This window comes from Aythya fuligula, chromosome 1 (assembly GCF_009819795.1).
Source record: "Aythya fuligula isolate bAytFul2 chromosome 1, bAytFul2.pri, whole genome shotgun sequence".
In the NCBI taxonomy this organism is placed as follows: Eukaryota; Metazoa; Chordata; class Aves; order Anseriformes; family Anatidae; genus Aythya; species Aythya fuligula.
Genome location: NC_045559.1, coordinates 140,789,127 through 140,933,305, shown reverse-complemented (window position 1 = coordinate 140,933,305; position 144,179 = coordinate 140,789,127). Strand labels below are relative to the sequence as shown.

Sequence of the window (144,179 nt, the reverse complement as noted above, 5' to 3'; positions counted from 1 at the left end):
AGGCCATCAGGAATGTAAAAGAGTTTAGAGGGAACAAAGAAGGATGATTCAGGAGACTCCATGCAGTCTCCGGTTTCTTGTTCTCCAGACATTAAGGCATGGAAGTTTCTGGGTGTTTGCCATTGCTGTTATTTGCAAAACTGGTTGACCAATGAAAAGTTGTTTTGAAAAGGACTGCTGTGGGGAGAAGGGTATAAGAGGGGAGCCTGCCCTCAAGATAAAAAAAAAAGAAGGCAACACGATGAAGTTATGTCATCAATGAATAAGCAGAAAGAAGGAATGAAAAGGAACAGGCTAGCAGAACGGAGGACAGGAAAGGAACAGGCACATTGATGGCTTAATGAAGGTAGGTTCGGCCAAAGTCTGCAAACTGCTCAAAGAAACTTGTACAGAAAGTCACTAGAAATAGGTGCACCGGAGCTGGGAAGAAGCTCAAGCTGAGAGAAGCGGACCCGCGCACACAACTGCCCCTGGCTGGTAAGCAGATTCCCCATTATGGGGAATCATACGTCCTTAGAAACAAAGACTGTCCTGGTAACCTTACAGCTTATTCTCCTTATTAATAATCAGACAGTTTATGATCCTGAAACATAGGACCAAATTGATATCAAGGTGTGGGACTCTGCAACTAAAAACAACAAGGTTGCAGTGGGATTGGTCGGCCCCTAGTGAGCAGTCTCTGAGGCCTTAAAGAGCCATGTCAGGCCACAATACCAGACAGTGAGGGAGCTGTGGGCTCCTTCACTGTTCCAGAGGGGCCATCGGCCCCTCTGCTGCTACAGCCATCAAAGGCTTTTGCTGTTACGTCCCCTGGTGACTTGGACTTTGGCCCAGGCCCTATTGGCCTTGAAAAGGAGATGGATATGCTTTTCTTCAGTCTGGGAAGAATGGGATGCATAAGGCCTGAAGACCAAGTTGCTTGACAACTTAAAGCGAGACATATTGTTCAAAAGGAATGGAAAATGGAGACTGGTGTTTGTAATCAAAAAAAGGAATGGAAAAATGGTGACTGTTAAGTAATGGAACTTAAAGGATTGTTTGTTACCTTTCCTGATTGCACATATGTATAGGCATACTCGGGTTTAGTATGTAAAGCAATGTTCTGTATATTTAGAATATTTGATGTTCGTGTGTGCGTGTTGGTGGAGCATAGACTTCCCGCACACCCAGCGCTGTTTACTTGCCTTTTATACCTTTTATACCTTTTATAAATATTTCTTTTATAAATATTACAAAATTCAGTTTGAGTTGAGACTTCATTTATAACATGTTCAGTGTATTGTCACTGTCCCTGAGAATGCTGAAAATACCCTCTCCCAGAGGATCAAGTTCTGGAGTGGACAGCAAAGCATTGCCCATAGCCATGCAATCTTCCAAGTTTTCAGAAAGATACCTAATATGGCCCTAAGTTTCTGGTTATACAGACACTTCCTAGAAACCAGGTCTGAAGATTAATAACATTTTCCATCATATATTGTGGAAATATTTTATATCACTAAGTTGTAACTGGATTTTAACTAGAAACTTTGATGCAATAGGCCTCAGACTCCATTAGTAACACTTTCTTGTGTACTAGCACCTGGGTTTCAAACTTTATATGAGTGTCACTTTTAAAGTGCTTCTTCTGCTATGTTCCATAGTGTTCCAACATTTACATGCTCTCTTTTTATTTAATGAACTGAATTAGCAGATATTCCTTGTTTTAAAGAATTACAGATGTTTTAATTAAAGTATTCAATTAAAATTTTCCAAAATGAATTGAATTTCTGTATTTGGCTATGCTCAATGATTACTCGTATCTGGCCTCTTACAGTATTGCTGTAAGTTACTTCATAAGGTATTCTTTAGCTATCATTCAGTGCATGTTATTATTATCACATACTGAATTATTTAAACTATCTTCAGGCAGACTTAAATTACTCTATTTATATTTTAAATAGAAGCTATTTATTGCACTTTGCTCTTTCTGTAACTTACCTGCTTTCCATGTTACATCAACATCCTTCCAATAGATGCTTATTCTCCTCACCCCATTACAGCAGATCTTCTGAAACAAATCTCCAGTCATAGAGGAGATTTCTTGGCAGAACATGCTATATAAATCCATGAACCTTTTAAGCAGGTCGAGAAGTGTAATAAACAATGATTTTCAAAGGGGGGCTGGTAATATAAAATGTGATGGGTGTAGGGGGAGAAGTGATAGCTACTCTTAACACTAATGTTGGCTATTTGTGTGGAGACTTTTTGGAAAGTCTGATTTATTGTGGTAGAAGGGCCTCAGAAGAGAGAAGGTTGGTCTCTCCCTGGATTAGCACTGCATGGTGGTCCTGCATCCTAGACCCTAGGCTGGAGAGTGTCTGCACCACAGGGTGGAGGTTGCCCCCCAATCCATCCTACACATTCATCCAGCCCAGAAGCAGAGCAAATACATAAAACAGGGGTTGGCCCTGTCCCAGGGAGGTCACTGCCTAAGTGAAGCAAAATTGCTATGCCTTGAAACATGAAAACACAGCCCTTTCTGAAAGGAAACCTCAAGGGCTCATTTTCTTGTTTTCCACAGGGCTCACAATTAAGGTTTCACACAAGTTAATACTGATTATGAAGGGATGGAAAAGACCACTGTGGCAAGAGAGGACTGAACTTTGGCCACTTACTGTGTGAGCTAAAGCAACAGGGGCTGGCCCACCACTTCCCTTTGTGGCTCTGTTTGAATTCAGTTGATTAATGTTGTATGTGCATGTCTACTGAGGCACTGCATTTAAAAGGATTGTTTACCATAGCCTTATAATCAACCTGCCTTAGCAGCACCCTATTACCCATGATAACAGGGCTGCTGCAATTTGGGTCTGAAAGAAAACTGCCTCAGATGGGCTCTCGGATGCTTTAGTGCTAGTATGCTGCCCTGTTATCTCCATTTGTAATTTGTTTTCAAGAACAGCGATTTACATTTCAGTTGGATTACACCTTTTAATGTATCACAAACGTAAAGTGGCTGCAGTGAAAACTCACATCGCCACTAGATTTCAAACGATGCATTTGAGGCTTCAGTGGAGAGGATTACAATTACAATTAAAATCAAAAGCTTGCTCATTCTTTTAATGATGCACACTAACCCTTTGTATACTAAGAAGTCTATCATAGTGCTATACAATCATGATTTTTTTTTAGGGATATGAAATAGCTGTATGCATTCTGTCTTATCATCTACCACAGGCAAATGCTGTTCTTCTGAAAAGGCGCACATCCTCCACAGTCCCACAGTCAGTTCAGAGGATGATTTACCTTGATAAAGAATGTAGAACACATTAAAAAATAATAATAAAAAATATATATAAAAAAATAAAAAAGAATGAGGATAAAGAAATACATTTCTTATATGCTGAACATATTTTAAGAACAAACTTCATTTTCTGGAGGTTGTTGCTGCCAATGTATGTAGTTATGAAGGTTTCTGTTGAAAGTATAATGGTACCAGTGGATGAAGTACAAAATATCAGTGTGGTATTTTTCTTTCAATGAGCATTGCATGAGTAAAAGCAAGTTTATTGGTTTTGTTCTACTTTACTTTTTTTTTGGATTGCTTTTTTTTTTCATCCTGTATTTTTTTCATAGCAGTCAATTTTCACAAATCTACATTTATTTATTTATTTATTTATCAATACAGAATAATTTTCATCTAAGGCTTCATCTGGCACTTTAGAAGGGTTTGCCAAACAACAAGTATTTATGTTTTTACTAGGGACTTACTATGTTATTCTTGATCTAGAAAATGATTGAAATATAGGGCAGACACGGTGAAAATGACTCATTCAGATCATGCATGGCAGAAATATCCATTCGATAGACTTCACTGTAGTGTTCAAAAGCTTCTGCTTATAGCCAAAACATGGTCTAGACTCAGGCAACCTAATAGTGTATCTGTGCCTTAAACCTGTCCATTCCTCCTTGCATGTTTGGGAGCATTCCTCATTCCAAATGCATCTCCATGTCTTCTTGAGAGGTTAACATCTATCCCAGGGCAGAAGAGACTCAGACTCCACAAAAAATGGGATGAGGACTCCTATAGCAGATGCTTCTTACCCATGACAGAGGAGTTAGCAACTGCCAAACACATTGTAGCATGAGGGCCCAAAGTTTTGACTCCCTTGAGGCATGGAGGAACAGGAAAAAAGAAGTAAAGTGTGAGGCTTTCAGTAAGATTCAATAAGGCAAAATTTTATTTGTTTTAGTATTTTGAAGATAACTGACAAGCTCTGTAAAACACCATTTAGTAGCCTAAGTAAGAATTCCTTTCCAAGGTGAATTTCTTGTTCTCTGTGATTCCCCTATGAGTGGAATGGAAATGCAGACCATTTCTTGTGTGGAGTTTTAAATGAAAGATAACAGGAATTACTCAATTACTTCCAAGCCATATAGGGAGGGGAGAAAAAAAAAAAAAAAAAAAAAAAAAAAAAAAAAAAAAAAATTTAAAAGATTCAGGCTATTCCATCAAAAATTCCTTTGTTTATGGAAAAATATCTTTTACCAAAGCCAGATAGTTAAGTTCATAGATAATAGTTAAGATTGACTTAAATGTCTTAGTCAAGTCAAAATAGTTTTAATTTTAAACTTGTATACGATAAATTCAAACACCTTTCTAAAATGAAATATTTTTTATATCTTAAAAAATCAAAACTTCTAGCATAATATTCACAGAAGAATAAGTGGGATTCCCCTCACTGAACTGAAACCTTTTGAAGACAAGTGTCTAATGAAAGTTAGTCTTTGAGGCTTCCTCTATGTTCTGTGAGAATAGCAAGGGAAATTCTTCCTGACCTAAGAATTTCTCATACTAAAGGTGATCAGTGAAGAAAAGATTCCTGCCTGAATGCTAACCCAAAATGGAATTTGCAAACATAACTCACACACAGCTGTCACACACACTTTTGACAAAGCATATTATCTTGGTTTGATCATAATACATCATAATGTATAATATTATGTTATTATTATTATTAATAATTATTAAATAAATTATATTATTATTAATTAATAAATAAATTATATATTATTATAAGTAAAATATTATTAATATCATAATGTATAATATTAATGTGTAATCATAATTATGATTACAATCATAAACTGGAGAGTGCTCTCCAAGTGCCGTGTATTCTCAGTCTTCTATGGGAGATGTTTTTCTGGTTGTACTGCAATGAGACATCAGAAAAAATCTTCAAAATGCACCACAGAAGAGCTGGCCCATCTTGACCATGTGGCAGCTATTCAGATTGTTAGGGAACAAAACTGTAGGTTCAAAAGTAACCAAAAGTAGTTTTGAAAGCATAACTAAAGAAAAGTAAACTTTTTTTTTTTTTTTTTCAGTTTTCATATATTTCAACTTTGATGAGAAATCAGTTGTTTGTGGGTTTGTTTTTTTGTTTGATTGTTTATATGGTGTATTTTTTCATAGAGAACAGCTAGCTTTCACAATTCCCTTCTATCTTTATGAAAAAAAAAATCCTTTTATAAATATTCTCAACATGATGTTTTATATTTGATGAACTAGTCTTTCTCAAAAAAAGCTTGATGAAATGAATTATGAAGAAGCAAGCCCAGATAATTTAGGGACTTTGATTTTCCTGAATGTTATCTTCACATATGCCAATCCTGTATGTCTTGTGTTGTCTTATTCAAGTTGAGGTTATAAAGAAGGAGCACCCATGAATCTCAATGCAGGGTTTTTCTTCCCAATACACATTCTTCTTTTTTGGGGAAAACTTTAGTCCTGCAGTCTTGCCATTTTGGAAGGGTCTTTCCCAGATTTACCTGTGAGGCATGATCACCTGCCTACAGGTTCTGTACTTCTGCTTCTTCAGCACCACCCACATCCTGACAAATTGGGCCACAAGGATTTTTCATCAGGGTAAAGGATCTCTTGCAGGAGCTGAGATGAAGGGAGAATATAAATTTGTGGCCGTTGTGTGTTCATTTCTAAATCTGATTCCATTCTTGACCCTGAAACTCAAAACAAATAAGAGGTAGTAAGTACAATTTTGTGAATAATGAATGTTTTTGCTTTTTGATGGTCCTGAAAAAAAAATATTAAAAAAATAGAAAAAAAAAAGTGGTTTTGATTATCTGAGAGGTATATTTTCTGTGTTGTTTTGTTTTCTTGGTTGTTTTTTGTTTTTGTTTTTTTTTAAATCAAATAAAATTTACATTGAACATCACACTTTGAGCTGCAATAATGGTATTTAACTTCATTTTTCAATATGCTTTGGAGATAGTTCAGAAAACAACCCCTTTCAACTGAAAAAACAAACAAACAAACAAAAAAACACAACACATTATGTATATGATAATAACTTATTTATTTGGAGGAATTATCATTATTCTTTTAGCAATGATTAACGTGAAATGATGTTTGGTACATTTCACTGCACCTGAATCTATTTCAGAAGATATTTCACACAATGTTTTAATTCAAATAACCAGCATTCCTCTGATATAATATTTCTAAAATCATCATCATTGTCTTAGAGTTCAAAAGCCACTCTGTTTAGATTGCCCCTTTCAGGTGAAAAATAGCACCCACATTTTTCCAAATGAGAAAGGTCATATTTCTAGTGTAACCGAATATAAATTCAATATGATTTTCATGTTACACATTACATCATTAGCTACACATTTATAGGGAGAGAGCTAATATATTGAAGATTGTGGCATAGTTCTCTTTCTCAAATGTACCTAATTTTTGAAGTTAAGCAGCACTGAATTTCTTTTTCTTATAAGAATATCTAAAGTACTTTTATTTTATTGGCTCCTTCCTTTAAGCAAAGGCTGCAGAGCTGATGAATATTTCATGGATAGAAAAACACCTACAATACAGGGTTTTACCTACAAAATCTTTGGGGAAAGGGAGAAAATGGCAGGAAGGCGCTGTAAGGACAGTTCTTTTAAGAAGTCTTTGGAAAAGGGTCTCCATTTCATTTCTCACATCAATAACACCTCCTTCACCCCTTAATACTTTCTTCCTCTCATTTCATTCCATAATAGTATTCAGTCATTTTTGTACTTTTCTTTGTATTAAAGAGTGTCTCCCAAGCTGGCAAAACCATTTTAAAGCTAAAAATTTAAATAGGAAATTCTGAACTAGAAAAAAAAAAAAAAAAAAAAAAAAAAAAGACATCCAAATATAGTGGCTGTAAATTTGTACAAATCCATTATAAAGGAATAAGAATTGGACAAAATAATCAAATGTACATTTTAAATGGATTTCTTCCTTCTTCTACTGTTCAATCCTAAAGGAGTTCTCCCCACATTTACACTCAAAAGTGTCAAGGGTGACAAAAATACTTTCTTTCACTAAAAATGATCCTCTTCCAGCTGTTAAACGGACTCACATACCATGATATGTAGAACACTTTTCTGACTGCTAACTACTAATAGGCAACAACAACCAACAAAAAGAAAGAAAATATAGCTAATAAAACTATTTCAAAGTATTATAACTCTCTCCATAAATTGCATTAACAGCTCTTGGTCTTATATAGAAGTTTCTCAGGTAATATGATGATTAGGAGAAAAATAAGATCACAGTAACTGGGAGATGGTAAGGGTTAAAAATAAATCTATCTTCTCTTTCAAAATTGTTTTCATCCAGTTTTCCCAGGATAAAACTTTTTTTTTTTTTTTTTTTTTTTTTTTTTTTAATTCTGATCTCAGGTTTGGATTGCACTTGTTAGAAAGTAACCAACTTACTTGTCAGAAACTGGAAGGGAAGTCTGATGTCCAGTTTACAAATTTATATTTGTGACAGCAACAACAACAACAAAAACAACAACTAGTATGTGGCAACACAACTAAGCTTTTTACTGGATGGAATAAAAGACTAGAAAAAAAATCTATGAGGCTTAAGTTAATTCTCCTCACACAACCTGAACCTAAACATTAGATATTTAAACACCAAAATATTGGGTGGCAAGGATGAGCAGACTTCTTGATGCAACCATTCTAGATTAGATTTTCCAGACTGTCAGATATTTTTTCTGCTTTCTTTACCTTTACTCTTCCTTAGGTGTAAACTACATACTGAAACAAATATTTCAGAAATTTAAGTTACATTTGTGAAAAAATACAGTAGATTTCCCTCCACTTCTTTGTGTTTTGTTAGTTGTATAAAATATATTCGTCTGATCTTTTACTTTGCCAACTATATCCTCCTTTGGTGCACTGGTTTAGGGTGTTTTTATTTATTTGTTTGTTTGTTTGTTTGTTTTTGTTTTATTTTTTATTTTTTCAAAGAAGCCTCCTTCATCCTGAAAACACGACATGCCTTTTTTGTTTTCCCTTATGTGTGACATTTCATTTAACTGAAAAGCTCTGATATTGTGAGAGCCTGTACAATACAGGTCCGTTGGTAGGATTTCTCTTTGTTATTTAACATGCCACAGTTGCTCAGGTTATCTGCAAACTTCACCAGCAACTGCTTTATTTCTAACTAGCAACTTTTTCAGATAACTAGTAAATATACTGAATAGGTCTGGGTCCATTTGAAGCTCTTTTCAGGATTAAAATACCAGTTGATTTATTCTTCAACTCCAATTATTTTCTTCTGATCTCTCACTTCGTAAGAGTTTAATGAACTTACTTCATATAGTGCACATATGAACATATGCACATATATTTTGGAGAGGTTTATTTTTAAAATGTAATAATGTTAGTTGATCAAGATAAAAACCTCATCAGATAGTTTATAAAATGTGTGTGGTGTGACTTTTTTTTTTTTTAATACAGACGCATAGATGCTTACTAGTTAGGCTACTGCATTTTGCTAATTGAATTTCTGTCTATCCCAATCATGACTTAGCTTGTGATCAGTCAGTCTAAATGTAATTTGTAGTCATTTAGATCATTCTGATCAATTTTTAAGATACTGTCACAGCATTCCTATACATCCTTCTAAAGTTCTATCAGTCCTTTTTTTTTTTTTTTTTCTTTCTATACCAGTATTCCAGAAAACATTTTGGCTAGTATTTTAACATCTCTTGATATAATTTATTAAGTTGAATAAATTTGAGTATGTCTTCTTCACCAGAATGAGATTTTGTTTCTGAAAATTCTAATAGCTTTTTATAACACAGTTTCAGAAATGTGTACTTAAAGGAAGGCAGTTTCCATAATATACCCACAGCAGAAATGTTTGAAACTCTTTGGAAATGATTGCCTTGTACTTTCTTGCTTTTCTTTTTATTTTTTTTTCTTTTTATTTTTTTTTTTCTTTCTTTCCTTTTTTTTTTTTTTTTTATTAATGGATATTAAGCACACAAAAAAAATTAAATAAGTTATGCATCACAGTTAGCCTTTTAAGCTTTTAAAAACCTGGATATGGAAAAGGTTACCCTCTTAGTGCAATCTTTTTTATTTCTCCTTTTCTTTGTAAGTATGTGTCTTACCTTTAAGTGTGGTAAAATATAAGCTATGCCATAAAATATGCAGTATGTCTGAGATAATGTTACTACAGGAAATGTTATTTCCTGACTTTCAAGTGCTTGAAATTGTCACCTTCCCAACACACTTTCTTTATATATTCAATTACACTCTCATTTGTTCATCTTTGTGTCTGTGACCATCCGTATGCTGTCTACAGGACAAACCCAGTAGCATTTAGTTGCATACAAACAGAATGGGGTATGTGTTTAACCAAAAAGTCAGAAAGTTGCTTTGATTTCTACAGGTACCACTTAAATATGAGGGTTTATTTACATGTTTTAAAATCTAAAGAGTGTCCTCTCTTAAATTAAATAAAGTTTACCCAAACTTTTTTTTTTTGTGTGTGTGCTGCCATCTGTCTGCTGAATATCACTCTGGATTATAATGTAAGAATATTATCTAATTTTCAGTTTTATTTGGTCTTTTGTGAGGCTTCAGTCTTGCACTGCCCATTGCTCCAAGGAGTTAGTTAGATATACAGGACTATAGCGAAGGATATTTCAAGAAGGATACTTAGTAGCCTCTGTTAGGCCACTCTCCATCAACTTTGGTAAGTCATGGGCATTGGGAGAGGTGCCTGAGGACTGGAGTCAAATGTCACTCTGGTCTTCAAAAAAGGCAAGAAGGAGCACCTGAGTAACTATAGACCGGTCAGACTTAACTCCATCCCTGGTAAGGTGATGGAACAACTTATCTTTGGCATTGTCTCTAGTCATATCAAGGATAAAAGGGTCATTAGAGGCTGTCAACATGACTTCACCAAGGCAAAGTCATGCTGACCAACCTGATAGCCTTTTATGAGGATATAATCAGGTGGATAGACGGTGGAAAAGCAGTGGACGTGGTCTATCTTGATTTCAGTAAAGCCTTTGACACCGGTAGTGAGGTGGACTGTGAATTGGCTGAAGGGAAGAAGCCAGAGGGTTCTAGTCAATCGGATAGAATCTAGTAGGAGGCATGTATCTAGTGGAGTCCCTCAAGGGTTAGTACTGGGACCAGTGTTGTTCAATATATTCATCAAAGACTTGGATGAGGGAATGGAGTGCAGAGTCAGCAAGTTTGCTGCTGACAGTGCACTCGGAGTAGAGGCTGACATGCCAGAAGGCTGTGCTGCCATCAGGTGGGACCTAGACAGGTTGGAGAGTTGGGTGGGGAGAAATTTAATGAAATACAACAAGAGCAAGTGTAGAGTCCTACATCTGGGAAAGAAAAACTCCAGTTACTAGTATAGGTTGGGGAATGACTTGTTAGAGAGCAGCGAAGGGGAAAGGGACCAGAGGGTCTTGGTAGACAGCTGGATGACCATGAGCCAGCACTGTGCCTTCATGGCCAAGAAGGTCAATGGCATCCTAGTGTGTATCAGAAGGGGCATGGTTAGTAGGTCAAGAGAGGTTCTCCTCCCCCTCTACTCTGCCCTAGTGAGACCACATCTAGAATATTGCATCCAGTTCTGTGCCCCTCAGTTCAAGAAGGACAGGGAACTGCTTAAGACAGTCCAGAGCAGAGCCATGAGGATGATTAAGGGATTGGAGCATGCCCCTTATGAGGAAAGGCTTGGGGGTCAGCCTCTTCTCCCAGATAACTAATGATAGGACCTGAGGAAATGGCCACTAGTTGCACCTGGGGAGATTTAGATAAGATATCAGGAAAAACTTTTTATCTCAAAGACTGGTCAGGCACTGGAATGGCCTGCCCAGGGAGGTGGTGGAGTCACCGTCCCTCACGGTCTTCCAGAAGCACCTGGATGAGGTGCTATGAGATACGGTGTAATAGCTTAGTGGGTAGTATAGGAGATAGGAGGATGGTTGGATTAGATGATCTTGTAGGTTCTTTCCAAACTTGTGTTTCTATGATTCTATGATTCTCAGTGACATAGGACAAGGGGCAATGGGTGCAAACTGAAACATATGACATTCCACTTAAATATGAGACAAAGCTTCTTCACAGTGAGAGTGACAGAACACTGGAACAGGCTGCCCAGGGGGGTTGTGGAATTTCCTTCTCTGGAGACATTCAAAACCCACCTGAAGAGGCTCCCGTGTGACCTGATGTAGGTGTTCCTGCTCCAGCAGGGGGGTTAGACTAAATGATCTTTCAAGGTCCCTGCCAATCCCTAACATTCTACAATTCTCTGAAACCAGAGTGAGTTCAGTGGTGGGCCACCAAGATGTTTGGGGATAGAGAACTTGCACCACAAGGAGCAACTGCAGGAGCTGGACTTGGTCAGCCTGGAGAAGGAACAGCTTTTGGGGGTACCTCATTACTGTCTTCAACTACAAAAACATAAAAAAGGGATCCAGATTTTTCTTAGAGTTGCATAACTAAAGGAAGATGGGAAAAGGACATATTAAACTGAGTTTCCAACTGGGTACAAGGCAAAAAAAACTTTCCAAAGGACTGTGGTGAAAAAGAAGCTCCAAGACCTGGAGGTATTGCCATCCTTAAAGATAATCACAGGTCACCTGGACAAGGCCTTATCAAACTGTTCTTTGAAATCAGCCCTGTTTGGTTTAGGGTTCTGGAGCAGATAATCTCCAAGGGTCCCTTTTGATCTTTGTTATTCACAGAATTTCTAGGTTGGAAGAGACCTCAAGATCATCGAGTCCAACCTCTACCTAACGCTAACAATCCCCACTAAACCATATCCCTAAGCTCTACATCTAAACGTCTTTTAAAGACTTCCAGGGATGGTGACTCCACCACTTCCCTGGGCAGCCTGTTCCAGTGTCCAACAACCCTTTCGGTAAAGAAGTTCTTCCTAACATCTAACCTAAAACTCCCCTGGCTCAACTTAAGCCCATTCCCCCTCGTCCTGTCACCAGGCACGTGGGAGAACAGGCCAACCCCCACCTCACTACAGCCTCCTTTAAGGTACCTGTAGAGAGCAATAAGGTCACCCCTGAGCGTCCTTTTCTCCAGGCTGAACAAGCCCAGCTCCCTCAGCCGCTCCTCGTAGGACTTGTTCTCCAGGCCCCTCACCAGCTTCGTCGCCCTTCTCTGCACCCACTCAAGCACCTCGATGTCCTTCTTGTAGCGAGGGGCCCAAAACTGAACACAGTACTCGAGGTGTGGCCTCACCAGAGCCGAGTATAGGGGGACAATCACCTCCCTAGCCCTGCTGGTCACACTGTTTCTGATACAAGCCAGGATGCTGTTGGCCTTCTTGGCCACCTGAGCACACTGCTGGCTCATATTCAGCCGACTATCCACCATCACTCCCAGGTCCTTCTCTGCCAGGCAGCTCTCCAACCACTCATCTCCCAGCCTGTAGCTCTGCTTGGGGTTATTGCACCCCAGGTGCAGGACCCGGCACTTGGCCTTGTTGAACTTCATGCAGTTGACCTCAGCCCATCGGTGCAGCCTATCCAGATCCTCCTGCAGAGCTTTCCTACCCTCAAGCAGATCGACACACGCACCTAGCTTGGTGTCATCTGCAAACTTACTGAGGGTGCACTCAATGCCCTCGTCCAGATCATCAATGAAGATATTAAAGAGGACCGGCCCGAGCACCGAGCCCTGGGGGACGCCACTAGTGACTGGCCTCCAACTGGACTTGGCTCCATTCACCACGACTCTTTGGGCCCGGCTATCCAGCCAGTTTCTAACCCAACGAAGCGTGCGCCAGTCCAAGCCAAGAGCAGCCAGTTTCTTGAGGAGAATGCTGTGGGAAATGGTGTCAAAAGCCTTGCTGAAGTCAAGGTAGACCACATCCACAGCCTTTCCCTCATCCACCCAGCGCATCACTTTGTCATAGAAGGAGATCAGGTTCGTCATGCAGGACCTGCCTTTCATAAACCCATGCTGACTGAGCCTGATCGCCTGCTTGCCCTGCAAGTGCTGCGTGATGACTGTCAAGAGGATCTGCTCCATGAGCTTCCCTGGCACTGAGGTCAAACTGACAGGCCTGTAGTTTCCCGGGTCTGCCCTCCGGCCCTTCTTGTAGATTCTATGGCTCCAAGGCTGTTTATAACCCCATGGAGGTTTAAATGGTTTTGAAGCTTAGTCTGTTCTACTAAGAACATTCAGATTGAATTTATAGCCTGCATGTACCCTATTTAAGGTAAGAATTTAAGTGCAAGGTAGGTAATGACAAAGTTTGATTTTGCATCCTTTGCAAAAAAACAAGAGGCTTACTCTTTCTGAGATGTATCTTCATTTATAACATTCAATCTGAATTTCGTAATATTTATAAAAGGCAAGTAAACAGCACTGAGTGCACGGCAAGTCTATGCTCTACCAACACACACACACTAACATCGAATTTTCTAAACACAGAGCATTGCTTTTACATACGCCTATACATATGTACAATCAGAAAAGGTAACAAACAATCCTTTGAGTCTATTAGTACTAATGTTCATGACTGGGGGAGCAAAATTGGAGTTGGTAATCCTGGTTGAAGTGGTCCCATATCTTCCATGACTTCATTAATTTTTCTCAGATCATATAAGAGTCTCCATTTTCCATTCTTTTTCTTGACTACAAACACCGGAGAATTCCAGTGCTAGTCATGGGAACAATATGCTTTGCTTTAAGTTGTTAAGCAACTGGGCCTTCGGGCCTTATGTATCCTATTCTTCCTGTATTGAAGAGAAACATATCCATCTCCTTTTCAAGGCCAATAGGGCCTGGGCCAAAAGGCAAGTCCGGGTCACCAGGGGGCATAACAGCAAAGGCCTGCAATGGCAGTAGCGGTGGAGGGGGCGATGGTGTAGCAGAAGGATGGCTGGATGAACCCACAGCTCCCTCACTATCTGGCAAACCACACGTTTCTGACTGTGGCCCCACATGGCTCTTTAAGGCCTCAGAGACTGCTCGCCAGGTGCCAAGCAATCCCACTGCAACCTTGTTGTTTTTCGTAGCAGAGTCCCACACCTCAATTTGGTCCCATATTTCAGGAACATAGACTGTCTGATTGTTAATAAAGAGAATAAGCTGTAAGGTTACCAGGACAGTCTTTGTTTCTAAGGACGTATGATTCCTCATAATGCGCAACTGCTTACCAGCGAGGGGCAGTTGTGTGCGCGGGTCCGCTTCTCTCAGCTTGAGCTTCTTCCCAGCTCCAGTGTGCTCATTTCCAGCGACATTCAGTACAAGCTTCTTTGAGCAGTTTGCTGAGTTTGGCCGAACCTACCTTCATGGGGTAATCAATGTGTCTGTTCCCGTCCTGGTCTCTGTTCTGCTAGCCTGTCCTTATTCATTCCTTTTTTCTACTTCTTTATTGATGACATAACTTCATTATGTCATGTTGTCTTTTTATCTTGAGGGCAGGCTCCCCTCTTATACCCTTCTCCCCACAGCAGTCCTTTTCAAAACAACTTTTCATTGGTCAAACAACTTTGCCCATCAACAGCAAACACCCAGCAACTTCCATGCCTTAACGGCTGGAGAACAAGCAACCCGAGACTGCATGGCATCTCCAGAATCACTCTTTTTTGTTCCTGCTAAACTCTTTTACGTTCCTGATCATTAAGAGTCTGATTTTATCATCAACCATGGGGCTTGCCCACCCCCATGGCCACACTCCCACATCTCCCCTTTCTTTATTAACAGCAACCATCTTCTTGACACAAATTATTACTCCATATATCACATGAAACAAGCCACTTATGCCATTACCCTCAGTCTCTTCCTTCTGTTTGTAATTCCCAATTTTGCTTTATATTATAATTCAGTTTGACACATACTTTTCTATTGGTTCACCTTCTACAGATGAATCATTTCTTCGGTGTCTCTGGGACTGATCATGTAAGTAAGAACTTTTGGACATGAGTTTTTTTCAGGTCTCCTGGTCTAAATCCAAAATGCTTTTACATCAGCTATTACATTTTCATTTGTATCTGTACCTTGCCAAGTAAATGGAACCTTCATCCTGACTGTGATATTTCACTGCATATGCAAAATAAATGATAGGCATTAATACTAATGATCTTTTTGTCTCATACACTTAGACTTTACATCCACTACACAGCTACCTCACTTAATTTTCAAGATGACAACAATGCTGGCACTTGACTTACTTTTAGCAGAATTTGATAATGCTCAATTAGCCTTCCACTTTAATTAATTTTTGGTCTCCAACATTATTGCCCTCTAATTTACCACAAGTGCTTAAAAGCAAGTAGTAAGGAGTAGGCATACCCCATGTAACAGCTTTTTTTTTTTTTTTTTCTTCACCCTGCGCTCCTGGATCAACAAAAGGAAAAGAATCTGTCGATCTCATTCTCCCTCCATGCATATTTTGAAGGAGTCACAAAATCTCCAGACAATTAAATGTACCCATAGTAAAATATTAACAAATTTGGAAACCATTGTGGGAGGTAGAATCATTTTGCCTGATGAATGTGCCTAGATTGTACTTAATATTTGTCATTTGGTAAGGTTAATCCTTCTAAACTATGTGCTATGTGTTGTTTCCACAGCCAAATGATAGATGCAAGTACCTACAAAGGTCTCTAAAGGAGCTCTTCACCATCTCATTTATGTGCCTCAGCTGGACATGCAGAGCTTGCCTCCTGAAGTCTTTAAAGGCCATTTCCTTCTATACAGAGGAGAAAAGACCAAGATAGAATCTGTAAACATTGGCCCACACTGTTTCGGTTTGTTTCTGGAGATATTAATTTTCCAGCCACTGTAAATACCATCTTCCACAGTAAGGCAGTTATTTAGAAAGCCATTCTCTTGCTCTGAACTCCCTTTCTCTGCATTTTTTATACTACCATAATGACTACCATTTTTATTCCATCTTTTCCCCTCAGAATTCATCACAAAGTACATCTGTTTGAATCTAAACCATTTTGCACTTTTTTTTTTTTTATAAATAGTCAGTGATGAGGATGTCAGTGAAGAGGATGGCTTAAACATCAAGCTTGAGCTAGTCTTGTAGAAGTTAGAAGTAATCTATCATGATCTGTAAATTTAGGAAATTAAATTTGGCACATCTGATATTAATATAAAACCATCTTAGTGTACTTTGACTATTAAAACAATAGCATGCTTCCAAGAAAAAAACAAAAATTACTAATTTTAATTCGCATTTTCATCTATCTTCTTTGCTTTAATGAAATATAAGATATGAAGATATTCCTTTCTTTTATATACATTTTAGTAGTTTATTTCTATTCCTGTATTACATTAGCACACTTCTGAAATTTGTACTTAATAGAAATATAAGCATTTTTATTTTGAACAGTAACTTTTAAAATATTCATTATTGACCTACTGGCTAATTCTAATTCTTTTTATATAGTTATAAACTGAACATTTTTGTTCCTTATAATTTATGTCTCTATTTATTATTAATAATTAAAACCCATGTTTCCTATTACTTTTCTTCTTAATGAAGAAAAAATATTTTAATTTCTTATATTATTTTTAATTTCTTTTATCTAATATTTGTTGTATCTTAATAAACACCTCTCATCAAACAAATAGCCCAGCCAGGTATTGATACTATCTTCCTGCACATTCTGGTCCACTATGGTTTGTGACTGCTCAATCAACAAAATTGACAACTTCACATCTACAGAGAAAATCCCAGGTATTTATACCACTAGGAAATGTTGCTCAGTATAGTTTAATCAGGTTACAGCCTACAATCATACAATCTACATCCTGAATACGAAAAAGAAAGACACCTATGGAATCCGAACTTTTTCTTGTGTATGTAAACAGCCATTTAGATCACTGTCCGGAGACCTCTAGCAATCTGCCTAGGAATAAATCTCCACATTTCTTGAAGAACTGTCATCAAAAGGCAAGAGAAGCCTTGAGTACACTGTAGGTTGAATTTCTCTGAGTTCAGGTGGATAAAAAGACCAATTCCTTTAATAATGAGATTAATTTACTATTGGAACAAATTACAAAAGATGTGGTGGATTTCTCTGTACTTTATAGCTTTCATTTAAGCCTGACTATTTCCAAAAGAGTATGATATAGTTCAAAGAAAAGATATTGAACCTAGAGCAAAATTACATTAAATTCTGTAGCATACATCATATAAGACTTAAAGTATGTTTTCATATTATTCCTCCTTCATAATTCATATTATTCCTTCTTTCATATTATTCCACCTGAAAATCTGAGTACCTCTTAACCATTCCTCTTTTTTTCCATTCCATTTTAGTCTATGATATTCAAATTGTGGTAACTCTTACCATATTAAATCTAGATAGCAAAGTTGAGGAGAGGAGAAATCCAAGAGATATCCAACTGCCTCTGTAAAAACAGTCAGAAATGAGCACTTCTTTAGTCAACAACCATTCCGACACTCAGAAGATGTACCCCTTTTAATGAACTTAGCAATATTCACCACGAGTTCAGTAAGTTTTAATATCTCTGTGGCAACAACCAGGGTGAATTTGTTAATCAGCCTCCTTAATCTGTATCATTGCCAGCTGTTTACAAACCTATGTCTTTTAAAACGGTTGAATAAAAAAATATTTTTAACAACCTCTTTGCAGTTGAATCACAGCAAAGCTAACTACTGTTGTCTTATCTCATGTTTTTTAAATGAAAATTATGCAATTCATCACTTTGATGAGTTACACCTGAATGACTCTACTGAATTACTCTACCTGAATGATATGCTTCACAATTAGCATCTTTTTCTATAAGCCCATCAGCATCACTGTGTCTGAAAGCATACTTACAATACATATTTACCTCAGCTTCAGGTTAAGACTCTAGAAACATGAATTTCAGCTCTTTTCAACTGTCCTGTCCATGAGTAAGCACTTTCCTTGGATTTAATATAATGCCAAAGCAGAGATACCAAGTGTTGAGATGTTTGACTCCCTGAAAAATAGACATTAGAAATATAGATCAGACTGATGTTTAACTGTGCTGGAAATAAGCTAAGAATAAAATAGCATAATCATTAGCTTATTAAGGTTACCCAAAACATTGTCAGAGAATGTTCTTGTTCCTAAAGGAAATGTAGTGTTTGCATGTATATCCCTTATCAAAATTGTATAGTCTCTTGAGAGAGAAGCTTGTCTCTGAACGAGTAATAATGACTCAGAAATAAACTCTTTCCAGTCCTTTAAGCATTTAAGTTAATAATTAACAATATTTCCATGTATTTTTAAAGTCAGTTTAAAAAGGAGCTTCTGATGTGGCTGTATAAATTTAGTTCTTTTTTTGTTTGTTTGTTTCCTTCTAAATTTTACTTCCTTCTTGATTCTGGAAGAAAATCATTGCCCTTTAATAAGTGTTGCAGAGGTTAATATTCAGTTTGAATGAAACAAAAAGCATAGTAACATTTGACATATGCAAGAACGTAGGAACACATTAAATGAATGCAGAGAACTGACGGTTGAAAGGCAAGAGTTGCATAATATTACCAGCGTAATGAGAAATGTGCTACACATTAATAAATATGTGACCTTTTTAACTTGATTATTTAAAAATCATGTTATTTTAAAAATGAATAAACAAATGTCTTGTTTATCCTTACATAAAACCATAGTTTCACTAGTCAGACTATGTAGAATTACTTCTGTATCCATACAGTGGAATGCTGCTATACAGGTCATTGTAGCATTTATCAAACCAATTTGTTTCATTATTTTAGAAAACTGCACATCACCACAATCATCTTTGAAGTGAAAGCATAAGCTGGAGTAAGAGCTTGCAAGTATATTCATTTATACATTATGACATTTTAAATTCCTAAAAGGTAAATATAATTAAAATTTGAAAAAAAAATAAAATAGAAAATAAAAGCCCTACAAGTAAGATTGCATTTAAAATTTTATATACTTTACTGAGACACAACTTCTTACTTATTGTAAAGATTTGATTGTTTTATTACCCCGACCATTAATAACTATAATGAAACTTAGAGCATATGCTTAAAAATAAATAAATAAAAATATAAATAAATAAATTAATTAACAGTCACTATTTGAAATTGTTTAAAAACAAACAAACAAACAAACAAAAAACACTAAGTGGTCCACAACTTCATCATTTCTCTCATTTCTCTTATGTTCTATTATTAATTATTTATCAAATGCTAAAGCCTTTGGGCCAATTCAATACAAGTAATTTATGTTATAAAATAACTGCCAATGGTCAGTTAACCCAATATGATCTAAATGACTCAACTTATTAAGAGTATTAATCAGCTCTCCAGCAAGAGCTGAATAGTCCCAGGAACTCTGCATGACACAGCTCTCAGCTCATATCCCTAGGTCCTGCTGTGTCTCACCAAGAATAAACACTGAGCTATCCAGGAGTCCCAAGCCTAAAGCAGTTTTATTGCAAGCCAGCTGCTCTCGACACAACACCAAGGGCACCAGTGAGTTGCTCAGCCCCTGCCAGTGCCTTGCGCTCCATAGACAAAGAGGGAGCAGCACTGCATGAGCAGGGAGAGTTAGCTGCCAAGACCTTTTGCCCTGACAAGTTACATGGTTTACTTTCCCAGTAAATCTGGCAAATTCTGCTTGTCAAGGAGACTGTAGAAACTCTAGCCCAGTAACATGTACCATAGGTTTCCTTGTCCCCAGACTCTCATTTGACAAAATGAGAGACAAAAACGTCTCCCCCTAGTTGCACATTTCTCTTGTAATAACTACCCTGTAAAACCTCAAAGTTGTTGGGTTTTGTAAAGGATATAATTTATACAACCTCAATGGCAAATACAACAGACAGAAGTGCAGTATATCATTAAGCTTTCCAGGGTCTTAAATAGCTTCCCCCACATATGTATAAGCTTGTTTTTTTTTTTTTTTTTTTTTTTTTTTTTGTTTGTTTGTTTGTTTTTTGTTTGTTTGTTTGTTTTTCTGAATAAGAGAGAGAAAAACTGGCCTCATTTTCATCTTTCATCATACCCATCATTTGGCAAGATGAGATTTTTATTTATTTATTTATTTATTTCCTGCAGACCAGCAAGCAGATACCTCAACTTACAGTAAAACCATGACTGAAGAATAAGAGTCACAGGAAACATCATGCTGTGATAAAGCAAAAGGCATATGGGATATATAACAGTCGGGGATAAATTGTCCATGTGAAAATCATGCTGAAAATCTCTTTCCCTCCCTATTTATTATTACTTCTATTGCTACAACCACTGCATTCCAGTAGCTCTTTCTGGCTCCAGCTAAAATTGAACCTGTATTGTAATAGACAGTCTACAGACCCATCTACTATCTTGAAACTCTTTCAACTTTCTAGACAAGACAAACAAAATTTGGCATAATGGATGTATTGTTATTCCTGGTCCATAAATGGGTATCCAAGGGTCTGAAAAATTAAGTGAGCTGATGAAGTGCACAAAAGTCTGTGGTAGCAAGTCACTAATGTTGTCTCATGTTGCAGTTTGTGGTCTGAAATCCAGGATTATTATCATTTATTTATTTATTTTGTTACTTTTACCATTATTTCTCAAGACAAAAACTTGCTTATCAGATAACTAACTATCATGCAGAGAAATGATATGGTGTAAGGTCTGAATGTGATATCAAAAATTCAAATTTCCTTGAAAAAATAATCAAAAAAAAAAAATCAGGGTTTAGAATCCAGATATGTTCACAGTAGTTTAGCAAGGTTAACAAATTCACAGATTAATGGAGAACTACAAAAGAAAATATGAAAAATTTGCAAGAGCTTTAAGTAGATGCTTCAAAAGATTGAGAGCATTTTGTAGAAGATTACTGCGCTGAATTTTTCTCTGTTGGTAATGACAAACATTAAACCTCTTAATTTCACTGCTAATGAAACTAGCAAAACTTACATAAAATATATGTATTGCACAAGGAGAGATTTGTTTGAGCTATTATCAGAAAGGACACCTTTCCTGCCTAAAATAATCTCCCAGCTAATCTACGATCATAAATCATAGCATTTTACTATTTCTTGGCCTTTGCAAGAGGTCGTCTTCAAATAACTATGGCACTTCATCATATAGTGGACTCTTTGGTTTTCTTTTGAACAAATAGGCACATGTTAACATTTATCTTTAGTTTATATCTTGAGTTTAGTTTCTGCATTTAAGTTCATTCTCTTCAGAATCTATTCAGATGATAGACAATAATGCATCATTCTTACTCTGATCCATTCACAGGCTATTGTATTAAGAAAACATTCTGTGCTCTGAATAGGTTAATTGGTTGGTTGCTTAATCTAAGTGGAAGACTGTTGAAGACAATAAGTATTTTCTTTCAACCAGTGGTATTATACACTGAAGTATTTCTTTATTTTTTGTATGCCAATTTTTTTTTTTTTTTTTTTTTTTTTTTTTTTTTCCTTTTCAGAATGCTATTGTATTTTGCTTTTATTTGCATGGATTTGTGTAAGAATGTTGCTATTAACTTATTAGACTGGCAATAGGTTGGACTGCGTGCTAAATGCTGCAGGTTTTCTTTTCACTGAATTCACTGCATTCAATTTAGAATTCCATTTTTAATAAGATTATCAAGGAAATAATGAAAACTGGTAGGACTGTTCTGCTAGCAAGTTTCCTTGGTGATTAATGAACTAAATAATAATGTTTCTCTCTATGGTGAAATTCTTCCTCTAGCTGCAGCAGTGAGAAGCCAAAAGTAAATCCCTTGATGCCAACTGAGCTCTTCTAGATTCACTATGGTAGATTTCATTACTGTGGTATAAATGATCAGAGAATTTGACTTCACATATGTCAATAGTTTAAGGCTTGTTCATGGTTTGTGGGTCTTTCTTTGAACAAATGTTATACTGTATGGCCTTAAGAACCATAGAGTTGAGAGCTTTCCTAACAGGAGCAAGGAAGATTCCCTTTAACCAGAAAGCACAAAAGAGAACAAGCCAAGAGAGACTGACTATGAGACAGGCTTGCAACATGTGGAGAGAGCTGTGTGACAGTTTTAAATGACCATCCTCACCCTGACTGCAGAGTTCCTTTCAGACCAATGCATGTTTTATGTTTTCCAACATAAACAGTCGATACAGAGGCTGGACTGAACCTTTACTGGGCAGGATGTGAAAAAAATAGAAATTATATACTATTTCTCTGTAAGAATCAGTAAAACAGAGTCACTGATTTAATTTTTGTAAAACTTTTTGTCACTGGGTACACAGGGCTTATTTAGAACAAGTCCTGGTGCCCTCTGATTCAACACTATTCCCTACAAGCAAACAATTGGGTTTAAATAATCATGTCCCATCTTACTGAAGCTCCATTTTCAGATTATAGAATCATAGAATCATGGAATAGTTTTTATTGGAAGGGACCTTAAAGATCATTTAGTTCCAAGCACCCTTCCATAGGAAGAGACAACACACACTATATCAGGTTGCTCTGGGCATCATCTAATCTGGTCTTGAACACCTCCAGGGATGGGACATTCACAACCTCTCTGGGCAACAAGAGCCTCACCACCCTCTTAGTGAAGAATTTCCTCCCAATCTCTAATCTAAATCTCCCCTCTTTTAGTTTAAAACCATTCCCCGTTGTCCTGTCATTATCTGATCAAGCAAAGAGTTGCTCTCCATCTTTTTTATAAGACCCCTTTAAGTACTGAAAGGTCACAATGAGGCTACCCCGGAGCCTTCTCTTCTGTCAACTGAACAGCCCCAGCTCTCTCAGACTTTTTCAATTAGATAAGCCTGCCTAAACCCTCCCATTTCCCCAAGAAAACTTTATGAAGGGTAAGTGTCTATGTTACCTTTGCCTCTTCCCTAGTGTTTGCCAGACTTGGGAGTAGGTTCATTTTAGGATAGGTAGGTAAGAAAACAGGCAGTTTCTAGTACCCTAGAAGGAAGGGTGAAATCAAGTAAACAGATCAAAGTGCTAGAGAAGGAATGGTCTTCAAAGAACCAGAAAAGGACCCTACACTACTCTTTAGTATTTTCCATACCAATGACAGGCATCTCAAGGATATTTCCATTTAATTTTCTTTTATAAGTAGATAGCAGCAAACAAAAGGTATCAGTTCAAAAAAATGACAGTCTTTTTAATCCTGCACTCTTTCCATTGCAATTCTACTTCAGGTACACATATTTTTATTTTCTTGTCCTAAAGACAATAAGGCTAGAACCTACAACTCTTCTTTATCTCCTACACAGTTTTGGACAATCAACTATTTAAGATCAAATAGTAAAACTATTTCTACAAGCTAATGGAATTTTCTTCTGCACCTACCTTTTGTTGTCGTGTGTGGAGATAGAAGATTGACAGCATGCCTTACTTTCTCTTAAACATAAACTCTCAGTCAAGGACATGATTAGCACATTTTTGCCAATAAAATAGACTAATTTGTTTTTAATAATCAGTCTGTTTTTGCTATATCAGCATGTGATTTAGACACTTGAGGTATTTTAAAAACTGTATCCAGGAGCTCAGTACTACCTATTACATTTGGGGCAAATAAAGCTTTTAGAATAATGTTTGGAAAAGCGGCACCCTGTAAATATAAGGTGGTGTTGCACCATATGGAGACTGGCTCTATGACATATGGTTTGAATTAACAAGTTTAAAACTGTTAGGATCAGTTTTTCTTTCACTGAAGGAAGGAAAAAAAAAAAAAAAAAAAGATACATTCAGTTAAATAAGCTTCAGTAGCAGATACAGACCTAGCTTGTGCCAACATGTGTTAATTCAGTTAAAATACTATTGAGGCTATCTCAGCCTTTCTTTATTATTATTATTTTTATTTATTTTTATTTTAACAAATATTCTTACCAGCTGCAAATGCATTTTTTTACTATTGGTACAAGAACTATCACCACCACTTTCATTATGATTGTTTTCCTCATTAAAATAAAAGACTGGGCCTGTTTTTGTATTATAGCTGTATGAAAAGACAAGGCTGAATGACGGATGAAAATGAAGTATGGAAGCAGGTCTTCTGATCTCATATAATTGAATCTTCATTGGCTGAATTAATCTGAAAAAAAAGTTCAAAGTTCTGGGATCCGTATTACACAAACATTGTATCATTTAATGAAAACACTCTTTGAAGTTCCATGCTTGCAGACCACCTGTAGATTTGAAATCTGAAGTCATAGGAAAACTTCCCCAATTGTCCACAGCTATGATATGCCAGTAAGAAAAATAAAAACAGAAAAGGAAGATGTCAGTGAATATTTATTTTGTATCAAGATTTCCCATATACACCTATTTTACCCACGTCTATACTAAGACTTCTGGAGCAGCAAGCAAAGCAGTTGGCATAAGCAAATGCATAATATTTTTCATGCGCTTTCTGTCTTTCTCCACAGATTTAATTGTTGCATTTAAAGATGGTTTCAAAGACGAAATAGCCATGAGGTTATCCTTGGTAGTTTCAAAGACAAAATAGACATGAGGTTATCCTTGGTCCCAAATAAATGTAGCAATACTGTGACAACTTGCTTTCTTTGAACTCATTTTGCATCTGGAAAAGTTTGACTGTCTACTGAAACAAGAAACAACCACGTCTTATATTAAAATAGTGGCCACAGATTATAAAAGAAAAAGAAGGAATTTAAATTCAGGGCCATACTCAGGCATGCAGGTTATTGACAAAACAGCGACAGCTTCTTTACTAAATCATGAAAGCCAATGAGTGCTATGTCATTAGCTTCAAAAAGGTAACTTTTCAAAGACATTCATGTCCAGTGAGCCAGAATGGAGAAATGTTAAACCGTATTTTCCTAAGAGTTTTGATCTGGAAAAAAAAAATATTGTGGGGGCACACTCTGTATTTCAGCATTCATCAAGCATTATGTCTCCCCTCTGGATTCATAAATATCCAGATTAATTTAGAATTAGAATTAAGAACTAGTGAATAAGAGTGCAGGATCGCTGAATTTCAAGTGCTGCATTTATAGCCTGCTATATAGAGTTCAATGTGTATTGGAAAAAGCTGAGAACCTTGGCCTGAGAACCTTGACTTTTTCTTCAAGTCTTAGAGAGGAATAAAAGTAAACACATTGAAAATGATGTTAGAATAGAACAAGTTTTCTCAACTGCAGTTTACACTTAATTTTCTGATGTTGGAACCGTAGAAATCAGTTCTGTAGATCTACATGGATAATCTGTTTCTGTTTTTCAGATAATTCCTAATGACATCCAAGGTTTTTTTCTGCCTGTGTAGTCAGTTTCTCAGTTTCACACACACATTTTCTAAATCTCATGTTCTGGTTAAGAAAAAAAAAAAAAAAAAAAAAAAGTAATCTACTAAATCTGGTTAGCTTATTTAGCTATATGCTACCATTAAATGGAGTCTTTTTCTGGTTTAGAATATCCTATCCCAGGTGCTGCTCCCTAACATTGAATTGCAGCTTATGACTTCTCAAAATAGGGTGCCAAGGGAAATACAGTCCCATTTTTGCCCTGCAACAGAAAAAGTCATCTATGGGAAATAGAGATCTCATCTTTAAGGAATAGAATGAAAATTACAAATACTCAAAATATCCTTTTTTTTTTTTTTTTTTTTTTTTTTTTTTTGAGTAAAATGGCCAAATAATTATTTTATTAATCAGGAAGAAGGAAAACATGTAACTCTTTGGAGTCTACTTTAGTAACAATGTATGACACCAGCCTGTGTGAATGTAAAGTATTGGAAAATGTGAGGGAGCAATCCGTATCAATTGCAACCATAATGAAATACTTTACAGTCCACTGATTGCCTATCACAATACTGTTAACAATTTTCAAATAAGCCATTGAAATTTTATCTCATTCTAGAAAATACAGTGTTATAGGATAGAAGAGACTAAGTTCTATAATGTTAAATATATGCATGTTTTGTCATATAATTGCACATATACGTTGCATAAAGGAAATGTAAAAGAATAGAAATGCAAAATGTTACTTATTATTTCATAAAGCCTTTGGGATCTTTGTCTTTTACATTTTTTCTTCTGAGTGTAGTATAAAGCCCAGTATTTAAAATAAATTAAGCAACATGGTTTCATATGCAAACACTTATTGGAAACCTACAATACAGTGACTCATGCACTCTTTCATGAATCATGAAAGATTCATCCTCTACTTCTACTTTGCATGTGTAAAAATTGCTGAGTTTCAGAAGAAAAGTGGCCCTTACTGTCTTGTACTGGAAGGTACACAGGATACTTGTAACTGTAATTGACTTTCATATATTTGTGTTCTGCATGTCACACTCCATGTGTTCATTTGGGAGCTGTCTGAACAATGCTAAAGCATCCAAATACCACAGATTTATTAAATATATAAGGATAATGGCTACATCTATATGAGTTGTTCTGTATAACTATCTAGCTAGACAGATAGATGAATAATTTTGGTAAATTAAATCCTCTTCCCTTGCTGATAACACATCTGCCAGCAAGTGTGCTGTGTGACAGACATTCACCCTTCTCTACATCAATACCTGATAGTTAGGCAGAAAAGAGGCAACATCATATTAGCATATCTATTTCCCTCTCTCTCCTCTACAGGTGTTAAATAATTAGTACTGGTTGAATTATTCATTGCAAATAATATTCATTGTGAATTTAGCTGTGTGTGGTTTTTTATTATTATTATTTATTATTTTATTTTGCTTACAAATCATTCAAGAGGCAATCCTGGATTCTTCAGATATATTCTTGATTTATAAGTATACAACAAATATTCAGACAAATCTTTTCTGACCTAGAAAAACACTGGCTCATAAATCAATCTTTTTCAGACAATTATAAGGTATATCTGGCCACTGGAACTAGATGCTGTGGTTTCTCTGTTCTTGTTGGGAGACTTTAACTTTAAAAAAAAGCAAATGAAAAGTGTTAACTACCAAAAATCCACACCTAAAAAGCTTTCTGTCTTATAACCATTTATGAGACTTTTGAGATTAGCAAATAGAATTTACAGAGAAGCTAAGAAATTTGTGAATATGCTAGTGACCCTGTTAGTCATTTTACACTGCCGTTGTGTAATAGTTCAGGTCTAACCAAGTGTATTTGGATAATAGGAGTTATGGTGTGACTGTCTCTGTATTTGTAGTAATTGAGTCCCAACCTAGAATGCAGCTGTAAAAAAGCAGGAAATATAATGGTAATGTAATAGAAAAATTTAGGCAAAACTTTATAACTTTTTTTCACAACCCCTTAAAACTGACTGGGAGAATCATGGCTACAGAGAAATATGCCTTTTCTCCAGCATTCTGGATTGAAGCTTGCTGTTGAACTTCAAAGTTGAGAACATGTTTCCTTCATAAACACTTTAAATTTTCCTCCAGTATACACATATACAGATATACATGCCATCTACCAGTTTAAGCTAGATAGGAACCTCAGAAAATTTGAACTGAGAGAAACTTTAGCAAAATGAAAGAGAAGAAATGTGCTTCTAGGAGGGAATGTTCAGACAACTTCACTATAAAGGTTACTGTTATCCTACAAGTGAGGTATCCCAAAAACTTTTATTAAAAAGAAGTTGCTCTCTGATAAAAAGTTTGTAAGCAGCTTAGAAGTCAAGGGCTGTATACTAGGGAAGGCCATGCACAATTTCTTCTAATCAAAAACATGGAAGAAGTGGATCTTAAAATATCTTCCAGTCACTCAGCACTATATTCAGCCAGCACAGGAGGGAAAATCATAATGAAGTCTATTGCATTCTAGCTTCTTCTGTCCTTATGCATTTTTTTAAAGGCTTCACAGTCTCCCTTACATATGAAAAGAGGAAAAGTCTGCTGATTTTTTATCATTACAGATGAGGAGAAATTCTGCTCAGTTATGGACATCCTGCAGGTTAACCCCTGCCGAGTCTATTTGCTGAGACTTGAGAAGGTTACTGGAGCAGAAATATCACCTACCTTTCTCTACTGAGTGACTACAAGGCTTGAAAAAGTTAAGATTTCAAGATTACACAATATTGAGTTCTATGTGCAGCCTTCCAACTATGTAAATTCCTCACATTTTATAAAATGAAATGCAATCAGGTGGTCTAATGTCTGCTGGCATCCAAAGGTAATTGCTTTTCTTGAAGAAAAATAAATAATAATTTTACAGTATTCAGCACAATGTTTTTTATAATTTACAGATAAGCCAGTTTTATTTTGAGTCACTGTGTATTTTAATTGGTATTAGAATCATTGTTAAATTATTTTTTCTCTAAAGTAACTTTAGCTAAGAGTGAAGCCTCTTCATCTTTCTGATGGTGAAGAGCAACAGGGCAAAAAAAACTTCACGACCCTTTGAGCCCATGGACTTTATTTTTTACCATATTGATGTATGTGTTATTATCCTGAATTACAAACATGCTGGTCACCTCGTATGTCTTAGATATTGATATATCTCATGTATTGCATATACCTCATATGCAATAGATATAAAAATCCCAACAAGTAATTGAATAGTTTCTGATGTATAAAAGTTTCTGAACATCAAAGTACTAATGTGACACCTCCAGTCAACTTCCTCATGACAAAGCCAGGTTCAACATGGCAGAATGTGATTGTCCACCTGGTTCCCTAAACAGGACGCCAGAGACAATCAACAGATCTGAAGAGAGCACTTGAAGAAAGGAGATGAATCTTCCCTTACTTACACACACACACACACACACAATATATATATATATTTATAAGGCAATTTATTCATATTCAAATTTAGTTTTCAGCTACTCTCTTGGCCTACATGGCACAAATCCTTAACAGTCACTTAAGCTACTTGTTGCTATTCTGCTGAACGTCACTCCATCATTTATGCATATATAAATGAGCTTGCATTACTGCTCATTTTAAGGAAGCAGGAAAATAGGCTGCAGTACCTCACTATCACTAAATGTGATATAACTTTGACCATTGCCAAAATGGTCTGTCCCGTTCCTCTGACAATCTTCTCTTCTAGCCAGCCATTTCTTCTGTTTCATCTGTGGTGATCCTGAAAATAAGCTGGGTCACCCACTGTCATTTTGGAGTTAGTTTCAGATTCAGGGAATGAGAATCATTCAGATTCAGGGAATAAGAATCTAAAACAAGGGACACTGGTTGCCAGTTTCAGCAGCATCTGCAGTAGCTAAGATAGAATATGAAACTACACCTTCGGGTTTTGGGTGCTTATTGGTATAACTTGCAGTCTCTGATACCACCAAGCACTTTATGACATTTTTGTAGGCTTTGTCCTGATGCGCTGCATGTTCTCAGGCCCACGAAGTTGAACCAGAAGAGACAGTGCCTCTGACTCAAGCCATCTTGATGGTGTTTCTCCTAAAGTAAGGAGCAGCAATACTGTCGCCAACTGTGCTTAAGCACAGGAGTGTCCAGCTCATAATTACAGCTCATTCCTATTTATGCAGCATAACTTTTTCTTTCCAGTTCTTTGATCTCACCAGGTCCCATCAAATGTTCAACCTCAGATGGCATTTTTTACCACAAGTCTCAGAACACTGGAATACTTTTTAAATATTTTTTTAAAAACTTCCAGAAAAATCTGCCTTTTAAAATATAGTGTTTTACTTTTTGCCTAGTAAACTACTGAGAAGCTGAAGACAAGACTTATGTTTATTGCACTGAGACAGGTTTTTGAGCAGAAATTCTCTTAAATTGAGGCCACAATATATACTTTTTTATCATTCCCTTTTGATTGTTTTACACTATGAAGCTGTGTGTAGTCCTGTTATTATTTGCACAGGCTCAACAATGTATTCTTCTGACCACACAAAATAGTTTTGTAGTCAGTGTTGTCCTCTATGAGGGGTTTTGAAAGGTGATACTCCTGCAATGTTGTCATTTACGCTAGCCAGTGCTCTGGGTTTAACTTATCCCAAGGCATGCCATTTGCCAAGCAGAAATAAAATTCTATGCCATAACACAGCAATTTAATCTTCCTATAAAATTTATGTGTATTTCTAAATTTGTATGAGTATTTTTAAAAGTCCTTTTCGTATGAGGATTTTCATATTATGCATTTCTCTGTGTCCCTGGGCACTTTATGTAAAGTTATTTTCTTTTTTGATATTGTCTTGATGAGCAATCTCTTGTTCCTTGGGAAAACAAACAAGCAAATAAATAAATAAATAATTTTGCTTCCACCATTACCTTTAAACGTTCACCACTGGAAATAACAATTGCATACCAAGACTGGTACTCGAGGCTTAACCTAAAGTGCTTTTTATTAGTACTTGTGATGGTGTCTTTACTGCTATCCTAGAACACAGACACCTTAGCAACTCTTAGACTTTCTGTACTTGCTTTGGACTTACAAGCATATATATATATATTCTGTATTTTATTACAAGTAGCCAGATAATTTTAATGGACGATCATCTAAATCCACTGAGTTCTATGGGGGATTAAAGTGAGGTGCCTTGCTTTTGTTCATGCTAGCCTTAGAACTTCTGGCAAAAACAATTAATAACCATATGGGTATTTCTGCAATCATGACCAGACTGTTAGAGATGTACTATTAGTCTTTTTTTTTTTTTTTTTTTTTTTAGTTATAGTTTTACAGGTTCCTAATGTTGACAAATACAGACCGACTTCTGACTTGGAATCTGTTTGAAAATGGAGGTTTTTGAATTTCTAGACTATAAAGAAAACTGATAAACAAATTTACATTTGTCTTACATTTCTTTTCTGACCCAGTACCTATTTTCTACATTGAATAACTTTTAGTTATTCAAAGTATGAAAGAAAAGTATGAAATACTGTGATTTGCCTTCTATTCTAATAATATATTTATATCATTTAGTCAGTTAATAACTTCATGACTGAACTACTGCTTGGTTGTCCACTATGCTTTTCTTTAATTTTTATTTAGCTGTTCCTTATACTTTTTCCACCTAGATGCAAAATTGAAAGGATATATCCTTCTAGATATTCTATAGAGTGGCCAGACCTGTGTCAATAACTTACTAAAAGCTTTCTGAAAATAGATCCAGCTCTTTATTTTACAGATCTTGTAAAAGCAGATTATTTTATTTGGACTCGGTCCACTGAAGTAATTAAATTCAAGTCTAACTTGTGAGTGACACATATCTAAATCTTCCCAAATGTCTAAATTACTCAATCACTTGTATAACTGAAAAAAAAAGTGGGAATTAATTGATATTTTTGGAAGATGACGTGGATATTATGGGTCTCCTACATTGGGAAATAAATATTTATAAAAATAATTACAGCTTGAATTAATTTTCTCCTCACCTGAGCCATCTGAAAAATCTCCAGGATCTCAGCTACTGCTGCTGAAAATACATAGTACATTTTAAAATATACAAAAGTGACTTACATAATGATTTTTATTTTTGATTTCAAGTCCTTTGAAATAAACATGGAAATTATTCCTCAGTAGTATGCAATGACAGAGCATTTTGATTTTGCCTAAAACTACTAGAGACTCCATACACAGAATGCAGCACTCCACAGTTACACATTGAGCTTACCAGACTCTTACATACATCATAATTGTGCTTTATTACACAATGAAAATACAGATACAAAAGCCATGTCAGCAATTAAGCATATTTGTTTTGTAGTATGCATTATTGTATATACAGATAAATTTTATAAATATCATAAGCATATAAAAACTTACAAGCTAGCAAAACTGGACACCAATACTCAGAAACTGAAAATGATACTAACATGTTATTTGTAATTGTAATAATGTAAAAAAAAAAAAAAAAAAAAAAAAAAAAAAAAAAAAAAAAGATTATTTTATTTCTTTTATGCAGGTAGGACCTGGAAGACAACTCTTACAATACGAAAACAAGTTGTTCAACCTACTTAATTTATCAAAAAGGCAGACGAGGAAGCATTAGAACACTGTGTATAGAAAGGCAAAAAAGACATTAGGATATATGAAAGGCTTTTCATTCTAATTAATATTAAATATCTATTAGTTGGAAGATGATGCTAGAAAAATTCTGCCTTGGAATAAAATTCATTATCCCAGTAGAAAAGGGAATTAAAAACTGTAATGGCTTAGTATGATTTAAGTACAGTCACCATTGCCTGGAATCTTTCAAAGTAGATCTTTCAAAACACTAGTGTTGAATATAACACTGCTGCCTGGGTTTTCTAATGATATGGTTGTGTTTTTATCTATTCACCTTTGCTATATACCGACAGGTATCTGTAAATCTCTTTCTTCATTCTCTTCCTTCACAGAAGAGCAGGAAGCTTTGCATGAATGCATCCATGGAAGTATGCATTCACCTTCAGATTAGGACATAAACTGCAAGTAATATCTTGTGCTGGTAAACACAAATAGTCTTATTCAAAAGCCTTGAAGGATTTTTCTATTGACCAGATATATTCCAATGTTCAGGTGATTGCTAAAACTGGATTAAGTAAAGAACTTACCTACAAATACATATTAGCTGAGTTTTTAGAGGGTTTTTATTACTCTAGCACAGGAAAAGGAATTCCTTTGGAATTGTCTTATGATTATTATAGTTTTAGAGAGTTTAAATATATGGGTCCACATGTAAAATAGTGGTGTCCACTATACTCAATAAAGAATCAACCCACATAGTTCGTGAAGACCAGGAGGTATCTGAGCTGAGAAAATGTAGGTAGACACCTCCTTCAGAGTGAACTGAATAGCTATCTTCAACTGTATAGACTAAATTTGCAGTGTTGTGGGAACTTGTGTACATAGCTCAGATGGAGACACTTATTTAGTTGTCTACAGGTTGTAGTTTATCCAGCCTTGTTAGGAATGCACAAGCATAATGATCTTAATCATCTGACGTGGGTTACAGGGTGTTGAAAGCAGTCAAGTATCATCTATTGTCTTCTAAAGCACAAATTCTTTCAGGTTTTCACTAAAACACAGGTTGCTGGGCTCAGTGAAGTGACCACTACAGCTATGTGAAATTTAGTGGTGTGTAATACTTAAGAGATAAGAGTAAATGATCTCTTCCATCTTTAAATGGTATTGTGGTTGCTGAAGCCTGAAATGATGGCTGGTGACTTTTTTGTTGTTGTTTTTGGTTGGTTGGTTGGTTGGTCGGTTTTGTTTTATTTTGGTTTTGGTCAGAGCATATTGTTAGTTTGAAAAGAAAACAGAATAAAAGTTCATGGTGTTTCTTTTTATATTTATTTAGAGATGTTGGCATTATAGTCCTGCCAAGGACATGGTTAGACATGCTCTTTTCCTTTTCTATTAATAAAGAGCTCCTCCTTAGAAAATGTTTCTCTACAGAACTTATCAGCTCTGAAATTTACAGTTAGTTTATTCTCTGAACTAGCTGTCCTAAAAGATGTTTGTTGGAATAGTGCCCAAGAAACTAAGATAACCCTTGGGAAAATAAATGTTTCCAAAAGTACTTAATACTTAGCACCTATTAGATTTTTACTTTTCCAAAGTACAACCCAAAATTTCACAGCTAACATTAACTACATTACTACTTGTAAAGTGGCATCATTTCAGGATGCAAATGTTCATACAACCTATTTTCTAAGCAACTACAAGTATGGGGTTTTCAATCCTTCAATGAAAAGTTTTTTGTTTTGGTTTGGTTTGGTTGTTTGTTTGTTTTTTGTTTGTTTTGTTTTTGGTTTCCCAAATAATACAATCCTAAACTTGAACTTAATACATGAATTCAGTTGAAGTGATTCTGTAGAGGCTCTTGGCTTGTTTGGCACCACATCATCTTATACAGGTGGAAGCTCCAATCAAATCTTCCGAACATGCACGTTCATGCTTGTCTTGTTAGAATTACTCCCAGAGACTTGAAAGTTTCCCATTAAATACAGTGTTCTTTTCACCTGACCTACCTGCAGACTGGATATATAAATAGTTCAACGATACCTATCTTATCAGAATAACATGAAAAACATGAAATAATGACAATGTCTGTAAAAGGAAGGAAAACAGTAATGGAGTAGAAAAGAGAGAAAAAAAAAAAAGGAATAATGAGATGGGAGAAAGTAATGACAAGAATGAGGGAAAAGGAAAGTGAGACTGTGGTGCTATATCCCTGTACGGTTAATCAAGTGAAGTTTTATTTGATATAAAATGTGTAAGGTCATCTTCAGGCACTAAGTATGCAACAGAATACAAGGCAAAGACTGATAACACTCTCAGCTAGAAAATTCAATCTACATGTTAAATTTAACCTATGCACAGTTAGGAGCTGCCTCCCCTGACTTCTTCTCCCAAAGGTATCTGTTATGCTGAAGATCCTTAGTTGCAGGAGAAGAGGGGAAACAAATAAACCATTGATGCCAAATGATTTTTCAGTGCCAAAAGTAGGATGGAGCCTGGAGGATGAGTTAGATGTTTGGTGTGGATTCAAGCCCTGAGATTCAGATATTAGTCCAGTACTCTTGATCCCAATGAACTGGGGAGGGAATTTAAATAAAAAGGTCCTATTACAGAGTTCTTGAAATACTATATCTGTCCTGACTAAAGCAAAACTTATAATAATGATGAAATCGAACATTGTTTTACAAATTAAGTTGGAACAAATATTTTGAGGTTTGGATTTGGTTTTAGGTAAGGATTTGTGTGAATAATAACTAAGAATTATTTCAGGTAGGACTCCCCCTTCTCTGGTGTCTTGTTGTTAATGTGTTCCTGAATTGTTGTTCTTTTTTTTTTTTTTTTTTTTTTTTTTTAATAAGTTTGTTCTTGCTGGTTGCTGAGTGAGAGACATACATTAACATGGAAGGTGGTGAAACCAGCTATATGAAAAGGGCTATCAAATGTTGAACAAACACAAAAATGATCTGTGGCATTTGCAGTCATCATAGGACTACTTGTCACAAATGCAGGTAGAACAGTTTCAAACGGAAGTGTGGTTTCAGAGTTACCACTGTCTCTTTTATTTCTGTAGGGGGTTCACTCAAAAGACACACTCTGCAGGACCGAGTAGAAAAAGCTTCGATTAGGACTGTACAGTATGTGACTAAAGGATTTGTTAACCTTAGTGCTTCAAAGCACACTTGAAAATAAGATTTAAATGGGCTCTTTCTTTTGTGGTTCTGTAGTGATAAACGAGTTCTCCATGCACCACTGCTCATGATTACTACCTCTCCAATGTAGTGACTCTGGATGAACGCTAGATCAGTCTAAGTAATGTCCAGCACATTTCATCCATACTAAATAATGTATGTCTTGGCAGGCCTCTCCATTTTGCTTAGGAAAAAAATACAAGTCCAGTCATAGCTTTCCCAGGGTTATATCATTAATCTTCAGGTACTCCAAAGGATTTGAAAGCTTTTACCAGTAAAGAAGGGAAGAGGAAGCCCAATGGGTAATTGTTTTTGTTTATTTGTTGTTTCTTCTTCCCCCTTCCCCCCTCCCAAAAAAAAAAAAAAAAAAAAAAAAAAGATGTGGATTTAAGATTAAATTATGGTTTACTTTAAGGTTCACTCATAAGATGTGTTTCAGAACCCTTATGTATGTATCTCTCTAAGAAGCTTATCTCTTAATGATCAGTTTATGAATTACTGAAATAATTCATGACATGCCCTTAGGATCAGTATCTTTAAATGTGCTTGTGGTAACATCACTCATGTGATTCATTTCAATATATCAAGTGGAACCATCCAAATACATAAAGTTATTCACAGGAGTAACTGCCTAGCAGATCATTTACTATTCATGGTTCAAATTAAGTGAAATACCTCTTTTGCCACTGAAGCCCCCTGAATACATTATTTTTAGGGTTCTTCTGATTCTGACAACAGTGCATCATTAGTAATGCTGGATGTGACTATTCCTCCTTCACTCCCTCCCTCTCTCCCTCCCTCTCTCTCTCTCTCTCTCTTTCTCTTCATATAAGAAAAGCTTCCAAAAATTTATTCTTCCTCAAGAGTGAAGTACTCTGTTCCACAAATGGCACTGGCAAATGTCTGCCCTTCAAATTTTGCATGAACCACCACTTTCACAACTTGTCTATAACTGATAGCTCTTGGTCCTGGTGTCTTATCACTCAAATCAGGACTTTCTACCCTGATGGCTTCCTTTTCCTCCTCAAGAACTGATTGGCCTTTCAATTTAAGTAAAAAAATGTAGACCCTAAACATTTAGAGCTTTGCCTCTGCTGCTTGTTAATGCTGCTGTTTTATCTATAGCCCTTGGACAGCTCAGTTTAGTTACTCTGTCTGTCTATCTGGCTGACTACTTATCCTATTCTATTCTCTTCTCCAGACAAGGCTTTTTTCATGGATATGCACACGGTAAGCACCAGCATACTTCTGTTTGTACTCTTCTCAATTAAAAAAAAAAAAAATGTAGTAAACATATTGGCAACATCTGGAAAACATTTGCATTATTTCAGTATAAATATTGCATATGCCTTGCATGAATCTTAATAATAAGAATTTACTTCAGTTTATGTAAATGACAGTCTTCCTACATTTGCAGAAATATTTTTAATATCTTTATTGAAGATTTGGATGAGGGAATTGAGTGCACTCTCAGTAAGCTTACTGATGACACCAAGTTGGGGGGAAGTGTTGATCTGCTGGAAGGTAGGAAGGCCCAGCAGAGGGACCTGGACAGGATGGGTAGATGGGCAGAGGCCAATGGGATGAGGTTCAATATGACTAAGTGTAGGATCCTGCACTTTGGCCACAACAACCCCATGCAGTGCTCCAGGCTTGGGGGAGAGTTGCTCGAAAGCTGTGCAGAGGAAAATTTTTTGAGAATGCTGACTGATGCTCACCTTATCATGAGCTGGCAGTGTGCTCATATGGTCAAGAAAACCAACAACATCCTGGCTTGTATCAGGACTAGTGTAACCAGCAGGACCGGGGGGTTATTACCCACCTGTACTCAGCTCTGTTGAGGCTGCACCTCGAGTACTGGGTTCAGTTTTGGGTCCATCACAACAAGAAGGACATTGAGGCCCTGGAATGTGTCCAGAGAAGGGCTACAAAGCTGGTGAAGGACTGGGAACACAATTTCTAAGAGGAGCAGGTGAGGGAACAGGGGTTGTTTAGTCTGAGGAAGAGAATGCTCAGGGGAGACTTATTGTTCTCTCTAACTACCTGAAATGAAGTTGTGGGGAGCTGGGAATCGTCTTTGATCACGGGTAGGACCAGAGGGGATGGCTTCAAGTTGTGTCAGGGGAGGTTCAGGTTAGAAATTAGGAGACTTTTCTTCTCAGGAAGAGTGGTTAGGCATTGGAACGGGTTGCCCAGGGAAATGGTGACATCACCGTCCCTGGGGGTGTTCAAGGAAAGGCTGGACATGGTGCTTAGGGACATGGTATAGTGGGTGACATTGGTGATAGGGTGATGGTTGGACCAGAAGATCTTGGAGGTCTTTTCCAATCTTAATAGTTCTGTTCTGTTGTGTTCTATCCTATCCTATCCTATCCTATCCTATCCTATCCTATCCTATCCTATCCTATCCTATCCTATCCTATCCTATCCTCTTATTCAAAGGAAGCTGTAAAATAGAAAAAAAAAAAAAAAAAAAAAGTAATGATGGAGTTAAAATGGTAATGGCTGGGCAATGAATGCAGCTCTATCTAGTCTAGAATAGTTTATCTAGTTTTCCAAAAGCTACCACCTATAAAAAGGGAGATCACGATTTCCAGAGAAGTAGTTTACATGAATTAGGCTGGAGCACATTGTATTTCTACCTAGTCTTAATAAACATATATGATAAAAAGACAGTAGATACAGCCAGAGAAACAGAAAGAAGGTTGATGTGATAAGAAACAACAACAAAAAGCCACACCTTTACCAAGGTATTACAAAGGCCCATGGAATCGTAGAATCATAGAATGGTTTGGGGTGGAAGGGACCTCAAAGATCATCTCTCCCAACAGGCAGGGACACTTTCTACCAGACCAGGTTGCTCAAAGCCCCATCCAACCTGGCCTTAAATGATTCCATGACCTGGCCTTAAATAATTCCATGGATGGGGTATCTACAGCTTCTCTGGGAAACCTGTTCCAGTGACTCACCACCCTCTAAGTGAAAAATTGCTTTGTTATACGTAATCCAATGCTAAGATTTCAGCTAAAATCATTGCCCGTTGTCCTATCACTACACCCTCTGATAAAGAGTCTCTCTCCAGCTTTCCTGTAGGTCCCTTTTAATTATTGGAAGGCCACTGTAAGTTCTCCATGGAGCCTTCTCTTCTACAGGCCGAACAATCCCAACACCCTCAGACTGTCTTCATAGAAGAGGTGCTCCTGATCGTCTTTATGTCCCTCTTCTGTACTTGCTCCAACAGGTCCATGTCCTTCTTATGCTGGGGGCCCTGAAGTACTCCAGGTACAATCCCACAAGAACAAAGTAAAGGGAGGAATCACCTCCCTCTACCTGCTGGCACATCTTCTCTTGATGAAACTCAGGATACAGTTGGCTTTCTGGGCTGCAAGTATACATTGCCTGCTCATGTTGAGTTTCTCTTCAACCAACGCCCCCAAGTGCTTCTCCTTAGTGCTGATCTCAATCCATTCTCTGCCCAGTTTGTGCTTGGAATTGCTCTGACCCAGTAACTTACACTTGGCCTTGTTGAACTAAGTTTGCACTGGCCCATCTCTCAAAACCCTCTTGGATGGTATTCCTTCACTCCAGCATATCAACCACACCACACAACTTGGTTTCATTGGCAAAATTCCTGAGGACACACTCAATCCCACTGATCATGTCACCAACAAAGATATCTTTGCAGCATCAGTCCCAATACCAGCCCCTGAGGAATGACATCCATCATGTCTTGGATATTGAGCCATTGATATCCACTTGGATACTGAGCCATGTGCATATTGAGCCATTGAACACAACTCTTTGAGGGAGACCATTCAACCAATTCCTTACCCACTGGAGTGGTACATCCATCAGATCCATGTCTCTCCATTTTAGAGACAAGGATGTTGTGTCAGATATTTTGTATAAGTCCAGGTAGCTGACATCAGTTGCTCTTCTCTCATTCATCATTGTTGTAACCTCATCACAAAAGGCCACCAGGTTGGTCAGGCACAATTTATCCTTAGTGAAGGAATGATATCTGTTACCAGTCACCTCTTTGTTTTCCAAGTACCTTAGCAGAGTTTCCAGGAGGATCTGCTCCTTGATCTTGCCAGACACAGAGATGAGACTGACTGGCCTGTAGTTCCCTAAGACTTCCTTTTTTTTTTTTTTTTTTTTTTTTTTTTCCTTTTTTAAAAATGGGGATTTTTTTCCCCTTTTCCAATCAGTGGAACTTTTTGTGATTTTATTCTTATCAGGTATCCTGGGTTGCTTGAGGGACATTGGAGGAATGATGCAAAAACTACAGAAATACAGTCTTTTCCTGATGAAGTTCCTAGGTAGCATGCATATAATTTATATTCATTCACTGCATCCTCTATGGGGTCAGCAATAAACAGAAGGCTGAGACTTAAAACCACATCAGATAAGCTTGTGTCTCTTTTCCAGCATTTCATACAAGGGTAAAAAACATCCAGCTACACCTGTTTTTCTTCTCCCTTCAGTGCAGTGTTGCAGAACAAAAGGATTGAGAATCTGGCTGATAGTTTGTATAAGGAATGTTCGGATAAAAATTAGCTCAGAAGCCTCTGTTTCAAGTTTAAATATATATATTCCTTTAAAACCACAAGTTCCCATTCTCAAAACAGCAATTTTAAAGGAGGCTTATCCTTTCCTAACAGATGAATTTGGTTTAGTTTGCTCTCTTCCATTGGACTACTTTTTTAGATTAGATCATTAAAGAGATGAGGCCTCAACTCTCCTACATAAACACTGAAGACCACACAACCTTTCCTTCAAATAAGGACTGCAAAATCTATTCACAAAGTTTTCTCTACTTGCCCTGCCTTGCTCCCACTGATAGCAAATCTGCCACGCTCTCTGTTTTTTTTTTTTTTTTTTTGAGCACTTTGGGATACTTCAAAATGAAATTCTTAATAAAAATGCAAATTATTATTATTGCAAAAACATGTTGGCCCACTGTGCCATGCAACATTCTCAGGAGTAGCACTCTTTCAAAACGGGATTTGAAAAATAGCACAGAATTTATCTTGAATCAAATGGCATTATGTATTTAGTCATTTACTGAAGCCACTTGGTAGAAGTTGGGGAAAACATTAGTTAATCATATTCACATGAGGGTTCCTGCTTATGCAGAAATACTATTTTTTCCCATTTCTTAGTTTTCCTTCACACTCAAAGACCTGTAATGCTTCAGACACGTATTGAGTTTGGAGCAAGAGCTTTTTCTGTTAGATGCAATGCATGAACCAGCCAAAAGAGGCTGTTTAAATTTAGCATAGGATATTCCATGCACTGAAAGGAGCACCTAGGAAAAATGAATAGTATCCACAGCATGAGACATCTGCCTCAATAGATCTGAATTCAGTTCCCCTCTGAAGCAGTGAATTAGCAATATCTTGGCCTGTTAGTTCAGCTGTTAAATGGTTTTGGTTGGGTTTTGGGAGAGCATTTTTCCCCCTGAAAGAAACCAACAACACGCCTTCAGGTTTATGAAATAGTTTGGGTCAAACTTTCAGCGATATGTGGTGCACAAGCAAGGTGACAATTAGATAAGCTGTAAAGAGAAATTCTCTACTAGTGGCAGTGTTGGCTGCTCATCATTAGGATAGCATGAGATACCCACCAGCTGTCCCACAAGGGTCCAAGGGACTTCTAGTTTTTCATTTGACAAGGAGACAAGGTAGAGCAATGGCACATCCCTACAAAAACACTTTTTGACTTTGTTTTATAGTGATTTACCCTTCCAGCATCATACATACTTTGATCAGGTTTCCTTCAGCAGAGCCTGTATGAGACAGGATTTATTTTTATACTCAGAGAGTCCCTCTCCAAGTAGGTATTTTCTACACTTTTTTTTTCTTCTTTTTTTCCTGTGGCACCTTTGCATTAATCCATATTCACCAGTAACCAAGTAGACATAAATTCCTCACACCTGCAAACCCTAAAAAATAGATTCATAATATTTTTCACTTCACTAGACACATGACACCCCATTCAGGGATTTATCATAGCGATGACACATCTTATTAGAGAGGTTGACTCAAGAACCAGCTCCCTTCCCATTTGTGATCACATAGCACCTAGCTGGCAACTGTAGCGATTGCAATCTTAGGTATTTAGAGTTTTTAGAACTTTTTACTGCCATTTGCCATATGGAACCAAGGTCAAGAGACATCAATCTGCTCATTGGTCCATTATGATAACTGACAAGTGATTTGTAGACCACAACTGATCCATATGCCCATTGTAATTAAAACATTGTATTCCAAAACAGTAGATTCCAAAGAATAAAAACACAACAACCCCTCCAAGTGTATTGGAAATGTCTTAATGGGGTTGGTAGACAGTGCAAAGCGGCACATTGCACTGTTCTGTGGAGGCCACCACAAGCCAAGCAAGATATTTTGGGCCTCTAAAATCACTCAAACAACTGATCACATATGCAATTGCACTGCATATGCAGTTTTTCTGTTGTTTATCCCTGCATGACACAAAGCTGTTTTTCTCCTTTAAAACTGATTTTGTTTCATAATTGTATTCCTCAGAAGAAAAAGAAAACAGACAGGTACCTGGGGATGTCATTATTTTGACATTATTATTTAGCAGAGTTAGGAGAACCTACCTAATTCTGAAAGAAAGTTAGGTGCTTCAGGGAAGCTCCAACAATTTCAAATTGTTCAAATGCCAAATGCTTCCTTTTTTCTAACAGGAAAAGACTTCATTGTATGGAAAGGGGTGATCAACTTGAGTAGTTGGGAATTAAATGTGATTCAGGAAATTTACAGTGTGTTTCCAGTTTCTGATGTGTAACACAACTCTTAAAAAGAAATAAAGTAGACAATATTAAATGTGGAAGGAAGAATGGCAGAAGATGGTGAACAACAGAACAAAAGTCCAACTAGTCTGGTAGACTGCAGCACTCTATTGCTTCAGTGTTTCCTTAGATAAAGCTTATATTTCTATATTTATAATTATTCAGTGGATTTTTTCTTCCATAAATTTAGTAATTTAGGTTTGGGAACAGAAGTGACTAGAACTGAAAGAAAAAGATATATTTCCTTGTTATTTTACAAAAGCTAAGTGAGAGTTAGCAAGGAGAAAAAGCTCAAATGATTTAGAACAGCTGGATGTAGCTATATGTTATTTTTGATGTAAAGATTTCAAAGCTCTGTTCAAAGAAAGCCATTATTACTATCCCCACTGTGCAGATAGGCAAAATGAAGCACATAAATGTACAGATACTGACCAGAAGTCATATAGCTATCAAATAATACAACTGGACATTTATTTCAGAACTTAGCAAGTAGGATTTTGCAGGCAAATAGTAAAGCCACTAAACAAAAATCCTAATATTTCAAAACTTATCACAGAATCACTGAATTATAATTATCTTGAAAAGAAAAAAAAAATAAAGCCAGGAATACTTCCCACTGCTTCCCAGTGATCTTTGTCTACTTCAGTGTAAGAGCAGAACAGACACTAACAATGCTTCTTGTTTTCTTGGTTCTCATGTAAAGAAATCAAAATGCAACCTGGGAAGCAGCCACTACATTCTCTAGCAGATTCCGTTCTGGACAGCTGGAAACAGAGCTGAGGAGTTTTTCATCATTTATGGCTACAGGAACTAAAACCAGTTGAAATTCTCAGCAGAAAATATTTGTGGCCAGAAAACTGGATGGAAGGGGAAACATAAAATTAATCTGCAAAGATTCATTTTAATAATTTAAAGGAAATAGCTCATCTGAAAAATTATAAAATAGTTCAAAATATTTTTTTATCCTTTTCAACTTAAATTATTATTTTCCATTTTCATTCTTCCAAGAAAAAATACTTTTTTTTTTTTTTTTTTTTTTTTAAGTACACTTTGAGGTAAGGCATGATTTTTTAATTTTAAATTTGTTTGGATTTTATTTTAGTTACAAAACTTTTTTAAAAATACGATTAAGACTTTTTTTTTCTTTTCTTTCTTTTTTTTTTCTTCTTTTTTTCCAATGCCTGGGTTTGGACAATGAATAATAATAATAATAAAAAAAAGCACTTATTGTTTGCCTAGTTATGTTAATGAGTGCCAGCTCAATGAGCTTGCCTTTAAATCATACAACCTCCTCTTCATTAGTCTCTCAGAATGCTGGAGAACCTTTAATTCTTACACTTGTTAGCAGAACTTGAAAGCAAGACATTTTATTTAAGACACAATCAAAATTTTGATTACTTTCTCAAGTACTTCTCTGCGTTGTATATGTAACAGGCAATATCAGCAGGAATTCGATTTGACAGACACTAATGTTGCATGTTCACCAGTTAACCAAATTACACCAGCCATGTTATCACAATGGGCATGAATGATTCTAGTTCTACAGTAAACTGTGGACACCTAATGTGGTCTAATTAGGACAGCTATACACAGTGAACTAATACTGTCTTAAATCAGGTTTGTGGTGTCATTCATCACGTCACTTAAGAACTGCGCTGAGTGGATGGACTTTCACACACTTTTATATGATTCTTGTATTGAATGATTTGGAAAAATAGGGCCTAAATATACCCAGTTATCTAAAAAATGGCATGGACAAAAGTCTGTGGTATTTTTGATTGTTGGTGGTTTGTTGTTGTTGTTGTTGTTTTTCTTTGGCAACTTTCAAGTGGCATTGTTAAGCATTACATTTAAATCTCAAGTTTTTCCCCAAAAATATTTCTTGAGATTTGGCAATACTGTGGCAATACTGTTTGCTTTTTATAGTGTAAGGTGAAAAAAAAAAAAAAAAAAGAAGGAAAAAGTTTTTTTGTCTTTCCTTCACCGTTGAAGTGTTTTCTGGAGGTTAGCTATAAAAAATTCCATCAATGAGGACCACAGTGCACAGTGGTTGGTATTGGTGATAAAGATTACATCTTTAAAAAACAGAAGAAACGCCATTACTGCAGGAACTTTAAGAGGAAGGAAGCAGAAATGAGCTTTTGGAATAAAAGGGTGCTTTATTTTATTTTATTTTATTTTATTTTATTTTATTTTATTTTATTTTATTTTATTTTATTTTAATTTTATTTTTTATTCCTGCTGAACAATAATTGTGCATTTCCGTTTTCTTCCTCTCTCGCTATTTCATTTTTAATACTTTTTCATAGACAGGAATTGAGAAAGTTCTCTCAACTTATGATTACTTTAGTCTAAAGTGCCGATGACTGGCATCCCAGGCATTTCTGCGGTACTGAACCTCTTTCAAAATTCTATCCACACATATTCCCACAGTGATAAAACGGAAGCTCTATAAAAATATGAAGAAAGACACAAAACTAAACCTTTAGCTTCTTATGGGGTATTGCTTTTTGTTGTTTTTGCTGCAACACTGTAATTGGCCTAGTGAGATCTGATAAATGTCTTATTATTAACTTGAACATCAACTGATGGTGAAAAAAATATGATGAAACTTGTGACTGAGAGAAAAGTAAAAGGGTATAAATGACTGGCAGTTCCCATTTCTTTACAAGTGTTACATTTCAGTCCCCTGCCACTACCACATGTTTCCTGTTCACAGATAATTTGTACAACATATTTTATCATTCAGTTTTAGACACAGTTGAAAGGCTTTTGCCTAAGGCTTGGAACACTTTGAAAATTGTATACCATTTGCAAGGCTTTCTTCTGCTTCACTGTGCAATTAGGTGACTGCTTTTCTGCAGACACTGGATTTATCATATGTGGAATTGGTTTTTTTCACCAAGGTGAACTGGGAACAAAAATGCAAGTACTTTTTCAGTAACCCATAGACAAGGGATTAGTGTGCCAGCACAAAGCTTGTAGGCTGCCTTGCCTGTCAGTCCCAAACTGGATGCCATTCCCTCACAGAAGGAGTATTGTGAGCCACAAAGTTTCATACAAAAAATGCTCTCCCTGCCCCTGCACTTGTATAGCCTGTGTATATGTGATTCAAACTTCTATGGTGCAAGAAAGACATTGGATTGGAATACATTTTTTTCCTTTTTTTTTTTTTTTTTTTTTTTTTTCTAATTTGCTAACATCACTTTTTTTTGAGCACAGTAGGTTCTTTCCTCCCTTTCTTTGCCCCCTCCCCACACCACCTCCTGCTCCGTCGTGACTAAACTTTGCTCTCTTCTGAAGAAGTGTGAAGACACTGATGTGCTAAGAGCTTCCCCTGCTGGAAGTTCCTAGCAAAAGGTGCTGTAGCCAAGTAGGGATGGATCTGGGACTAGCTCCCAGTTCAGCTAATTTATGTGCTCAGTTCCTGTCGAACAGAGAGTACATAATGTGACTTGAGATGCTGATTAAATTTCATGTGTATTTCTATGTTCTAAATAAACCAAATTTTAAAGTCAGATTTGAGAGTTGGTAGTTTATAAACCTCATTACAGCAGTTTGTATTTTTCCACTGAATTATGTGAGGAAAAGGGAGACAAATTCAGCCCTATTGTATAACGTACCTACATGCTTTTACAAGGTCATCTTCCCTTCCAGCAGAGAATATTAACTATTTCTTGAAAATTAAATTTTATCTATTAGAAATATATCATTATTTAAATAAAATGGAATTGTGAGTTTGTTGTTTGCTTTTTTTTGAAGCCATCCTTCTTGTAAAAATACTGAGTGTGCAAGTGCACAAATGAGATGCAAGGAAGTCTGGCACCTTAGAGCATAATGCCATCAGAAGGAAAGCATATTTCCTCAGACTACATGTCTCTCTAGTAATACTTGCAATCTATATCAATTACCTATTCTGAAAACTGAGGAAAAGATATAATTTTGAAATCAAAACTAATAGTATTTTAGTATAATTTTTAAGCTGTCCATATCAGAAATACCGGGCTGCAAATTCCTCAGCTTCTTGAAGGCTATGTGTTAACAGAACATTATTATTTAAATACCACATGCTCAAAAAAGTACTTCTAGTAGTATATGGAAACATGGCCACTATCTCCTTGCACAGTGTGACCTAGCTGTCAAGATTCTCTTGACTATTGTGTCAGTTCTCTGACTCAGCATGACCAGCAAAGCCAACTTTGGAGCAAATTGCTTCCATGGTCACTCTCATCTCTGTTGATTTTGTCTGGATAGTTTGTAAGTCTTTTTAGCATGACTTGGCTGTCTCAGTGATCTGAAGGCAGGTGGCACAGTGGCTGGGTTAGTGTGGTGTTGCCCCTGTGCTGGTTTTCCCTGACTTGCAACGGTTTGCAGTAAGGTTGTGGTAATTTAAGGTTACTCAGAAGTCTCCCATCTGCAAAAGCATCTCTTTCCACCACCTGAATCATTGGACTGATCTGGATGTATTTTGCATCCTATTGAAATGTAGCTGTTTAGGACAGTGTAAGAGAATTATCGTCCTCTCCAGCTGTAACCTAAGGAAGGCTGAGTCACAGCAGAGATGGCTTGTGAGCCAGAGAAAATATGGAGAGCTCCAGAGTTCCCACAATCTGTATACATGCAGATACACAAGTATATGGAAAGTTTCCAAAGGAAGTTCCCTTTCAATCCCCATAAAATCCCCTAGACCCAGCCAGCAACCTGAACTTGGTGCCAGAGGAACAGAGGATTTCCTTCAAATTCTCTACCTGGCTTAATGTAATTTGCTGTTTGGTAGAAGACCCAAGGAAGCTGCAAAGAAAGAACTGGATCTTGGGATTTCCCAGCTGAAAGATAACAGTAAACCCAGACTGACCCTTCTTTCTGTAGTATGCATTGTGCTTTGTCCCAAATGGGAAATATGGTTTGTCAATGCAGAAGCAGCATACGTTGTAAACAGTGACAAGAATAAAGCTAAATATTATGCATATTCATTGCATGCAAACCTAAACACAAATGTCCCTACTGAGCAAAACAGCAAAGAGAAGCTTCTGGGTCTTTTTAACCAATTCTTTTCTCTGTTGTGCAATTTGCAATAATATACAATGGTACTTTATATATTACAGGCAAGTACTCTTTAAGTATAGTCTTCTCATTGGTACAACTTAGCTGCATGATAATTTCATTAACTGTTCTCAGTAATGGCTCATTTCAAGTTTCCAGACATCATGATGCAATGCCTCTGTATGTGCACTTTAGCATTTCTTTTTTAACTTTCCTAATCAACTGTTATGACATGGGTTTCATTTCCTTTTATTCATACTGACAGGACAAGTTTAGGCTCCTGCACTATATCAGAATCTTGTTTTTAATGTGGATCTTGAACAGCATAGCAATGTTCTCCACATACAACACCTCTAACCGCATCCAAATTCTTAATAGTGTAACTAACATATGTTATATTACCAAATTATTGTGCTCTCACTTACACAGTTGTTTGTCAAACTTAGTTAAGATGGAAATAATTATTTTCTTATAAAAACTGGGTCTCCATCCTGAGTAGTAAACCAAGAAAATCTATTAAAATCCTGACCAAATAGGACTAACTTCCAGGACTGTAAAACCCTAATCATAACTCTATGAAAGCCAGCTCAACCTGACCCATGAATTTCTTAAAGCAGTTAGACCCAGGTGTTAGCATAGCAAGGTAAACCGGGATACTTCACTCCACAGCCAAAAAAAAGGTTACATATTTCTGAAGAAATGAACTTGCCCGTAACATACAGTGAAGAGAACTGTGGGTTAGTTAGGCTGACAATAAAAAAATAATTCTGTGGCATGCAGGTTTTTTTTTGCCCCATTTTTCCCTCATTTAAAAAAGCAAAATGGAATATAATAGTTTTCATTTTTATAGAATTATTGTTCTTGATCATTGTCTTGGTATGAAGCAATTGAACATTGTGTGAAATATAGTACTAACATTCAGCAGCTGGCATCTGTTGTTCCTGTGTTTTGTTTTGTTTTGTTTTTTTCTGGATAAGCACCATACAGTAAATGAGGAAATAGCAACTCATTTGTTAAAAGGAGTGGGCATACATACTCAGAATTCTGGTTATTTAAAATATTAAAACTGTGAATAAGACAAATTATGTCAAATTCTCCATGCACCCACAGAGAACTCATGTTTTGCCATTGTATGCTTGTATAATTATTTGCATTTGCTTGAAACATTCCCATATTAATTCTGAATTGAGCTTCTACTTTGCTAGTGCATGAATATAAAGATAAAAACTATAATTTCTGCTATTGCTTTTTTATTATTATTAATGCATAGCTATTAATAATGCACTATCAGAAGGATACTCTGTGGTCACAGTCAATATGAGAACTGACAAAACAACAGGCTGTAAAATAAGTAATAAGAGTAGCGTCAGGGGAAAAAATAGTTTAGAGCTTGAATATAATACCCTGACAGACACACTATTTCTTAATATGTGCATGGGTGATCTTAAGTCTAAGGCCTGACTACAAGTTAAAGAATAAGGTGGAACATATATAATAAAAAATGAATGTTAAAACATTTATTATTTAACTGCTTTAACAACAACAAAAAAATAATACTACTTGCATATGTGTTTTATCTGATCTCAAATTGTGTCAGCAAACAGCATTTTACAACGGATAAGAATTAAACATTACAGACATGTCTCACAGCCACGAGTTTGTATTTTACATAGGTAATGTAGCTGTATATGCAAAACCAGAAAAATGTAACCCATTCATTAACTGAGAAATTTTCTCTTGCATAACGAGGCTACCATTACTATTTTGGACCCTGGCTTATACTGGGTGCACTAAGAGGCATTTAGGGATTTACACATTATTTAACTTCATGTTTTCATTTACATGAACTGAGCTGGCGTGGGAATGGTCCCATGTCCAGGATGTAATGTTGATTCAATCTCCAAAAGCAGAAATGAGCTTAGCACCCTGTGGCTATATAGAAGACTGTGGAGAGGAACCCTTCTTTCCTTCCAGACCTGCTCCTCTCTAACCTCCCCAGCTCAGAACTGTAGTTGCTCACCTCTGACTTGTCTGGGTTGGCTGTCTCAGTGTCACCACAATACAAAGTCAACCAAATATTCAGACTTAAGTTTTTTCATTAGAATTGTAGCTTTCTAGCCAACCACTGGAGTATGTTGAAATGATTATGTGTGAGCTGAAATTTTCCATCGCTGAAGGTCAAATCTGTTTTTTGCTATTTTGCCATCTACATCCTTCAAAGATTGTATAAGCTGGTTTTAATTCACAATAGTGCATTAGATAATTAATCTAGGAGAAATAAAATTTATTCTGGTTTAAAACTGTCAGAAACAGTGCCCACACTGCCTCCCACTGACATGAGCAAATGTGTGTGGGAGATGAGAAATGACTGAGGCTGCAGCCACCAGTGTAAGTCTCAGCTGCTCTTGAGCTAACAGAGTTGAGGAAGTTTGGAATAATCCACACTATTCAGAAAATAACAACAGCCTCCCTTTTTGCACATTTGACTGAGTCAGGTATGAAGACTTTGGTATTTTAAACATCTTTCTAGCATAGGTGTTTTGTGCCATCTTTAAACATGAGAAAATCAAGTTTTCCCTTGTGTAAAACTTATAATTTTTATTACCATTATTATCATTATTATTTTTATTTATTTTATTTTATTTTATTTTATTTTATTTTATTTTATTTTATTTTATTTTATTTTATTTTATTTTATTTTATTTTATTTTACTTTTGGTCCTCATAATAACCCTCTACATTAAATGCTTCAGATCTGAAATGGAAATTTGGCATGAAAATAGCCTTTTTTTTAAGAAGCAGGACATAACCTTATTCGGGATAAATTGATTTTATATGAGCAAGATGCAGACTGAGAACTTGCAGCAGATTACTATTTTTTCACTAAATTGATGCATGCAGTGGTGAAATGATGTGCCGGCATATAACTGATTTGAATAAAATGAAGAAGATCCTCAAGTATTGCATCTTTTAGGTGTAATGTGTGGTTTTGGGGATGTGCCAGAAATACTCTGTGAAAATCACCTCTATCCTAATTGAACAGTGATTTGTATTTAGAGTATACTTTCTTCTCTAGCTTAAGTATGAACTCTGTGTATAAAAATGAACTTTACGGTTGTATACAGGAGTTTTCAGCATAGCAGAAGCTAGCAACACACTTGCATTGGAGATATACCTAGAAAGTGTGTACAGCTAAGCAGTTCTTCAGGGTTTTGGGGAAGAAAGATATGTGTTTTTTTTTGAGTAATTATTTAAATACATATTTTAGGATGAAGCCACTTGGGACACTGCATTGAGATCAGGAAATTAAGCAATGCATCATAAACAGGTATGTCCAGCACAGCCTGGCTGTCTCCTGCCAGGCTCCTGTGAGCTTAGACCAGATGCTGTCTAAGAGCAGACAGACTAATGAAATGAGTTTTTTTTCTATAGATTTGTGTCTTTTAATCCTTAAAGGCTCTGCCTAGAATAACCAAGTTTTCCCTCACAGTCTTTACAACACCATCCCAGACAAGAGACAGCAAAGCCACTATTTAGAATATCATTGCTGATTGGCTTCAAGTTGCTGCTACATGGCACAAACCATACTCTACTTGCTTTATTTTTACAAGGGGTTATAGGTGCTCTTTTACTCAGTTGCCAATATTTATGACAATATTAAGTGCTTCACTTACTTCGAGGCATCATCTTTTGAAACTGCTTCATTCGAAAACCTGGTTGAGCTCAACAAGCTCAAAAGTCATTAGGGGGAGCGGATGGTAGGCAGATAAAAGAGACAGTATAGCTGTATAAAATATAGCAAAAAAGGGGGGGGGATAAGATAAGGGAGAGGACACTTTTTTCTTTATGTATTGCTATTATAACAAGTACTGCTGAACAGGTCCATGTTCAGGATCCTCTATTTCCTTAAAGAAGGAAAGAGAAGTCCCTTTGGTTCCTCACCTTCCATCAACTGCAAATAGCTCCTATCTAATGAAGGCCAACATGTGAGACAAAAGCCATCAGTTTTCAAATTTTGAGGTAGAGACCAGGATTATGGATGAGACTGCAGACTGCCTTGATTCTTTGCATTCTCTTGTTGTCATAATCTTGTTTTTCTCTACTGAGCCTTGGAAATGTGCAGAATTTACAGAAGACAGGCTTACACTTTGTGATACAGCTTTGTCTCAGCAAGCTGCCTGTGAGCTAGCCATCACTCTGCATGGCTCACAACAGCTGCCTCTCTCCTTGTGAGTTAATCAGTGTTTGGGACCAGGCCTATGATCATCCATGGCACTTAATTGGTAGTATACTGCTTAGCACATTTTGGGCACATGCCAGCTAGCAGTCTCCCAGGTATTGCTCAGGTAATGGGTCAGATCAAGGACCCCAGGAGACAACAGGGACAATGCAGGGAGAAGGGAATTTAGCCATGCAGACATGAGCATGCCATCCACTCAGTGTCAGAAAGCAGCACTGGTCATTACATTTACTGGGACAGAGTAGTAGATAGGGATATGCAGGGCACTGTTTCAGGCACTAAAAGCATGACAACCGTGTTATCATTGTGCTTATACTTAAGCAAACTGGCTGAGTTTTCAGAAAAGCTCATATCCAGGGTGTCATACTACCTAACAATTAATTAAATAATTAATTCTTGTTATTATTTTATACCATCCTTAAAAATGGTATGGAGGCATGGCAATATGATTGAAATGTCTTACCATGGCCCTGTACAGAGCCATTTATGTATATCTCCATCTCAGAACATAGCCATTAGTTGAGCCACCCACTACCATCAGCTAAAGCAGAGTCCTGGTGCTGTCCATTTGTGCAGACACACTGCCCATGCTATCAACCAGAAGGGAAAGTAGGGTAGGAGCAGCTGTGAATAGTGACCCTATCTCCCTCAAGGCAAAGAAAATGTTCATCTGCCCAGATCTACCGCAGTTATTGCTGCTTTGTTCCAGAAAATAAGTACAAAGGCCAAAGAGTGTATGTGAATTTAAGTATCCCTTGCTAGGCAAATGCATAAGAGAATTCAATTAACACTGAATGTGCACTCAGCTCTAGCATTCAGATGTTGTTTTTTTTTTTTTTTTTTTTTTCTTTTTAACTATGAAGCTTACCCTTCATTATAAGTGGTTTTCTAAGTAATACTATGTCTCTGTATATAGATATGCATTTCTACTTTTGGGCTGTTAAACTTTTTTCTTCTTGGAAGGTATTTTTAACAAGATACAGATTTCCCACCAAATGTGCTCATTATTGATGACAAAACCAGAAACAGATAAAAGAAAAGAAATGAAAAACTGTTTATCTTTAAAAAAAAAAAAAAAAAAAAAAAAAAGCTTAGATTTACTTACTTCTTTTGCTAACTCTGTTTTGATTTGTTTTGCTTTTGCTTTTTAAAAAAGGGTCATTCCTCTCATCCCCTTTATACCTATCTTTTTAAATAATTATTAATGTCATTGAAATATATGGGTTTGCATTTTTTTAATTCAATAAAAACAAAAAAACATGGGGAACATCAGAGGGGAGGAAAGGAGAAGCGAGGGAAGGGAAGGGAAGGGAAGGAAGGGAAGGGAAGGGAAGGGAAGGGAAGGGAAGGGAAGGGAAGGGAAGGGAAGGGAAGGGAAGGGAAGGGAAGGGAAGGGAAGGGAAGGGAAGGGAAGGGAAAGGGAAGGGAAGGGAAGGGAAGGGAAGGGAAGGGAAGGGAAGGGAAGGGAAGGGAAGGGAAGGGAATGGAAGGGAAGGGAAGGGAAGGGAAGGGAAGGGAAGGGAAGGGAAGGGAAGGGAAGGGAAGGGAAGGGAAGGGAAGGGAAGGGAGGGGAAGGGAAGGGAGGGGAAGGGAAGGGAAGGGAAGGGAAGGGAAGGGAAGGGAAGGGAAGGGAAGGAAGGGAAGGGAAGGGAAGGGAAGGGAAGGGAAGGGAAGGGAAGGGAAGGGAAGGGAAGGGAAGGGAAGGGAAGGGAAGGGAAGGGAAGGGAAGGGAAGGGAGGGAAGGGAAGGGAGGGGAAGGGAAGGGAAGGGAAGGGAAGGGAAGGGAAGGGAAGGGAGGAAGGGAAGGAAGGGAAGGGAAGGGAAGGGAAGGAGGGAAGGGAAGGGAGAAGGGAAGGGAAGGGAAGGGAAGGGAAAGGGAAGGGAAGGGAAGGGAAGGGAAGGGAAGGGAAGGGAAGGGGAAAGGGAAGGGAAGGGAAGGGAAGGGAAGGGAAGGGAAGGGAAGGGAAGGGAAGGGAAGGGAAGGGAAGGAAGGAAGGAAGGGAAGGGAAGGGAAGGGAAGAGGAAGGGAAGGGAAGGGAAGGGAAGGGGAAGGGAAGGGAAGGGAAAGGGAAGGGAAGGGAAGGGAAGGGAAAGGGAAGGGAAGGGAAGGGAAGGGAAGGGAAGGGAAGGGAAGGGAAGGGAAGGGAAGGGAAGGGAAGGGAAGGGAAGGGAAGGGAAGGGAAGGGAAGGGAAGGGAAGGTAAGGGAAGGGAAGGGAAGGTAAGGCAAGGTAAGGGAAGGAAAGGAAAGGAAAGGAAAGGAAAGGAAAGGAAAGGAAAGGAAATGCGAGGAAAGGAAAGGAAATGCGAGGAAAGGAAAGGAAATGCGAGAAAAGGAAATGCGAGGAAAGGAAATGCGAGGAAAAGAAAAGGAAAGGAAATGCGAGGAAAAGAAAAGGAAAGGAAATGCGAGGAAAGGAAAGGAAAGGAAAGGAAACTGACATTTCCCATGAAAACTAAATTACTTCTCCAACCAGCTGAAATAGGCACCTAGGAGCATTCTGATGCTTTTCAAATTGTAGTAGATTGAGATACTTAATCACCAGTTTAAGTAGAAAATGGGCACCAAGGGAATTTTTCATGGGGTGATTTAGCTATACACAAATCTGTTGTGCACTGCTGTACTGAGGCACCCAGGAGTTGAACACTGTAGAGACTGTCAAAGGATTAGGTAAAAATGGATATTTAAGAGCCAGGACAAAGCTAGAGGTGGGTGGGGGATAATATCCTGGTCAATACATCCACTGGTGTAGACAGATAGATAAACATGTAGATAAAACTTGCCATGGCAATGTTCAAGCAAAATGCACCACAGGCAAGGAATTGAAGAAAGGCTCCCACAAGACACTGACAGCTTCTTCCCTTTTTCTTTCTATTTACTGAATATTTATTGTATTAGAAGCATTGTGGTAAGAACTCAGGACAGAGCCTGTCACAAACTCAGACCTTCAGGGGATGTAATTGGAAATGTTTCTCATCACTAATGCGAATCCCACTGAGCTTTGGGTGCATGCTAGTTATTAGATAATTTATATGTGTGGACTAAAAGCTATAGCCCTGTAAAGTATATGCATAAGGCATTTTTTATAAACTAACCAAAGGTGTAAATAAATTGCAGCTTCATGTATTCATAGAGTTAGTATTATAAAAAGACCTACATTAAGATGTAGTCTGTCATTCTCCAAGAATATGTATCAATTTCTATCATGCTCATAACGGCTCAGTTACCACCAGTAAAGTAGCTACAGTAAAACCATGCCAAGCTTCCAGGATTTAAGGAAATTTATGTTCTTATCCTTGAAATCCTTTGCTTGGGGCCAGGTGGCTGTTGGTACAGGAAGGTTCCCATGCACCACCCTAAAATGATGAGAGGTTTCTATGAGGGGCAGGGCAGCCAGCTCAGAAAACAAAACAGAACAGACATGCATTATAGAAACACAATATGGCAGCCATTTCACTCAGAGAGAGAAGAGTTTTGAGTCCAATTCAGATGCAGCAAGAAAGCTTTGGATATTTGAAAATTTAGACTGAGGTTTCCCAGGTGTCTGAGGTCCAGCCTTGGTCAGTCTGTCCATCCTAACGGTCCCTCACCACCTGCACACACCAGAGTAGCTTCCATGAGGGTGACTACAAGGGACTCACTGCTAAGCAACTGCTAAGCTGTTGGGATCCTGCAAACATACCTGTAGACATCTAAAGTGCATTAGGCTGAGAGGAGCTCTTCCAGAATGTGATTCATCTTACACGTCTTTCTTAGGTTGAGATAAACAGTTATCTTCAGACTTATACCTGTCTTTGCACTGAGGGAATTTATCTGACTAAAAAAAAAAGAAGGAATGCCACCTACATGCTTTAGCCACCCCTCTACCCAGTTTGGCAGAACCTCTCACCCTTTACATGTCTGACAGATGACTGGGCAGTGACTTGGACTTTTTCCCCTTTCTCTTGAAAAAATCCATCTGGTCTCACAGCCACCTCCATGCAAAGCTGGAACACTAAGAACTTCACATAGGACAGGAAAGTCCCCATTAAGTCTGCATTGTAATGTTGGAATAATGCTAATCTACATGTAGAAGCACACATGAAAACAAATCAAGTCAATGATCCTCCTTAGGTTTTGTACCACAATTTATACTCAAAGTGTATCACTGGGTGTGAAAGCTGACTCCCAAAGTCAATGGCTCTAAAAAAAATAAAAATAAAGAAAAAATTCAGTCCCTTTTTTTTCACTGTTCATATTTCTTCCATCTCTCACCTTACTGAGGGAAAATGCAAGCTTCTTTCTGCCTTAGTTTGTCATCTTAAAATAAGAGATTTTTTTTTCCTCTCTCCTTTGTCCTTCATGTGTGTCCTTTGTAGATTGTCTCTGGGAATACCTTTACTATATTGCAAAGGAGATCCTAATTAGGTGCCCAAGTAACACACAGGAATAATGACAATTAATATCAATATCTCCGTTCATTAGATTTACTGAGTTCTGGCCTGTTAGCTAATAGGAAATAGTTTCTTTAAAATACATAGAAGCCAAAGTTATTTTTGTCTGTGTTTTTTGGTCGTTTCATTTGGTGCATTTCTGCAGAACGACTGATGGAAGACTTGTATCTGGCTGGCTTGTGCTCTGAGCTGGAAGTCCAGATTCAAGCCCAAGGAAATAGGTGCTATTGAGAGTTACTATACTCTGACACAGGCTCAGTGTAGTATTTCTGTGACTACATGGCATTTGGGAAAGGAATGCCCAGTTTTCTGCCAGACCTGATGGCTGGCAATTAGGCGTATTTTAAGACCTGCTTAAAGTTGTAGCTTAAAATACTTAGACCTGAGTTGGCTGGAATAATCTCTCTCTCCACCAAATGAACCCTAAGACCCTTAGTGGTGGCAGAAGTTTTGATATAGGAAGCCAAACAGGGAAAGATGTACTTTGTCCTAGAGCAAGTGCTGAAGAGGGGTGTGGACCGGTGGGATAGGAAAGCAGGAGGCATGGTGGAGGCAGTGCCACATAGATCAGGAGTGCAGAAAGCAATACAGTACACTTTGCATGGAGTAACAAACCAAACTGTGTGCTCGAGGAAGTGTACATCTGTGTGCATCCCTGAGCAGTGTGACACAGTGACATATCTCAGCCGAGTGCTGCTTCTGATGGGCATTAAAGATCTGGCTTGACTGGCATTGCATGGCTGCTGATCAGCTATGGAGGCTTCTTCACGAGTGGAAGACACATGATTACTTTTTATGAGCAAGATACTCTAATTATCCTGTAGGGATTCATTTCAGGTTACAGATTTTTTATTAAAAACCATTTAATTTTCAGTGGCTGTCAGTTGAGGTGGACAAAGTAAAGGAGCACAGGAAAATTACTTAGCACAGGTCCAGACCCTTCATCATTTGCATATATCCATATAATATAATTTTTATTTTCTGCTCATACAGAATGGCAGTGAAACTGCATATACATATATATAATACCGTGTTTGCTAGTGACAAACCATTAATAATAGTATGAAAAAGTATATAATTTTACATTATATCTGTAGTCGTTATCTAGTTGAAATAAATAGCAAATATTTATTCACATGTGTGTGTTACAATATTGTAATAGTGAAAATTCTGAACTTTAGTATTTCAAAATATCTACTTTTTTGTGTAGTAAAGAGCAGGAAAACAAACAAAAAATATTCCAAGACTTCTGGAAAAGGATGTAAATTCTTATGCTTCAGGGCATTACGTCTGTGGATTAGAAGGAAATTTGCCCTGTGGGTAAGTTGTCTTTGTAACAGCCTAACACAGAATTTCTGGCATACTCATCTGAAGCTAGCCAATTTTATAAACAGTTTACTGAAGGAGGTGGACAGCTTGTCTGATCAAGTACGTCCTCTGTGTACCCACATGAAAAATGAGAGCCTCTTATATATTATTCCTGCTAAGAACAGTTTTGTCTACTGTGACTCTGTCCTTGATCCTTTTCCAAATGTAAATTAAACCAAACAGTAGGTAGGGTTTCCTCTTCTATATTCTTTCCCTTTTTCCTATTCCTCTCCCTATTGCAGAGGGCTGTTAAATGCCACCTCCTTACTCTGAAGGCAGACACCGCATCAGGGAATAATATCCATAGTCCAACAGAGGCCCTTCATTACCCTTTGGCAGTACTGTAGAACAGAAATATTGACAGGCTGCAGGTCTCCTCTAGCTCCCCTCCCAGTTCTGGTTATCACAACTGAGGATCCTCTTCACCTCCCTGTTTAGGGGATGAAGAGTGAAGGGGCTGCCTCCCCCTGTATCTAAAAGGATGGGGGGAGTGAAGGGGCTGGAGAACCAGCACTGTTATGGACATTTGGTGCTATATTTATTGGTTTGATTTTAGGCATCTCAGTGTGAAGTCAGTGAAAGCTGCAGGGCCTCAGCATATTGGAAAATCAGATCCAGCTTCTCTTAAATTGACCATCCATAGCAAAAAGTCTCTTCGGAAAAACTTTACTCCAGTTCTGCATATACACCTTTTTTTTTTTTTTTTTTTTTTTTTTTTTTTTTTAAGGTATAGCAGCACTTTCTCATCTCAATCTTTTTGGTACATCTATCCTTTTATTGTGAATACATAATACTATATTTTTAGAAAATTTATTTTATTTTTTGTATTGCTGGTTAGCACATTTCACATCATTACATTTCAAATCATTCTGGGTTTATCTGCATGGAGGATGTATAAATCACCCATCCAGGGTGCTCCATACAACATTTCTTGATAGCTAAGCTGTGCTGAGGGTGAGATTTTCACTGAGGGTTGGTGCACAGACCAGGTCACCTGGTCCTTTAACCACAGGAGCTTATGGCCCATCCCTCTGATCTGCACTAAGCTATAGATTCTACACAGAATCTAGCCATCTAGGGATACTTCTGGGCACAGAGCAATTTCCACAGCAGGACTAATTTTTGGACGGCTGAGAGAAGTTTTCAGTGCTGCTAGTTCAAGTTTGGGAACCGCTGGATGATAGGACAACTCACAGCTTAGCAAGCTGTGGCCTGAAGATTTTTTCAGGGGAAAAAAAAAAAAAAAAAGAAAAGAGAGAGAGAGAGCAAAGTAAAAACATATGAGCTTATACTAAAATCGTTCTCTGACTTGGGGCATTTCAATTTTAAGTCTGAGTGGAAATTGTGGGAACTCAACATTTTTACAAAGCAAACCCAAATGCTTCAAATTGGCCACCCAAATTCAGAAGCTGCTTCTGACCCTTTTTGCTCTTATTTTTTATATGAATTATTAAACTGCTATGAATTACCCATTCATCTTCAGGCTTCTATACTGAGTCTGAAAGACTGTATAATACAGAAAAGACCGTATAATACAGAAAATTGAGATTATGCAGATGGAAAATACTTCCCTACTGCAGTTGTCTCCTAAGATGTCTTACAAATGCTGAGGATCCAGTCCCTGTGCAGAATGCAGCTGGGTGTTATTCAAGCATTTCTTGAGGGATACACAGAGATGCTGTATGTATGGAAATAGGAGTATATAAGGTTTCCACCAAGAAGCAGCAATGCCAGGAAGTACTGCTCACAGGAAGGTGTGGTGCTCCTTTCACTAGTAATATTAATGCTTTCCAATTTGTTTGAATGATAGTGCCTAAGCAAAGCATTTTAGAATCACTCCCCGCCCCCCCCCCCCCCCCCCCCCCCCCCCCCCCCCCCCCCCCCCCCCCCTTTCCCCTTACAAGAACTTCTGTTGAGACTGACAAATGTTTATGTTAGGACTACTAATATGTAGTTTAACAACCCACTACTAAATCCTTCAGGTGCCTTCCTCCAAAATTCTTGCAGCTGTTCTGCTAATGGCCAAAGTTTGCTGAATATGTTATTAAGTAACATCCATTAATTTAATATCCCCACAGAAATTAGGACTCTAAGCAGCTTTCTGCCTTAGCTCTTGCAGATTTCTCTGAAACTTTGTCAAATGACAGTTTTCAATCTCAGCAAGCTACTCCAGGTCAGCAAGTAAAAGGCAGTAACAAAGAAAAGCAAAACATGTAACAAATTCAATGAGCATCTATTATCAGCCTGATTACACACTGCACCATACAGAGTCCTAATGATTTCAGTGAGGCTCCATGCAGCATAAGGAGTCTCCCATGCAGATTAGTTTACAAGATCAGGGTCTCCATATGGAAAATCTCCTCCCTCCACCCCTTCCCATTCTGCACAGAGCAGTGTAAAACAAAGGCCTGTCTTCTGTCTTCTTGCTTATTTGCAAGGCTTTAGCAGTCTATAGGCATGTACAGTGATTTAAACAATAATTGCTAAACAAAAATTTCTCAGTGCTATTTCAAACCTATCTTGGCTTTTCTTAGGTTGGTCACTCTCTGCAGTATTCTCTGTCTAGTCACCTTTCCAGTAATCATTTTGATGTACTCCTGCTACCATGGTGCTCTGTATCGATGCTTGAAGTCGTACAACTCTGTTTCCAGGAATAGCTTCATGGAAGGACTGGGTGTGCAATATTAAGTGAAAAAAAAATCGAATGTCAGAAACTTCATATTGATACTTTGATCAGAAGCAACATGAGACCGAAAGTTTTTGAACAACAAACCATTTGAGAGTGTGTAACATGCTTGTGAAAATATTCATAGCATAATTAGATAAATAACAGATCCAGTGTCTATTTTTACTTTCCCTTGATGAGAAGCTTTGCAGGAGAGACTGCTGGTAGTTAATTCTCCCTAACAACAATCTGTGTAATCACAAACCCCAATTAGCTGTGCCTGTTCTATGCTATACAAACTATTTCCTTAGCGCTTCACATCACTACTTTGTAATTAGCTTTCATCTACACGAGCTTTGACTAAAAAAATATAAAAGAGTGTAAGTGATTGTACTGCCACTCAGTATTCTGCGAAATAATCGCTAGCGATTTCAATCAGATTAATTTTATCACCCGTATTAAGGAAAATTACCTCCCTCTTCACTCTCTACAGCTGAGGGCTATTTCATTTCCTGAGATGTTCATAAAAGCATAATATAAAGCAATCTGTAATTGTAAATATCCTTCCCTAATAACTTTGAGATATTTCCTTAATACATCTTTACATTTGGAGTTTCCGTTCCATAAAATACAGTAACAAGTGCTCTATTATGTTTTAAGTGTGTGCTGTTAAGCTGGACAACTTAGTGCTGTCCTTCCTGTTTTTACATAGGGTTATATTTAACTTGCAGATAATGGGAACAAGGTTTAAAAGTGATGGAGCGGAATAATGGCGTTACAGCAATAATATATCTTGCCTTTGTGAGGAATAGAACTTTACGGCCTATTTCAGGTCAGCCAACACCAATTCCATTTTTCACAGCCTGACAACTTTCACCTTCACCCACACTCCAGGTAGGTATTAAAAACTACTTTCCAAACAAGGCTGAGGTTTGGCTGAACCAGTGCTCTAAACCTGGGGAAAACCCTTGTAACACTAAAAATCCAAGTAAAATAATGAAAAAAGAAAAAAAAAAAAAAAAAAAAAAAAAAAGCAGCCTGTAATATCTGCATGCCACTGGCTTGGGTAATGAACTTTTCAGGTACTTGGGTACTTGTAGAGCAAAGCAATCTGACCAGATCCTGCAGGAGGGGGTGTTTCAGGGCAGTTTCTGCAAAAGAAAGGCTTGCATGGTCAACTTCTGCAGTGATTATGTTGCATTAGCACAGATTTAGCATCCATTTTACAGGAAATGTGAGGTGTGTGTTAGGACAAACACAGCAGTACAACATATCATCAGCAACAAGATTCATTAATCAAGCTAACAGCACTTTCTGTTAAACACAGTTTTAGGAGATCTGCATGTGGGGATCAGCTGTGTGGGCAGCTCCCAACCAGGGCAGCTGGAAACACAGCATGACTCTTGCCTGACTGGGTCAGACTGTCATTTCTGTCTGTGAGCATTGGTTCTCAGTGTACCTGTGTATTTCATACATAAGTAAATAAATAAATATTTTTTTTTAATCGTTTTAATCGCAAAAAACATTGGATGACTAAAGCCCATTCTCAGCTATCCGTTGTGTGTGTTGTCTAAACTTCAGGGCTTTTCCCCCAGCATCTTCAGCTTCACTACTATGGTACAGGGTGAGTGATGCAGAAAGCATGCCACTCACACCAGGACCAGCACTGCCCAAGGCTGTTTGAAGCTGACCCTGCTCTCCTCAAAGCAGTCTTTAAGCTTTTCGGAGGCAAAGGCATCTCATCACCCAAACAGCTTCATTTATACGTGGTCTGCATTCTGTTTTAGCTGGCTTATCCTTTGGCCTGTCACCCTCTCCCCTTATTATTGCAGCCTGAGAGCTGTCTGTACATAGGAAGTCCACCTGTCATGCTGGAGAGATGACTAAAACGTGATCCAAGGTGTGAGAGAAAGCATCCCTGCTGGAGAGGGGAAATCACTCTGCCTGCTGCCATGGAGTTTGAATTGTTCTCAAAAAGCAAAGCCCCTGGGGGAAATGATGTGGTTAGACCCCCCGCAGCAAATCACAAGGGTTTTTCCCTGTGAAATGCTGTGCATGGCTGCATGTCCCTTGGCATTTTGAGACTGTGCTATGTGTGAGACAAAGAATAACACATCTTGAAATGTATCTTGAAATCTTGTGAATGAAGAGGGTGTTGTTAGAGAGGTGATACAGTTCTTCAGTGTCATAGTGTCAGGATATGGAGGATGTTACAGATAAGAGCTCACTGGAATTAAATGTATTGTGCTCACCCTTCTTTCTACAGAAGTAAGATAAACTTTTCAACCTTTTGAGCAGGCGTGGGAAGAAGCTCATTCTCAACTGGAACAACACCATGACTATCTCCAAACACGCTTTTTTGTATACATGGATGGGACACACCAGATAGGCTGCCATGGGTTAATTTCCTTTGCTATTCACTAAGACAGAGGACAGATATTTAACTGCCACAGTTTCCCAATACATGCATTTCCATAATGGTTGAAGACACTGAAGACCAGATTACACACTGCACTTGAGCATCACAGAGGCCATAAAGGCTCTGACAGGGTCCCTAAAGACAGTGACTTCCAAGTGCCTGAGTCTCTGAAGGAATCACTGTGCCTGAACCTTTCCCAAGGACAGTGTCAAAGAAGAGGCCTGGAGCTGGTATATCCCCACACAGACCAGGGACTTCTAGCAGAAGAGTAAGTCTCCACTTTCTTCTTTTCTGTTTAAGGAGCGCCCAGGGAGAGGGGCACATCAAGCAGAAACAGTGAATCCCCTGAGGAAAAAGAGACAGAATCACTGCAAGAAGAAAGAGTCTGGTTCATACATCTCCAGAGAAACTCAAACACATGCTGAATTTTCAGTTTTTCATATTAAAATTTCCACTTCTGACAAAGCTGGCTAATAAACAAAGTCACCTATTACAGTTGTACAAATGTTACATCCCCACTGTTTCATATGGTAAGGAAATAAAGTGAAACTAGTCAAAATTCAGTATCTCTGGCAAATATCTGAAACTCTTTTTATGTGGAATGAGGCTACAGCTAGGGCTGAAAGAACATGTGTTTTCAGTCCCACTGAAAATTTCACTGTCTTCATATTTGCTTTTATCCCAATTTGGAACAGAAAGTCAAACATCAACCACTGAAACTTCTGAAAATCACAAAGTTCAGAAATGTCAAAACATGCCACTTTAGTATTTCTGATCTAAAGGAAATGTTGTATATTACAAAACTACAACACTGAATAGCAGTTTTTGAATGAAGCCAATGCATTTCATTTTAACTCAGATAAATACTTATACAAATGCTGCTGAAATGATCCTGATGTCCCACAAATGCAGGCATTTAAATGCCTTGTATTATTAATTTTTCACTATATATGGGTTTTCTGAGTGTGTCATAAGGTACATGACCATATGGATCCAGTTGCATCCTTTGAAATGCAACCCAGCTAAGGAGATGTTTGCATAGAATACTTGGTCACCAGGATGCTAGGCGCCACGACACTACAGGGCAACACAGACAAATGTTGAACAGTTCTGAAAAAAAAAAAAAAAAAAAAAAAAAAAAAGTTAAGTTCAACAAGCCAAAGGGGTTTGAATTGTGTTTATTCAATCCCAAGCAAGACACTCTGCCAGGTTGCTAAAGGCTGGCTGTGTAATTGTTCACTGTTACACTGAATGACATGTTTCTGTATAGTGGTCGTTCTTAAAGATATTCTGGATTTCATTGAGGTAAAATAATATTCATTACTGAGTAGCTACACTGCAGACCTGTGCTACTTCATCATTATAATTTAGAATACTTTGAGCTACTTTACTGAGATAAAGTTAGTTAATGACAAGTTTTCTGACCACTATAAATACATAATGCTGTCACATTTAAACTAGTAGATAATTAATGCAGAGCCAGCTGCTACTAATATACGGCACTAAGACTTGTTAATACAAGACTCTAATAAAGCTGTTAATACTGATATTACCATACAGCATTTAAAACTGTTGCAGAATTTTCCATAGAATTGTTTCCTTACTATGGAGGTTTTTATTACATTTTGGGTTTCCTTTCTATAATTAACCTCCACCAGCATACATCATGTTATCCGTCATAAATAAAGTCAGTCCTTGCCTCAAGAATCTAGTCTAAAAGGCAAGAACAAGTCAAGATATGTTAGAGATTTAAACCAAGTAGGATTCATTATTTGTCTTATAACAGAAACCAGAGACCCACTCAAGCACAGGACTTCATTGTATGCACATTACAGGCAGAGAAGAAAAGATAGCCTTTGTCCTGAAGAGCTTGGTTTAGAATATTTTAGATCTAGAGGAAAGTATAGCTTAACAAGATTATTTTTTTTCTTGTAAGCTACTCTTTCTGCTGTTTACTCAAACTGAAGAAAACTTGCAGTCGGGATGGATATTTAACGGCCCAGTCAAGACCTCTTGAAATCTGTGGAAGTTTTGAAGTATCCCCTTAAAAGCTGAAATCCAGTTACCCAGATGCCTGAGGAATATCCTACTATAAATGAAACGAAGGCATTCTCTGCTAATTCAGTTCCTTTAACAATAAAGCTAACTGAAAATGAGAATAGTTCTGATCACCAGAGTCAGAAATTGGTATTCCAACAGTTTCAGAACAGAAATTGGTTTGCCTCCATTTTACTAAATTATACTGTTCAGTAGTTAGAAACTCATTTTATAAGCAAATACGTACTTACCTATTTTTTAAGGCTCTGACCCACTGCTCATCTTAATGGCTTATAACTAAGAGTGTTCCAACTGGTTGATACCATCTGTCTGAATCTGCTAGACAAAAGGGTAGCAGACTAGATCTGTGGCTCTAGCTCATTTAGTTTATATTCAAGAAACTGTGACATTAGTCTTCAGTATGGAACACTGTTGAAATATTATGACAGCCAAATAATTGTTTTTCTTTAAAACAATTTAAAACAAGAAAAAAAAAAATAATGTCTAATTAAACAAAAATAAAGGAAAATGACATGGCAGCTGTAAACTGTTATTCTCTAGTCCCTTGACATGGATGGGCATTGAAATAGCCTGTATTCTGGGAATAGTAGATTTCTGAGTGCCCAAAGTTAAAAAAATAACATCAAGAGGGAAGGGTGCTAGCTGGCTATACCACACTGAGTCTGCAGACCAGATCTGCAGGCTTGTGTATCTTAGCTGTGGATGGTCCTATGGTTAGTTCCCATATGAGTCTAAGGAATACAATCACTTCCAATAAGCAGAAAAGACTGTCAGTGATAGATGGAAAAATCCTATCTGCCGCAGGAGGTATCAGAGGACCATTCAGTGCATGGATGCTACCTGCCTTCAGGCATAAGCAAAAAGCAAGTTTGTGTCAGTGACCAGCATAGTTTCTGACATGCAATGCCCATGACACTGAATATTAAGGGTAAGAGAGATCAATGCCTCATTTTATAGAACTCAAGGTTTATATTCTAGAAGCCTGGTTAGAGCATGGTTTTCACCCAAAGAGTTAAACACTGACTGAAACCTTTTTAATATAAAAGGCCCAATTTGCTAATGATTTGTGTCCCTTCACAAATCAACTTAATAGCACAGTTTCTGGAAATACTACAAGCAGACAGATAAGTTTCACATTCATCAAAGCTGCTTAAACCCATTTGGAGCCTTTTTTTATTGTGTGTGTGTGTGTGAGAGAGAGAGAGAAAGAGAGAGAGAGAGAGAGAAATAGAGAGAGAGAGAAGCATTAAAAAGATTTAGCAGTTTAAGGGGAGATCAAGGCTATTTTCACACAATTATTTAAAATTATTAAAAACTGCCTCTGCTTTTTCTAAAACGCACATTGTGATTCCATTAGGGCAGCTCTGACAGGACTGTAGACAATGTTCTTTTTTCTCCTTTTTATTTTGACATTGTTTGGAATTGCTTTAAGGACTCTATTTTGGCCATTTAGACCAAAGCTTTCTGGTTCCCTTAACAAACTGATATTATCTGTACTAATTTGTGAAGAATAGGAAAATTATTTGTCTTTTAACACTGATGAGTATACTTACACTCCAAACTCTTACCAACCAAAAAGCTGTCTTTAAAATGATGGTGTTAGATTTTTTTTTCTCCTCAGCAGGAGGGATGATCACAAAGTTTAGATCATGGTGAAAACTAACATATTCTTCTTTTCTTCACAAGTTAATTAAACATACCCTTAGTAGCTGTGTAGCACGATTTTTCTGTGCTTTACAGGGTTTATCAGTCTCTGTGGCAGTTCTGAGTACCTTCACTGAAAGAAATGGATGCAACAATATTTTCCTCCAAATCTCATGATTCAGGCAAGACAGTTAAGCATGCACAGAACAAAGTTTCTATAAATCCTCTGTGATTCAGCCCTGCAACAGCCATCAAAATTAAAATTTCCTTTTAATCCAATTTAATTAAAATTAATTGAAGGTACATGCTTTAAACTGGCTTGCCATACTGTCAACCTAATCAGTTTGTCTTATTCTAGATAAAGCTGTACCTGCTTGCTAAAGGTACACACGTTCTGGCTTCTTCACCCACCTTTGAATATTAATATACTACCCAGAAGTCAGGTGAGAACATTTTTCTTAGTCAGTACTTTGGCCTTTGGTGAAAAATGAGAATAGTTTCTTACTCTTGGTACTAGCAGTGCCCCACAAATACCCATGCTTTCAGAAGTTAAAATAATAGCCATACTAGCCAGAAAAACAGCCAGGCCAAGAAACAAAGCTGAAACAGTCTTTCAAGGGACTTCTTCAGCACTTAGGAGATACATGATCCATGTGTTATAAGAAAGTGAGTTTGTAGGAAAAAGGGTGGGAAAAAAATGGTCATCAAAATGAAAAACACACACTGGAAATATTTAGCTTGCACAAATATCCAACTGACATTTAATAGCACCATAGATCTTTACACAAAACTCTTTTCCTCTTCCACTGTGGGGACTACCACATAATATTATAGGCCGTGCATAATACACATTTGCTTATTGAATGAAATGAGACAGTTAAAAATAATCTGAGAAATATTTCTAACGTACTCAGAAAGGCAAGGAGTGTTTTTTTGTTGGTGGTGGTGGTGTTTTTTTTTTTGTTTGTTTGTTTGTTTGTTTTTTCTGGTCCCACACCTCCAATCCTTTCCCTGTCAGCTCATATTCTCCTTCTTTTGTTTGACAAACAAAGCTTAGCAGGTGAGATACATACAGACACATATGTGTGTGCACACAAACACACAAACACATTTGAACATGACATTTGTTTTAAAGGTTACCGTGCAATGTCTGGTGGACGCATAATATGCATCTCCAGGATACTCATACACTCACTCTGTGTTTTGGAGGGGCTTCTTTTTCCTGGAAATGATTCCACCTTTGCTAGCTTTCAAGAAACATGGTAACTAGTAAAATAATAATAATAATAATAATAATAATAATAATAATAATAATAATAATAATAATAATAATAATAATAATAATAATAATAATAAAGTAGCTTAAAAGTCAGAGCATATACCCTGCACAGCTAGAAGATGTAATGTAGGTAAATCAGGGAAATCAGCTTCTCAGATTATGTCTCTTCCTTTTTGTATGCTTGTTTTTGTAAATATGAATTCCTTTATTAAGGATTAATCACTTTGAACATCTCATGACCAGTGCTAAGTGGGTAGAATCAGCTCACTAATGCCCTCCGTTTCTACTGTGACTTTTATAAAAAGATCTGGGAGGATGCTTCTACAATACACAAATGCCTTAATGCCAGCCTGAGTATTATCAGCTCTTTTGTTATAAATAAAATCACAACTGTTTTTTGGCAGCAAGGTCAATATAAGCAACCCACTTGTTTTTCTCTTCTACCTTTCCGGGCCCTAAACATGTTTCCTCCTCTTTAACTTGCACTAGTCCAGTGCAAATATTTGGTGAGCCACGTGGTAGACAGGAACAGGGATGGGGATATGCTGAAAAAAATATATCTTTGTCTGGGGGCAGAAGAGACAATATTTCAGCCAAGGCAGTCCCAAGCTGTGCTTCACCAAATCCATGCTGGTAGAAACAAGTGCCTAGGAGAACACAAGGTAGTTGCTGAAGCTATCACTGCCACTGAATATCTACTTATCATCCAAAAAACAAAAACAAAAACAAAAACAAACAAAAAAAATAAAAAATATAATAATAATAATAAAAAAAAAAAAACAACCACTAAGGTCTTGCCTCATCTCAGATTAGGATCAAAAAATTTAAGTTACCTGCTCAAGGTCACAGAGAAAGTCAGCGGAGACAGGATACAGTCCCCATGCTTACTGGTCTGCATTGCTCTGATAGAGAAATCCTGTTTGAAAAAGCCCTTAAAAAGTTTTCACTGGCTTGCTTCTCAGGACATATAATTGCACATTACTCATGGCATTTTAATCACTTCTGAAGGTACTGTCTGGAATTGCAAAGTTATTTGAAGACAAAGCACTCTCTAGAATGCATGGCCTAAAACAGGCTGAACGTGGAAGCCTGCATTGTTCACAGGCACAGTAACTAGGCCCCTTTCCCCCTCCTCCCCTAAACTGAATGCCAAAAGATGTATGATCCACTTTCTGAGCCAGGTCACCTTTAAGAGCACAGTGACATGCCATAGAATTACTCGCCAGTCCTCACCAGAGATGTCTGCAAGTGCAAAGCCTGTGACAAAGGACTGAAATGACAGCACTTTGACTCACTTCTACATTGTGTTTGTTTAGGAAGGTCCTAGAAATTGTATTTCACCAACCACATTCGCTATCAACACACAATTATCTGGCTTAATCATGTGGAACAGTGGCAAATTCACCTGGGGCTTAAGAACTAATGACATTCTCGTCTGAGCTGCTTTAGTGAAATGGCCTAGCACCTGAAGCAGGAACAGCAAGATTGCTCAAGAAAATTTGGTTTTCTTTTTTCATTTCACAGCATAGGGGCTCTGCTCAAATCAACAAACGCTCCTGATTAAATAGCTGTGGTAGTTGACTTATTTGCACTTGTGTGTATGGCTCTGAATGTACATTGAGAATCCCTAACCTTTACAGGAAAAGAATTGTCTGTGACTTGTTTTTAATATGTTGTCCTTTTGACACAGAAAATAGTCAAATAATTTGGTATTTGATAAGTTTAGTATGATAAGATCTGTAAGTGGGGGTAGCCCCAAAATACAGCCAAAATTAGTGCAGGGGTAAAAGAAACAAACCAAAACAAAACCACAATCTTTTCTCACACTGAATATATTTGTATCTATTTTTGTCTGCTGCCTGGACAGGGCCATTTAAATTCTGCCTGCTCAACAGAAATTCAGACCCTCATGTTGGCCTTCCCCCCCTAACATGCAGGAGATGAGTTGTTACTGACTATGCCACTCTATTTCAGAAGTTTACAGGCTGGCAAATATAAGAAACTGGGTGTTCAGGCTCCAAAAATCTTCAGAAAAGGGGCAAGGAGAGCTCTCGGATCACCCACTTCTCTTATTTTTACTGTGGGAAATAAACTAACCCACTTTCTGTGAATAAAGTCTTAAAAAAAAATGAAAATAAATATATTGAAAGAGATAATTGTAGGTGAGAATTTCCTACCTTTCATAGTCACCTATAGCATTTCATGATCAAGGACCCTGTGTCCTTGAGCAAAACACCCACAGACTTGCATAGAAAACTACAACACAAGGCAGCCCCAAAACAGGTTTGTTGTGACCACTCTCCTCTCTGTGAAAATTAATTAGTCTAAACTACAATATGCATATTGGCTCAGACTGATATACAGCCAAAATTTAGTTTGTATGGATAAGCTGCACAGCCACGTACTCAAAGATGATTTTGCATTATACTACTAATAATATTGTATCCTGGCAATGTAGCATCATCACCAAGATATATTTATAGCAGAAGCCCCACACACAACCTCTATACCCTGGTTATGAGAAGCACTTGTGTGAGGTTGTGTACAAAGCCATCTTTGCCAGGTCAGCCTTTGTAGCCCACATTTTGGAAGCACAGTGCCCTACCACTGATTTGCCTAGCCCATTGTAACAAAGGTTCAACCACAAAAACTTTGGTAATTGCTGGAGGAGTTAGTGATTCATGGTTACAGATAGTGCTGGATATCGTCAGGCATAAAGCTGGCCAAGAGAGTCCTGCTGAAAGTTAGCAAGGACAAGTCCAGTCTTGGAAATACAGAGCTAGAAAACAGTCATAGCCTCAGAGGCCCACGAAGAAGTTATTCAAATATAGTCACAAATGAAGTGAGTTTGGTTTGAGGTTAGGCTCCAAAGGAACCAGCTGCTGACATGTCATGCCACTTAACAGTAAAGAGCTGAAAGTCTGCAGCAGATGGGCTGCAACTGGAAAGAGCAGAGAAGCAGAGTTATTCTGATAAGCTTTAATGTAAAACTCAAGCATCTCAGGAGGAAAATATAGTTTTCTCATTTGCCGTGGTGTTATAGGAGCTACCCCAACAGAAAACAAGGCAAAACAAGAATTTTGGAGGCTATGAGGGAATTCAGTTCTTCATAACAAGCCTTTTGTGTCACAAAATATTGGGGCTTACCTAGAGAGCCTGTTACAGAACAGTCAGCAGAATAAGCCGGTTCTACCACCACCATCTTGGAAGCATTCACCATATTGCACAGTCCCTGAATGTTCTCAAGCTTCAGAAGACTTGTTTTCTAGCATGTATAACAACTTCACTGACTACTATTGACCTCCTGGGGTCAAGAGTGTGGGGTCTCTAGGAGCCCCCAAAGACAATCCCCCTACTTAATTAACAAATACTGGGATTGGCACTGTCTCAGGAATTGCAAGACAGCCTGCCTTTGGTCTCTGCACTGGGCTTTGCATGATTTTAGGGATTATTTCCCCTTTGAAGTCTCGCTCTGTCAAGATCATAGTTTCATCAGCATGCCAGATCACCTCACTTTTTAAATCTTAACTCACCACTAGTATAAATCAGTATAGCAAGACAGAAGTCAAGCAATTACAGGAAAAAATATTGACAGAGCATCCAGACAGTAAGTCCAACTGACTTAACAGAAAGTGCTTTTTCAATGTATCTGTGCCACTGCTTCTATAGGACTTCAATGTGCTCTAAGAAAAAGGCCACACTTTAAGACCGGAGTATTTAACATCTCAGGGAAAAAAAGGATAGCTACCACAGCGATCATATTTTAGTGATAAATAGGGGGATAATTGCAGTTAGCATGGATTTGTGTGCTTTCCATGACATCAGTGCATTGCCATTGAGCTTGACAATATGAAGACACAATAAAGTCATTGTATGCCAGTAAAAGAGTGGGACTGTTATAAAGGGGAAATGTTACTTACAAATGGTCTCACCCCATGGTTGTGAGGACATTTTGCTGTTAAGGCTGTAGGTTTGGTTAAATGAGAGAAGCAGGAAATGTGAGATCGGGTGCATTAATGCAGGTATGTATGTGAATCCTATCATTAAAGCATTTCATGCCAGTCCCTGCGCAGAAGTTACTATATGTACAGTCACTTATCACTAATACTAGGCTTCATCAGGCATGTCTGAATCAGGAAATAATATGGTAATTTTCACAGTCACCAAGTGGAAAATATTTATGGTGCAGCAGTTTAATATATCTGTATTTTATATTTCTAAGATTGTAGCTGATGACATAATAAGGGTTTGAGTTTAAATAACAGCTGGATGAGTTCAGGAAGAAAAAAAAAAAAAAATCTGCACTGGTAGAAAGCTTACTTCTGTTATAAAAAACATTTTCCACGTTCATCAGGACTGCCAGCCTGGGGCAAGCTTAATTAAAGTCAATGGAGAAAAAAATTGAATACTTAAAAGTGCTATTTGGGGCTCACAGAGCTTGAATGACTCAAAATATGAAATATTCAATTACTAATAATTGTGAGGTTTTGTTTGGTGAGCATTTTGTCACTCACTCCACACTTCACCTCCTTCCTCTTTCTTTTTCTGCTAGACAGAGGGGTTAAAAGAGAAGACAATTAGCAGTTCAGCTCCAGGGGTGAAGAGGCACCCAAGTTTCCCTATCCCCTTTCTCTTCATCATCCTGGTCTTTCCTACGGATTCAAACCTTATGTTTGCTGCTTGCTTGCTCGATTCCTCCTTCTCTCTTCCAGGAACACACACTATCTCCTCTCAGTCTTTCTTTTTCGCTTGTTCAGAGTGTGATCATGATTCATGAGGCGATGATCTGGCTTTGAACGTGACCTTACATTTAGCAGCTCTGTTGGCTTAGGTGCCTAAGAGAGTTTGAATTTCTTACTGACTTGGGCACGCTATTTAACAAACCCAAATGCTTTGAATGGTGATTCGGAGGAAATGATGCCAGGACTTACTTTTCAACACAAGCTCAACAGGCCTTGTAAATAGAAAATCTGTTGGGCGAGGACAATGAAACTTGAAATGGTTTTATTTACTGAAATGATTTTATTTACTGGATTGCAGTACTAGAGGAGGTGAGCTCAAATTTAAATATATGCCCTGCCCAAAGGTTCATCCTATTCCAAATATTGAGTTTAATATCAAGAGAGGCATAGCTCATTGGAATTGATGCTCCACTAAAAGAAAAATAGTGCTCTGTAAGAGGTCAAGCAATTTTCTCAACTTTAAAATTAAAAACAAATCAAAAAAAAAAAAAAAAAAAAAAAGGTTTAGATCAATGTGTTAAAATAGGACACAAAGGAACTGAAATCAGCCTGTGTGAATATTTTAAATGTTTCCTACTTTATTCCAAATATGCTCCAAGTATTATGAACAAAGGACATACTGGGATCAGTTTGGGGCAATTCAAATATTCCAGAATTACTGGAAGAAACAAGGGTAAGGTTCATTAAGTGACTGATGAGGAAAGGCTATATGAGAGAAAAAAAATCAGCATATTTTGCTTTCTTACCATAAAAGAAAATCCTTACCTGGAGAAATGGCAAATTAATTAACATATTCTCCAGTACTTAATGACACCTCAGTGGAAGGCAACTCTTAAAATGTGAAACCCTTGACTTTGCCAGTACAGAAAAATAAAGTACATGTCTCTCAGTGGGTAACAGAGACCTATATTATGTCCTACTGTTGGTTACAGAATTTTCAATATTTTCTTATCCTTTTTCACTCATATGAACTGCAGCTTATAGCAGTGGTAATCATTTCCTGTGTTTGAAAAAGAGATGAAAGCATTCATGGATGAAAGCAAGTTGGATTTAATCTCCTTCTCTCTCATCCAGTGCACTGTACTGATCATTTTCCAAAAAAACAAGACTTAAGCTCATTTTTGTCATGACAAAACTAGTTTCATAATAATCAGATGGCAATTCCTAGTGTACACAATTCTAATATAATTACCAGGAGGAAATGTAGAGGGAGTTGCAGGTTTGAGATAAAGAAAAGCCTGTGAATTTTGTATTAATGTCTCAGACTCTCTTATTTGTGCAAGTAATCAATCTTTCGGGGAGTAGAATAGTAATTCTTTGTGAAAAAATGACAAGAGTCTGAGGAAGAAAGAAGATAATCTGAGTTTCATTCTGTACACAGCAGGTCAGCTGTGATTGACAAAGCTCATCACAAAACTATAGCTCCCGGAATAATCCCAATAGCAGAGTTTCATTTGCAGCCGAAGCAGTGTTAATGACATGTTTAACAGCTGCTTGTTGAAGTTTGGAATCTGCATTAACCTGCAGAGCAGTGAACAGAGAAATGAGGGGAAGTATTGAAATCAAGCCTTCATTATGCTGACAGCCCAGGGTAAGGAGTAGTGAGGGGTTTGTGGAGCAGGAGGGTGGAGAGGACCAGGTTTGGAGGGTTCAATTGCAGATAAGGATAGTCAAGAAGATGACAGCATCCGATCAACAGACACAAAAGGCTGCAAAAGGGACTGATGTGCTTGACTCAAGACATTGAGGAAGGGAAGAATTAGACAACTGGAATGAATAAAAGGGGAGAGGTGGAAAATGAAGGGCCAGCAGCATGACTTGAGAAGAGGAGAACCAACAGCACTGTGCTTTTCAGGCTATCACACTCCTTGGCCAGCCCATTCTCCACTGTGTATTTGTTCTCTTTTAACCAAAGGCCTTCATTTTCCCTAGCAAAGGCACTAATTTCACAGCATTCAGTTTCCTGCTGGTAATTCATTTCAAGATAAGAGGCTATTCCCCAATGAAGAAACAATGACAGGACACTGAATGCCTTTTCATGCCACACTACTATCCAGCAATTAGAAATTCAAAGTCCTGATCTGATTCCAATCTTCCTGCACCAAAGTACATGTTAAGACCCAGAGTATGTGGTTGAATTGCTCAGGTTGCCCATCTACTGTACTGTTCCACATCAACCAGTTTTGATACCGGTAAAAATTAGTGACATAGATACAAGGAGAAGGCAAAGTCCTGGAAGTCTCTGATCTCTATGTGCATGCTTCAAAATATTGGCAGTGCCAGCAGGCCTCTCTTGATGGAGATGGAAATAATAGAGACATATACATATAGTGCTTTCATAGCTTAAAGAAAATGCTTCATGCTGCGCTTTATTTTCCTGAGTAGCAGGATCAGTGATGGCTTCCATTAAATGTCATTGGAAGCCCACCCCTCACCCTAATTATGTTGACCTTTGTTTCCTGAGGAGCTGCTAAGTCAATGTTTTTCATTTGTTTAATTTATTCTCTATTGTCTCATGGTATAAATGGGACAAATTTGAGCCTGTAAGAGACTATATAACTTAGGCCTTAAATTTGAGGTGGAAAGCACTTACTTTTCAGCTCAGTCCCAAACTGACTTTCTAGTATTGCTTAGGTTTCCTGATAAGTAAATCCAAGCACATTACAGCTTGACTGAAGAGCTCCCTGAGTGCCTGGTAAAATGTTCTTCCAGAAGTAGACACTTTAAAACATAGGCAGATTTTTGGTCAAACTAAGTCTAGCTAGGCTAGATTTGGTAGACTGATTTCAATGCTTCTGATATATTGCTATAGTCACCTTTACCATTAAACTGAGTGACCATTCCTGGGAAGCTGGCAAAGACTTTTTATCCGACAGGAATATTCAGTTTTCAAAGCCAAAATATCCCAAGGGTAAGCACAGGCAAATACATGTTTGGAGGTATGCAATCTGACCCAAGTATTAAGGTCACACTAATGATAAGGTCTGCCATATAAATTTCCTCACATGTCTACAGCTCCAGTGTTTTGTTTGTTACTTTTTTTTTTCCTTTTTTTTTTTTTTTTAATAATTATTTTTAGTTTGTATTTCTCTGTCTCTAGTGAGGGTCAAAATCTCTGCTCTGGAACAACATTGTCCGGGAAGCAAGCCAAAATACAGATGATGCTTTCTGAAAACAGGAGAAAGCAGAGTAACATTGAAAAGGCATGGTCCAGAGGCTACAGAAGGAGTCAGAGACCTGTGTTATATAAATGCCTTCAGAGTGACTTATCATAGGACCATGGGCAATATTTCTTGGCATTCTTAGTCAGAAGGGTATTAGTTTACAGAAAACAATATATATATACATGTATAAATATATATATATCAAAATTAGGCTAAATACTGAATGTTTCTATTGTCATTTTCTCTCTCTTGCTTGACAGCAAGGAAAACACATTTGAAAATATTTTTGTAAGGAGATTTTTCACAAGCACATTTGCAGACAACCTTCTGACATCTTAAAGCACATAGTAACCTATTGGTTGCAAAACACTACACGAAGGTGAAAACAGAGATAGAAATATATGGAAAATACTAGTAATATACATCATCTTTCCCAGGCAAAATCTTCTGCCACCACAGAAAATGCATGCACTTTATCTTATTAGCTTTGTGCCCAGAAAAAGCTTCTCATCAAGTGAAAAAAAAAATCACTTACTCTCTCAGCTGTTCTGTGGACTTAGGTGTTTAAAATCAGCCAGACTTTGGGATCATTTTCTTAAGTTTAAACAGACATTTAATGTCAGCGAATAATATCAGATACAGCTTTTAGTCTTCTTTATGCATACCTGCTAGCTATTACATTATCAAAAGACTTAGATAGTATTGTTAATTTTTCTCCTAAAACATATGCAATGGATTTACACAGATCCTGATGGTTTTGACAGTAAAATCTACTCCTGGGACAGTATTCTTAATCCTTTTTCCCAAACAAACCTGAGGGCAAAGACTGAATGATAGTAAGCTATTGAATGTGAAAATAAATAACAAACAAAAGGAAATGAGATAAATCTATGGACCAATTTGGCAGTGTGTTTAAATACTTTTGTTTTCATTTTTGCAGCTACTTTTTTTTTCTTTTTAATAAAATGACTAGGTTAGACAGAGAATTTTCTCAGTAAGGGCTTAGGAAGCCATATTATTTTTGGCTCAGTCTCTAATTTTGCCATGAACAGGGAATTTATTATAGAGAGTACAAAGTCAGATGCAAGGCTAGTCCTTGGATCTATATACACAAAGATACATGGTCACTAGAATTAACAGCAAATTCAGTTGCCACTCTATAATGCTTAAAAATGTCATATTAAAACTGTTATTGATGTTTACTATAATTCATCAATTTCAATATTTTCTATGTGATAACCATAATTATTGAGGTGTTTGGTATCATCATGTACTTCTTTTGCTCTTCATATCTGACTTTATCAGGTCTTCTGTCTTCTCCTGCTTGGCTTTTCCGCTAATTAGCTACTACATGCTAATATTATATTTGTAACAGTAAAAGCTCAGTTTAACTTGGCTGTGCATAACCTGGAAGACAGAGTATTTAGAATTTACAATCTATGGGAGTTTCCTTGGAGATAAGTATTTCCTGATATAAGCAAGCAGCATTTAAATCAAAACAGCAGCCAGTACAACTTTGCCTGAAAGCATACTTTGGGAAACAATACTGAGGTGGTCAACTCTAATGACTGTGACCTCATATCAGGTCTCCTTAATGTTTCTCAGCTTTGTAAGCACTTTAGAGAGGCAGAGAGTATCATACAAAGAGCACAGGGAGGTGAAGGTATTTACTCAAGACCCCCCATCAGACCAAAGGTATGCCCTTCAGCCACACAGCTTCCATATGCACAGTACTCAGCTGACAGGCTGTTGAACTAACAAGGCTTTCAGGCTTGTCCAAGTAAAAGTCAGCCATATTCTAGTAAACTGGAATAAACAGTCATAGAAATGATGATGAAGCTACTGAAATGTTCTCCAAGCCAGGAGGGGTTAGATATTAAACATAATTTAATATCATTTGATTGTTTTACTGATCACTTTACTGGACAGCTCTTTGAAAGTAAGCACATTAATCTACAGTGGTATTTATGCTTCATCATGGACTCTCCACATCCAGTGGGATCAACTCTGCTCATTAAGAAATATTCGGAACAGAAATTGTCTAGTAGGAAAATGGAAATATGCATAATGTCCCTCCTCTTGCACCAAGGAAATCTCTTTACCAGGTTGTGTTAAAGGTAGTCTTTTGGAATTGTATACCCTCAAAGTCACATGCAAAGCTCCAATGCTTTCCAGCCACAACACTCCTGAGCAGCTAGGTGGTATTTGTCTGGCCAGGACAGCAGCACAGTAGCAAGAACAGGAATTAATGAGGCTACAGCCACTCAATCACTCTTAAAGCTGTATAAATCCACAACAATCCCAAAGAGGAAAGGTTTGGGAACTGTCATGGTTTACAGAGTGATCTTCATGATAGCAGGAAAGAAGGGGAGGTAGTAGGATATAGCCTCATGGGAAATAACCTCTACTCTTAATTTAGGAGAAAGGAAGACATTCGAGAACAAAAAAATAAGTTTGAGACTATTTTGATTTTCATTCTGGTTTGGTGTAAATATACCCTCATATGGCTTTTTTACATTTGTTTAATTTCAGAACAAAGAAAATCAAAAAGAGAGACAACTTTTTAGCAAATACATATAAATTACATACATGCACTCTAGCCTAATTTGGTGTAAGGAAGCGAGAAGACTGTGACATCTTGTAGTGGCAGCATATGCTATAGTTATGGTTATTATTTCAGGGACTTTTTCATAGACAGATAAGAATGAGGTGGCAGTAGCACAAATGAGACTCGAACTCCATACCTGTCTGAACAAATTTCTTGCACTAATGGGCTGAATTACAGGAGATGATCTTGTTGCCATATGTGCATTTTGCTCCTCTTAACCATATGGCTTTATTGCTAAGCAAAATATTTCTAGATTTCTATTTTTTTCATCCTCAATCTGGGACAAATGTCAGCATTTTGAAATTTTTCCCACATTAAGAATCAGGGGGAAAAAAATGTCTCAAAGCAGTTAAAATATTTCCTTTACATCTCAGACTTTTACAAAAGTTTATAGTATAATTAGTCTAGCTTACAAAGCAATCAGTTATTTTGGCCTAGAAATGGGGATTTTTACCCAGAGAAGGTCAGAACACAATGTTTCAAAATAACATATAAGGATTTTGAAAAGTTTGAGTTTGAATGAATCAGCATATTTAACACATCGTATTTAAGTTGAACATTTTTCCAGCCAATTCCGAATAAACATAATGAATGCTTTGTGATTCAAAGGGAAGCCAATAATCTTTGTTTTGCTGCATGAATTCTCCTATGCATAGTGCTTTCCAAGTGAATAATCTTAAGAACTCAATGAGAAGGGGGAAAGAAGGAAGTGATTTTGGGAAATATGGAAGTGGGAAAGGCAGAAGGAAGAGTGGAGAAGGCAGGCAGAAGTAGGCTTTGTAGAAGGTCCACACAAGAATTTTCAAATCATGTATGGAGTCAAACATTGGAAGAAGCAAAGAAGATGAGCAAATAATTGGCGAAGGGCAAAGTACAGTACACAGCAAAAAAATAAGGAATTAGCAGAGCTTTGATAAAGACTCTGATTTCACCTGTAGTAAAGAAAGGAAGCATGAAGTCTTCATTTGTCATTGAACTAGTTATGAAATCATTGCTGTTATTTTGGACTTGTGACAGACAAGAAGTGCTGATGAAACCCTACGGTCAAGAAACAACATTAATGTCATAATGATCCCTTCCTCCCTTTAAACCCGTGGAGATGAAGATGTGGAAGTTTAAAAATTCCTCATGAATGTTGTGGAAATACATGAAATTGGAAATGTGAAAATTGCAGCTGAATATGTCATATGGGACACATGCTAATGGCATCATGTGTACAATGTGAGCACAAAGTCATTAAAGGAACTGTTTTAGAAAAAAAAAAAACAGAACCCCAGAAGGTATTGTGAGCAGCTAAGTTAATACTATTAGCATGCAATACTAATAAGAGCAATGGTAATGTCAGTTCATGATGCTATTTGGGAGTTGCAGCTCTGCTTATTTAAGCACAAATCAGTGACAGCCAACGACAGTCAACAATCATCACAGCTGAGGTAAGCATAAATCCTCAGAAAATCTAGATAAAGATCCCTGGGGCCTGTCCATATCCACATGAGTGGGTAAAGCAGATCTGTAATGCAAAACATGGTGCAGAATACTGACATTTACAGTACACATGTAACAGAGGGCTTGCTCCAAAATGCTTCTTGCCCAAGCCTGTGATTTCAACAGCCATTAGGACTTGAAGCAGACTAGGTGCATTCCTGGAGCATATCTCCTTTTTCAGTTTCAACCAAAAGGATCAGTTTCACACAATCTGAGACACCCATATAATGTGAAACAAGTTGTTAAGAAGAGCCAAGAAGTATATTTTCTTCAAAAGCATGCTCCTGAGTTGGAGAAAAAAAAAAAATATATATATATATATATATATATATATATATTTACACACCGCATCCTTGGCTAGTTTTGTACAGAAGGATAGAGTCAGTCAAAACACCCCCCCTTTGAAATGATTTCCTAACTGGAGAAAGAAATGGTGGAGGGCTATGTGGATGAGTAACAGCCTTGTTTCCTTGTTTCAGCGTTTTCCCATGAATTGCCAGCTCACACAGTAAGAAAATAATCTTTCACCTTTCCCTTGATCACAGGCATGAAAGAAAGGTCAAGACCGCTGACCACTGATAACCTGGAGAAGGAAGATGGAGAAAAATGGGGAAATGATCTCCACCATCTAGCAAACTGGAGATGCTGGTTATCTGCCACATTTTTGGGCAGAATGTAGCTGCAGTCCTGCCTTCCAGTGCCCAAGACCAGGAGGTATGTTCCCCAGGTGTGGCTTAGTTATATGGCCCAACACTGTGAACACTTTTCCCAGCCACATATCCCAAATCAAGCTTATTCCATGTTAAGAAAGAAGACACATGTAGTAAGTGCACCTTACTACAGCTGAAGGGGTAGAGAGGGCCTTGTCTTTTTTCAGCACAAGTTTTCCCATTCTTGACTTATTCCTAGATAACTCAGGAAGTGAGAGACCTCATCCTGTTTAAATCTGCAACATTGATCTAAAAGTAGATGCATTCTCTGAGGATATTGTCAGTGAGTGCAAAAATATGGGCAATTTTTGCATATTTAATAATCATTTTAGGTTTTAAGAACTCAGTTATTACAAAATTAATGTTGTCTCTGGTAATTTTAAATGTTATTGATCCTTTTCTTTAAAAGATCAAAAGCATGGACTAATACCATAGTAAATTGCCAAGCCTACAAAGTTTTGCTCCTCTGTGACATGACTTTGGTGGTTTTTCTTTTCCTTGTTTTGATCTTTTTCTAGTAGCTTGCAAGCACCATAGCCTTTATGGCTGAAATGAACTTGCAAACCCCTAATATCTTAGCAGGTTCAAAATCAAACCAAATCAAAGTCTGCCACATCTTGCATGCATCTTCAGCATGGAAGAAAATGACCAAGACTGTTTGCCTTTAAATTAGAGAGGAACTTCTCTACAGCTGTTGCATAAACTAAATTTTAGACAGGTTCTCCATGCAGCTGCCCTCACAAAAAGCCACTAATAGTTTTGCTAGTAATTAGCTTGGAAAAGACATGTTGGATGAACCTTTCAATGGTAAACAGGATTTTTTATTATTATTATTTTGTTTTAGCATGGTAGGAAATGTGCTGGTGGAGCACCTTCCAATAGACCTTTGTTGTTTAAAGAATAAAGAATTTAGGGGAGAAGTTCAAAAACAACTTCCAAGAGGTAGGTACTCATGCAATTTGCCCATTCCTAACTCTTCTGGATTTTGGAGCATCATTATCTCTAGTGATGCTCTTGTGTTGGAGTCAGTTGCCACTTGTGATAGTGTTATTCACTAAATGAATGTATAACAGGTCTCCTTCTAGACCACTTATTTGTCTCACATTGGCCATTAGCACCTGGGATACCTACACCATGATTTAATAAAGCCAGAGGCTCTTATAGTGCAACATCTTGACTCCATGAGAGGTACGAGAAGATGGTGAAGCAGAAAGAAGGGGAGTTAGCAGACACCTTCAAAAGAACTCCCAAATGATATGGGAGATTATGAGGCACTGTACTAACATATTTTCCTGTTTAAAATAACCATACAAAAAATCCTTAATATTAGGCTTTTTTTTTTTTTTTTTTTTTTTTTTTTGAGACAATTGTATTTTCCTGGGGGCAGGTGGGAGTGAAGGTCTAAGCCATATCCCATCATTGCCTGGGATGAAGTATTACTGAATGGTGAAAACTGTCAACTTGTTCAAGTCATAGTCTTAGTATGTGCTAAAAAATGTTCCAGGATATACATGCATGCCAACACTTTCCCCTTGAATTTAGAGGTATGACAAATTTCTATGTAATGACAGTGACTAAAGACAAGCTTTTTTATTATGTGGGTAGGTTAGGAATCACATTTAATCTTTTATTCTAATGTGTACAAATTTAGTTATTTAAAAGCAAAATAATATGCCATTAAAAACCAGTTGGCTGAAGGACTGGAGTGAGTGATAAATATATCCAATAAATTTAGTTTTCTTTTTGAAACAGCTACCCCTTATTAAAATCTTTTTTAAATTCTATGAAGTGATTTGGAACAGAGCTCTGTGGATATCTGATATCTGATACACTTTCTCCAAGAGAATTCAGCTCACAACATGTTCTGAAAGAGCAATGAATTTAATGTCCCTTTCCATGTTGTCCACAGGGACTGTTGTCCTAGAGAGACACAAGCTGGATTTCAGTAAGAAAACAGGTTGAGAACTTCTGTTTTGTTCTGGGATGATTAATTTGAGTTTCTTATTCAGTCATCATTTTGGGAGGAATGTGTACCGCTTCTAGCCAGATTTTGCAGGCAAACTTGAAAACCAGTATTTTGTTTTGTGCATGTATGTTTGTGTATTTCAATTTCACTTCCCATTAAATTTGTACATGTAATGTCAGACAAAAGGGACACCCTGTACCGCAAGAAATAGATTTCTTGAAATGTGATCACATCACTATGTAGGAAGTGTTTTTTGGCATACTTGCCATTGGTTTTTTCTTTGTTTCAATCTGTTATATTTTGTGTTCATACTGTTCATACATCTCTGATTTAAGAAGTTTGTTTTTGTGGTTTTTTTTTTTGTTTGTTTGTCTGTTTTCAACAGTTACCCATCAAAATACACTGGCCTATGCAGAATTTGCCCAGAGACAATCCTACCTGAAGGGATAGACAACCTCAAATTGTTTTTCTGACTCTGCAATACCATGACACAAATAACAGTCTTCTTTCGCAGGCAGCCAACACACTTCACTTAAGCAAAAATCTTACTTGAGAACTGGTTATCAGAAAGGAGAAAACTTTGATTCTCTAAGGAGTAGATGAGTGCATATCATAGCAATGTTATGACCATTTAATCGTTTTTCCATAAGAAAAGATTAAAATGCCTTAGTTATGCTAGATTAAATGCTCATTCAATAATTGCAATGGACAGTATGCTTTCAGAGTAAGAGAATTAAATTAAAAAAAAGACAACTACAGAAAATGTACTAGTGGTAGAATTAGACAATGTTTCATCAGTCCCCGATGTCGCTACAGTAATGAACCTGTCAAAAGATAATAATATTTTAGTGAAAGGTGTGATTGGATAAGTCACATTATTTATTAACTGTTACCCTAAAATATCACTTTTGTCTTATTATTAAAGAATGGTTAGAGGGCAGCAGGGATGCCTGACATAAAGCATTAAAATATGGATTATGGCTATAACAGGCCATGGAGTGTATATGTTTTGCTGTAAACTCTGTAGCATAACTTGCTAATACCCAGTGACTAGCAGCATTCAGGAAACCATAAACCAGCAGAGACTTTATGTAAGTTCCCTGGATTGATACAGTAATTCAGGAGTGTATTTAGATAGCTCCCTGGAGCTATGTTTGACAAAACATTCAAACCATTGTGTCTACATTCTTAGGATCTAAACTTGTTTTTCAAAGCATTTCATGTAAATACTTTAGTTTTTTATGATGGTTGTAATGGTAGTAGGCAGGGGTGTGCTATGGAAAAGGGAACTATATAGCAGCAAATGCCAGCAAAATATTGGTCAAAGATCACAGAAAGGTCTCTGGTACATACTTTTTATTGTGAGCCTCGACAAGGTGTATTGGGCTTAGGTGGCATGGTTTGGGTAGCAGGGGTACTGCACAGGTGGCCTTTGTGAGCAGAGTCCAGCAGCTGCCCCATGTCAGATCAGAGACAGCTCCAGACGGCTCCAAAAGGGACCTGCTGCTGTCCAGGGCCAAGCCAGTTTGCAACTCTGGTTAGGCCTCTGGGAGTGCAGGTTGAAGAAAGGAAAAAAAACTGCTGTGCAACAGCAGCTAGGAGAGCGAGGAGTGAGCACCAATCCTGCAGCCCCCAGGTGAGTGCAGCAGGAGGGCAGGAGGTGCTCCAGGCAGGCAGCAGCAGTTTCCCTGTGGCCTGTGGAGAGGCCCCTGGTGGAGCAGGCTGTCCCCCTGCAGCCCATGGGTCCCACATGGAGCAGATCTCCACGCTGCAGCCCATGGAGAGCCCCCGCAGGAGCAGGCCCCGGGCCGGAGCTGCAGCCCGTGGAGAGGAGCCCACACAGGAGCAGGAGGTCTGGGGGGAGCTGCCGCCCACCCGTGGGGGACCCGTGCTGGTGCAGTTTGCTCCTGGGGGATGGACTCCGTGGTACAGAGCCGTGTGGGAGCAGTTCTTGAAGATACGCTGTCCATGGGCAGCCCCCACAGGCTCATTTCAGGAAGGACAGCATCCCATGGGAGGGACCCCATGTGGAGCAGGGGCAGAGAGTGACTGTGAAGGAGCAGTGGAGATGAAGTGTTAGGGACTGACTACAGGCCCCATTCCCCCGTTCCTTTGCACCACTTGAGGTATGGAGGTAAAAGAGGGTGTATGAGGGGGAAGGTATTTTAAGTTTTTAGATGCTAGTTTCTCACTGTTCTAACCTGCTAGTGATAGGCAATGAAGTATATTAATCTCATCATGTAAAGTCTGTTTTGCCCATTAAAGTAATCGTTGAGTGATCTCCCTGTCCTTATGTCAACCTTTGAGCCCTTTTCCATCATATTTGCTCCCTCTCTTCTCCACTCCCCTTTGAGGAGGAGGAGTGAGAGAGTGGCTATGATGGAGTTCAGCTTGCCCAGCAGGGTAAAACCACCACACTAGACCAGCTGGATGTATGTAAGGAAGAAAAGAATCTTGGTAAGTCCACTACATGAGATAATGAAGAGAGAGGAAATAAGCAGTGGCACTATAGATGAGAGCAAAGGAGCTATTATGAGAAGGGAAGGATGTGGCTACTATAATGAGGAGCCTATACCAAAACCACAGATAATATGTACATAGAGCAGGTCACTCACATTACTTCCTTTGTTTTTGTAAAAGCAGCAGAAATGAAAAACCAGGAAGCCAAACTTCTCAAGCACTGCCTGACATTTAAAAAAAAAAAAAAAAAAAAGCAAGGCAAAAATAATTTTGCATTTTTTTTCCCATCTGTATTTCCTCAGCTCAAGATCGGCAATTACAAGTAGGGTTCTGCCAAATCATGCTGCCCTGTAGCAATCACTGGTTACTCAGGATATTCCGTCTTTCCTGTGGCTGTTAGATCACATCACACTGATAAAATGTAAGATACAGGGCTGTATACAGTAGAAGCTTTTAAACAGCAGACTGTACCACCTTTAACTAACCTTATGAGATTTCCTAAAGCTGTTTCTCAACTTCATTCTCAAGCAAAATATAGTTTGCATTTTCAAAAACTGTTTTGATGAAGAAAAGATTAAAAACTACCAATTATACCAAGAAAAAAGCTAACTTTATGGAAAGAAGAGTAAGTATGTCAAGTAAACCCATTCATTGATAAAGATGCAATTACTCCTGTTAGAGGCAATTTGATCCAAAGTGTAAAGCATGGTTTTACAATTCCTCATGTTTCTTGAAATGCAAAACCTTCAGTCAGGGGCACCAGCAAGTTGTTGACTTTCTCCATCATTGCCAGAAAAATTTCTGTTAAATGCATTACTTTGAGATTGATAGTGCAACACTGTAAAACACTGAACTAGCAAAGTCCCACAGATGCAACCTAAACTTTCAAGCCTCTTACAAAAGTCTGGTCATGAATAAATCAAGATTTTTTATTGTAGTACACACACACGCAAAAAAATAAACAAATAAATACACAACACACTGGAAGAAATACCAGGAGCGTGCACATCACCTCAGCTTCATCAGTAGCCTTGCATCCCTGGGAGCATGTTCTTAACAGCCTGTAGATCAAGCACTTGGAGCACATATGCACATTTGTGGTTCTCATGCTTTACTCTTAGAATTGAGTATTCCATGAATGCTATTCCACTAGTTTATTTTTAAACAGATTAATGTTATCAAAACCAAAGCAGAGGCTATGTCACTGAGAAAACCCAACTCTAGAGCTGAGGTTACACTCTCGGTTGGTTAAGTATACAAATCTTGCTCCATTTTCCTTTCTGTGAAAACAAACAAACAAACAAACAAAAAGAAAAGAAAAGAAAAGAAAAAAAAAAAACCTGTAGGCAGTCAACATATCCTCCTAATTTGAATGTCCCCCAAAGTGCCAGCCACTCATGACAGGATTTGAAGAGGAGGGGTGTATGAGGTGATTTGTGGAAGGGGTGTTAGATTGCTTATCTGGACCTTTATGGCTGGCACTTAAGCAGAGGAAATAACACATAGCTGCACACATACCTCTATACACTTACAGGAATACTCTTGCCCCAAGGAAGTTTTGGACTATATGGTACCCTTTGGAATAAAAGTTACCTTAATGGGACAGAAGACAACCATCAACTCAGGTTTCTAGAAAAGCTGAAAAGACTAAAAAAAAAATAGCAGAGGAAAGATCTGCTTTCAAATCACAATATTAAATGGATACAATTTGTAAAGTAGCAAAGCAAGAGTTAATCTAATTGCTTAAAGCAGTTCTTTAAGGGGCTGTACCTACACATACAGCTAACAATGAAAGATGCAAGGAAGTAGAGAATTGGGCCCATTTGCCTCTAATCCTACAGGGTAAAATATATATTTGCACATTAATCAGAGTGTGCACAGAAATACCTATATAACAATACATAAGGAAATGAACGGATTAAAGCACAGAAAACTCCAGATGCTGGAAAAGATTTTGCGTCCTTATTTTTAGCAGTCAGCATCAGCAAGATTGTCTTTCAAAGGAAGAAGAGAAATTGACTTCACAAAGACACTTGCGTTTCAGGTCAGCGGTACTTAGTGAGTATTTCTGTTCCCAGATGGCTTCCTGAGTATATTTATAAGATAGAAAAAAATAAATAAATAAATAGAGAAAGAGACAAGGAAAATAAAGAAATAAGGACCTCTGAGCATTTCCACACTCACTACAATTTAATCTGGACAAGGATTAAGAGGAGGTGCTTTCGACTACTTGCATAACACTCGCTAACCCGGTTCACACTGCAATGCCAAAAGGACTGAAGATATTTGGGCCCAAGGCCCTACTAGAAGAGCTACAGAAAACCAGAGGATGAACACATACATCAGCACCAAGGATCAGATGCAAGTTATTGCCACTCTCTTTTATTTACTACTGAAATTCTTTGCATAAGCAACAACAATGTACAATGATCTGATAAAGAGTACTGGTTGAGGTTTTTGTTGTTGTTGTTGTTGTTTTTCTTTCAAGGTCAGTTCCAAGAAACCCTCGCTAGAATCAGCTAATTAATTTTTGGCCTCTTTAACTACAGGGTATTTGAAGCCACATGTTATGAATCATTTTCAGTTGAGATATTAAAATCAGATTACAAGAGAAAAGCCTTGTAAATATTTGCCTTCAAATGAGGCTAAGAATAAATATATATTCAGTAATTCATCCATATTTAGCAGATATTAAAAAGACAAAGCATAGCTTTAAATTCACTTATCATTTTATACAAAGAAGGGAAATATGAAACTTGGCTTGATTAGCTTGTTTCTTCCTATGCTTTGTAATACCTTATTAAAATTTGAACTTTGAAATTGATATTATCAGTCAAATAATGTCAGCAGAAATATTTAATCTGTGGTTAGAGCTTTATTAATAGAACTTTTATTTGAAGTGTTTTATGTCCAAAGGGAAAAATAATAAAAAGAAATCCTGAAATGGACTTGGAAGGTTGATTTTGCTTCACTGATTCCATTTTAAAACTCTACATAACTTGCTTCTAAATAAAACTCCCTAAATCTAGCATCCCCCCTACACTCACACTTCATATTTATATGGCTACTGTGTTCTCACTGTGGAAGTTGCTCCTTTTTGACTGGGAGGTATTCAGGTCTTCGTGTGATGCAAGGTTCAAATGGCCAACCACATCATGCAGACAAAGGCTAGACTGTTGTGTTCAATGAGAAAGACTCATAAAACATGTGTTCCCTTTTCCTCCCCTGCCAACAACATTTTAACAATTAAAGAATAACTGCATGGTATAGAAGTGAAATAGGATAATCATTGTTTCTTGGCTGTTTTTCTGACAAATCAGTAGTGGTAACTGATGAAACAAGTTTATAGAGATCTGATAGACCAAACCCCAAAATTAAATATAATTATTCTAAAGAAAATGAGGATGACATTTCCGAGCCTCCAAGGGTGACATTAGAAATAAAAATCACTTCAGAGCTTCAGCTATAGAGGAGCTGCATTTATGGAAATCTGAGTGACTGTCATTCATAGTATTACATTCTGTGCTATAGTAATGTCATTGGAAATAGATTTCAGTTTCTCTGTAAAGTATCTTTTCATCTCCGCTGACACATGCACCAAATACTGCAGAGTGCACCCTATAAAGAAATACATATGAGAGAGAGAATCATGAAGTCTTGCTGTGCATTCCTGTTTTTTTCCAGTAAATATTCTAGTTGTCAGCCCTGTCAGTTATGAATTTGCAAGGATAGAATTTATCTTGAAAATAGCTGAAGGAGAGAAAAAAAAAATATGATGAGATGAAGGGGATGAAGGGAAGGGAGATGGGGAAGGGAGAAGGTGAAGTGGAAAGGAAGGGGAAGGTGAATGGGAAGGGAAAACAAGAGAAGGTGGAAGGGGAAAGGAAAATGGAAGGGATAAGGTGATGGGAAGGAGGGAAGGAGGGAAAGAGGCAAGGAAGGATGGACAGATGGAGGGAGGGAGGGAGGGAAGGAAGGAAGGAAGGAAGGAAGGAAGGAAGGAAGGAAGGAAGGAAGGAAGGAAGGAAGGAAGGAAGGAAGGAAGGAAGGAAGGAAAGAAGGAAGGAAGGAAGGAAGGAAGGAAGGAAGGAAGGAAGGAAGGAAGGAAGGAAGGAAGGAAGGAAGGAAGGAAGGAAGGAAGGAAGGAAGGAAGGAAGGAAGGAAGGAAGGAAGGAAGGAAAGGGAACCAGTGCTCAGGGGCAGAAGCTTTGGATCAAGCTGTCCTTGAATTTAAAGAGGGAGATTTTCATGCCAAACAGGAAAAAAAAAAAAAATCAGAAGTGAAGGCTTCTACTTTGTGCACCTAAATCCTCAGTCTTCATGCCAGAGATAGTCATTGCTGGATGCATATAGGTGCTACTGTTTGTAGCAGTCAGCCTGCAGGATAGCTGAGTTAATTTTTCTGTGGCAATATTAGCATTTGCCCTTTCTCAATAGGCATTAACCATGAGACATTACTGGCGTGCTAAAGCAGGCTTTTGAATTTTACTACTTTTATAAATAAAAAGAGTGTTAGCTGCTTTGAGATTGGCCACAACAATGAAGAAAAGGTGACAGCTGTGACATGAGATCAACTTTTCTAAAAAGCATTCATTACTAATGAATGTGCTCCAAATATTTAGATATCGTTTAGTTTAATTCATTTCAAAATGCCAAAGAGATATTAAACAAACTATTCATGTTTACCTTGATATTCACAATTTTGTCTTTATTGTAGGACAATTTAAAAACAACAGTGACCTTAAATGGGAGATTATCAAAAGGAATCAGAGAATGAGGATCCCAAGTACCACTGCTCTTCACAAAGAGTTCTGCCCCAAATAGCAGCAGGAGCTTCTCAGAGCTCTGCACCAAAACAGTGATGTGAAAGACACTTTTTGGATTTCCTCTCCAGCACACCATTATTCTGTATTAATTCAATTCTTCTTTTGAAATGGATGCATAAAATAGTATAAAAAGATGCAAAATAATTATCTATCTGTTTTAATAGAGGAGCATATTCATGATGTAGCACTGAGTTCTTCTTATTAACTGGAGAGTGCAGTTGGTTTAACAGGGTTTTTATGTGAAGATGCAACTTTTGGGCAACTCCACAGGGCAGAGCAACTAGCTGAGACTAGCAAGCTGCAAGTATGCACAGGTGTTTCACCTGGACATTAATACCCTGGCTTGTCAGGCACACAAAGCTGGCCAAAAAAGTATGTCCTGCTTACAGGAGCAGCTGAACCACAAAAGAGGTAGGACCTAACCTGGAAGTTACTTCGTTTCCCCGTCACTGAGCCCATGGCAGGGGCCAGTGCAGGCAAGTGGACCCAGTGCAGGCAAGTGGAGGCTATCAAGGGGACAGAGGTTTGGAAAAGTGTGGCAGGGAAACCTCAGCAATAAAGGAGAAATGAGACTGCTGAGGCATGGAGGGAGGAAGGTGTCCCATAACTACAGGCTGAGTCCTTGGTGTTTATGAGGACCAAAGGAATCAGTGTTCTTGCTTTTGTAATAAGTATGTCATCACTCCTGATGGGGGACAGAGTTTCAGTGAAGAAGCTGAAATCCTCTTTGTAATGTAAAGGAGATATTTCATCACAGGATGCTCCTCTGTTGCTGGTTAAAGGAGGTGAGGAGCATTACTCCAACTCCATAGGTGTGTGAACAAGAGGGGAATCCTGAGCCATCTGGTGTAACCCAGCTGACAAGCCACAACGACTACGCAGGCCAGAAAGCTGTCTTTCCAAAAACATCATGCGAATCAGCTCCTAGGCTTTTATATTACCACCCTTGAATTTAAGTGGGTGGCTGATCCCAGAAGGAGAATGTCCTGTAGTTGCTCAGCATGCAAACACAGCTATAACCTGAATACTTAAAACAACAGTTGAAACACGTTTTAAGCAAGGAAGTAGAAAAGCCACTCTCTTCAGCACAGGATTCAAACAAAAACATAGACTGCCTGGTATCTTTTTGGCTTGTAATACTACCTACATGTCTGCAGTGTGAATCTCTCTCCGACAAAACTCTGCAATGCCTGGGTGGTGAGTGCCATTGAGAAACATTCAACCTCTATTCAACCTCCCTGAGGGGACAATTTTTTTTAATTTTATTTTTTAGCTGTTTAAAAATGTTTCTACTCAGCATCAGTTCTGCAGTTTTCTTCTTAAATGAGTGAAACCAAAGCATGGGGCACACTCTCATGCTACAGGAAAACGCTACTAGTGCATGCTGTGCACGGCCCTGCCCAGCGGGTAAACTAGGCAGACTGCCTTGGTGGTAGCACAGCAGGCCCCAGGAAGGATGCCTAGCCCTTTGTATGAGAGGAGGTAGTGGGCTGCCAGCTGTTGTAAATCTTGTGTTACTCTCAACTGTGGCCTTTTGTCCAGCCTACTCCACGCCTGCTGTGGTTTCAACTGTTGAAGCAACGTGGGGGGACACAACCAAAGGCAGTAATATTAGTATTTCAGGGAAGAAGAGGAGGGAATGTGAGGTAAAGGCTAACCACAAATGCATTATTGAAAGAACTCTATGTACAAGTCCTGTTGTATAGGCTTACATGACAAGGTTTTGGGAAGGGGGAGTTGTGCACTATGGCGTGGCCTCTGTGAGAAGAGTCCAGCAGCTGCCTCATGTCAGATAAGAGCCAGCTCCAGACAGCTCCAAAAGGAACCCACTGTCTGGCTGTCCCCTGCAGCCCATGGGTCCCACGTGGAGCAGATCTCCATGCTGCAGCCTGTGGAGGAGCCCCCGGTGGAGCAGGTGGATGTGGCCTGGAGGAGGCTGCGGCCCATGGAGAGCCCCTGCAGGAGCAGGCCATGGGCCGGAGCTGCAGCCCGTGGAGAGGAGCCCACGCAGGAGCAGGGAGTCTGGGGGGAGCTGCCGCCCATGGCAGGCCTATGCTGGAGCAGTTTGCTCCTGGGGGATGGACCATGAGATACAGACCCACACTAGAGCAGTTCTTAAAGAGCTGCTGCCTGTGGGATGCCCATGTAGGCTCAGTTCAGGAAAGACGGCACCCCATGTGGAGCAGGGGCACGGAGTGACCGTGAGGGAGCAGTGGAGACAAAGTGTTAGGGACTGACTGCAGCCTCCATTCCCCATTCTCCTGCACTGCTTGGGGGGAGTGGGAGGTGGGGAAGAAAGGGTATTAGAAGAATGTAGATGAAGAGGAAATGTGGGAAAGGTTTTTTCAGTTTTCTTTTAGTTTTCACTGCTCTAGTCTGTTACTAATTGACAATAAATTCCATTAATCTTCCCCAAGCCAAGCATGTTTTGCCTGTGATGGTAATCAGGGAGTGATCTCCCTGTCCTTATCTCAACCCACAAGCTTTTCTTTAATTGTATTTTCTCCCCTTGTTTTTCTGAGGAGGGAGAATGACAGAACAGAACAGCATTGTGGTGCTTAGCTGCCTATTGATGTGAAACCACCACAGCTGTAGTTGCAGAGATCTGGGCCCTGTGATGTTGGAAAGGGGATTTGCCCCCCGCAATATTGACCTGTAGCAGCAACCATTACTACTAGCTTGTTTTGTGAGTGTAACTGCTTGTAACCTCACACATGCTTTCCCACTGTCATATCATATTAAATGAGCTATAATTGTAGTCTATTAGAGTGCAATAACCTAAAAGTGATAGTGCATGACAGCACCTGTCAACACGTCACAGAGGATTGTATGGGATGCTGAATTATACCCATTTTATACCACATTAATGAGGCAGCTCACTCTTACCCAGTCATAAATAAACAGGTTTCCATTTCTTTATACACCATAAGAAGCATTTTTTCTTGCACACAGACCCACAGAAGTCACGATAAGGTGATCTATTGCCTGGAAAAAAGTATCGGACTGTAGTCATTAATGACAATGATGATGTTATTTTTATCATCATTAATTGCCCTATGAATGCATCTTGGTGGGTCTGTTTCTTTCCATTTTCTGGAGGAGAAAAACATAAAAATATGATTGGCTGCCCTTAGTAAAGTTTTAATACAAAATAAATGAATTGTTTGAATGTTTCAGCAGCACCCAAAGGACAAACCCATATGGGCAGAAACCTGCTCCCCTTCAGATCAATGGCTGTGCTGGGGCCTGGCTATAATTCATAAATTCTCTATCTGAAATGGGGATGGAAGGAGAAAAAAGGGAAATGACTGTAAGAAGAGGAAAGACAGAGAGCAGGAGGCTTTCGGCCAAATCAAAAGAAAAGCAAATGTATCAAAGTATATGTATAGTGCCCATTATTTTCTGTAACCTAACTGAATCAAGGTGTTTTCCTTTCAAACAGCTGCTTAGGGCTCAGAGCCATAAATAACCACCTGTGCTCTTGTTCCAAGTTCACATGAGAAGAAGCTGAGAAAGTCCTCAGCAAGCCCATGTTTCCCTTCCCAAACTCCAGCAGAGGCCCCCTTCATCAAATGCACCAGGTTGGCCAAGTGGGGCTCAGCCTCCGACCTGTTTAGCAGCACCATTCCCTTTTAGCTTATGGTGAGAGGTAGTTGTGGGAACAACAATTTTGTTGAACAGTTTTTCTCCTTTTCTTGCTCTAAATTACTCAGATAATTTGAGAAGAAATAACACACTCAATAATTTTCAAGTATGATATGCAAAAATGTAACACTTCTTGAGAGAGAAAAGGACCGATAATGAATGGACAGTATATACAAGAAAGATAGCATTTTTCACAATAAGAAAAAAAGGGGGTTGGAAATCAGGTACTTGCACGTAACCAAAACAGTCACTAAATCCTGGATGAAACCCGTTCCTTTCCAAAGCACCTCTCACAGAGCCCATGTGATAGTCATATTTCAGGATCCTGAAAAAACAACCTCTGTTCTTTCTTTAATCTTTGAGCTATTACAGGAGGAGAGAACTTGAAACCCCAGCCCACAAAGACACATCAGCTTTTTCTTAATGAGTAAAAATGGGTGATTTCAGCCTTGGGAGCTTCATTCTCCAGGCTGACACCTGGGCAACCAGTGTAACCAGACACCAACCTTACCTGTCTTCAGCTCGATACAGAACCCTGGAGTGGTTCAGCACACCCATGTTTAATACCAATTTGCTGCAGAAATGATGACTGAATAATTCCAGTGCAAATCCGTGGCACCTACCTGAATACTCGGGCATCACTTTATTTCATTCTGTTTTATTTGTTAGGACTGGTAATTGTTAATTTACCAGTAGCAGTTTTGATGCACTGTTCAAGAAGAGCTACTTTTTTCATTTGTCAAGCCTTATTTGCTTATTTGCATATTACCTTGAAAAAATCCTACAGAATAGCTTCCCTGGAATATTTTCTTGTTAATTTTAGCTTTGTAACAGAGGAACAGGTTTAGAATTATGTCCTTCTTCTCCAACAGAAGTGAGTTAAAAATCCTCATTTAAAAATCATATAATCATTTTCCTCAGAAGTTGTTTTCAACAGTTCTTCTAAGAAATGCACTATCCTGTGAAAGCAAGGTTGAAGGACAGGAAGGACTAGTGTTGCTATGTACTAGGAAAACGTATTAGGCCATTGTTCCTGACTTTGGCTTGATTTGGCCAGTATTTTGATTGGAAAAAAATATTCCAATAAAGAGAAATTATTCCATATTTTCACAATATTTAAAGCTTTTGTTCAAAAGTGATTATTTTAAAACTTCTTGAAATCAAAAATGTACTCACTAAGCGTTTGAATTCCCACAACTAAATTAACTATTAACTTTAATTTCAACACCAAACCATTTTTTCTACTTTTTTTTTTTTTAATTTTGCCAAGAAAGCCAATAAAATTTTATGTTTCAGATCAATGACAAATGAATGGTTTGGTTTGGTTTGGTTCGGTTTTCTTCAGCTTGAAGAAACATTTACTCACATAACGCCACTTTAAAATGGCTTGAAATACATAATTGCACATGTAGGCACTTACTTTCTGTGAGATCTTATTAGTACTGTCCTACTTCTTGCTCTTTTCCCTCCTAATTGCTGTTGTGCTTTATTCTAAGTCAAAGTGGCTGGTAGGGGCAGACACTGTGCCTTCCTGTATGTCTGAAATGTATTTGTGGGGCAATTGTCTCTATAGCAATGGTAAAGTGAACAAGACTGTGTCCGTCACATGTCCCTGTTCAAGAGGGAGAGCTAAGTGTTTGATTTTGAACCTGGAAGGCAGATGAAAGAAGCAGCAAACAACAGAGAAGGTTGGAAGAATCTAGTTTCTGCTTGCTCGCCAGTGCTGGCAAACGAAGAATAGATAGACAAATGAATGGCTCTCGGTGTACATATAATTACCAGATCATTCAAATGCATCTTTATCTTTCACTGTCTTTTCCAGCTCTTTTGTTGTTTGGTTTGTTTGTTGTTGTTTTTTGTTGTTGGATATTTTTCTTTTTAAAAGAAACATGTGGTACTGTTTTCTGGTCTCTGCTTAGACTTGTCTAAGCTTATTTCAGTGGACTTATGTCTCATTTACTGTGCAGTAACAAAGCTTTCTTTGCATCCCAGGAATAATGCTTTGAATAAGATGTGTTGTAAAAATATTTAATTCCTCAAAATGGAACAGATATTTCACTTTGACCCAAACAATGGCAGATCCTGCCAAAATCTCACTGTAGGAAGCAGAGAAAGAGGAGATAGCAAGGTTTCATTCATACAGTAGCACCCGGATTACTCTCAATCATTCATAAATATTTTCTGTTTTGTTTTGTTTTGCTTTGTTTTCTTCACTGATTTTTAGTGTCCTTATAAAGTTTCACTGCATCCCTCTTCATCCTGTAACTAATAATGCAGTTACCACAAATCTGCCTTCAAACAACATGATACCCAGTCTGAGAAACACATTTTTCTTTGAAAGAAGACTCAGTGGCAGCACCTAAAACAAGCCTCTTTGTATTTGCAAAGCATTCTCCCTAAATCCTCTGTACATATAAGTCATAGCTCTCTGCCTCTGTGAACGACCAAAGCTGATGCTGAATCTCTGTGTAAGACTACTGCATAAGGTTTCAGTGCATTGAAAGAACACTGGTGGGGAAGAGTTCATGCAATGGGCATGAAACTTCTACAGAAGTCCAGATCCCATCCTACAAAATGGACCTTTCTTGACCTGTCCCCTGCCCTCCATACTCTTATTTTCCAACAGCAAAGAACAATGGTTGCAGATCTTTGGGATCCTAGTTAAGAAAGTAAGCTATAGCAAAAGTAGCCAAATAAAGGCTGTCACAAGTCAAGACCCCAAGACAAGCAAGACTTTAGTCCAAAAGAAGACTGGACATTTTTGATGCCAGTCATGGCTCTGCAGCCCCTGGTACAGGCCAAGGTCCTGTATACAGCATGGGGGAAGGAATCAGCAACTGAGACCAGGTCCACAAGGGATGACTCTCAGAGCAATGTCCTACATTGCTACCAGAAAACTGCACGCTATTTTGTATGTAGGGAACATACTATGGAATACATTGTACCTACTTAATTAACTGTACTTTACAGTTCTATATTATTAGCTGCTAAGGGCAACTGGCTGCTTGGCACCGTAGGCAGTGTGGATTACATACGCAGCCTGAACTTGCTAATTGAGTATGAGCAAGTGTTTGCAGCTCAGTTGGCTGATGTCCCAGACCCTCCTGCACCATGAGCAAAGTGTCTTGGGGTCTTCTGCTGGACACCCAGTACAACTCTGTAGGTTAAAGCAGTATCACCTCCATGACCTACATGTGGTCAACAACTTGCAGAGCAGTTGCTCGCTGTATGATAGCAAATTCAAGCCCTGATTTGTAAGGGCTGTGCTGGGTATGGAAGGAAGTTTTCTTCTCCCCTGGTGAATATCTAAATGAATCTTTATCCAACTCCCTAGTACCACCTACATTTGCCAGCTGACGCCCTGCGTCAGACTGTGGTCCTGGTTTTGCAAATTCCTTGAGGACCCTGGGGACAGCCGAAGTGCAACAGTAAATATATCTGAGGGCTTTTTTTTTTCTCCTTTTTTTTTTTTTTTTTTTTTTTTTTTTTCCCTGCTACTCCTTCTGTATGCCAGTGGAATTTAGAAAGATCACTGCAAATGATACAGACTTGTGTAATGCTTAACATCGATTTCAGCAACATCTGAGCTCTTTACAAAAGAACTTTGCAGTTTAATTAGAATGGCTTACATCCAGCAACTGTGTTCAGAATAAACAAAAATTAGAGCAAAGGGATGATTTTTTTTTTTTTTTTTTCCCCTAACAGAGTAGATCAAATAGGGAAATGGGAGAATTTAATTAATTATACTCACACGGTCATAGTTTGTGATAGAAACACTCTGTCAGGGCCGTGGCTAGAGAGACCCCATAGGGTTAGATGGGGTGCATGCTGCCCAATGTGCTAGTGGGAGAAAGCAGGGCTCAGGACTGGGCCTCTCACCAGAACCCTTCTTGTTGTGGTCCCAGCTCTGCATAAAGTACAGGAAATGAGATTTGAGGCCTGATTTTCTTCATATATGATTTCCTATCTTTTGAACTCTTCTTCTTGCTGCAAGTATCATGGATAAATCACATTAGCTTTGATCTAAGCCTTTCCTAGCACCCCATAAAACACACCCAGAGCATGAACAACACCAATAAAAGGGGTGCACATAAGAGCATGATTTTATGGATCCATCTGCCAAGTGTTTCTTCACAAGAGGAGAAAGAAGTCATGAGACTAAGCAGATGCCAGGACTCACCAAATTGTTCATTGCCAGCAAAGCATCAAGCCAATTTGGTGCTCTCTGCAAGCTGTTTCCAGAAGAACTGAATTGTCCCTGATACATTTTTTTTTTCATACTTTTTGCATACTTTTCATAAATGGCTGAGGACACTTGAGTTCTCCTAGTGGATGTGACCTGTTGTATTCATGCTTCAGCTATATGACTCATGGTGAAGTCTCATGGTATGTTTGGCCTTGCATCTTCCTCGTGATTTCTGATGGTAAATTTAGATTAGCATCTTTCCCATGATAGCTTGACCTGCTTTCTATGCTTTGGGGCTGATTCTGAAGAAATAACTGAGGCACTGACTCTGAGGGAGCAGTTCAGGGAAAGGTGCATAGCAGGAAATGATGCTGAAGGCACTGAAGCACTTTCCCTGTACTCCCTTGACCAAGTGTGGTTTTTATCTGCAGTCATGTGAGGTCCTCCCAGGCTGAAGGAGAGGGAAATACACAGACCAGATTCAAAATCAGTTAAGGAGATGTCACATTCAGCCTTCCAACATGGAGACACAGAGCTCAGACAATGGCAGGACAGAACAAGCATTGCCATTGTATAAAACTGGTAAATGATATGCAGAAAATACAAGGACACTGCCCAAGGACATGTATAAGTAAATGGACCCCCAGAGTCATAGAACTATGGAGTTATTTTAGTTGGAAGGGACACTTGGGGGTTATCTGCTCTGACCACCTTCTCAAGACTGGGATAGCTTTGATGTTGGTAAATCAGACCTAACATACTGAGAGGGTTCAATCAGTCAGGAAGGAGAACAGGATTTGCAACACCCTCTGACACCTGGAATATCTAGTGGTTGCTTAAGTCCCTGATGAGAAAGTGGGCAGAGATGAGCAGTTCATGCAGTGTTCAAGCTGCTGTGTAACATTTATCAAGCCTTACAATTTGGCTGGGACAAACCTCTAAGAACATGACCTGCCCACTGTTCCCAGTGAGGCATTCTGAGTCAATGCATCCAGAACATGCCAAAGAGGAGCTTTCTGAATTCCCCTCTGCCTCTTCATGTCAGCTGTGCTGTCACAGAAGACTCATAGCACGAGAGTACTCTGGGGCCAAAACACGTGTGAAATTTCTCCAGATGAGCATCCTTCCCATTGTTTCCCTTACCCAGTTTTCCTCTCTTCCTTCTTCCCCTGTTGCTCTTGATGATGTGGAGATTCCTGATATAGCTTCAGAGAGGCGACCATGTACCCTCCACCTCCCCAGGCCTCCAAACACCTTCCCAGCTGCAAACACAAGGGCATGGGCAAGCGCTCACCAGAAGGGCCCATGCCCTGAGAGAGATGCACTATTTGCACAGACAAAAGCTCCTCCTGTGCACCTAGACACCAGCAAAACCTGACCACCCAAATGTTTGTGCAAAGGGAATAAGAGGAGCAGGAACGTGATCAGATGGAATCGCTAGCCAGCTTTAGCAAACATGGGCTCTAATTAATTTTTTCCTCCCATTGTTTACCCAGCTTTGTATGTAACTGAGAGCTGAACTGGGCTTATCAGTAATTACCAACAGTTCTGGAAACTTTACATGTCATTGTGCCGTGTTACTACACAAGGCAGTGATCCATGAAGAAGGCTGTTTCTTCACTCACTGCCTAGCAATATTTTAGAAAATCAGAAAACTCCTCCAACCCGTTATCGGGGTTGTCACAGTGGAGGGGCAAACAGGAGGAAAGCAGAGGACGGCGGCACCTCTGCTCCAGACCTAATCGGGAAACTTTCCTGGACGTAGCAGCATGCTCCTTCTGTGGCCATGTCAGTGGAAGCACTGCCTTGCAGCCAGGCTCCAGCAGCCGCTCTGCCAGCCCTGGGCTTGCATTTTGCCATTCCATAGTGACACCTGCCGGGAGCAACCGAGCCGATTGAGCTGAGACTCCCCCGCTGCTCCGCTTGGCAAGGGGCTGTGGAGTGCAAAATGAAGGGTCTATGGCAATCAGGCAGATTGATTCTCCTCCTTTCCTTCCAGATTGAGCCGGGCTCTTATCAGGGGGAAAACGGATCTCTGCGGCGTGATTAATGGTTAGAAATGCCTCGCGTGAGCAGCCCCTCAGAAGCAGTGCTGGTGTAGCAGCCAGCGGGCTGCGGGAGAGAGGAGCAGAGGACATCAGGGGCTCATGTGGATGCTGAGGGCCAAATTCAGCCCACGTAGCAAGGAGGTGAAAGCAGGGATGGATCTGTCCCCTTTGCAGAAGCTCGCCAGGAAAGGTCATGTTACACTTGCTGTTTGCTGATAGTTTCTCTGTAAATATTGGCCGCTGTAGGGAGACAAGATCCCAGGCAGTATCTTCGATACAGCCACTCTTACGACAGCCTGAAGTGTGGCTTCTCTGTGCTATATGCCTTTCCTCCCGAGGATTTCGCTGCTTCTGCCCTGCATTTAGCTCCCACCATGCCTGTAGTGGGGGCTGCAAGGTATGCATGCAATAACCGGGGAAATGGAAAAATCTGGCCCTACCTCTGCACTTTCCCTTCCCTCACTCAAAGCTGAAGGGAGAAGACAACCTGGCAGGAAAAGTGCCAAAATGTTTTAGAAATAAACGACAGACACCAGAGTCATCACACATTTTCCTAGGCAGGATAGTAATTTCTGTAATGTATTTTTAACAGTGAGGAGTGATGGGAGGGAAGCCACTTAAATCTAATGCAAACGGAGGATTTGTCAGTTAACGCAGTTTGTATAATGTCATACCTAGAAAAATGTTATAAAAATTGAGGGATTACGGAGACGAGAGACATTTCTAAAATTGGAGGCCTCCGTTAGCCCCCTCGCTCTTCCAGATCACTGGGAACGTTTTTCTCCGAGGAAGGACAGGAGCCGATCTCAAACCTGTGACAGCTCTCTAGGCTGCGTGTTACTTCAGAAACTCTGCTCTCCCTCTCCCTGCTGCCTGTCCCATCTCTTGCCAACTGCTACCTCCCCTCATTTCAGCTCTTCAGTGATCCCCAGCCATTTTGGCCACAGCAGGGCAGTTTCCAAATGCTTCCAGACGATTTTCTTCCACCCTTCAAGGCGGCAGCAGCTCCTGTAACCAAAAAAACCTTGTCTAATATGGGGGCTTCCCGCTGTTTTGTTTTTGGCTCCAGCCTTGGCTTGAAAGTGTTGGAAATGGGACTGTGTGCCCGGCTGAGGCACAGCAGCTGTGGTTATGAGCACGCCTGGAAAGTCTTCGCAGCAGCGGTTCAATAGGGTTAATTGTGGTGGCCTCATTTGAAAAGCACTTGGAGATGTGTGAATGAATAAAAGTGTTAAAAAAAAAAAAAAAAAAAAAAAAAAAAAAAAGATGCGTTATTAATAATAATATGTATTGCTCTCACAGTTAATTATTTAAGCAAGAAATTGTTGAAGAATCCTTTTATAGGAAAAAAATAAATAAATTAAAAAAAAAAAAAAAAAAAAAAAAGCAGTACAGCAGTACCTCAGGAATAGGATTTTGTAAAGTGGTTTTAAGCCAACGTTTGGGGCCGGCTTGCCCCAGGAATAAACGGGGGGGGGGGGGGGGGGGGGGGGGGGGGGCGAGACGCCTTTCCGTGGGGAAAGCCTGCCCTAAAAGCGAACGGAGGAGGAGGAGGAGGAGGAGGAGGAGGAGGAGGGAAGCCGGGCTCGCCGTTTCTGGGGAAGCAGCTCCCGGCTGAGTCCTTGCGAGGGGAAATGAAGCCCCCCGGTGGCCAGCGGCCGCCTTGCAGCCCCCGGTCGCCCAGGCTGCTCGCCTCGTCCCCGGCTCCGGCGGGGGCATGGGCTTGCTGGGTTTCCATCCATCCACCCACCCTGCTTGCAGCCCAGGGGGCAAGGCTGTTACCTGTGTTTCCTTTGGAACTAAACCTCTTGTTTCTGCCAGCTGTTGGTCTTAGGTTGGAGGAACACGTAGTTCAGGGGCTCACATGCTGCAAGTGCCCTTGTTCCCACTGAAAAGGACACCTTCCACATCATTCTCCAGCGGAGAATGGCAGCAAAGGCAGGCAGGGGGCAGACGCTTTTTATTAAATCGCTCTCTCAAAGCCCTGTCTTCTTCCATTATTGAGTGTTTTTTTTAACACTCTTGCATCTGAGGCTTTCCTTGCATCTGGACATACAGGCAATGACTGAATGAGCTGCGTGTGCTCGTACTGGAGCAAGCACATGACCAAATAACCCAAACGCAGTAATGATCAAAGAGTTTCAGATACCAAGATGTAGGGCATTCAATTCTAACTGGGGCTTCTACTTTGGTCTCCCAAGTTCATGAATTTCTTCCCTCTCTGAGTGCAGTGGCTCCTTATTAAATTAAAGAGCCCATAGCTGATTCATGCACAGTCTTCAAGGGATGTGCTCATTTCACTGGAGCAGCAGAGATACGGGCACAGATTACCAAGGGCAATCTGAAGGGTATTTCACTGCCATTGAAATATGTGCAGAATTTGGTGGGGTTCTTTTCTGCAGAGAAAAAATGTCAGACATGCCTTTTTATAGCAATTAATAATAGGAATATAATTACTTAGCACTCCAATACATCTGAATTATGAATTAATTCTTCTTACTGCAGAAAGGTTATCCAAATATTTTCCTATTGGGTGAATCACAGGTTAGAGTTATAAGAGGGTCTCATGTACTAGAACCAGCTGTCACCATCCTCTCTTTGAGCACGTACGTCATTGCCCTGTGACGCTGACTTCTATGGGACTGTTCCCACAATAAGGTACTGCTAGGTTTTCACTAGGGCTTGAAAATCTCAGACCTGTTTTTTGATTTATTTTTTTTTTCCTGAGCAGGCTAGAGAATTTTTCCTGACAGCGACAGAAAGCAGATGCCTCCTGTGGACTGCACTCTCTGTAGACACAGCAAATTAGTAGTCCATCAGAAATATCTTTCAATGAAACGTGAAACTGCACAGCTTCTGTACAATGCCATATCAGTCTAACTGCAGAGTCACATCTTACCCATACCATACCCATACCATGTCCAGTTCTGAGCTCATTTCCACATCTTACCCATACCATGTCCAGTTCTGAGCTCATTTCCAGGCTCATTTACACAGACTCGGCTGACATTTGGGGGATCCTCCCATTAGCTGTGTATTGTGCAACTTCAAGAACAAGCAATTGCTATTCAAGTTCAGGGCAAAGCTTTAAAGCCTGAAATTGTTGGGGGAGGGAGAGGAGAGGAGAGAATAGAACTTCAGAAAAAAATAAATAAAAAAAAAAATTAAAAAAAAGGAATAACCTAAGAATTACATCCAAAATTTTTATTTCCTAATCAATAGGAATCACTAGTGCTTTTGGGTGTAGCACTACCCTGGGAGAGGTCAAATGCAAGCTGATCACCCCAACTCCTCAGTTTAATCTATCAGGGTTAACAGTGACCCGGGTTAGAGATCAGACACTCTGTTTCCTATGGAAAATTCTCCTATTCTCCAATAATAAAAATAATTACATTTCCGGCAATGTAAAGTATTTATTGGTTAATTCTTCCTGTGAGTCACTTGTCTAGACTTTGTTCAATGTTTTGTAAAATTTAAGATTTAGACTCATTATATTAAGAGCAGGATTCAAATCTATTTTGAATGTAATAATGGCATCCTCTCCTGCTACAAAATCTCATCCTGGACTAATTATGGGAAGACAAAATTAGTCCTTTTCAAGAGGTAATGGTCAAAGATCAGTGACTACCAAACCATGTTGGGGGAAAAAGAAAGAAGCCAAATTTCAATATAGCACAGACAGTCAGTGAGACTGGCGTGCTTGGAACTGGCGGAATTTTCTTAAGTCATTCATAAATACGATATCTACCCTTGACAGGTCATTTCATTCTATTTAGCACTTTTTATTCTCTGTGGTTTATAAGCTCTTAAGCAAATGTAAGAGGAGGAAAAGCTAACGTGTCTGATAATACACTGTATCAGACTGACAACCTAACTGAATTTCCCCTGTGGTGCTAGCAAAATGCTGTTCCAAAAAGTAATAATGCATACAAAAAGAAAAAAAAAAAAAAGTAAAAGAAAAAAAAAAAAAAGAGAGAGAAAGGAGGAAAGGGGGGGGGCAGGATCACAGAGATCATGCCGTCACATTTAATTTCAGAGAACAAAACCTGAAGCTGATTTCTCTTTAGATCAGTTGTATACCAGTTGGAACATGGGTGCCTAGCACTGCGACAGAGTAATATGATCCGAGCTTTAAATAGCTGCCAAATAACCATGTGGTGGCTGGCAGCATTAAACGTGTTGCAATGAGAGTGATCTGTTTCAAAGTAAAGCCACATAACAGAGGATCAGTCAATCTGATGTGGTATAGGAAAGGAGGGGGGAACGTTTTTCATTATCTTTCTGGGTTTCTTGCTGTCTTAAATGTGTTTCCATCTTAGAGATGGATTAATTTGAGGTCTTTTTCTTAACCAGCTTAAAACTTGTATCACGTGCAAGTCATTTCAGAGAACGTCTCCCTGGGCACCGAGGGACCAGGCTGGGGGGCACGATGTGCCAAGTGTAAAGTATCATTGCCTTGATGGTACTGAGATTATCCTATTGCTGAAACCCAGTTTAGAGTGGCTGCCTCCCAGCGTGAAAGGCAGCTTCCATGTGTATGGGATCCTCTTGGTTTGTACCCAATACATTCTTGACAGTTTTTAGGAACAGACCTACAGCAAATAACCTGGGGTGACTTCTGCTCCAGGCACTCCCCTTAAGCTCACAGCAAACCACAGAGCCCAGCAGCACTCCGTGAGGACCATCTTAGAGATGCAGGGAAAAATCAGGTGCAGAGTTTGGAGGTGTCTAGCACAGGAGATACTGCCGGTCCTCCTTTCCTTCTTACCTTCATGCCAAGTGGCTCTCCAGATTCCTGTTGTCAGTGTGTCTCCTGGGTAGATGATGAACATTTTGGACTGGATAGACCATTTTAACTAGTAACATGAGTAAGACACATGGAGGAAAAAGTGGTACTGTAAATACTTGTGATTCTTCATTCCTTCTGACACTTTTGATTATAGAAGATTGATTATAGATGACTGGCTTCTGCTTTCAATTTCAGCATCTCCACAAACTTCAGCAGCATCAATCCAGATTTACTCTAAGTTAACACAGCAGAATTTCTTACTTTATCTGGTCTTCACTGCCTGGAAATCATGCTTCCAAAGGTACAGATAGGAACAGCAAAGCCAGAGGAAAACCCAGCTGCTTCATCAGAAGGTAGATAGTTCCTTTATCAGGTTCAATCTGACTTCTTAAAAAATAATAAACACAACATACTTGGCATCCAGTTAGAATTTTGCAAGAATAGGGACAGAAATACAGGTGCTACTTACAATTGCCCTACTAGTAGTTTACTAGCATGCTGCAGAGAACTGATTCAGTTGCAGCAGCTAGACACCCTGTGGAGAAATAGAGCAGGCTTTACTTTTCATTTCCTCAAAGGAGAACATTGCTTTAGCTCACTAACATAAACATCAATAAATGACCACACATTTCATCAAGGTCAGCTCCAGTGGAACTTTCAGCAGCCACCCCAATGAATAACAAGGATAAAACAAAGCCAAATCCTTTTCCATCTGTTTTTGTCGGCAGCTGCCTTTGCCACATCGTGTCAGCATGTCCACCAGGAATCCATAACAGCTGCACAGCAGGCTGGCAGAGGACTATGCGGAGAGACACTCATCCTCCTTTCTTGCCCCCATCCCTGTATTTCTGTACTGCCTCTTTGGTGGGCAGTCACTGTTCTTGCCCCATTTGCACTGGACAATCAGATGATCATCAGATTAAAACCAATCAGAAAATGTTTCTTACCTGTTCCTTTTACCATCACTTTTCCAAACACGTGACTTAAAAAAAATATATCTTTATTTTTGATTTGACCACAGGCTGTTGAGCCAGCCAGACAATTGAAAAACAACCCCTGTGCCCTATAGGTTTGTGAGGTATAGAGTTCTTTGACCGATTTCACTGAATATCGTGGTTACATTATTTAATCCCCTTTGCAATCTTTCACCCAGCTTTAATCATGAAAATCCCTGCATCACCGCCAAGGATTTTTCTGGACAAAAGGATGTTTGGAGGAATGCCATGGAACTAGCCTCCCTCGCTGGCCTCTCTTACCAGAGCTCTGACAAACCCATTCCTTTGCACAGAGATTTTAATGAAATCAGAAGAACAAGAGTTAGACTATGCTTTTAGGTAATATTTATACGTAAATGCCTCCCCATCACGCTCAACGCAATGCCCTGGTGCACAAGAGTTCCGCATTATGTGTTCAGCTATAGCCGTGTCCTAGTGTGAGCAAGCCACCTGCCCACATAACTTCAGAAGGAACCCAACTATCAGCTTTGCCATCAGGAGAAAAAGGTGGTATCTAGTTAAAGCAAATCAACAGAGTGAGTCAGAGTGAAGAATGTATACATACTTAAGCAATTTCTACTGATGTCGAAAGGCTTCCTGAAGTTTTAAAGGAAACTCCTTGGATATGCAACAGCCATTATGCCCACAGTCTGACCCAGAGGGTTGCCTCCAAGAGAGGTTGCCTTGCACATAGGAGTAGCGCTAATTTAGGTTGCCTGCAAGAGAGGTTGCCTTGCACATAGGAGGGTAGCTAATTTAGCTGCATAATGGAGACAGTTCTGAAGATGCACATGGGCTGAATTAAGGGCTCCACAGGAGCCTTTGGCTCATTCCTTGCAGAGTTTATTAGTTGCTGCTGCGCACATGGTTAGGTTTCTGGAAGAAGTCCAGCTCTGAGGCACCTCTCGATTCCTCCAGCTTCTAAAAGTTGCAAGAAAGTGGCTCAAGCGTATTGCCCCCTCTAAGCTCTTGTGGAGAAGGGCTCTCCCCCACAGAGAGCCAGACAGGGTTTGGGAGGGGTACCTAGCCAAATGACTGCTGATTATTGAATTTACCTCCCCAATTACCAGTGAGTATCCTAGGCTGTAAAGGGGGTAAATACCAACAGATTGTATTATTTGAGAAACAGTATGTGATTGTGTAATTAAGGGCAGGAATATAATACCATATGCACAAGGGGCAGGGTTAATTTCAGCCTTTCCTGATTAACCAAGGGCATTATTGTGTAACCCTAATGTTCTCCGGATGGCTATCATTTATATGGAGTTCACATATAAGTTTATGAATATTTGGTTAAAATTCACCCATCATACTCTCTGACAAAGTAATTAAAAACACCATGTTAGCTGCCAATAAAAATATTTTTATGATTTGGTAATTATTCCAAACATCATAGCCCCATACTCTTCTACCCCCTGCCCTTGCCATCTTCCTGTTCTATATTGTATAAAGCTAATCTTGATGATGGAAAAATAAATAAGTAGCAGGGGAAGGCTGGAAATCTTCCAATCACAAAAGCTCCTGAAATGGAAGAAACATCCAATCTAGCCTACCACATCTTCTAGGCGGGCACTCCTTTCCTGCCTTTTAGTGATGCTTTTAGTATTCATAACAGCTGTGGAATTAAGCATTACGAACAAGAGGAAACCAACATGCAGTCTTTATTTTTCCCCATCAGTCTCAAGCTACTCTGCATTGAGTTACAAAGTGAAAATGAACACACTCTCAGATGGATTTAATTTCAGCTTGGGCCCAATGCCAGACAAACCAAGTTTCCCCATTGTTAAAACTCCACTCCATCTTTTCCATATCATGCATACAGCCTCATCCTCACCCCATCTTACACGCACACACATACACACACACAAACACACACTCCAAGAACCAGTCACTCCTACAATACAGAACCAAATCCTCCTCCCCTGCTTTATTTGCTAGTGTCATTGCTTTCCTTGGGAAAAGCCAGGATCCACTAGTAGCCAGGATGGATTTGGTCTGTAATGTAGATTTTTAATATTTAAGAAAAATGATGGCCACATTAAACATACATTTTCATGTGGTAGGTATTATCTTCATAATAAACATTTTTTATGATTAAAAAACAAACAAACAAAAAAAAAAAAAAGCATTTTACACAACCAAGAAAATGCTTCAGGGAGGAGGAGCCAATTATTCCATTCAGAATAAACTGGTTAAAACTTGATTAAAATATTAATTCAAAATACAGTTTTGGCATAACTTTAACTAGTGAATAAAATATGGCATTTTGGCCTACAGAATCATGCAACAAACACAGATTTCAGAATATAGAGGTATACAGCTTTCAAATGCATACAGAAAGGAGAAACACATAACAGAAGTAGTTAAGCTTTTACATGTACAGACTAGCACCAAATCGCTGTTCACTGTAATTGTCTTCTCCCATACCCTCTTCCCATGGACTCTGCATGAACAACTGCACTCTATTTTTATAAAGTGCAGATAAGTTTGCTTGTATCAAAGCTAAGGCAAGTAGTGGAAAACAGGAGAGGAGGTAGATTGAATTACTGCATTTGAATGTTTATTTTCCCTCCATCTTTTACCATTCTCCACAAGCAGAAGCACAAGACACATGTTAAGAAATGTATAAAATGTTGATTTGGCCCATTTCACATTGGGCTTTCAGTTGCAGAATATTTTTGCCTTCCTCTGTTTGCAAAACTGCAAAAATGCTGCTAGTAGTACACTATGGTGAACCACATGTGTACTTTCTAAAGAATTAAAAGCAACTAGCTAGGACTAAGGGTGATTTCTTCCTGTATTGAGTTTTGCATCCATCAGCCTTCAACAAATAACAGAAGAAATTCCAGAAGTGTGCCTGCATACTTAGGATTGCCATAACAGTAATAATGTATAAAATTGTGAATGAAATTTTGCTAGGTTTCCTGTATTCCCTTCAGTATATGACTAGTCTGAGCGTAAATAAATGGCACGCCCTACCAACAAGAATAGCATTCCTGCTAACAATGCAAAAAATACTCCTATTGGAGCCAGCATAAAAGACCAGCCATAGCGTACATAAACAGCAAAGTCTGGGCAATCCAATTTTTTCATGTTTGTGTAGTTTTCCAGATCAGCCACCGCCTGGACCCAGATGACATACATCACAACTACGAGTGAGAACAAGACACCTGGAAAAGAAACATCAGGTTTTAACGACAGTGTGAGACAAACACTGGGTGTACTTACTGGTTATACAATAATACCTAGAAGCACATCCACACTTGTGGCCCCCTCTGCAAAGCACAGTCAGCAACCACTGGATATTTTTTGCCTTTGGCTTTCTCTGACAAGCTTTGTCCCCACTTTGCTTCTGATTTGACTGAAAGTCATATTCCCATGACAAAGGATATATCTATTTTTGGTGGGCAGACCGAAACATGGGTGTGTTTAGGGACAAAACTCACTGTTTTGAATTCAGGGGCCAGGGGAGGAAGAAAGGGAGGAAGAAAGGGGAGATATGATATGATCCAGAAAACAAATTCTACGTTTACTTCCCAAACTCTGATACTGTTCCTATCACAGGCTTCTGGATGAGGTATGAAAAGGAGGAAGGGATGCGAAATCTTTCTACTGTCTTCACCTCTCTACATTTTGCTTTTTTTTTTTTTTTCCCTAAATGAAAAGGGCATGGTTTAGAATATTCAGAGTATTCTACTCAAGTATTTTGCAGAAAAATTCAAATGTATTCCATTTAAATCTTCCACATTAGAAAAGAAGTTGCAGGCTATTAGTATTAACTACTATGAAGCAGGCTATTAGTATTAACCTCAGATTATACAGAACAGTTTCCTGGAAGTAATCCACCACATAATTCACAGCATTTTCCCAACCACTCCTCTGAAAGGCCGTTGGATTGTTTACACATGATAGCAATGGGAGCACATGTCCTTACAAACTTTGTTAATCTCTTTGTTACTATACACCAGAAGGAGATATAAGAATAAAGTGCTTTCCTAAGTATCAGTCACATGCCTGATAATTTATTTTAGTTTAGAGGAATGTTCCTCTTTATTTTAGTAAGAGGAACACTTAAGAAATGCAAGCCTGCAGCACAGATGCTCTAGCAGAAAATCCACTGGAAAGCTGAGGGCACAAGTCTGAATTTTTTGCATGCTCCAGCCTGTACCCACATGCTCCCTGAGCTCCAGCTGTCATAGCACAGTTACAAGCAGCAGGGTTATCTATTCCAACACTAAAATATTAGGGGGACACCACTTATATTTTCCTGCCATGATGCTTAGGTACCTCGTTAAAACCATAAGCCAGTGAAATACTTCTGGGAGCACTTATTGCCAAACTTGAACCTACAGGCTGCAGAGCAGCAGAGTACAAGTCAAAGATATTTGAGGTCTCTAAATGTTTACATTGCAACCTTGAACAAATGTGACACTTGTGACAAAACCCACAAATGCTCTTTGTAAGTACCCATGGAGAGGTATTTGCCTCCAGACCCAGCTGTCCTGGTACCCTTTCATGGTTGCCTTTCCTTATCCCCCTGCTGAGATGCTGCCTCACCACCTCTTGCCCTGCCATTGCTACCCACTTACCAGGAAGCAACTCCTATCATCATTCTCTCATTTGCTTTGGGCAAAATCAGACAGGTTAGCTGCAGCAATTTAAATTGGTGACCTGTTGACATTTTTGTTGTTGCTTTATTGTCAGAATGTAATAGGTTTACATTCTGGACATCCTGAACATCTGACAGGTGAAAGCTCACAACTCAATGTTTATGAACGCTACCTTTTGAAGCCAGCCAAAAAAATGAACTGAAGTAGTTAACCTGAGGCATAATCAAAAAGTGACTGAAAATCCCAAAGGATTTCCTGTCTATGAAATATACTAATATACTTCCAGGATTACATTTTTTGTGCAGGCTTGAATTCCTAATGAAGTTATTAAAACAAAACAAAACAAACAAACAAACAAAAACTAAACTCTAAAAGACATAAATTCAAATTTGAAAGTATTTTACCTACACAAAACTCAATTTTGATGGAATTTAGTGCTGCAATTGTATTAAACACACAGCTGGTGAAACAATCAGAGAGAAGGATCACCTCAGGGCCAGATATAAACAAAATAAGAAATTAAATTGAAGAATCTCCAAATATAAGTCAAATTGAGCAGAAGATTCCTGTAACAGAAGGTATAATGATAACAGATAATGTAGGCAACATAGGAAAATTAGAATCAACACAAATATTTGGAAAGATACATTGATAACATGGTAAAATCCACATGAACACTGGAATTTGCTTCATCAGATAGCTGTGACTGTTTAATTTGAAATGTCCAAAGTCTTCTATTTATTTTATTCTCTACATTAGAGCAAATTTAATCCAGAAGAATAATAATTACAGAAAGTAGTGGTGTATATTCCCTTACTACAGCAGCAGGTAAGTATAACCAGGCCTTGCACATCTGGAATGCTTTTGACCTCTGGCAGGCACCCTGGCCAGACACAAAGCTAAGCAGCCCAGTTAGTCAGAAGCATTAAAGCAAGAGTCTTTCAGAGGTGCTTTAATTTCAAAATGGGAACCCCTTGCTCCTCAGGCAGTCTGAAGCAACCTCTAGTTAAACTAGAGACAGCTCCATGTAGGTGCAAAATAGCAAGCAGTTCTGCGAGTGGTAAAACAACTTCAGCTAAGTTAAAATCCATCAGGTGATGTCACAGCAAGCTGCTAACTTGGGCCTGTATCAAATTCTTGGGTATGGAAATTTGCTGAAGAAATGTATGCCAGAGATAAATGTCCATCTTTAAAACAGAAGAAAAAGAAAGGGAGAACATGTAAACCTTCTTAGTTAATTAAGGCACTAAAAAGAGTATTTAAGGGTTCTGACTACCTGCTAATGGAGGCTAATTAGTAGGTATACTGTTCAGAGTGTTCAAGAAATGTCCTTAGCAGCAGAATCAGACTAAATAAAAACTGACCAAGTCCCATCGATCCAATAGGATTTCATTTGTTAATGCCCATCTTTTCTAATTTTCACAGAGTTATGATTTCGTGGGAGTTAAGCACTTGCAGGGTAGTATACAGAGTCTCCTCTATGTTGTAAATGGTAACACAGAGAAAAAGAAAAACAGAGAAACATTTTTTCATACGCTGACCTGTTTTGTCTGTTTGGTCTTGTTTCCTGAGATGTTAGAGTACATTAGAAGCAGTAGTGAGAGCAGGGAAGCAGATCATATACTTCTATTATCACTAATGCATCTGCTGAAAATGTTTGATGTTTAGGGCCAGAGGCATTGGTTCCTTCCTATCCATTAAGCACTTCAGGTTGTGCTTAAATTTAAGCACATGTGCAAGTCTCTTTGACTTAAAGGGTTTTTCCTCGTGGCATCAACACTGATTGCATCAAAACACCAGATTCAAAGGCAAGTTATGAGCTTAATGAATGGTTACTATGGCTTGAATATTTATCTGCTTGTTAGATTCTAAAAGAATTACGTTTCTCTTCAGAGGATGTCTCCATGTCTGTTTGCATTGTCTCATTTTAATAAAACAGTGAGATGCTAGCTGTTCAAGAAAGGTTTGAAATAAAAGCAGTATCAAGAACAGAACACTTTGTTCAGTGGGCTGAGTAGCATGTAAGATTCAGATGCATATAATATGCAAGTTATTTTTTACAGACCACAAGATATTAATTTGGACTACACATTATGAACTGCAATAGACATGTGGATTTACAGTCAGAACTTTGTATGCAGTTTACAAAAATGTAGATCAAAAGCTGTTTTGTAGAAAGAAAAATGAAGCATAGAAAAAAAAATAAATCTGATATTCAGAGGTTCTAAGTATTCACATTCTGTTCTGGCTTTCAGAGGAGTTTTGCTCCTCAAAGCTAAGGCAAATTTGCTTAACATAAGCAGAGTTGCTAATAAACACACATCTATCTGTCTTCTATCTCTCCATCTTGCTACCTTGTGCATACATCTACACTACTTCTGCAATATTCTGCCTTTGTTATTTATACTGGTTTGTGGGTTACCATTCACTGGATCATACTTTAAACCAAAGTAAAGTCATCTGATTGAAGACATAACAAAATCTTACTAAACAGTTGTCTATTGTGGTCTGCTTAAGTGTTTTAAAGTATCTCAAAAAAAAAAAAAAAAAAAAAAAAATCTCCAAAATCACAGAATCACAGCACCACAGGCTTATGCTGGCAGGGCCCTCCAGAGGCCACCAGGCCCAAGATGTGCTCCAGCAGAGCCACCCAGCACAGGCTGCCCAGGCCCATCTCCAGGCAGCTTTGGAAGGCCTCCAAGGAGGAGACCCCACAGCCTTTCTGGGCAGCCACCCTCAGGGCTCAGTCACCCTCACAGCAAGAAGTGTCTCCTTATGTTTAGACAGAACTTCCTGCGTTTCTGTCTGTGACCTCTTGTCCTGTCACTGAGCACCAGCAAGAAGATCCTGGCTCAGTCTCCATTGCACCCACTCTTCAGGTATATATACACATCGATGAGATCCCCCCCCGAGTCTCCTCTTTCTGCCCGCCTCAGTTTATGTGTAGAGAACAGAGTATTTTTTGAAGAAAAATCATTTATTGCAAAAAGTTAAAAATTACTATGTCTTTACATCACCCCAGTCACAAGATTTAGACTTGATTCTGAAGAATCCAGTAGAGTCACTGAAATACTGGCAACTCAGAAGCATTGGCAATGACCATGTAAATGTGGAGATGAGAGTTAGGCTTTTTATTGCTGAAGAGTATTTTCTTAAAGTTTGTACTGCTTGTGGAAGGCAACAGGGAGAATCCTTCTATTTATATAACTACTGCTATTCCATCCTCCTTCTGCATCAACAAGTTTGCCTCACCAGCTTGTCTCTTTCCTCCAAAATATTAGTCACGCCAATAGAGTTGAGAAAGCATCCATTATAACTGTGATAGGAAACTCCATTCATTATGAAGGAGAATATGCTAAAATGAATATATATTTATTCTGGGAAATCTGTTTCTGCACTCTTGTACTTACTATCTATCATGAATATCATGAACTCCCATGGCCAAGCTTCCAGTCAAAATCACTGAGATTAAAAAACAAACAAACAAAAAAACCCTCCAGAATTTCATGAAGCAGATATTTTTAGAAACAATGTATACTATGATGTATTTCTACATTTTCAGCATTTAGACCTTTTTCATAGCATGTGGATGTCCATTTGCCCTTGCCTTTTAGTGAGTATAAAATAAAATAGCAGTTGCATGAATCAGGAATGATGGGGGAAATTATTCCTAGAACATGAAGTATGTCTGAGAGAGATTAAGACAAATAAATACTTCCCTCCTCCTCCTTTTTCTTTCTTTTTTTTTTCCCATTTTGCATTTTTTTAAGAACACACATGTTTGATACACAGCTCTGTGCAATGTGATAAGACATGGACTTCTCTGAGGTCACTCTTTTCTGTCTTTTGCATTTATTCTTTTGAATTTCTTTCAAACAAATACTTGTGCATATTGCAGAGGAAAAAGAATACAGAACCTTTAGAAATGTCTATGAATTCAAGAGGCAGTTTGCTGGCCTTTAGTACTTATTCTTCCCACGTATAAATGCCTTTCACTTGTCAATGGTGAATGGCTGTTTATGGCATGAATCTTTTACTATGCAGACATGAAGACAAAAGGTCCTAGAAAGAATGATGTGAGCTTTTTACTTCTGCCTAAAAGTTTAGAACTCTTTCTCTCACTTGAGGAAAACTTGCATGTCTGTGTATATATATTTTTTCTTTTCAATTGCATTTTTCTGTCCTTGTCCTTATTATAGATACTTCCACCTACCTTGGCCTCTTGTGACCTTTACTTTAAAAAATATGGTTTACATTCAACTCTAAAGTATTTGCAGAGGATCCCACTTTAGAGTTATGGTAGTTGGCACACTTATCTCTGAAGACAGATTTTGTCCTCATCTAGGAGCTAGAATTAAAATATCAGCTTTTTCACTCTTTTGGCAGGAAGCAGAAGTCATATTTCTAATCTTGCGTCTTCACAAGGGTGTGATTCTGTAATGCTCTGTGCACATCGTGAGGTCTTGCTTGCCTGACATCAGTACGAAATGAAAGTTTTAAGTAACATCCAGACATCTTGCAGGAAGAGGCCTGGGATAATCTGAATTTTTATTGAAGGTTGCCCAAAGTGATTATTTTATGGCAGTTTCCCCTTCTTTTCCTATGACATTTGAAGAAATTACAGGGCTTCTTACATTTTGCGCTACCTTAGCTGCTCTTGTTCCATCCTCTAAGGCTGAAGACATGGAGGTGAGCTTGCAAAGAGACTGCTCGACTCATTGACTGTGGTATTGTTAAACTGATAGGCACTTTTTCCTCACAAGCATAGCATATGTTTCACCTGTAAACTTGGGTGAAACTTGAAAGCTTAATATGGAAAGTTGCTGGTCAATAAGTTTCCAAGAGATACTAATAATTGTGTCTGCCTCTCCATTTGTAGTACTTCAGAGGCACCACTTAAGAGGAGAAGCTTGAAGCCGTTAGAATCACAGAATCATAGTATCATTCAGGTTGGAGAAGACCTCTAAGATCACCTAGTCCAACCTTTCTTAAATATCGGGATGAGCAAAAGGCAGATGTGCGACCCTGCCACAGATCAGACATCAGAACTGCTCTTTAGGTACATTTACTGATTTTCTGGGGCTCAGATCTGGGATGCTCTGGAGAACCTGCTGAGGCTCCCTTGGCCCTTGGAGTATAACCTCTTCCAGTTCATCCACATGGGGATTAGTGGTGCTGGCAGAAAGATCTTCAGTCATAGAATCATAGAATGGCTTGGGTTGGAAGGAACCTTAAAGATCATCTAACTCCAACTCCCCTGCCATAGGCAGGGATGCCACCCACTAGATCAGGATGCTCAGAGCTTCATCTAACCTGGTCCTGAACAACACCAAATCCAATATCTTTCCAATTTAGAGACAGAGATGTTGTGCAGGACAGTTTCAAATGCTTTGGACAAGTCCCGGTTTAGACAAAACACAGCTTTAGGATGGATAACTAGTTGACTTGAATCTCATTTACAATAACCTCATCACCTGCTTTCTGAACCCTAAGATCGGACAACAGATTATGCTACAAGCTTTTTCTTAATTTGAGGCAAAGTTTTTAACTGCTACCTAGTTTGTTAGTTAAGGTTGCAAAGCAATACAATCCAATAGTGGGTATTAAAATTGATTCATCTAGCATTCTTCTTTAAAGTGCAAAAGTAGGAAAATGGCTGATCTTCCTATCTTCTGCTTTCAGTCTTCTACAGAAAAGCTATGGTGACTGACTTCTTTCTCAGAAGCCTAATATACTCCCTAGTATTACTGCCACTTGCATGTTGGCAGCGAAATAGCGTGGACACATTGGCTGTGTGGGTATACTGACTTGTGAGAAGAGCTTTTGGTTTTGGTTTTGTGAGTGAGCTAAAATGTTGAACAGGATGATAGTTACAGTAAGTACCTTCCTCGAGCAGCTCAGCTCTACTGGTGTGACTGGGAGTAGATGCAGTTCCTCATTCAGGATAGTTCCTGATGATAGCTCCTCAGTCAGGAACTTGGTCCCCATAACCAAGCCAAAATGTCTTGTGCTGTCCTAGTGGCTGCAGGGTCCAGTATTCTGTTACAACCACCAGCTTTTGGGAAATCACAACAGGATTTTGCTAAATATCCTTCCTTTTCAACAACAAAAATGGTAACATATAACAGCCCTGCTCTGAATCTGTGGTTGAGAATAGTGCTGAAGCTGAAAGATACTAAGTATATGCATAGTAAAAGTCAGGATTTCCCTTAAAGAACATCTGCTATACAGATTCAAAGGGTGAGAGGGGCAAAGAGACAGGCCCAATGTCATATACAGGGTTAATAACACTCACTTAACTTCAAAAATCTAAAAACTTCCAACTCAGGATATTCTATGATTCTACTCTATAACTGTACTGGTCCAAGGACAGACCCCTGTACACCACTTGTCACCAGCCTCTGCTTGGACATAGATCCATTGACCACCACTCTCTGAGTGTAACCTTCAAGCCAATTCCTTATCCACTGAATGGTCCACCCACCAAATTCATATTTCTCCAATTTGGAGATCAGGATGTCATGTGGGAGTATGTCAAAGGACTTGCAGAAGTCCAGGTAGATGACATTAATTGGTCTTCCTTTGTCAACTGATGCAGTCACTCCATCATGGAAAGCCACCACACTGTTCAGGCACTATTTGCCCTTGGTGAAGCCATGATGGCTGTCTTGGATCACCTCTTTGTTTTGCATGTGCCGTGACATTGCTTCCAGGAGAATCTTTTCCATAACCTTGCCAAGCCCAAAGGTACTTGATTTCTTATGTGACAAATGATAAATAAGTTGTGCCAGGGGAAGTATTGGACATTAGGAAGAATTTCTTCAGAGAGGGAGTTGTCAAACATAGGAACAGGCTGCCCAGAGAAGTGGTGGAGTCCACATCCCTGGAGGTGTTTAAGAAACACATGGACATGGCACTAAGGGACGAGGTCTAGTGATGGGATTCAGTAGGTTGGATTGAGAGCAGGTGATCTTGAAGGTCTTTTTCAACCTAGATGATTCTATGACTCTATAGAGAATTTATCTGAGCTATCTTAGGCCCCTCCTTCAAGATGAAATGAATTGCCAGCTGGGGACTTCTTACTTCATTTTGACTGTTAATCAGTGTCATTGCTTCCAGCAGGCCTCTTAGGGAAGCCAAGGGTGACTAGCCCGGACCTGGGGATCTAACTTTCACTTGCCTAAAATGGGGTGAATGAAGTGACCCATGGTGGAAAAAAACACACTTCAGAGGGCTCCCTGCTAGATCCTGGTGCTTTCCCATTTCCTCTCAAACTGTCTCTGCCACTTTCTAGAGACAGCAGAGATTTTTACAGATTACAAATGCAGAAAAAGAGCATGACTTTCATGGGCTTTTAACCTACAAATCATTGCCAGAACAACCTTAGAATTTCCAACAGATTATGAATATTTTTTTCATGTCTTTTAAAAGTGGGGAAGAGTAATCCTCAAGGGAGCAAATGCAAACATTCAGGATTTTTTTCAGCAACAATATAAAATACACCCCACACTTTGCTGAAGGTCCTTTACAAGTAAATTACAATCATTATTAGCCTGTGTATGCAGAACTCCAAGGTGAAGTGGGTAAGCAGTATCAGCAGATCAATAAGGGAAGCAGAAAGAGAGCCCGGGCCTTTTGATTTTGGCATGGGTGCTCTGCTCCATAGCACAATCCTGCTCTTAGAACTGACTCTCACCAGGCTGTATACAATTTAGAATGGTGATTGAGCACATATTATCATTTATATCCTGTCCAATTTCTATCTTACACATCTTCCCAGACTCTTAAAGATTAACAGTGCACCCTCAGTAAGTTCGCAGATGACACCAAGTTAGGTGCGTGTGTCGATCTGCTTGAGGGTAGGAAAGCTCTGCAGGAGGATCTGGATAGGCTGCACCGATGGGCTGAGGTCAACTGCATGAAGTTTAACAAGGCCAAGTGCCGGGTCCTGCACCTGGGGCGCAATAACCCCAAGCAGAGCTACAGACTGGGAGAGGAATGGTTGGAAAGCTGCCAGGCAGAGAAGGACCTGGGAGTGATGGTTGATAGTCGGCTGAATATGAGCCAGCAGTGTGCTCAGGTGGCCAAGAAGGCCAACGGCATCCTGGCTTGTATTAGGAACAGTGTGACCAGCAGGGCTAGGGAGGTGATCGTCCCCCTGTACTCAGCTCTGGTGAGGCCGCACCTCGAGTACTGTGTTCAGTTTTGGGCCCCTCGCTACAAGAAGGACATCGAGGTGCTTGAGCGGGTGCAGAGAAGGGCGACGAAGCTGGTGAGGGGCCTGGAGAACAAGTCCTACGAGGAGCGGCTGAGGGAGCTGGGCTTGTTCAGCCTGGAGAAGAGGAGGCTCAGGGGTGACCTTATCGCTCTTTTTAGGTACCTCAAGGGAGGCTGTAGTGAGGTGGGGGTTGGCCTGTTCTCCCACGTGCCTGGTGACAGGACGAGGGGGAATGGGTTTAAGTTGAGCCAGGGGAGTTTTAGGTTAGATGTTAGGAAGAACTTCTTCACTGAAAGGGTTGTGAGGCACTGGAACAGGCTGCCCAGGGAAGTGGTGGAGTCACCATCCCTGGAAGTCTTCAAAAGACGTTTAGATGTAGAGCTTAGGGATATGGTTTAGTGGAGGGCTGTTAGCGTTAGGTTGGAGGTTGGACTCGATGACCTTGAGGTCTCTTCCAACCTAGGAAATTCTGTGATTCTGTGATTCTGTGAACAGAACAGTGTCCCAAAAAGCTGGTCAAATCAGCTGAATCCTGGAAGGATGCATCCTACATATTTGCATATATATAACTCATATGAAGCCATTAGGGCAATGAAGCTGGTGAAGGGTCTAGAGAACAAGTCTTATGAGGAACAGCTGAGGCAGCTGGGGTTGTCTAGCTTGGAGAAAAAAAGGCTTAGGAGAGACCTTATTGTGCCATACAATTACCTCAAAGGAGGTGGTAGTGAGGTGGGGGTTGGGCTCTTCTCCCAAGCACAAAGTGGTACAATGAGGTAAAATGACATCAAGTTGCACCAGGGCAGGTTTAGGTTGAATATCAGGAGAAATTTCTTTACTGAAGGGGTTGTGTGGCACTGAAATATGCTACTCAGGGAAGTGGTTGAGTCACCATTCCTGGAGGTCTTCAAGAAACGCACAGAATTTAGTAGCAGGATTTAGTGGTGGACTTATCAATACTAAGTTAAAAGTTGGACTAGGTGATCTTGGTGGTCTTTTCCAACCTGAATGATTGTATGATTCTATGATTATATGTGGGTTATGAGGAAAGAGGTTAATTCAGTTATTAACTATGTTTCATTCACAGAGGTTTAGAGCTTCCACTTACTTACATTTGACAGCTATTTTGTGCATTCCAATCACATAAAAAAATGTCTCCTATTCTTGTCACGTGAATGTGCTGTGTCTTGCAACTTCTTTAGAGTCTACCATTACCATCTTCATTGCTTTTGTGCCACTGATTAAAAAACCTCTTCTTAGCTAAAGCCCTTGAGAGTCCTTCAAGGCAGCATCCCTAAATATGCATTCCTTTTCCTGCTAAATAATTAGTTTGAAATTGCAAAGTGATTCCATGAATGGTCATAGATTTTTTTTGTTGTTTTTATCTTAATCAAAAGGTAGCTTTTTGAATGGCTTTATGACTAAATAACTGTGGAAAGAATTGTCTCCAAGGCAGGCGCTCCAAAAGCCAAAGGACAGAGGTATGCACTTTTTCTTTCTTTTACCCATGATTAGTATAATTTTTGTCACAGAAAATGGGGTGAAATACCTCATATCTTTTCTATTCTAATAGCTTTAATTGATTGAGCAAACAGTATACCCACCAGCAATGATGTAAAAGCCTCCTCCTGCTTTGTACAGAATGTGGCTGGCAAAAGGAGCTGCACAGATGATGAAGAAACTAGCCACCACAATAGTGAGCACTCCCAGGAGCATAAGAACTGTCCAGAAACCTCGATAAACTGGAGAAAGGGAAGAAAGAAAAAAGCACACAACACTTTTTAGAAGTTAATCAAGTGACGCATTTGCCTAACAATACTTTTTCCTTTCCTCTTCTCTTTTCACTTTCCTTATTAACAAACCAAACATTCATTCCATTGTGTGTGCACCTTATATATCATGTGGATCGAAGTAGGTTTGGACCCCAGTTCTTATCTGATGATCACGGAAAATAAGATGTAAGTTACCATGAATGAAGTCTATATGCTTAATATTTAGACAGTGACTTGCAACATAGCAAATTTATGCTTTTTAGAAAATGGTGCACCAAAGGTGTAGCAATGATACTTTGGAGTAAATGATTGGACTGACTGGATATAATTGTGTTACCAAAATTGACTGGGAGAAGCAGAGAATTCTAACATTTTGACATTATTAGTGCTCAGAACCTCTCACCAAAAGCAATCTTTGAGTTCTCTATAATTTACTAGTGGATAATTCTCCTTACATATAGTATATTCAATACAAGGAAATTTAAGCAGGAAAGAAGTGCAACTCAGAAATGTAAACTGAAAAAAAAAAAAAAAAAAACACATTTTTTTTTAAACAGCCTATTCCTGCTCTAATGCTCTCTGTATTTTATTAAATTTAAAATGTGATGTTTCAGAAGTCCCTGTTAGACAGTGCCAAGCAGTGCTGAATTAATGGATGCAGCTGGTGATAAATGAGCCGAGAGTTTTGTGACATACTCTGGCCAAAAGAGTCTTTCTAACAATTATTTTTTAGCTGGTTAATTGCACATCCATTTAACAAAGTCATCATTTTACAAATGCTACAAGAGTGACATAAATTTCTCCCATGAATTTAAAAATTGGTACATTAACACAACCCATTAGTAAAATTATGAGTTGCAAAGATCTCCATCGTCAGATCTGAAAATCTTGAAGCACTGACAATTCAGTCAGTTAAAAACATTTCCACCCAACTGAGAGAAAGCATATAAGCCAGCTGGCATGTCAGAAAAAGTGAGTCACAAAAGAAACTGCCACTTATCATTTGACAGCACCTACTTACTGTTATAGCAAAACACAACTAAGCAACTATTATACTGGTTCAACTCCTGAAAGTTTCAAATCCATTCAGGCTGCTAAAGCCAGCTTGGAATAATTCTGGTTTGCTCTCATCTAAAGACCAAAGGTGCGCTAGACATTATCAGTTTGTGTTTCCCACTAATGTGTTTCAAAAATTTATAGTTTTCAACTTGACCAGCTTAACTCATGTTAAAGTATACATCATCTTGCCTACCTAAACCCTGTAAATGTATTAGCTAGATCACATTCACCACATCACATTAGACACACTTTTTAAATAACAACCTTTTTAATCTAGGCAAAGATTCACAGACATAATTTTCTGCCACAGTGATCAGCAGATTTGGGCACAGGGAAGATGAATGTGTCTGAAAGTAGTTGGCAGAAGGGCTAAAACTGTGTTTTGGTTCATATCCAATACAAGGCTTCCTTTCACATAAACAAATAAATATGAAAATAGCAGGTAAGAGATAAGGCTGTGGTTCAGCAAATCAGTTAAGTGTGTGTTCTGCTTTAAGTACTCTAATTCTTATGGGATTGAGGCACCTGTTTAAAGTTAAACACATTGTTAAATGATTCACTTAATGCAAATGGACAGTGAATGGAGACCTAGAAAGGTAAATCTCTCAAGTCCTTTGGTCTTGGGTATTTGAAGCAATTTCATATTATTTTACTCATGGGTCTACTTTGCTAAGCTTCATCGCAGTCCCCAAGTCCATGGGACATTACTTCCTCATTTAAAACCTAATACTGCTAAATCAGCCTATAACCACCCAACTCCTTTACATGGATGGCCCAAGGTACTTCAAAGTCATGCTACATAATAGGACACATTGGCCAAAATGGACCTTGAAAAAGCTTACTTCAATATCATTATGGTCAGTCACTGAAGTTATATAGCACTGTTTCTATTTTCTGAATGGATGAGGACACAAGCTTCTCCAGCATTACGAAATTAGTGTGCAGCTTCATTATATATTCTTTGTACAGGAACTTTGAAGACGGTTTTTAGTGAACTTTTACCAGAAAAGCTTGATTTCCTCAAATATTCCTGAAAACTAAACATAAATGGAGTACAAATGTACCTGATGAAAATCTATTTAAACCTCTCTGTGACTATACAAGAGAAAATCTGTTTCTCTGCTCCAACAGCGTAACTGTTTTTTGCATTATATATGAAATACAGATTTGACCTAGCTATCACCTGAAATAAGCTTCCGTTGTATTCCTCTATACGTAATTATTTTCTCTAGAGAATCATGGAGATATTCTGATGATCCTAATACTCGTTTATCTAGCTAACTCCATCATTAAACAACAATTAGAAAATGAAGAAGACAGGTAAAAAGTCTTCAATGCTCTCAAATTTGTGACTTTTCATGCAAATATTTACCCCTTTTAATCTACAAGACAGGAAGTCATTAAGGCCATTTGTGGCACAAGTCCAAATAAACACCCTAAGAGCATCTAGACATTTTATTTAATAATGGAATTAAAATGCAACCATTCTCCTGCAGAGAAGACTTCACTTATTTCATATTCAGACCATTTTTACCCAGACCACATCTCCTACCTTCTCTGTTTAGATGGGCAAGATCGCTTCCCGTGGAGCTAACCATTCAAAATTACAGTGTAGCCCTATTGCAGTCACTAGCTTAGCTGGCATCAACAGATGAACACAAAAGAGGTGGTTGAAATAAACCTACCTAAGGATGAAATTCTTAAGTCAAAGACTCTGCTGCTCTAGGATTGAGGAGATCTTTAGCAGATAAAAAAACAACTGAAGACAGTTTTGAATTATGATTCTTTATAATATATATATTTTTTAATATGCTTCTTTATATAAAAGGGATGACACTGTGATCCAAGCAGTCTGTTTCAACTGTGGTTCAGTGTACATACACAAGATGTTAAAAGAAGTTTGCACCTTTCAGTTAAAAGAAGTTTGCACCTGCAGTTCATAAGATAGCCCATGTTCTGGTCCAAACAAGGAATGTCCTTGCCTCTGTAAAGAGCAGGCACTAAGTAAATGAACCTTACAGATATGTCAGAATTAGCTACCTCAAGTACTTGTGTTATTCCAAGTATTTCCTGCAGTGGAAGAAATAAAGTACAAGCGCTACCGCAAAGTCTGAGGTAAACCTATCTGTAGTGTTAACCTTAGATATCGTTGCTCTACGTTGCAAGAGTGCTAAACAGAGGTTCTGTAACTTCTCTTGGTAAGCTGTCCCTTCATCAGGGTACAACATTTGTCTTGGTAGTGACAGGCAGGCCTAAAAATAAAATAGTACTTAGAGGAAAACAGGAGTACAGCCAGAATGCTTGTCTTTGAGCTCTGCACCATTCCGTCTACATACCATGAGAATATTGCAGCTGAATTATATTACTTTCAAATTGCGTGACCTGTGATTTTGCCTTTCCACCTGGTTTTCTCCTAAATGAGAAACTTAGATTAACTAACTAACCTAGATTCCTCTGGAGGCTTCTGCATCATTTGAAAACCAGCTGAAGTATCACATTTTATGTAAGGGACTGAATTTTGGACTGAAAAATATCAAAAGTTCCCTTTTCTTGTATAGGAGATCCCAACCCTGTTTAGAAACTGATGCCACAGTTTCATATTTTCTGACGTTACTGGTGCTTGATATGGAAATAAGTAATAATATATTTGACACAGTTACACAATGATGTCACCTAAAAGACACACTTTTTATGTAGTAGCAATGCACACCTCAAAACCTCCATAATGGGCTATTCAGGAACTGGTTAACTAAATACAACGCAACACCCATCTATAAACTAGAGATGTTAACACCAAACTCATGAAACCACACCACATACTTTATTGCCCTTGCCAACTTCAAGTCCTTCAAATTCTTAGCCATGTAAAAGACTTGGCCCATACATTTCCTATGGCATACAAAAAAATAATAATATATATATATATATAAAAATAAAAATCAATATTGAACAAGAATTATTAAGTCCTACAAAGCTGAACATCTTTTTGAAGTATGTGTGAGTTCAGTGCTTCATAAACATTACAAAGAATCATTAAAATGACGTGATTTTTCACCTACAAACTCAGGTCCTAAAGTGAACCTAACCTTTCCTTTGGTTTGGCTAAATAGTGCATTTCAGAATATCTTTTTTACCTCTCTATTTAATTGAAGTGATATCAAAATGATTTTGACAAGAGGCATCAAAATGCCACTACCGATATAAAATACAATGAAAGGTAAAATGCCTGAACTGTTCTATATCTAAAGTATCTTCTCTGCAGATAAACAACTGCAAATGTGATCACAGCTCTCAGCAGCAGCACCTGAGACACATCTAGCAACACAATAAACCTTGCAAAACTTTTATCAGTTTCACTCAGTACCCTTTATTATCCCTTAGTAGTAATAATCTTTTTTTTTTTTTTTCAAATAACCTTAACAGTAAAATAAATACAATATTCACATTATGAATACATTGCTTTTTTAAATACTTCTTGCTTTATCACTGCTCAGTGGCTGGGGAGTTCTTCCTTAGTAAATGTACTGTATTACAACCTCTCACAGGCAATTATGTGACCGTATTACATAACAGCATTTTTTGCCCTAAAAATAGGCTAACTCTAGCATCTCACTATACAGTTATTATTTTCAGATTTCATTGCTGATATTTCCTAGATTACTTTAGGTTAATTTCAGCCCAGCAACAAACCTGCCAATAAATTTGATCACACCAATTTAGGTGTAATAGTTGCTGAACCAGAACTTCTCTTCAGTCCTATAAACATTCTGTATTCCACATTATATTAGGCACTACTTCAAATGCTGGCAATGTGCCCAGTACTGGACAAAATAAGATACAAATGGTCAGGAAAAAAAAAGTACTAGCAGCTACAAATCAGAGTATTAAACTGATGTGTCAGTGCAGCCCCATTAAATTGCTTCTAATTTAACCTCAGAAGTTGCTGGGGCAATTTACAACAGTTAAGAAACTACTGCATATTTCCAAATAAACTTGCATTTTTTTTTAAATTTATTTTTTAATTGATGACTTGATTAAGTGATAGATCTTATACTTCTTTTTCTTAGGAATTATCTCACTGTTGCAATATGGTACTATTTGTATGAGTAAGGACTTTGTACAGTAAAAGAGAGTTTTATAAAAGTATGATAGTCATTGAATATCTATGTTAAGTAATCCAGTGATGTGATACCATGAATTAATCTAGCTTGCAAAAAAATATTATTTAAGTAATATAATTACAATTATAAAAATGTATATATAAGTATGCTTATTTTAGAATAAAATATTTAGAATAAAATAAATAAAGGTCACTATTCTGGTACTTTTATTGTATGGGTTATTTTTTTTAAATTATTATTCCTAGGTTGTAGTCTGTTGCACATATGTTTGTGAATCATCATATAAATGAATCTGCTGGTGACACAATGAGGTGCTGTCTGTCCTCTTAATAGCTGCACATTGTAATAGCTGTCACTATAAAACATTGTAACATCACAGAAAGTCACTAGAGTCAGGCTTCCCTGACTTCATTTAGATGTCTATTTCAGGCTAAGATAAATGACATGGCCTGCAAATTTGTTTAAGTGCATAACTATAAATGATGGCTAGCACAGCTGTAGACTGCACTTTACACTGCAGGTAGGTGATCCACCAAGATGCTTAACAAAACCAATGAATGAACAAAGCCGTAGTACTTGTGATTAAGATACAGAAAGCTGCAATTTCAAAACAGTACTAACCCACCCTTCCAAGCTGATCATGTATCTGACAGTAATGATGAAAGGAAATCTGAGACAATAAAACATGCATTTGAATCCCCAATGTCAGCATCACTGTAGGCTTTTCTGTCTTCACATTTCCATCTAAGGCTATAACTCTTCACAGCAAGAACTCATAGTCTAGGTTTCTGTAAGAGGATGAACCAGGCCTTTTGTGTAAAGCATACTAACACACTAAACTTCAAGGTCTTCAGAGTTTGAGTTTTTCTGGGAACTATCAAACACCTTAAAACCAACACACAAAAATATCTAAATAAACTAAGAGAGGATAGATCAAGCCTTTTTTGAATTATGGCCATGGCCCAGAAAAACTCTGAGGCACATTCTTACAGATACTAAAGCCAAAGCAAATGTCAACAGAGGACTTCATTCAGTCACTCCACTCAAAAATTATCAGAGATTTTATAGTCCTCAGGAAACTTATTTTTGCCTGAGCCATCCTAGCTGGATGGTAACATGGCACTCCAGCTACAAACCATAGTTGTGTTTTCACTAGGGTCTGTAATTAAATCCAATTTGCTCTGACAAGTTCTCGTAGTCTCTTAAAGCTGAGCTGTCTGTAAAAGAAGGTGTATGCCTTTGCTTGTTCAGAAAGTAACAGTTCTGTTAACATGAAGTTAGAGATTTTTAGAAAATTGTGTTGTACATCCACACGTGATTTCTCTAATGAAGTTTAAAGCTTTTTATTCAACTGTTTATTTTTCAGCAAACTATTTTTCAGATGACAAAATATTTCTTCTTATCCATTCCAAATTAAAATATGACTTGGAGGTCTTACGAAAAATGTGGTGAAAAATCTTTCTGAAAGGACCAGGAGTGGTGGATTATTATTTTTTTTATCCCCCAAAGTATAACTTTTGAGAAAGCTATAAGCCATGAAAAAGGAAATACTGTATCAAGATACAGTAGCAAAACCAAAAAAAAAAAAAGAAATGAGAACCCTAATCTTTTGGTAGTGCCCTTTTGTTCTATGTTTTGCTGACAGAAGGTATTAGATGCAGCCAAGTCAATGTTCAAATAGCTGACAACATATTTTTTTGCATGAAATCAGATGGAGGGCTTTCTCCACTGACTAATTCAGAGAAGCATTTCCTCCACTGTGAATCAGAAAGACAACAACTTTCTAGTATTACTTAATTTAGTAACTGCAGATTCAGTGAGGTTTTAAAAGCCTGTTTGCCACATATCACAGGCAGGACTGTTGAAGTACACTAGAAGAGGAATGAATTTTGAACTAACAGAAGAGATGATGATATAACATTCTTAATAAAAAGTTGTGGAAGATTCTTGAACAAGTATACCTGCTCTAGATGCTGAAAATGAACTGGTGGCATAAAAAAAAAAAAAAAACGTCTCCAGTTTTAATAAGCTCCAAAGCAATCCAACTGTATCTATTTATACAGCAGGAATGGCTCTGAATATACTCTACCTGGGCCAGCATCTATAGTACAGTTCTGTCTATTTTTAATCTTGTAATATAAAATATAGATAGGAAAATTATATTTGAGCAGTGGTTCTTTTGGCAAACATTAACTGAAATTAATTAAACTTTTGATGATGTTCCTTCTCATTTCTTTATTCTTTGTTTGTCCACTTCTGTGTAATCATGCAATATGATTTGAAGATCTTTTGTGAATGTATGAGTGAATGGTGGAATACAAACTCTGTCTAGATTATTACGAGAAGATGACTCGTCACTTTCAAATGGAAAGATAAACTGTTCTAGATGTGCTTCGAAGTTACAGATTAGATCTCTGACTCTGAATGGTGAGGTATTAATTCTTCCTGGACAAACAGTTCATAATTTCTGAAGATTAACAGAACTGTTACCAGTCCAACTTCTTTTTCATGTCTGCAGCATAAAAAATGGATTCTGAAGACACTTCAAAGTCAGCAAAGGTATAATTACAGCTTCAGGGATCACTTAAGTCATTGAGTCAGCAGGCTTGGAGACATGCAGCATCCCCACATCACAGGTTATTTAAAAAGTCACATGAAATAGGCATCAGAAGCAATATTTTCAAATACATTTGCATAAAGCCCTTGATCTGATTAAATGTGACCAATTTTTTAAGTGGAGTAGTAAAAACAGAGCTTTCCAGGCATTATTCAAGTATAAGGTTTTCGATTCTGTGTATTTTACATATACATATGTATGTCTGTTACTACACTATAGTTTCTCAGTGTTAATATCTCAGTTTAAGATATCAAGTATTTTGAAATGTTATAGAATATATATATATTTTCAAAAATAACTTAATTTACAAAACAAGATTGCACATTGCTACACTCTTGGTCTACATTATTCATGTATGGCACACACTGTTCAAACTAATTTTAGCGCTGCAACTTCCTATAGTGTTAGTGGAGAGAAGCTGGCACCTCCAGTACTTGGTGCAGTATATCTGAGTTAGTTGAATAAACTTAGACGGTATCAAGGCCCCTCTTTTCCCTTCTCATAAAGTAAAAGAGCAATATAATTCCACATGTGGTTATTTATTTAACAAGAAATAGTTTAATTGGGATATATGAGAAGAAGTATTTGTTTAATGCATTCAGCCCAAGGAAGATATTTTTTCTGTATGAAAAAAAAATGATTCACTAAAAAGAAATGTTTCTGTTTTTAGAAATGATTTTCATTCTGCCATTATACTTAAAGCTATGCATTCATTTACGTGCTTTGCTAAATAGTGTCTTAAATATGTGTGTTGTAAAAGTACGAGGAGTATGAAACACCAAAACTCTGCAAATTAAACTGTGTGGAGTGATAATGCTGTTTTGTACTGAAGCATCCAAATTGTTTTCTTGAAACTATAGGCATTGTATCCATTTGCAGCCAAAAAAAATACTTACTGACTGCAGAGTCATAGGAGGTTGAGTTGTGTTCATCTCGGATATGAGGAAATGGTGAGAGGTATGCATGTGTACAGTTCTTAGAAGGTGACTGGTTGGCTAAAAGAAAAAGAGAGAAAAAGAGAGAAAAAGATTAATGCCTTAGAAATACAATATTTTGTGCCTGTTTTTCAAATAGGTAAACTGAGTTTCATAGGTCAAGATTCCAGGTTCCTTCCCAGGCAGTAGCTCTACAGTGGATTTTGCGTTGGTAATAGATACCAGCCTTGATATTCAGCCAAGGATATTCCTTAAAGGGCAGCTCAGATTTGTACTACAGGAACAGTAAAGAAGCCTCTCTTGAGGGAAGGGTCTGGTACACTGCAATTTATATGCAATGCCTATGTATGCTTTTATATGAATACGTTCTTTTCTCTTGTGAAGGTTAATTATTTCTCTCTCATTACTGCATATCCCACCAAAACAAACAAACAACAACAAAAACAGGAAATTAATTTTTCTCTTGTGAAAAGATAATGACAAATACCGAGCATCTTCAGAAATTTTACATTCCCAACAACTATGAGTTCATACTATGGAATCAATACCTCCAGAGAAGTGTTATTTCACCTTTTTTTATTAAATGCTTATAAAAACATTCTTTGCAAAGGGTAAAGGCTTTCTATAGTTTAAATCACCTTCACATTTCATATTCCTGACTGCAGAATTCTCCAGATAAAGAACAAGGGGAAATTAACTACAGTGAATATTACATTTGCCACCTAAGACCAACCAACATATTTAGAAAAATATGGATATTGAAGTCAAAATGGTATGATGGCACCTGCTTTTCACAAGAATTGTGGAAATCTCTCAATAAGGAGAGGGAGTGCTGTATATCACGAGTACGGTCAAACACAGTAGAAGTTTTGCTCAGTCTCTTCTTCATTGGAAAATCTGGTGGCAAAAAACTCACTATCTTCCAGAATCCTGGCATGTAGTGAAAGAAAACACGTCATCCGTGCAACTAGAAGAGAGATTTTTCTGGAGAGGATGTGGATGACACAGTTCTCACCATCGAATTGCTCGTGCCCTCCTTAAGCTACTCATAGAACTAGCTGGAAAAATAGTGCAGGCAAAAACTCACAGACCATCCTAACCACAAGGATCTTTTTCCAACGTTACAGACATAAACAATTAACAATTAAGACTATTAACAACAAAAAGCAAGAGACTGTCCTGATAAGAAGGGACTCAGACTTAACAGGACAGGTATAACATAGAACTATATCCTAGGATCATAGAATGTCTTGGGTTGGAAGGGACCTTAAAGATCTCCAACTCCAAACCCCCTGCCATGAGCAGGGACACCTCCCACCAGACCAGGTTGCTCAAAGCCCCATCCAGCCTGGCCTTGAGCACCTCCAGGGATGGGGCATCCACAGCTTCTCTGGGCAACCTGTGCCAGTGCCTCACCACCTTGTGAGTGAAAAAATTCCTCCTAACATCTAATCTAAAACTTCCCTCTTTTAGTCTGAAACCATTTCCCCTTGTCCTGTCACTGTCTGCCCGAGCAAAACGTTGTTCTCCATCTTTTTTGTAAGTGCCCTTTAGGTACTGAAAAGCTGCAATAAGGTCACTCCTGAGCCTTCTCTTCTTCAGGCTGAACAGCCCCGGCTCTCACAGACTGTCTTCACAGGAGAAGAATAACAAAGGAGAAGAATAACGTAACACCTGATGAATAAAGTGATACTTAGACATGTATGATTATGTCCTGGGGATTCCTTTAGTACAAATTATGAAAGTGTTTGTCACTTTTAAATTTATTTAAAGATAGCTGAAGAACTAAAGAAGCCAAATGAAACTGAGTGATTCACAACCACTCAGAAAAAAAAAAAAAGAAGAAGAAAAAAAGAACTTTGAAATCAAACTACTGTAGATAGCAACAAAGGAAAAGAGTTACTTACTGTACCAGAACTTCCACATGCTGGAGTTATGTTCTACTACTTTTCCACTAAACCAGCACCTCCAGAAGAAACCTTCATGATGGAAAGTGGCCTTCTCTCCCTATGGAAAAAATAAATAAATAAAAATAAATAAATAAATAAATAAATAAATAAATAAATAAATAAATAAAAATCCCATACCCTTTTTCAGCTACCTGAAAGAATCAAATTCACATGAACTTAGATGTTTAGGTAAAAAATAATACCACCACAATGAATCATAGACTGCATGAAGGTTAGCTATAGTACATCTATATAGTTACATTTCCTTTGAAAGACTGTCATATCACAGAAGTTGTATCACAAAAGACAAATTATTTTTGGAGTTGATAATAATTGCTTAAAAGAGGTTTTGAAGTAGCCTTGTTTTGAAGCAGCAGATTTCCAGACGGCCAAAATGAACATGATCAAAAGTTCCTACTGAAGTATATTTTTACAAAATAAATACATCCAAGAAACAACCAATATATAATTCCCATTACAAATAAAATCCATACTAACCCCAATATCTTCTGGTGCTTTTGAACATTTTCCTATTTCCGTAGCAAGAAGCCAATAATCAGTTCCAAACGCCACCAAAAAAAGCAAAACCCCTAGAGCTGCAAAGAAACCTCCAAAAAATATTCCTACACTCAGTTTCATTATCAAAGTTATCTTAAAAAAAATGCAAGTATTTTTTTAAAATTACTGAAGAAGAAATTGTAAAAGAAAATTATTGTGCAAATGACTAGAAAGTTTGGAGAATACAGCTCATGTTTGAAGAAGTTCCTCCTTGCTTGACTTTCTCCCTGTGTTTCTCAATGCCCTGTGAGCTGATTTGTGTCTCCTAATTTGTGTTCCATGTGGCTGACTCAAGACTGACAGATGAAAAGGGCCATCTATTTTAGGACACTGATGGCACAGCTTCATTCTGTTTCTCCGTCTGGGCGAGGCCAGTCAGAAATAGCTGACCTTCCCATAACTAATCAGGGATTGACTTGAAATATTATTGCAGCTGGTACATCAAAATCAGCGGAGATGGAGGTGGAGCTGCAATGGCTCTGTCAGTCCACATGAACTGTGTTACAGAGCCCAGAGTAGCAGTAAAGACTTGCAACGTTCAGAATTGGAGGTGAAAACTTGCCTGGCTGCTAGCAGGGACGGATATATGAACAACACTTTGAAAGTTACTATAAATCACTTCACTAAATTAAGATTGCGTTTGTTTGTTTCTTTATGGAACTCTGAAAACATGTAAGCCAAATCACAGAGATGCCTTTGGAAAGTCCTGACCTTTATTGCACATACACTTAGCTTTACAAATTTGCATCTTACCTGTAAAGTAATAGCTTTAATGACACTAAGCATTTAACTGCTTTATTTGTTCCCATTCAATTTATTTGCATATCTGACAAATGCAAGCAAATAAAACCAAGAACATCCTAAAAATGAAAAAGTGAAACCAATTCCTGCATCACATCTCCCAAGCACCCGGTATAGAAATATCAAACTTTTTAAAAAAGAAGACACTTTCCCATCTGTGTTCCTTGGACATTTTGGAAAGTGATCAGGTAGCACATTTAAATTCCAATGATTCACTGCATAAGAAAAAGGCTTTTCCAAAAATTCTTGTAATGCCAAGGAAGCCTTCCCTGCCATCTCCAGTGCATTACAGGGTTTCCTCCTGTAGAGATCTGTTGAGTTTGTACCATGCATCAGATCATGCAGTTCTTACCCAATAAAATTCCACTGGTGTTATCTATCATTGGAGTAAATAATCCTCACTGCTTTCCTGTGCTGGAAAGTGCTATGACCAAGAGAAAGATGAAGTCAGTTCACTCCATAAAATACTTGTTGCAAAATTATATTGCAACAGATTTAGCTCTTAGGAATTCCTACTGCCAATGCCCACTCAGACAGTACTGCAGTGTGCTCACGGAGAGTAACGGAAAAGACTGTTTCTACCTGCTCTCATTTCCAGACAGGTGAAGCAGAGATGTGTCCTGAGTGTTTTCATAACACTACATTATCTGCCTAATGCCTTCTTTGCATATTACGATTCATATTTTATTCAAACTTGATACTATACTAACTTAATACAGAAGCTTTTCTGATATTTTTTGGCCCTTCTGCACTGCCCAATTTCAGTGCAGAATAGTAAACAGATTTCCAGTCAAACAGAGTCTTTGTGTCATGTTTTGTTTCCCTGGCAGACACAGATGCAGTTCATTTTGCTATACTTGAAGGTGATCTTTGGAGAGTATGCTATTAAAGAACAATAAGCTAAAAAATAATAATAATATTCAGAAAAAGAACATAGAATGTGTTATAGCAGGAAATAAAGTGTATTTTAGAGCATATTTTAGAAAAACATTACTTGCTAGTTAGAATAATATCCGGTCAAAATAGAAGAAATAGAAAAAGTCAGATTCAGCTCAGAACTAACCTGTTCAAATTTAGACAACTTTATGTGAGCTAGATGTCCTTCCATTTTAATCAATACAGATCTAATAAATGCAAATGGTAGCTCCAGCTAGTTCTCAGGGGATCCTGCTGGCTTTCAGCTGCCACTCTAGAGGGCAATGTTTGTCTCCTGGCTTTAACTACATTTGCTAGCACCACACAGGGGTCTTAGGTACCCACCTGAAAAGGCACTGGGAGTGAGGGTGACTAAATCAAGCCTGGAAAGAGGGATACAGCTGCCTTGCCATCATTCCCTACCACTCCCCACCAGTACCACTGGATACTCCAGCATGTCTAATACATCTACATTTGGCAAAGAGGGATGACGAAGGACTTAGAGGAGATCCACACTTTTCTTAAATGACTGCTACAGGCCAAATTCACATCACCTAAAACTGATGCTAGATACCTGTGTTTAGATGACTGAAACCAGTCTCCACTAGATGGTCAGGTCCTTCTGGAGGTACTGCTGGTTGTTTTAACTAGACCTCCATTGACTTTAGCAGCAGCACAGATCTCTATTTCACATGGAGACATGAATTTCAAGGTCTTACTCTGGAACTCAATCCCACTCTGCAGGTAGGAGCTCCCAACAATTTTGCTGCTGTGTGGGTGGCCTTACGAAAGATTTGCCTAAAGCTTATGAAATTTCATTCAGTGAAATCCAGAGATGTAGACACTCACAACATAAACAAAATCAATAAAACATAAACAAAATCATTGTCACAGCTTTTTAGGATATCCATTAAAAAAAAAAAAAAAAAAAAAAAAGAGAGAGAGAGAGAATTACTTCAGATGTGCTGTTCAACATAATGCCATTTGGCTCATCTTGAAAATTATATTTCTGAGTGTTATACAACATTATTTATAACATTCAAAATACCAATTAGGCCAGGCTTTGTATAAGTACTGAGAAAGTCACTACAACCTGAATTTGGTGAATTCTGACAATGAAAACAATAAAAAGGCTTTTCACTCTTGTGCTTTAGTCTGCAAATCTCAATTTATTTTTTTTCTTTTCAAAATTGTTATGCACTGCTATTTGTACCCGTGAATAAGGAAACTGTGGCACAAAATGGCACAATTTGTGGCACAAAAAGGCACAAATGCCTTTTTCAGTGTTACATCTGAAGTGAAAAGGGGACTCCAGTCTCCTGACTCAGCCACTGAAACACATATAATAAAAGAAATAAAATGGTTAATAAATACAATGGTTGGTTTCATTCTTAGTGCACCCAGCTGCCTCCAGGTGGCTTCAGGTCAGACAAAAAAAAAATAAAATAAATAAAATAAATAAATAAATAAATAAATCAGTGACTCTATGAACCTATGATAGAGTAACTTACTCTCATGAGTGGCTTCACCGAAATCAGTTTGTATGAAGTTTCACTGAATTCAAATGACACCTGAGTCACTGACATAGGTTCTGTACATTCATTCTGGTCTCAGAGTAGAATGTTCTTCCTGAGATGATCTCATTTAATTATTCTCTTTTGTATTTATGGTACATTCTCTGGCAGAACTGTCTTCTAAATACTCTTAACATCTCCAGTATTATGCCCAACTATGTCTGGAATGAATCAGAAGACAGATTTAGATCTGTTATGTCATCATAAAAATTCACTTTTTCCCACCGCTTGAATGCTCACTGAAAGTTCCAGGGCACTTTTTCTTCAATTCAATTAAATTAAATTCTGAAGGTTCCTCAATAGAATAGAGAAAGTTTCAAGGCAGTGAAAATAGGGGCAGGCTTATCAAATCAAAACAATCATTAATCTGATTCTTAAACATGGTCACTCTCCAATTACTTTGCGAACTCCTAAATTTCTACAGAAAGACTGACACTTTAAAGTCATAGCCAAATTTATCCCTACTATAATGACAATGATGTAATTAAATCTGTTTTAACATACAATCAATTTGGCCAATTATGCCCAACATCCATTGATTTTGTTGATTCATAGTGTGAAGATTGAAGGCCCTCATATAATGGATGCATTCCAATCTCATTTAACAAAGCTGGCAAAAGTTTTATGATTATATTTCTGTTTATTTTTCTTTTGCAGATAAGGCTAAACTAACTCCAAAATCTGCATATTTTTGTTTATTTATGTATCTAAATGGCTCCAGCATCAATATACTATCTGAGCCCCTCCTTGTATTTAAAAATATAAAAGAATTAAAAACAAAACAAAACAATAGCGGGCTGTTTCTTTCTTCCCTTTCCATCTGAAGGAGAAAAAGCTTGATTAGTTTATGGGAGGGGGAGGTTGTTTATTTGCTTGTTTATGTTTGTGTGTGATTGAGTAAATGTCGTGTGTATATGTTTGGAATTGGCAGGCAGCTCCTTATCTGTGCTGGCAGATATGTCCATGATCTAAAAACAGCCTGTTAGAACTGGCTGCATGTCTCACTACACACCAAGAAACAATTTCTGCAGCTGCCTCAGAGCTGAGTCCTTCTGAGACCTCATTGCCCATTTGCTGCTGGAGAAAAAACGTTTTGAACATCAATAAAATACTGCACCCACTGATTCAGATCCTCATCCAGTCCATCCTCCCCAGCTGGGTAGTATGTTATCCATTGCACCTACAAGATCAATTGTCAGCAGTGTGCTGGGCAGACATATAGAGTATAGTACACCTTGTCCATTAAATCCTTGGCTGGGATTCATCTTACCTAACACTAGACAGCTGCACTATAGCTGCCTCCAATTAAGCCAGTCCACCTCAGGTTTCCTTTACAGTTATATAGGCACTTTTAGGGCACTGTCCAACTGTACCTATTTTTGTGTCTATTTTTGTATGACTACTTCAACATGCAATGAATTACACCCTAGAAATTCAATTCTCTGAATTCACTGAAAAGGGCCTGGCCCTGCCTTCTTTGTACCCTCCCTTCATGTATTTATATACAATCACAGAATCATTTAGTTTGGAAAAGACATTTAATATTTCATCCACATTACAATTTCACCACTGAATCACATCCCTAAGTGCCACATCCATGTCTTTTAAATGTCTCCAGGGATGGCAACTCCCGTGGACAGCCTGTTCTGATGCCTAACCACCCTCACATCAAGAAATTCTTCCTGATATCCAGTCTAAACCTTCCCTGGTGCAACTTGAGGACATTTCCTCAAATCCTATCACTTGTCACCTGAGGAAGAAGGCTGACATCCTCCTTGCTGCAACCTCCTTTCAGGTAGTCATATAGAGCAATGAGGTCTCCCCTCAGCCTTCTCTTTCCCAGACCAAACAGCCCCAGTTCCCGTAGGCACTCCTCATAAGTCATGTTTTCTAGTCCCTCCACCAGCATCATTGATCTCCTCTGCACTCGCTGGAGCAACTCAATATCCTTTCTTGTAGTGAGGAGCCCAAAACCAAACACAGTTCTTGAGATGAGGTCTCACCAGTCCAATGTACAAGGCCACAATCACATCCCTCATCCTGCTGCCCACACTGTTTCCAATACTGGCCAGGATACCACTGGTCTTCTTGGCCACCTGGGCATGTTGCTGCTTCATGTTAAAATGGCTGCTGACCAACACCCCCAGGTCCTTTACTGCTGGGCAACTTTCCAGCCACTTTTCCCCAAGCCTAGACTGCTGAATGGGGTTGTTACGACACAGGTATAGGACCTGGCACCTTGTCTTTGCTGAATGTCATGTGCTTGGACTTGGCACATACATCTAGCCTGTCCATGTCCCTCTGCAGAGCTTTCCTACCCTCAAGCAGATCAACACTCCCACTCAACTTGGTGTGATCTGTGAACTTACTGAGGGTGCACTTAATCCCCTCATCCAGATCACTGATTAAAATGTAAAACAAAACTGACCCCAATACTGAGCTGTGGTGAATGCCACTGTTATCAGCCACACACACACACACAGACACAGAATTTTCTAGGTTGGAAGAGACCTCAAGGTCATCGAGTCCAACCTCCAACCTAACGCTAACAGCCCTCCACTAAACCATATCCCTAAGCTCTACATCTAAACGTCTTTTGAAGACTTCCAAGGATGGTGACTCCACCACTTCCCTGGGCAGCCTGTTCCAATGCCTCACAACCCTTTCAGTGAAGAAGTTCTTCCTAACATCTAGCCTAAAACTCCCCTGGCTCAACTTAAACCCATTCCCCCTCGTCCTGTCACCAGGCACGTGGGAGAACAGACCAACCCCCACCTCGCTACAGCCTCCCTTGAGGTACCTAAACTGGATTAAACTCCATTCATAATGACTCTTTGAGCCTAGCCTGGCTATCTAGACAGTTTTTTGCCCAATGAACTGTACATCCATCCAAGCCATGAGCAGACATTTTCTCCAGGAGAAGGCTGTGGAAAGCAGCATTGAACGCCCTGCTAAAGTCCAGGTAAACAACATTGACAGCTTTTCAAGTTGAAGTCCATTGAAGTCCACTAATCTGGTCATAGAAGGAGATCAGGTTAGTCAGACAGGAACTGACTTTCATAAACTCATGCTGTCTGGTCACTTGGTCATCCTGTAGTGTGTGATGAGGGGATCTGCTCCATGACCTTTCCTGGCACCAAGGTTGGACTGACAGGTCTGTAATATTGATGAGATCTCCCCTACCCTTCTCTTCTCCAGGCTGAGCAGCCTCCACTCTCTCAGCCTCATTGGAGAGGTGCCTGAATTATTTTTGTGTTCCTTTTTTGGACTCTTTCCAGTATGTTCATGTCTCTCTTGTACTGGGATGTCCAGAACTGAACACAGTTCTTCATGTGTGGCCTCATCGGTGCTGAGTAGAAGGAAGAATCACCTCCCTCAAGCAGTTGGCAACACTCCTCCTAATGCAGGCCAAAATATCATTAGCCTACTTTGTGGCAAGGGCACATTTTTGGATCACATAAATCTTGAGAAGAGACTGTAGAGAGTACAAGTTCTCCACACATGGATGAAATCAAGCCATTCTGAATACAGACATCACCAAGTGATTCCTTCTGCAGCACTGCTATGCTGGTATGTAGTATAGCTCATGGAGAGATGATGGCCCAAGACAGAAGAAGCCCTTTTCCCAGCTACAGCTTCAACAGGAACTCTCTAACAAGGACCATCTTCTTTATGATCCATTACATCTACACATTTTAATGTATCCAGATATTATACCATACACATTGCTTATTTACTGTGTGGGAGGTAATGAAAAACACAGCCTCTCCCTCTCACTTCTATTTGCACAGTCTGGTGCAACCTGCCTGAACAAGCACTAGACTTGCAGCTACCCCGATGAACTGCAGGGTGTATAACTCTTTTGGTGTATAACTCCTGCCACATATCTTCTCTGTCCTCTGGACTTTCACACTCTGCAGACTATCACAGGATTATTCAGCCAGAGGAAGGAAAAGAAAATGTTATTATGACTGTGGATGGATCACTTTGTTTCATGTATCCCACTCTGCAATATATTGCACATTACATCTACAGTGGATAAAGTAGTTTAAATATGGGAAAGTAGTACACTTCTTAATTGAGTCATAACACTGACTCAAGTTGTGATAAATCCACGGTGGACAAGATAACTAGAAACATCAAAGGTACAAGAAGATGCATCTGGGTTCCCCACTCATACCTGAGTGCTCTTAAATTTTCTTAAATGAATAGGAAAGCAAGGGAAGCATTACTGTTTCCCGCAGTGTTTTAATGGAATACCTCGCCCCTGTGTGCATTTTTCACATAAATGAGTTGCTTAATTTTAGGAGGTTTTCGAGGAAGTTTCCCATGGAAACAGTTATGTGCTTGCAGCACAGAAATGGCCAGAAATTAAGAGCTGCACCTCTCCTCAACATTTCTATTGCTGTTTTATATGGGCCCTTTCACAGCAAAAATCTGTTATGAAACTCAGTCTGAGGCACTAACTCCTCCCATGTACTGCACAGATGCTTTTTGATACATATTTTAGGATTTTACTCAGGAAGCCTAAGGAACCAGCCTTCAGACCTTTCTGTACTCTTCAAGCATCTACAGGACTTCTCAGTGATTTTTTTTTGTTTGTTTGTTTTTTTTTTTTTTTTTTTTTTTTTTTTTTAAAAAAAAAAAATAGGCTGGGGTGGGGTGAATATTGTACTATGACAGGAAATGCGGGTGTGGGAAATGGACTGAAGTCAATAGGGCTTGTCTGGGCCATCCTCTGCAATAGAGCAGGATCAATACCACCTAAACCTGACGTATTTATTTTATCTGATAATCATTAACTGAAAGAAACACAGAAAGCTATGCAGTTTTAGTTGTGCTGCCACAGAAAACTGCAGAAGGGGATAAAGAGGCCCAATGGCTGAAACAATTTCTTCCTTTAACAAGATTTTTAGAAATACTTTCTAAGTCACTCTTTCTTGCCCACCAGCATTTATAGCTTTGAGGGAGGAGTCAATTAAAAGATTTCTTTCCATATTCCTTAAATCTGCAGATCTTTTTGGAAAGATTACACTTTATATGCCTCGAATATTATCAGCAGCTTCCAAATTCAAGTTCTTTTACAGTTCCTCTTAAAAAGTTCTGGACCACTGGATTGTAACTCTTTATACTGGGTCTAATTTGTATATGAGAAGTTGAAAGTACTGTTAAACGTTACCCTAATGATTTGAAACTGTAAACCAGAATGAAATAAGTCATTGTTAGATTTGCTAAACTTGGTGACAAATGGTACATTTGGGGGTCTTGACCTTTCCCGTTTGTAATGCAGAAATTCACCAATATGTTCCATTTACTGCAATAAGTTTCTGTAGTTGTCTTAGATCTGTCTTACAAAATGGCTTTAAGAACTGTATTTGAGAATTTATAAGGTTTAAAATTTTCCCCCTTGTTGAAGGAATGAAAAGATCTTTTTTTTTTTTTTTCACAACTTTGTTAAATTTTAGATGACTTCCATCAGAGCTTTCACTTTGTCTTGGTGTGGAGCACACACAGCCTTTCTCAGAGCTGGCTGAGGAAGGACAAGTGCTGACTGCCTCAACATCTTCCTTGGCAGGTGACACTAAGCATTTGCCACAGGAGATGTTTTTAATAAAGGGTTGCAGATCCCTCATCCTTTCAACTCATTAGCAAACTGAACCTCAGACATCCTCCCGGATTACTTCTCCCATATATAATATGAGGCAAGACCAGTTCAGGAGGCAAGCCTTAGGAGGGTCAGATATCTGACAAACTGACACAGTAAGATATTTTCTTCCTGCCATTAAAGGCTCTTTTTTTGGACCATCTCCCATTATTGAACATTGTCCTTCAATTACGACAGCAGAACTAGACAGAATGTTGCGTTAGTATTTATATCAAAAAATAGATACAGAAGGAATAGTTTTCTGCTTTTTTACTTGAAATTCCCCTATTTATTATCAGAAGATGGAGTTAGTTTCTTTTGGTTACAGAATAGTAATAAAAACTTATTCTTCCTGATTATTTAATATGACTACCAAGTTTATTTCATAATCACTGGCTGCCACAACAGAGATATGCACCCCCTGAGCGTGGCCCTCATGCTTTGTTTATAGCTGTCTTTATATTTAGAATACTAAAATATCATGAAAGCTGAGTACTCAGATTGTATTGTACCAGTGGTATGCATAATTTTCCTGGTCACTGCGTTGCCCATAGCATTAATAATTTTGATACTATAGTTTCTTCCAGGTCATGAAAAAAGGGTAAGAAATGAGAGGACCCATCTAGATGCACTTTTTCCTCAGAGGAGATTCTTCATTCACAATTACAGTCTGGAGGGGTATCCAAAAATTCTGAATCCACATCCTGATGTCCGTTTCTGGACATGTATTGTTCTACTGTTTTAATCAAAGAACCATCCATTAGAAAGACAAATATCTTACAGTAATGTAAGCGTACAATATTGGCAGTATAAACCAATATTGGCAGTATAAACCAACTATGCAATTCTGCCCACAAAAGATATGAAATTAGACTGGTTCTATTTTCCTTCAGATTGAGATAAAAGGTCATTATATTTTATTCCTTTAATTCTGTGCTAGTCAAGTCACTTAGCAGTCATACCATTCTTTATTTGGGATCCTTTATCTTAAATTTTGTAATTGCAATGACGGAACATGAATGGGATGTTCTGAAGTAGTGGGAACCATCTACCTTCAATTCAAAGGCAACAGATATCTTCACAATGTTATTATGCATTAATGCCCTTTCCTTACACATTATGTAAAAACAGACAGATGCATATATATGCATTATTAATATACATATATTAATATGCATATTAATACATATATTAATAACCTGATCGAGTTTTGCCAGTACAGAAAAAATAAGAAACCTGTTAAAGGAACAGATACCAGCATTTGTTGCTGTTGTTGTTTTGTTAGTTTTTATTATTTTTTTTTTTTCTCCATGAACAGTTGGCACTTAAAATGATATTGGAGCAACCAAAAAATTTTGGTTTTGTCTGCTTTACAAGCCAATCTGCATGGGAATAGATGAAAATAGTACACAAAACTAAGAAATAGTTCTTACTGTCAAGGAATTCATGGCTGCCAACAATATTTTGTCCCCATTATGATTGTTTGGACCTTCACATTATCTAAACCCTTGTACTGTCTTATAACTCTGGAATATTATCTAAATCCTTGCAACATCTTGTAATCATACACCTCTTTAATATTTTCCTTTAAAAAGCCTTCAGGCTTTTTCCATTTCTTCTATCAAAGTTAAAATGACCAAAATTAGTGAAATATTGAGAAGACACAGTGTAGTGTCAATTCCCATGATACTCTAATATTACAATATCCTCTAATCATTTTGTTCCATTTCAGACCAACTGTATGTAACTGTGATCCCCATCAACACTACATCCAAAATTTTAAAAGAATCATTATTCTGAGAGGACTTGTTATTCAAAGTAAATGAATAGCCTTAGAGAGCTAAATTAATAAGGAACACTGGTTAAGCCAACTATAAAATATTACTGCCACTGGGATATTGAATAAGCGAGTTATTTGAGAGATTGATAGCATCTTTGTCCCTATGCATACACAAGGCTATCCTTTTTGGTATCTTATAAATAAGCTGCATATTTAAGAATATTTCTTGCCTTCCAGCCTTTTTTTTTTTTTTTTGGTAGCTTAATTCTTCAGAATCACAAGGAAAATATTAGGTTCTCCTGTTTCATGAACTAACTCTGTTGAAGACACTCGACCCTGTGGCATTTATTTCTTCTTAAAACATGAACACAGAGCTGAAGTTATCTGAAGTTATCCCATTAATTAATTAATAAGTGACATTCTCAAACTTTTACGAACAGGCACTGTTTAAAATATCACCATTGTTTTTCAAAAGCTTTTTCTTACTATTAATGAAAAACAAATTTTAAAATGTCCTGTTTCATAAATCAGTACTCTTTTTTTTTGTATTATTATTATCTTTTTAACATTTAAAACTGTGCTCCTTTTGTAGATCAGCAGCTATACAAACAATCTCTGCTGCCTCCAATAGAATGATATTTTGCATGTGATAATCACTTCTATGTTTCTCAGAGATTTAAGAATGTTGTTTTACTTCTTTGCATGCAAATACCTTTAAAATAGAGTAGTGGTCCAGATTTTTAGGTATCTCTGATTTTAGTGAAGCCATAGATAAAAGAATGGGGGCTTGCTTAATTGTATTAAAGATTTCTAAATAAAACAATCGTAATTATTAAAGCCAGGAATGGAAGAATGGGGGCTCACTTAATTGCATTAACATAGATATTGCTGACTGTCTTTGCTTACTGCTGTGCAAATTAATCAAAACAAAGAGTGTCGGGGCCCCTCACAGAGGATGTTTCCTGACAAAATGGGGAACCTGTCTCAAAAACCAGATGAGACTGACCTTGTTGTTTGGACAAGAACCAAGGAGCAGCTGAGCCTGTACAAAGGCAGGGGAGGGGGTCAACTAGTAGTGATGAAGAGGAGTTAGCAGCCTTCATCCCCTCGGCCCCCCAGTGACCACCACCAGAAGGCACTGCGCAAGTGTGGATGGTAAGAGTTCATGGAAATGACTTCTTGAAGCTAATTTTAATACAAACCAGGGATAGGTTATGAACATGTATAGCTGTATTAGGAAACTGCATGCATATGTAACTTTTTATTGCATATAACCAAAGCAAGTTGCTGTGTTAGGCTGTGCATGCCTTTGGGAGCTATCCCGCATGTGCCCAGTGCCGAAATAAACCACACACCTACTATATAACTCATTTGCTTTGACTTGTAGAGTTCTTCCACAAGTCATTAGGAGAAATGCAGCACAACTAGGGACACACTACGAAGAAACTAGGATGGCCATCTCCTCTGGCTGTATCACCATCTCCAGCCAGTTTGCATGCAGCATGGCAGGAAAGCACTTTGCTATCAGAAACAATTGAAGTGAGCAGATTTAGCCCAGTGAGAGCCCAACACCAGCAGTAGTAGTAGAACAGGGATACTTCCCCATGAGGGAGGCAGAACCAGAGGTGTACGGGTTTAAAAGTTGTCTTCCTACAGTGGCCAAGTGTACTGTGTGGGGGACCATCACCGTGCTGCTGGAAGCAGAAATAATGCCCCAAAGGCAAAAATGGAACACGATCTCCAAAGAAGTATCACCTCCTCTCCTCCACCCTATCAAGGCGTTTCTACTTTCCTGGGGTGACACTGACACATTGCGAAACTCTCTGCAAACACGCAGAGAGAGGCAGAAAGGGCAAATTCCTGCAGGTGACGAGGGAAAGTCCGGGACTCCGAACACCTCCAAAAACTGGAGGAGCCCCGATTTCTTCGCCTGGAGGAGAGGAAGCACGAACACCATCGCTAAAACAAGAAATAAAGACCCGCCAAGGTTTACACGGCGGCACTGCGAGGGCTGCCCTGACTGACGGAGTCCCCGCCGCCGCCGCCATTTTGCGGCCGCCCGGCGGCTCTGCGCACGCCCATCGCGGCCGCAGCGGGGCCGCGGGCAGCCGCCGGCCCCATGGAGGAAGATGGAGGCCGGGGAGCCGCGGCCAGCCCGGGGGCCAGCGCCCGCTTCGTGCGGTGCCTTTACGCGGTGGGCTTCCTGGTAAGCGGCGGCGGGGGGCTGTGCCGGGTGAGGGGAGGTGAAGCCCTCCCCGCCCCGCGGCTCTGGGGACCTCTGCCGGGGCGGTGCTCGTGGTGGTGGCGGTGGCAGAGGGCGCCTGCCCGTGAGGGTCCCTCAGCTGCTCGGGAGGCGCTGCAAAGCCCGAGGTTAATCAGGAATTGGGCTTCTGTCTCCTTTTCTCTTTCCTCGGACACCCGGTCAGAGCCCCCGGTGCTCCCACCGAGCCTGCGGTGGGGCCTGAGGTAGTGTTGGGTCCCCCCCTTGCGCTGCAGGCGAGGTTGCCACGTTGCTTAGCTGCTTTTCTGGAGTTAAAACACTTGCTGTAGCAATGGTCTGTAGCAGCTGGGCTGTTTTTCCACTGTGATCAGTCATGTGGCCTGCCCTGGTATGGGTTGCATCCAGTGAATGCAACAGAATAATGGCGTATCGCCATTAAGTCTTATTTTACATATATCAGAGCTGTTCTTTGCTTCCTTGAACTTATTATAAACTCAAAAACCATCT

General features: G+C 38.6%; 2 protein-coding genes and 1 long non-coding RNA gene across 6 annotated transcripts in view; 2 read left to right on the top strand and 1 right to left on the bottom strand.

Annotated features, from left to right (window-relative positions):
• The first annotated feature begins 49,565 nt into the window (after positions 1 to 49,565).
• Positions 49,566 to 83,381, top strand: LOC116500506. Of its 3 annotated transcripts, XR_004254311.1 has the most exons (4): positions 49,566 to 49,667; positions 50,441 to 50,500; positions 79,822 to 79,990; positions 82,338 to 83,381. It is a non-coding gene; the product is annotated as an uncharacterized LOC116500506 (long non-coding RNA). The 3 variants fall into 3 exon arrangements; XR_004254312.1 differs by lacking the exons at positions 79,822 to 79,990; positions 82,338 to 83,381 and adding an exon at positions 62,597 to 62,910; XR_004254313.1 differs by lacking the exons at positions 79,822 to 79,990; positions 82,338 to 83,381 and adding an exon at positions 60,609 to 60,766.
• A 24,431-nt stretch (positions 83,382 to 107,812) lies between these two features.
• Positions 107,813 to 130,818, bottom strand: TMEM182 (transmembrane protein 182). 2 transcript variants are annotated; one of them, XM_032205543.1, is made up of 5 exons: positions 130,678 to 130,818; positions 130,138 to 130,237; positions 128,192 to 128,290; positions 119,331 to 119,468; positions 107,813 to 108,071 (listed from the first exon to the last, which is right to left on the bottom strand). In XM_032205543.1, exons 1-5 carry the CDS (start codon positions 130,816 to 130,818, stop codon positions 107,848 to 107,850), a joined length of 702 nt encoding a protein of 233 aa, XP_032061434.1. In that variant the 3' UTR covers positions 107,813 to 107,847. The 2 variants fall into 2 exon arrangements, with proteins under 2 accessions (XP_032061434.1, XP_032061442.1); XM_032205551.1 differs by having other exon boundaries at positions 130,138 to 130,231.
• Positions 130,819 to 143,549: 12,731 nt separating this feature from the next.
• Positions 143,550 to 144,179, top strand: part of MFSD9 (major facilitator superfamily domain containing 9) — a 10,317-nt gene continuing 9,687 nt past the window's right edge. The window contains exon 1 of the mRNA XM_032203608.1: positions 143,550 to 143,657. Coding sequence (XP_032059499.1) covers positions 143,571 to 143,657 — 87 coding nt within the window. The 5' untranslated portion in view covers positions 143,550 to 143,570. The remainder of the gene's footprint in view (positions 143,658 to 144,179) is intronic.

What these genes read in the sequence shown, in the direction of transcription:
- TMEM182 (XM_032205543.1), bottom strand. Translation starts at nt 130,818, where the DNA reads ATGAAACTGAGTGTAGGAATATTTTTTGGAGGTTTCTTTGCAGCTCTA. An exon ending in CTCCTATGACTCTGCAGTCA is followed by an intron (nt 119,469 to 128,191) that starts GTAAGTATTTTT and finishes CCCTTTCTCCAG; the next exon opens with TTTATCGAGGTTTCTGGACA. An exon ending in AGGCTTTTACATCATTGCTG is followed by an intron (nt 108,072 to 119,330) that starts GTGGGTATACTG and finishes TTTCTTTTCCAG; the next exon opens with GTGTCTTGTTCTCACTCGTA.